Source organism: Phalacrocorax aristotelis, chromosome Z, assembly GCF_949628215.1.
Source record: "Phalacrocorax aristotelis chromosome Z, bGulAri2.1, whole genome shotgun sequence".
In the NCBI taxonomy this organism is placed as follows: domain Eukaryota; kingdom Metazoa; phylum Chordata; class Aves; order Suliformes; family Phalacrocoracidae; genus Phalacrocorax; species Phalacrocorax aristotelis.
The window spans coordinates 27,581,307-27,686,587 of NC_134311.1; the positions used below are offsets into that span (position 1 = coordinate 27,581,307).

Consider the following 105,281-nt stretch of genomic DNA (forward strand, 5'->3'; position numbering starts at 1 on the left):
CCTGACATTGCAGATGAGACAGCTGAAGCAGTGATTTCAGGTCTAAATCCTTCTGAGGGATAGCAATCTTTCAGGAAGCATTATATATTTTATTAAACAAATTGCTCTTAATAAATACACAGTCTCTTCTAGATTATGCTTTGGAAGAAATAAATCCTTTACCAGTACACATTCTCAAATAATAAAGGAAAACAGTCCTGTGGAGTATAAGGAAATGAAATTAACAAACCTGGATTTGAATTGGAAGTGTAGCACATTTAATGACTGCTGGGAAAAGGGGTTAAGATGGGGTATTTCCAATGAGAAAAGGGGAAGAAGAAAATCAGCCACCTGTTGTCGTGACTGTGTTTTTAGTTATCTCTTGGCTTGAATGTATACCTCATGGTATTGGATTGATCAGGTGATACTAATGAAATGAAAGTCAAGATCTAGACTGCTAATTAGTTTAAAATTCTATTCCTGTAAAATACAAAAAATGCATCATATCCTGACCTCTCAGGGTAATAGGATGTGTTGCGTACTTAGGAGCCAATATTCTTTCAAAAGCCTCTTATTTTCAGGAGCTGTTAATTACATCTGAATTGCCAGAAAATTGTTTTGTTTTTTCTTAAAAGCACTGGTGCTCAGCCTCTGTGGTGCTAGTCTGTGAGCTGTCACATGCTGGTTTTGTGAAGCAAGTGCTACTGAAAAACCACAGAAACTCAGCACATTGGGATTCAGCTGCAACTCAGTGCTTGAGCACAATGTGATGATAACAGGATGCTTATTTACTTCAAGCTGAAACACTGAAATGCTGCTGTTCCGTTAAGGGTTGGCTGTGGAGGTTTTATCTTCATGTTCCTGGAGCTGAACCCAGTTGCTAGAACAGCTGTGACCTGCTGCTCTCCGGAGGGCCAAACCTGCTCACCCTCACCTCCTAACTGTCCCACCTTGTTGAAGTGTGGAGTGTGCCAGAGGGGGCGGAGTTTCATCCCTCCCTTCCTTTTACTTCCGCGGCCTCTGGTGTGTGTGCACAGCACTAGTTTAGCCCCTCTAAGGGCAGCGGGGCTGCTCCCAGCAGAGCCGAGCCTGTCCTTCCTAGTGAGCAAATGCAGTGCCTTTCATAGAGCAGGATCCCAGCCCCTGCAGTGGGGTAAGAGGTCTCTCTCCATAGAGGACACTAAATGCAGCAGCTATATGCTGGTGTTCCTGCAGTGCTAGCCGCCTGGAGTTTTGCTCTTTTGTCTAGCTCTGGGACCACAAATGACTTAATCTGAATTCATCTGTCACCTTTTGCATCATGCCTTCGTTGTTGTCTTGCATTTGGGGCCCGTGTCTCTCTTGTAACCTAGCTGATGCATGCTCGGCTGGGTTCTAAATGTGAAGGGGATGGATTCTTCCTTTGCAGCCAAGGATGTCTGTTAGATCTGTAGTGATTAGGGTACAAGAATCCCAACCCCAGGATGATGCAGAAGCAACACCCTTTCGGTGCTGTCCTCAAAACCTAGTTGCAGGACCAGCCAAGAAAGCTGTGCTTGTAATACCTTTATATCAGGATGAATTCCCCATGTGGGTGGGAAAGGTGTCACAAGCCTCATTACAGCCATCTCGCACTGACCAAACTACTCTGCCACCCCATTCTGGCCAGGCAATAGTTGATTAACAGGCTGGAGCCCCAAAAAAAGCCAATGCTAAACAGCTACAGTAAGATTAATTCTATTTACAGCAAGACTGAGGTACCTGTGAACACTAAGACATCTTACAGCATCAACTAGGAAAATTAACATGCAAACAGACTGAAATGGATGAGTAATTTTTTTTTCTCCTAAGAGAAGGCCAAGGGGTGAACTAATTGTTTTCGGCTGAGGGAGATTCTGGGGAATGACAGCATCGTACTTAGAGGTGCATGGCAAAAGGACTGGATGCAGCAGACATGGGTTGCAGCAAGTATGGAGAAATTTCTGACAATGTGGCTGGTCAGACTTTAACAAGAGTCCAGAGATCATTTTGTTCTTTGATTCTGTGACAGGTTTAGAAACTGTAAGTCAGTAAATGTAAGAACCCTCTAAAACTCAATTTGTAGCTTTAGAAAGCAGGCATTCTTTTTTGTAGCGCTGGGCACGCAGGGGATTGCCCCACCTAGTGTGTGCACTGAGTTGCTCTACTACAGGGGTTATATGCAATCAAAATATACACATTCATTAGATTTCTAGGAAATTATTATCATATTCATACTATTCTTGGAACTCATTAATAAATGCAATTGTCCTCAACACGTGTATTCATGTTCACTGGTGGTCTTCCAGGGTCCTCTGGTGGTCATCAATAGTCTTCCTCACCATGTCCGCTGGTTGAACTCAGTCTTTGGAAATGCACAGTTCATTTTGGCTTTTGTGGTTACACAATTCTTACTGATACTAAACTAGCTTATTCTAGTACATTTCCCTTATTTATTCTACTCAACTGTACAGTGTCTCCAGATGCCCTTCTAACTAATCACATACAGCAAATTCTAAGAATATCTGTTGGCAAAGTATTCCAAATATTTCAAACTTAGTTATGTTGCTCCAATTAGAAGGGACCATATGTTCTTTTTTACATCTGTGTCAGTTTGGTTACTCTATTTCATACGCATGTTCTATGAATAGGATTCATACAGGTTTTTGGATACAGGGCTTAATTTTTTTATTGATAAAACTCACAGAAGAGAGAGGCAAGCCCATGGAAAGTGCAAGTAATCCATCTGACTCTGTGCTCAAGCAGTTGTGCAAGCACCATCCAAAGGTGCAAAAGGTAAGAGCTTGGCTTTGCACCTGCAGCAGACTAAGAGGACTTACGTGGTCAGGTATTGTTGCTGTAAGGTTGTTTCCTGTGTGGTGCATGATCAGGCTGCTTGCAGTTGAGGGAGTTCAGTCCCAGTCTTTAGCCCCTGCAATCCTAAGAAAGCTGATGGAATTGCTTCTAGAGGAAGGGGGAAACATGAGAACAGACTGCAGATACATCTAAAGACTGCTGCAGAAAGGATGGGCATAAATTATTTTCCAGACTGCTAGAGGTAAGAGAAAAAAATGGGGTGGACATGTTAAATAAGCCTTTGATAAGGATCTGCTGTCGCTAAAAATAAGTGAGGCCAATTCTTGGCTAGATGACTTCACACCAAGGCCAATATTTGTCTGCAAACTTGATGAAAGTTGTGTTTGGCAATGGATTTTGAGATAATCAGAGAAAGAGCTGTCTTTGAGCCTGAGGCTACTGCAACCCCCAGCGGCAAGTAACAGCAACTACAACTTGTTGAAAGGTGCAGAGGAGGAAGCAGGAAAGACAGAGCATCTGACCCAAGGTGGCATTACACAAGTGTAAAGGTGGCAGGGGATGAAGAAAGCAGGGAGGAGACAGATAGCTCTGTCAAAAGGCAAATTTTTATTGGAAAGAAGTAAAAACTGAAGCAGAAAGTAAACCAGTTGTCTAAAAATGGAAAGGTGAGGAAGGAAGCAACAAGAAAATGCCTTTCCTCTCAAAAGATATGAGAGAGAAAATCCCCCATGTTTGCTCTGTAGTCTGGAAAACACTGCACCCACCTTTTCTTCTGCTGGAACATGGTTTGCCTGACTCCTCAGTGCTCTGTTGCTGCTTGAGAAGGAGCTTGTCTCTACTGAATGTTTTTCCTAATCTTTCCCATACCCCACCTTAAGGTTTCGTGGAAGGATTGGAGGAAGAGGTACAGAGTAAAAAGATTTTTCTCTTGCAAGCATTAGTGATAGATGGTGCAAGCCACATTCAGCCCAGACAGCAATAAAATCTTACTTGGATACAGTACTCTCTGGGGTCTCGCAAAGGTTTTCTTACACAGGATCTGGAGCTGCCGGAAGAACAAAGCCACTCTGCTGAGTGCCAAGACATGACACCCATCGACCTGGAGGGTGGAGGTGGGATCCATACCCCACCTGTGGCGTTCAGTACCATCTCTTCCTTTGAAGAGCTGAGTGGAGATTAAGTTGATCCTGTCCTGCCTCCCACACACAGGAGCAGCATTTCCTTAGCTTGAGTCAGATGGCAGCCAGCTAAGAAAAGACAGTAACCACTCCTCCCAGATCCCCAAGAGGTGGCTGAAGACAGCACCATGGTCTCCACTCTCCCTGGCAGCTTTTCCCTCCCTCTCTGCAGGAACTGCCACCCTCACAGCTCTGCCTGCATCAGAGACCTCATATGTGCTCCCACAACTCTGGCGGTGCCAGGTCAGGCACCTTCACTCACAACCCCAGAGCAGCAGCAGCAGCAGCAGCAAAGTAGCCTCCAGCAGAGGGAACAGCTGAAGGACACCCAAATGCTCTTGTTCCATAGCAGAGCAAAGAGGTCCTGTCTTGAGTCGGCTTGTCCTACACCTTCCATCTGGGACAGCAGATGATGACCAAGGCACATCATTAAAAACCTCTTGGTAGCTCGCCGCTCAGACAAGCCTGTTGTCCTGCATGGAGGGAAAATTTGCTCTGTGCCCCTGAGCTCCTCTCTGAGAAACGTCCCCCACCAGTCTCACAAGGATATTAATTTCCCTACCCGATCCCACCCCCTGCCTCCAAAACCAAGAATGGAGGTCTCTGTGCATTACCTCCTTCAGTGAGTCACTTACAAAACAGGCCCCCTCTGGTCTCCCACTTGACTTGAGAGCTGCATAAAACCAGAGGCAGAAACGCTTCCCTGGGGTATAGGCAAATATGCCAGAAGCAGAGCTAAATTACTCTACAGCCCTCAACAGGGAGTTGATTGATCAGGAGACCTCTTCTGAAATAGTGTTGCAATGACATCCCTTTTCTCTCAGGCCTGGGAAAATGCCGGAAAAATCTGTTCCTTGGCCCTTCCCTTCTTCAAGCCCAGTAAGTACAGGCAGCCAGCTCCCAGCTGCCAAGGAGGAGGGTCACTGTGGGTAGGAAGTGATCCAGGTTTCATCTGCATCTGACTGGCCAATACCTCCAGTGGGAAGCAAATTGCAAATGGTGTGGTGTGATGGTGCAACGAGATGTAGAAACATCTGTTAGTAAGGGATTGCTGACCAGAAATGATGGTGGTCCCAATCTGCTGGCAAAGTGGCTATGTGGTTAGATGGTGCCTTTTTGAAAAAAAAAAATAAAGTTTCGTCACCTGTCCTACCTAGTATGAGAAAGTCAGTGTTCCCCTCAGACACTCAGCCTGTGTTAGGCAGTGGGAGTGAGAGCCACAGTGAGGGGCAGAAGGGAGCTCAGGGCTGTACATGCTGTGGCTGGAAATGAATTGTGTGTCAGATGAGAAGACAGTAGGAGTAGCAGGTGGAGCATCTCACCACAGTGACTCCCCAGGCATAGGGAGTGAAGGGTTTCCCCTCACCAGCTGCCCCTCTCTGGGGCATTGTGTTGTGTCATTAGTGCTTTCCCTGGATGAGACTGCCCAGGACATGAGGGGTTGGGGCCTGTCCCAGGGTACCATGGATGAATGACAAGTGCTACCCTGCACTTTACTGTTGGATAATCTCAGACTGCAGCTGTACGTTGTCTCACCAGTCCTGCACCTCCTCTCAGCTCCACCGGTGCAGGCATGCTGCTTGCCTATGGACCTGCAAGGATCACTTCTTCCTCCTGTCACAAGTCTTTCCCCACCAAGGAGAAGTTACTGATGACTGTCCAGCAGAGGTGCAACTTCTGTGCAGAAGGCAGGAAAGAACCCTTCAGCCCCTGAGATTTAGCTGCAGGGAAATACTTTTACCTACAGACTATATCCTATCAGAAACAGCTTTGAGAAACAGCCTCCTCCACTGGCACCCCAGCCTGTGTGCCCACGGACACTCTCCACATATGTGCATGGTCTCCCTTGGAAATACATGACAGCACACCTGCCCCGATGCTGTATGGGGCGAGCTGCGCTTCCAGGTGCATGCAGGCAGAAGGGGCACAGTCACCCACAGCCCCAGGTCCTGCCAGCACTGCTGGATCCACTGGGCAGTCACCCTGCACTCCTTGTGTGAGAAGCCCTGCTGGAGTACCCTGCAGTGCTGCAGCACCTCACATTGTGCAGAGGGGGCAGGAAAATGAGCCTCCTGGTTTTATTTCCAGAAAATGTTTGATGAGGTAAAGGAGCTCGTCTCAGCATTTAAGTGTACAGTGGCTTGCCGTGATCTTTGAAAGTCCACTGCTCACCACTCTTCAATAAAATAACCTTGTGGCATTTTTCCCCCTGAAAAAAATTACTTCTTTGACTTCGTGTGCTGTATGATGAAAGACTCCTACATGTTTCTTAAGGACACTGAGACATACAAATGAAGTCATTACTAGTGGCATATTTAGCTTTCATGCCACTGCACAGGTTTCTGTATTTTCCTGAAACTTGCCGCTCACAGAATTGCTGCGTAGTGATAGAGGATTGCATCTTGCTCATTACACTGAGACACGGATAAACAATCACCACGTACCACCATAGCTCTAGTTTTCCTTTTACTTGCAGATACTGAAGGGTAAAAGCACTGAAGGTAGCAGAAGTAATAGAAGAAGAAGAAAATCCCCAGCAAAACAGATCTCCAAACACTTTAAAAAAAAGAGAGAGAGAGAAAGAGGAGCAGAGAAGGGCATCTCTATAGCTACAAGAGTGTAATTAATGTCCTAATATGGTTGCATAAATAAGCATGGAAACTAACTTTTATCTGAAATAAGAGAGTACAAGTCATCAGTCTTTCAAAATCTGAAGGGGAATCTAAAAACCAGACATCTCAGAACAGGAGGAGGAAAGGAAGAAGGGTTGGTGGTGATCGGAAGAGGACTGTGTTAAATAACATTGGCATTATGAGGCAAAACAGAACAAATTTAAGAGATGCCATTATTCAGGTTGCTTGGGTAACTGTAACTGTAACTATAATGGGTAATGATAAGACTGTCTTCTTACAATCACATGTTAGAGAGGGAAGCCTTGGTTAGCACACAGTGTGGATTCTGCTCATGAAGATGGTAGCTACTGGGTGTTGCACAAGTGGCTCCATGCTTTAGAGCAGCTCCCTATCCAAATTCTTGAAGTGAGCGCAGAACTATTAGCTCTGTGAGTGTTTCTTGGATTTACATGGAATTGTAGCTTTTTAGAGCACTTCAGAGGTTTACTATGGTCAGTTTTCATGCTTCATCCCTACTCTCAGATTTCATTCTGATATCCTAACAGATACAGGCTTAGATATAATAAATCTGGCTGTTCTTCAGTTTTCTTGAAGTTTTCTGTTCTGTGGCTATGGTTGCATACATTGTCAATCACATGGAGTTGTATGGAACAGGATATGAATTCAACTGGCCCCATCAGCTTTGGGGTAAGGAGTGTTTCAGTGCAGGAGAAATGCTCTTCCATAGTCATGCAACCTGATTTATTGGGCCAATGTTGTTCTGACTTGCCATATGCCACCTGACATAGGATGCATTAAATGGAGCAAGAGACAGGGTAAAACTGGCTCCTCACCATCCGGAAGAGATGCAATTAAGGCAAATAAGATCTATCCCTTCCCTGGTTGTTCATAAGCCTAATTAAAGTAGCAGAACAGTCCAATCAGGAATGTATTTGTACGCCATGACATTTTTTTTTTTTAAAAAGCATGGGTATTCTCATTTTTGGTGGCATATATTGTATTGCTAAGAAGTCTAAAGTATGGTACAGGTTTTAGAAGCTGGAGCTGTTCCTCCATTACAGGTTATTCCACCTGCCATATAAAAAGAAACACAGAGTTAGAGGTACAGTCATTAATGTCCTTCTCAGTCATTACAGGAATATTTTTTAGCACTCTTTAGTTGTCCAGTGATCAGTGTAGGTCATACCTATAGTACCCCTATCTAGAGCTGTCCACTGTGCAAAGTAATTGGACACATAAGGCTGCTCGGAAAGAGTGTTTTAGAGTTAGTAGAAACCTTCCTCACTTAAATACCAATTACTTAGTCAGGAAATAATTTTTCAGAAATTTTCCAAATCATACCTAAAGCACAGACTTTTGATATTTTAAGTTAATTACTATGAATTAAACTGAGATAAGGCATCTAGACAGCTCTAATAATTTCTAAACTGTGTCATTTGAGGAATGTCCACCCATGGGCTGTTGTGATTTTTGTCCAGTTTGGAACAGAAGGAGACTTCAGATGCAGTCTCTGTGGAGTGGAGGCACCAAGTTCTGACGCATGTATGCTCAGATACTTGGGAGAGGCCAGGAGAGCCTCCTGCTTCCACCTTTCTGAGAGTCAAATAAATCCTTAGGCTATCAAACAAGCTTTCACCCAATGACCACTTTCAGTGCTACCCAGGCTGGGCCCACAGAAGAGGAAAAATGGATTCAACAAATTGCTACTAGGTACTGCTACTACTGCTTGCTTCTGGGTAGTACTTAGTCTGGGCTAGAAATGGATTGAACTGTAATTCCTCAAGTGTTCTCCCTAGGAGCATGTTAGCTTTTCTTAACTCTTCCTGCTTCATGACCTGTGGGACAGCACATTGGCCACACCCCCTGTGTACAAAGGGATGTCTCCCTGCTCTTTTCCAGGGATGTACAAATACTGCGAAGGATTTTCTGCTGTCCCCAGCTACGTGGGTGCTCACTAGATTCTCAGGCACTAGCTCCTGGGTATTTGAGCAGGTGGCCTTTTTGACAGCCTGTCATAGTGTCAGGTTTGAAGACAAGGTGTTTTCAACCTTGCCAGTGGAGCAAGATTGAGGAAACTTGTTCCAGGCATCTGACTCTTTGCCACGTCAGCATAGCTTGCTGCAGATCTGGAAGAGTATTGCATAAGTTATGTTTTTGAGTTAGGAATGAAAATCTAAGTATTGCTACTGACCTTTATTTGCAGCCATCTTCTCTTCCTCTTTTTTCTTCTCTTCCTCCAGAGCTTTCATTTTTGCATCATACTCATCGGCACGGGTCTTCCACTCATTTCTGTTGTTCAGCAGCCCATCAAGCATAGGTTGAATTTCCTCATGGAAACGGGAAAATTCCTAACCAAAACACACCCATCAGTGCAATGCAGTGCAGAGGCAGTCTTGTCCGTCATACCCCAGGATGGACCCTGACACCTTGCCTCCCAGGCTGGCTCATGCAGGGAAAGCATTAATGGCATGCAGGGGGACCATGCTGCAATGTCCCTGCGAGGGGCAGCTGTTGTCTCCTCTACTGCACTGGGACTCACTCACCTGGGATTTGAACCCCTGTTGAGAAGGATGGGGAGTGCAAGGGTGCGCTTTTCTTACCTTATAGACAAAGGTGCACACAAAGTCGATGAAACCCACTTGAAGCTTTGGAAGCTCAGCAGCTTTCCTCCGGTCCATCATGGGCTGTGGGAGGACAGAAGTTCACCATGATTTATGAGAATGCTTCATCAAAAAACACACCACTATTTTCTTCCCCAAACTATCTTCTTGTGTCAGCCTGGCAGTTCTGCCATGCCATCCATAAAAGCTGTCCATCACAGCCCTCTTCCGCTGCTGCAGAGGAGTGAAGTGGGCTCCATTCCTTTGCCATTTTAGCAGAAATTTCATGCAGCTCTCCCTTTCAGTGTCTGTGGATGGGGAGGAGGACAGAGCGTTTTTCCCTTGCACCTCTCAACTAGATACCTGAAAGAAGGTTCCTGTTATAAAGTGCTGAAGAGGTTTTAAATTCTCTAAAACATAACTGAACATAAAATTATATTCTTATAAGGCCTTGTTGATACTGTATCATTTGTGATGCCTCTTTGGGTAGATGGGGTGTATGAAAATCGGCTTAAAGAAAACCCAAACCACACAGGTGGACGCTGCATCAAGGAATGACTCTTGGTTCTTTCAATACCAAATGTAAGTATTTGTTGTTATACCAGAAAAAAATGTTAAGTGCTTTAACGCACTTCCATTTACCAGAAATAATTTCTGGACTCTATGAAGTTTGTGCTTGTAGTTTTTCCTTTTATTGGAAGCTCTGCTTTCCTCTGCAATGTATGTATTTAATTTTCCTTTTTTATGCAAGGGACTAGCACAAAGTCTCCAGGGGTTCAGTCACTCCTTGCTGGTTCACAGCCATTGACACTCATCTAGCTATATGGAGAGCTGGACAAGAGGGTCTGTTACAGGGGGGCTTCCCTAGCTGTGTACCCACTTTTCCAATGGATTTGGCAGGCATGGTGATTTCAGGAAGACTCTCAGTGTTCTGAAAGCAGCATTGTTTGTAGTAAGTCTCTGCTGAGACTTGCTGTCTGAACTGAACTCTGTGGCTCTCATGGTACTTACAATAGGCTGCTGCTGAAGGATGCTTATTTCTAAGTCCCCTTGCTCCCAGAACTCTGCTGCTACCAGAAGAGCTACCTACATTGCCAAGGAGAGAAAAAGAAAAGTTGGCACTGACTTCAGCCTTATAACTTGATGTGCTTCAGGTCTCTACCATGAAGTAAATATCACTTCTAGATCCTCTGTCGCTTCATGTCCAACCCCAGTTCCAGCTTTTCTCCTGGGAAGGGCAGCAGTGGCAATCAGATTGCTGTGTAGTGACAGCTCAAGAGCCTAATTGCACTGGAGCTTATTAGCCCATTGCTCATCTATTAAGAAATATTTCCTGTGTGTTCCCTTCAAGGATTTGCCTCTTGCTCACAGTTGTGGCTGCCTGTTATGATTTTCTCCATGCTGAACAGGAAGGTGGTTTTATTTCTTTTATCCTTCTTTAAATTTTAATGTTTCTTACTTAGCAGTTGCTCAAATACAGTTCAGGAAGGAAGTCCTAAAGCAAATAGAACAACAGAGCAAACAGTAGGTATTGCTGTAAAAAACCCAACATATATGTTAGGTGCAAAAGACCTCATGGTAACCCAAGAAGTTAAATACTTGGGGTTTTTTATTCTCTCTTTTTTTTTTTTTTTTGGTAAAAAATGGATATTTTACAGAATTCACAACTGCAATCTTAAAGATTGGTTTATCCATCAAAACTGTAGTTATTCTAAGGTCCTTTTGGTAGTTTTGGTAGGATACTTTGATTCAGCTTCTAAGCAGCTTAGGAAATTGCATTATTTTGAAGAACAAGCTAGAGAAATCTAATGGTATGTCAAACACCTGACCTTACTCTGGACTTCCCAAGGCTTTGTGATTGCTGACAAATCACAGGCAGTCATCATCATGGCCCTAAAAACAGGAAAGAAATTAGTTTCTCCTCTACAGCCTGCACCCTACCTCTTGTAGGCTCAGGTTGCTCATACCCCAGTATTTTGTCAGATATTCCCCAGTCCCTGCTGAAGTGATAGGTGAAGAAAGATGGGTTGCTGTAACAGCCTTGGCCCTGACTGGGACACTTATCAAAGATTATGCTCTTGATTAAAATGGATTTATGCTTATGCTAGGGAACTACTTGCTTCTGGCACTAGGATATTTGCTGCTTTAGTCATTGCTGGGCTGAACTTCTTGACTTTGGAGTAACACCTTTGGCTCCCTCATGGAGGTATAGCAGTGGAGTGAAGTTGTGAGTGTAGTTCATTGCCAGTGCAACACATCCTGCAAAGCGTCTGTCTGGACACAACAACAGCATTGGGCAACTCAGACTGATGACCACTGGGAAGAACAACCAATGGATTGGACTCCTGTGGATCTGCCATTGCAACCTGGCCCCACTTGCGGCCTACAGGGTAGTCTGGTAGGAGTATATGGCCAGAAGGGATCCTGCATCTCATTAGGAATATATGACCAGAAGAACATTCCAAAACCAGTCACTTATCTGAATGAAGCACCACTTTAAGCTTTTTTTCCTGTTTTTTCCCTGCTCCTCCAGAAGATCAGATTTGAGTGGACAGTGACGTATCAAGTGTTGATTTTGTACTAAGTGCAGCGGAAGGCAAGTTCTGGAGCTCTCACCAGACAACTACATCACTAACCTTTCCAGAGACCATTACTCACATGACAACCTCCTTCTTTGTTGTCTCCAGCGACAGGTATTCCGTCCAGGCAGTCATGCTGTCATATGTCTTGGACTCATCAACGATCTTTTGAAACATTGTTCTCTTTCTTTGAGGGGGGGAAAACGTTCCAAAGCAAGGAAACAAATACGTTAAAAACAGATGACTGTTCCTGATATTGCTAATCCTTCAGAAGGGTTTCCAGTGGTCGCTATCCTAGTATTTAGGTCCTCAAGGAAGCCCCCATAAAAGCCAAGCACCATCACCCTCTTCTCTTAAGTGGGGGAAACTATTGTAAATGACTTAAAAATAAGTATAGTGGTAAGACACGAGCAGGAACTTGAAAATATGAGCTACTGCAAGTTATGTCCCTGAGACACGGCTCCACCTTTGTTGGCAGTGGACGAAGGCTTTTCCCCTGAATGTTAAGCAAACAGCAGAAACCTAGAGCTGAGTGGAGTACTTGTAAAGCTGCCTGGCTCTGTATACTTAATCTGACCTTGTTATCCTTATTTATATACCTAAATATATGTAGCAAATTCTGGGAAGGGTTTTATACACAACACACCCATGTTTTAAGTGATGTGAAATCTGGAAAAAACTGCTCTTTCAGTGCTAGCAGAAGAGACGTTTAGGCCAGATCCATGAAGAAACTTGTGTACATTTTCTGTCTGTATCATTTTGCCTAGGTCTGATCTCAACCAAGCCTTCGCTTTGCAGACCATGGACCAAGGAGGGCAAAGGCCTGCTTGTACCCACCTAGTAAGGAAGTGGTGGTATCTGCTTCCATATAGCCACCCTACTTCCATAATAAGAGGACTGGGTATTGCACCCTCCCTCATATTCCTCTTTTGTTGACTGTATGTATTTTGCATAATCATTCTTCAAGGCAAAACACAGAAGCAGGCTCTGGTTTCAGCACTGTACTTTGAAAGCATATTTTAAAAGCTCCTTGCTAATCAGGAAGGCTTATGTTGTTGTCTTTTGTCCCAGGAAGTCAGCACATGCTGTTCCAAGAGGTTTGGCGTTTTTGACTTTCAGGTGTGAAATAGACTATGAACTGGATATTCATCCACAATGGACCATGTGTTATTTGTGTTGTGCTGCTCTCCCAGAGAAGTTAATGTAGCCCTGGCCACGTCATTCACCATTATGAGTATTTTTAGTGCTGAAGTGCTAGGTAAAAAAAAATAAAGAAAATAAAAATCGGACATATCTTTCCATTAGAGGATCATATATCACTGCCTTGTTGGAAAAAGTCACATATGTCATCTAATGCGTAAAGGTTCAAAATTCTTTTGCACAATTTCAATTCTCCCCACCACCTCTGCTGTTAGTATTAAAGGCAGCCTCCCAGAGGCAGTGTCTCTGAAGAGGATTGCTGCACAGGGGGGCTCTCAGAGCAAAGCATCACGTTTTGCCTTTGTAAAATGGCAGCTGCTTTCTGCCCTTCACACACATGTACATGACCGACTTACTTGAAGTACAGTGCCAGGTCTGTTGCTATAATGGCAATTTCCATCAGATGAATCATGTGCTCATGCTGTCTGCGGTTGAGGTTCTGACATATATTCAGAGACTGAAAAGCAAAGGAAAGGGAGCTGCAAAATCCAAGCACTGTGTTGTTATGAGTTATTGGCCACCTCCCTTTGTCAAATATGCTCACTTTTTTATTTTTAATAGCTGCAGCCTGCTCCCCTAAGGTGCAAGGGTTGTGAGCCCCATTCACCATATGGTGGTGCCCAGTCTCACCTTTTGTTCACAGAACAGGGTCAGTGTCCTGAAGCTTGTAATACAGAGTGTGCCCAAACCCTGTCCCCTGTCTCCACTGTGAATTTGCCTGAAATGAAAAGTTAGCTGGGGGAGTGTGTCAGCCTTGGCACTGTCCGAGGGGCTATAGGATGACAATCTTGTATTTAACATATGGGGATAATGATATGGCTTCTGAAGAAACCAAGTCATGCATTTAGGAAGCCTGTGTGTTTCAGGCCTTGGTAAGCATAGAGTACTTGGGGAGTGAGGCAGCTGCAGTTCCTCAGGTGTCCAAACCAGAGGAAAGTCTTCCGCTAAGCTGACAACTATATTGTTGCTGAAAAACCCTGAAAGTAAATTATTCATGTCCTTAAATTACAGTTCATTACCAACCTCTTCAGATAACAAGAATTTTCCAAATTCCAGGTGATGTCTCTCTAAAATTGAGGATCCATGAAGTTTAGCTAAAGGATTTTGAGATCTGGTTGTGTAAAGGAAAAATTAAAGATGTTAGTGCAGCATTTTAAAAATAAAAAGAAGCGTCTCATTTTATATTTAATTTTGTCACACACACTAGCTCAACTAATTTTAAAAGACTTAAGAGTAATATTTTTTAGAGCTAATGACCTCAGTCTAATAAAAGACTTCTGTGACACTGCTTATGACTATTTGGATACTGTATAAAACAGTCTTCCAACTACAAATTTCACCCAGAAAGTTGCTTATGACTATACTGTTATTACTCAGCACAGTAAGCTTGTTTAAATCCTGACTAATTATATGTTGATATCTAGCAACAGGAACAGAAAAACCATCAGTCCTTGGACACTTTCCTAGCTGAAAAGCAAGGCCCTCTTGTATCCAAAACACCAGCCGGCTTCACTTAGGTTTTATCAAAGCTCCAGAAAACAGTAAGACAGAATAACCAGAAAGCATTGCAGAAAAGCTGTGATCTGCCACTAGTTTAAATGAGCAACAAAGGCTTGACTGGTCAAAGAAACCAGGCAGCTGGTTTTCTGTGGCTAGTAACTACCTGCTGAGAGCAGCACCCTCATACTCATAGGGGTATTGTTTCTGCAGATGGTGAGGGCAGTGCTGTGCAAGGTGCTTTCTCCATAGATACCTTCCAGCAAAAAGTAGGCCTCTTATGTCCAGGATGCTCCTGGTGGCACCCTGAGTCTTCTATGATGCCCAGGCTACTAAATGCCTGTGCTGCACTTGTTCCACCTATAATGGTAACATAGAGTGTCGCTTTGACCAAAGGAGGTTTACTAGGAGGTACGGAAAGCCCCAGAGAGCACTGCAAAATTTCTGTTTCTCCATTGGCCAAAGCATAAGCCCAAGTGCTGTAGCAAGCTGAAAAGCAATGTTATTTGCAAAAGAAGGTTGTTACCCCCACATATAAAATAGAGCTGTACTGGAGTTTGGTGTGATCACAGCCTGGTCCCACTCCACACGAGAGCAACAGGAAGTGGTTTGAAGTGGCAGGAAAGCGCTTACTTCATTTGGTAGAGGTTGTTTGTTCCCCTGTGGTCAATATCGTGGCACAGAGCAGCAGTTACCATTGCAAAGGCTTCTAGGTCTGTGTAGTAACGTTTCAGTTTGCCAGTCTGGAGGGTGAGAATTTGCATATCGTCTGTTAGTATCTTTTACAGGAAAAGGTACTGTGCTGTGACTGCTCTGTGCTGGGAATCTCCTTATTGAAACAGTCCAGGAGAACTGAAAATACTTGTGAAGCAGAATGCAATACACTGTACACTTAGGTTAAAATGGGGAAGCAGCTGGAAACAAAATGTTTCAGACGCAGGTAGGCATGCGTCCCATGCATATGTGCTCAATGCCCACCTGCGAGGTTGGCCACCCGCTCCTGTAGCAGCTTCATGCCCTAAGGACAGCCGGGTCCTCATAAGCACCCCTCCAGTCACTGGACACAGAGTACTTTGCAAATGGGCTCTGCATCTTTCTATGTCTCCAAGATTAATTGCCCAAAGGATTGTCCGGGGATGGTTGGCCCAATTCTGCTGCCAGCTGTGTAGGCCATACCCTCTGCACTGAGTCCTGGTGCTGGTCCATCCCCAGTGTGGAGCAGCAGTCTGACACCTGTTCTTCTTGCTGGGGCACCTGTTGCCCTGAGAGCCTGTGAGAAATGGCACTTGCCGCTTTCACACTAGCGACAGACCTACACCTGTCCCTGTCCTGCCTGAAAATGGAAAGCATGAGGTCGTCTCCATCTCAGCCAGCTAACTTCAGTCTGGCTCTTAATGTCAGAAACTATTGGAGGAAGGGAAGCCCTGTAGTATCTCTCCCCTACCCTGCAGAAGGATTTGTTCTATTCAACACCGTATACACCTGAAACTATGAGAATTCAAGCATTCCATTCATTGGGCAGTATTGGCCACAGCTCTAAGCGGAATGCAAGAACTATCACTTAAGGCAATCCTCATTTAGCAGAGCCTGTGCTAGGAGTGACGAACTCTTATCCCACACCAGGATTCAAAGAAAGCCCTGCATATCTTGAGGGCACAACAGAAGACCTCCTGTAAATAAAGCTGTGCCACAGAATTAACTGGGGTGGTGTTACTTTACCATCAGGAGTGTGAACATGGTCTGTGCAACATTGAAGCCATGGCGCCAGTTGTGGTAAGTTATCTTCCGGTAGCCTTTGCTGACAGAGTACACAAACCTTACCAGAACCTGCAAATTGGGGAAAAGGGTATTAGTGTCTGTGATGAAGCTGCTGCCTGTTGCTCTTGCAATAAAGACCATGCACAGAAGTCACAGATGAGGTTCAGACCAGCTCTGCAGAGGTGGCCCCAGAAAGGAGTCAGAAACTGCAATATCATTAGACTTCCATGACAATGTGGTTATAGTAAAGCCTAGTGGAGAACTAAAGGGGACACTAAAATATAGCTCTCTGCTTTCTAATCTCTCTCTCTCACTCTCTCTCAAAATCACAGAGGACTGGGGAAAACAAGAAACAGCCATGTCTAGAGGAAAAGAGATTTCATCCTACTCTTTGTGAATTTATCAAATTTCTGAATTTATCTGTGTTGTCACTCATAATTTGTCCCTCCTGTGTCTTGTGATTTACTAATACTGATATCTCTTCAAGCAACACGGCTCCATAGATGTAGAGATGGGTGGTGTTTGTATCACCTAAACAGTTACAATGCGGGGCATTAAATAACAAACTGGTTTTTCCCCTCTGTATTCTACTTCTCCACATGTACTACCTTTTGTAGTTATATAGGTTTTCTCATTAGAGAGGAAATTAATCTTGGATGAGTATTTATTTTTTAAAAATCTCTACTGCTCAGAGTAGCAGCAAAGAATATCTGCTTTTTACACCTGTATCAGGTGTTAGTTGTTTCAGAGTAGCTGTTTTTAATACTTCTTGACATTGACATGCTATGAGTAAGAAGCACATAAGTAATTCCCATTCAGAGCCCTTTGCCTCCCTCCTACTTCCCAGCCTCCCTTTCAAGGGTGAAAAGTCTTCCGACAGTTACCTCCAGATCCCACTAGATGGAAATAAACCTCACGTGATGTGCTAAGAAATCCCTTGGGGGGCAGCAGAGCTACTGAAATGCCACTTTCACAGGTCCTACAGGGGCTTGAACTGTGGCAAAAGCCATGAACTTGCACATCAGGGGCTACAGGGTCCTTGTTCCCATAGGGTCACACCACTCCTGTTGCCAGCATTCAAGAAGTTGGCACCAACTGCACCTAATGAAGGCACATCCATGTTTGCAGAGGGAAGAAAAGCAGAGGGACCTGTTAATGTGTCTTTCAGCATATATTGGGCGAAAGCTATAGAGTATATACTATAGCAAATGAAACATGCATGTAAATATGCGCTGCCCCGTGTCATCCTTTGAAACTGCACTTTTACACTGCAGCTGTGAATGGCATTAGACACAGCAAGTGCAAGCAGTTTTTTGCATGGTGTAGCCCCCATCTAAATAGACCTGATAGCAAACCCACACTGTAGCAGGCACTGCAGAGCAGAAGAGGCCATTTCACATTCCAAACCGCATGGAGCAACCAGGGACTTTCCGAGGGGTTCCCTGCCCTCAGCAGGGCGAGGGGGCTCAGGATGCTTGCCCCTCTCCTTGCAAGCCCCCATGAATCCAGACCTCTGGTTGCTCGATGAGCTGCTCAGGGCATGCATGGGGACCTCAGCCACGCTGTGAGTCTGCTGGCCATCCAAGATGGGAGTCCCTGGGTGCTACCAGCTCCTACCTCCTGTGGGATCTGGAACTTCTTCACCACGCCGAGCTCATAGTACATCTGAATGCCACACTTCACCAGCTCTAGCTCAGTGCAGTCAAAATCAGAGAACCTGAATTCATATATTTCAAACTTGCTGGGTCCTGGGAGTTCTTCTTTCTGTAAGAGAGGTAGGATGGTTTGTTGCTGTGCTACTTATGCTATCCCTAGAAACCTGGAATGGGTTTTGCTTAATAAAAATACATTAGTCTGATACTGCTGGCAACTTTTCCTTTTAGAATATAACACATAAATAGACTGAAATGCAGCTTTTCATGATAACCCTGTTCGTGGGGGAAGAGGGAGGGCATTGCTGGCCAAGTGCAAGAAATATTGCTTGTTTTCTGTTAAGCAGTTTTCCTGTTGATTTGATATAGTTTAGATACTTAAAACTTGCCAGGTCTTACAGTGGAAGACTTACAGCCCTCCGTGTTTACTCAGGAGAGGAAAAGGTGTGACAAGTTAATGTGGGTGATGTGTGTCCAGATGGGCTTTGAACCCCATGAGATGAAGTGGCAGAGAGCAGGTACTCACCTGCCTTCACCCTTCAACATGTGCCCATGCCCTGTCAATGTGTACAAGTGTGCCAACACTGGGAATTCTTCCCTTAATCCACCCAAGCAATGATTTTTTGCCAGGGCTGTGCATTCCAGCAAGACGTTGCTCTTACCAGGATGCTTGCCAGCTCCTCTTCCTCACACTCACTTGGTTCCTTCCCCAACTTTTCTCGTGTTGGCTGTGAAGAACATGGACATGTTAAACTGACAACCGAACCCCGCTGGACTTTGTACTGTGCAGCTTTGGGGCAACCTAGGACAGCTCTCACATGCAAATTTTGTTTTCTTTCTGGACCTTATTTCTATTTCTGGACTTTCAACCTATTCTTCCTAGTAAAAATATTCTCCCTCTCCTTGATTTTGGTTTGTGTTTCCTGCTACTTGCAAATGTCCCCCTGGGTCCTCTAACTTCACATCCCCTACAGTAAGAAGGCTTTAGGGAGTAAATCAGCTCCCCTTCCACCCCTGCATCCCTTCCCTGAGTAGCACCTGCATGAGCCCACCTCAAGGGCTGGCTTTGCTGAGGGTATTAGAAAGAACACAGCACGGCAGTGTGCTGAGGTGGAAGGCAGGCCACAGAGTCAAAACAAAGACTTGCTCTGCCACTGTGTGGTAACTTGGGCCCCGGGTGCTGCCTCTGCACTGTGGTGGCTGGAAGTAGTTCCATGGGATGGGAGAGCAGCCTCTGTGCCGTAAGTCATGGGCCAGGCCAGTACACTTGGGGCTGTGCTGCACGTTGCGAGGCATTACCAGAATTTCCTGGATTTCATCCTTGTCACATTTCACATGGTAGAGCACCATATCCTGAGCAATGTCCTTCCGGTTCTCCAGCTTGTTCATCTTATCATATGTGTCTGTGTTGAGCACAGACCAACCCAGGAACTGTGTCAAGGACTTGGTCAGGGGAGAAGAAGGAAATGGTGAAATAATCAAAACATCTCTTCACCAAAGACACAGAGGTATAACACTGCTTGACATATTTTTAGACCAACATGACCTCCTCTTCGGCCACAAGTCTAGCAATAAGCAACCAAGCGTTTCCTTCCAGCTGCTACTTGCTCCCCAGCAAGTGCAGCTCCCCAGCTGTTGAACCTGCCTAGGCCTCCAGAGCATCCATGGTGTGGACTGTCTGTCCAGTTCAGCATATGGAAAACTATTTCTCCATGCCTGTAGAAAGGCATGGAGACACAATGGTGACAGGAGGTCAGGAACCCTCGTATCAAGGGAGTGGAAGGTGGTCTTGTCACCTTTCACATATGTTTACTCACACCCTGAGTTTGCTCTCAACTTGTTTGCTTTCCAGTGGCCAAGTCAAACAGAATTTTTTTTTTCACAGTCTTTTTGTTTGCTAATGAAAATCTATTTCAGGAAATATTCTGATTGGTAATAGACGCCAAGAGCTGAATGCCTATATTGGATTGAAACTAGCATAGGAGCATTTCGAAGCAGCAAAGTCTTTAATTACAGCTGATGTTGGTAGGTTCAACAGCTGGCCACCCTTTGTATCTTAGCTACGTAGACAATTTCTGTGTAATTTCTTTAGGGAGCTGCCCAGCTAGTGTGAGACAGCTGTCATGTATGTGAACACAGGTCAGAATGGTCATGTTAGTACACCATAGCTGCTCATGGCTAGGTGTCCAATGCAAGAAGATCCAAGAATGCTGAAATACAATAATGCAAACACAGCAGGGTTTCCAAGACCAAAACCCCCAGTATTTCATATAGCTAATTTCAAAATTTTCAAGATGATGCATAACACCTCTATAAGCAACAAAGAAAATTACTTAGCTGCAAAACACTTGGAGATGTTTTGCAGGTGTACAAGAGCAATAGTGACCTTTCTCAACCATATCAACTACTTCCAGCTGCAGCAAGGAACTATACCTCCATGAGGGTCTCGTCCTGTTCATCAAATGGTTTCCCATCTTTTCTGTTATAAAATGTGACAACGCCAACAATTTCTTCCTTTTTGTTGACTATTGGCATGGAGAGAACGTTTTTGATAGTCCATCCGGATTCATCTAGAGGACCTTCCTTGAAGCAATAGCAAGCAGAAAGATACCATGTACTTAATGTGTTTTCTAAATACATCAGCACTCCCATTTTACAACAAGACAACAGGCTAAAGAAATATTTACATGTCTAATATTGACTCTAAATTATATTTCTGCAAAGCAGAATCCTTGATGGGACTGGAAGTTTTCACAGTACCTGAAAGTTAAACATCTCATCTGCAGCAGCATTCATAATGTTGCAAATCTAGGGGATCACAAAAAAAGGAAAAAAGGAGAAGTTTTACAGTATGGGCAATGAGAAATTTAAACACCAAAACAAAAACCTGAATTGATGAGAAAGCAGCATTAGTATGACTTCATCTCAGAAATCCCTGATGAAGCCTAAGTTAAGTACTTACAAATCCACTTTCAGCCACATAGGTTGGCAGTCCAGTGACTAGTGCCCAGTGATCTGGTGTAGGATTTCTGAATAAAAGAAAAATGCATGCATGAAATTAAGGATATATGTTTACCAAAGAATGATCATGGAGTTGAAATGTATCCAGCTGAGTGCACAATCCATGTTTACATGTTTCACCCACAGTTACTAAACTGTCCTGTTACTTTAAAAGGACCCATGTGTGCAAGCAAAAGTTTTTCACATAAGTAAATATTTTTCCTTCAAGGATTCAATATTCATAAAATACCATAGTCTGCAGAGACTTAAGAAGAAGTCATTCCTGGGAGTGGGGGCCATGTTTTAGACCTTCAGAAGAGGAGAGAGAAAGATAAAAGAAAGTTCCTAAGAGTGTCTGCCAGCCTGAACTTTTAAATGCTGCTGTACCTAAGCAATGGGGGTTTTTCTTGCAGCACTTACACTGATGCAAAGCAGTGTGACCAGAACTGGGTGAAACTCCTGTTATGTCAAATTTGTCCAAGGTGCTCAAGCCTCCTCTGAAAAATTCAGTGGCAAGAAGAGAGGGGTGGTTTTCAGAAAGAGGAAGTCTCAGTGTGGTGTCAAAAAAGGATGAAAGGCAAGAGGTAGCCTTTAGATGGCATCAGTGACCAGAGGCTGAGAGAAGCATGGGGAGCAGGGGTGACCATGAGAGGTTGGGAGGGGGCAGAGGGGTGAGGTGCAGGGCTGGTACAGCAGGTACTGCAACACAAGGGCAACCTGGATGGGCTTACCCACTGACACGGGGAAGGCACCAAGGAGGAGTGATGCCTCAGCCCGGCAAGGAGAGTGGCAAAACTGCAGGCAGACATGGCAGTTCAGTTCTGCATCTAAAAAGAATCACTGGTTGCAGTGAATTTTGGGGCCTGACTTGCAAGCCAGGATCCAAATGCCCTGGAGGAAATCTCTGTCCCACAGGAATGTGCATTGAATCACCAGCTTACACTCTGGCTTTCTTACTCAGTCTTCTATTGGTCCTTTCCATATCTCCTCATGAATGTCTTTAAATGATAGGGAACCTTGGTTTTAGCTACACCCTGTGTTAGCACATAAGAAAATTTAGCATAAAGAAATTGGGCACTTACGGGATGACTTTAATGTCTTCTTTTCCATGTAATATATAATCAATGACCTTGTAAAAGACTATTTCCTACAAATAACGAGAAGAGTGGTGTTAAAATTAGTGGTGAGGCAATCCAGCCAGACAGGAGAGAGTTTAACATATCTGGTTCTCACGTACCCTGCCATCCGGGGTGCGAGGTCCTGAGTAGGGGGGAACTTCTCCTAGCAGGACTGGCCATAGGTCAAAAAATTCCTGGTGTTAAAATGAAAGAAGGATTTTTGGAGTAGAAAAGTGCGTTCTGCCTTGAGCCTCAATCTAACCACTGCTTTACTATGCTGGTCTTTGTACAGTGCAAACAAGGCATGAAATAATAGGACTAGTTCAATGCTAGACAGCAGAATGTTATATCTAAACCAGGAAGTGCCAGGTGCATTATATGGCTGTATATAGTCATATACTGCCTATACACAGGAGGCTGCTTCGTTCAGTGAACAGCATGGGCCGTACTCACAGAGCAAACGGCTATGTCAACATTTCACGTGTTCTTCATTTCCAGAGTGTGACCACAGGACTGATCTACTGCTTGCTAGCTTGCTAAAGTGAAAGAATTATTTTTGCTTTTCTTAGGCTACATTATAATGCTGATCAAAGTGTCTTTAGCACACTAATCATCTTTTAATACACCTCTTCACAAAACAGCTTGCTATAAAGGCTCTGGCAATGTGGTGGAGATCAAAGTCCATGGTAGCCTCAGTCAACCTGACCATGGAATAAAGCAGGGCTCCTATGACAAGGATGCTGTGCAACCCCCACATAAAGCTTGCCAAAGGTGCAAACAATCAGACCAAATCAGGGATGCAGAAGTAGCTTAGATTCTGTCAGCTTGTTTTCATGAAGCCAAATTTCATGTAAAAGCCTGGATAACGTGCACAGGGATGAGTCTTTGGGGAAGGTGGCTGCTTTGCTTCTGGGAGTTTCCACAGGCATGTCACTATACTTCTGATATCCACAGACTTTGTGAGGCTGTGCTTATGTTGCAGGCTTTGACCAGGGTCACCGTGGTCAGACATTTGCCCTTCCTTTGTCTTTGCAGGCTCTGGCTTCTTGAACGGTCCCATTTCAGTGATAATGTCCTGCTTTTCCCTCCCTTTTCTTTAGCCCAGACTCTTCATTTGCACAATGGACTAAAAAAATGCCAACCAACTCAGGAATAGTGACTCAAAGCTAGCCAGCACTTCAGCTGTGCCAGTAAAACTTATCTCTGCACATCACCCCTCCGTGGATAGCAGCAATGTGGAAAGATGTACAACACACAGGTGAACACTCACCTTCTGCTTTGTCATGTCCAGGAGACCTACTGAGTACCGGTCGCAGTTCAGGTATGCTCTCACAGTGTAAAAAGCTTTGTGGAACTGTCTCTCAATGTCTGTCAGTTCCTCAAAAACCTTATTAGCTGACCACAACAGCACCTGCAGGATAAAATCCAAATGTAAGCATAGCCTTTCTTTGAGAGCTGGGCTTCCCAAATGTGTTTGGAGTAACAAGGAAACAACTGGCGTTTTATACCACTGTACTACTAGCAACCTATACTGCAAAATATGAAAGCATTGCTTATTCACACTCAAAATTACTAGGGAAGTATGCACTCTGAGGAAGACTCAGGTCATCACAGAATGTTTTGTAAAAGTCCAGTCTGACGAATGTAGCACAAAAAGGTAATAGTGCCAGATAAAGAGGTGACCCCACTTACATTTTATACCCCTAAGTAAAATCTTGCATCCGAAAACAGTTAAAACCAAAAGCATTGCAAATGCCAGAGGCTGGAGTTGGAAATATCAGAATTAACACTTTCCTCAAAGCCTTTGCGCAGCTGGTTTTTGTATGCATCAGCCTATGACACTTTTGCCCATCCTGTGCCCCACAAATGTACCCTTAAGAAATATGTTGCTATTAGGCTCTTTCATTTGTAAAAATGAAGGTTATGCAGCAAAGTAGGTAAGTATTTCTGAAGGCACAAGGAGGGTATTTGTGGGCCTAAGAGAGAACTTAATTTTCTCTGAAAATGTAAGGAAACCATCTATGCAATTGCCTAGCTTAGCTAGTGCATGTGTGCCTGTATCAGAGTGGGTGTGCTTTGCTTTCCGAGCCCAGGGATCGTGAGGAGCAGTGCTTCGTAAGGACTGGGAGCTGCTCCCTGAAGCTGGCAGGATCTGTGCTTTGAACAAGAAGTACTGTTACATGGCCACAATCAGGAAAAGTGTGTCTCACCTCCTCACTGGGCACTAGAAGATATTTTTGACAATTCTGAGCTGCATCAGTCTCTGTTTCTAATCTGTAAATTGGGACAACTCTGACACTCCTATAAAGTCTGAGGTGTTCAATATCACCGGCCTCTGAGCACCCATCAGATAGGATAGTGGTGGTGTCATACAAACCATTAGAGGAAAATGAGCAACGGTTTATTTTTGGCATTTTACAACATGCAATAATTAATGCTGAAAGCCACAAGTCCAGTGAGGATGGGTGAAAGGAACACCTGAAGAATGGCCAGTTCATGGAATGCTATAAAGAAGTTGGGCAACGTGTTATATGGTCTTCTGCTAAGACTCTCACAAACTATCTGAGCACAAGCAGACTGAACAGTCTTTGCACAAACAATTTTTCTTACAGTATCCCCCAGTCTTTGCAGCTGAGATGTGCAATATTAAAATCCTAGATCACCTCAATGAATGTAATTTCCTCAATCTGTACTTCAGTGCTTTTAAATCTAATACAATGAACCATATTATCTCTCACACAGACCTTTAGATCTAGATGGCCAAAGGTCTGCCAGTGACCTACTGGTAGATCTAGCAGTATGTCTTGCATCTTGTTCTTGCTTTCCTCCCTTTCTGTGGGACCTGCAGATGCAGCAGTGATGTATGAACACAGGACTTCTGGGTTTAGCTCCAGATCAGAGCACCCTGCAGGAGACATTAGGCCTTCCACCACTGCAGTCTCCACTTTATCTCCTAGCTCCTTCCTTACATCCCCCAGTCCTGCTGCTAAGCCCTCAACAGGAATAAACCTTTGCTAGTTCTACTTTAGTTGAATTACTCAGCTTTGCTAGATGGCTGTATCACCTGACAATTGTTCCTGGGTTTGGTTACTGAAAAAATTAGGTGAAGTACATAATGAATTAGCAAGTGTAAAGGCTGTCCCAAAGCTTCTGAAATAAACTTTGATTCTGCGTCCATTTTGCTGAAACAGGCATTTATCCCTCAGGAGAACATCCACAGGAGACAAACGCATGGCTGCCATGAAGCATAGACGTGATTACATGTCTTTGTCAATGACAACCAGTTGTCTGCTGCAGGAAGTGACTGCATGGATTCATATCCATCCCAATAAATTTGAGGGTCCTTTCCTGCCCCAAGTCACGGGAAAGAATGATGACTGAATTGTTTCAGTCCAACATACCCTAAATGCCTCATCTATGTTCATTTCTACCAAGGGAAGCCAATACAACAGGCATATGAGTATCATTTTACTGGCACTAAGAAGAAATTCAATAGCACTTTTTAATAAGCAGATAAGGAAAAAATACTACATTCTTAATTGTTTTGGGAAGTCTTTGGTGCTGCTGGCTGAAGTGATTAAATGCACCAAGAATGTTTCATAGCCTGAGTTCAACAAAATATCTGGAACTCAGTCCTGCTGAAGCTGGTGCCACTGCATCACCTCCTGCAGTCTTGCCAACAGCAGCAGGAAGAGAGACTAATGAAGGACATTGGGGAAGGAGTGGTACCTGAAAGTAGATGAGGGCACCTTTTTCCTTCTGCTCTTCAGGGACAAATCTCTGAAGCAGATCAGCTACACCTTTGAAATCAGAAGAATCCACTCATTTGATTTTGAGATACAGCCTAATCTGCATTTTCACTCTTACCTGGCCTCTTCGAGTCTCACAATTGTGAAGATAACTCAAGTGGTAAATTTTCAAGTTCAAGGAGGCAAAATTCAGGTACTTCAGAAAAAGCTGAAAAGGCAAATGATGAGATTGAGTCGAATGCAGTAGTAGCCTTGTGTTTACTGGATTTCATAACACTGCTTTAGCAACGTCATGGTAATTCCCCTAGATAAACGTTTTGCTTTGCACTGGTGTGAGATAAGGCTTATCCCACTGTAACTTCCCTGAAAGATTTCTGAGATAAGCATCCTCATAATAAGCCTCTTCTGTTAGAGGGTGAGTCCCCTGTAGGGAAATTTGCACCAGTGAAGCTTCTCTAAAGCAGACATCCCTAGTGTAGAGGAGTCAGTGTTACATGGCAAAACGGTAACTGCTTGATAGAAACTGAGCTACTGACCACTTACTGTTTCATCAGAGCTGGTGAAGTATGGGCCGTTCAGCTTATTAATAGCCAAAATGACAGCAACTAAATCTTTGCCATTCAAGATGGGTGTTGCAAGAATGCTTTTCGTAGTGTAGTCGGTGAGCTCATCAACAAATGGACTGAACTGGGCACACTGTTCAACAGAGAATTTACAAATTAGGCATTTTCCACAATGTCTGTAGTCTTAAAACCAAGCCACAGCACAGCCTCTCAAAGTAAGCTGCCTAAAGAGAGTTTTGCTTAAAAAGTTATTGGGGAAGATAAATGAATTAGCAGAAAATTGGACAATGTACAGGTGATAAGGCTAGTACCAAGAGAACTGGCTGTGGCTTCTGCCTGCAATACGTGCACCCTTTCACTTTTTGCAGGGATCTTGCAAATCATAAGCTGTAACGTGTCAGGGTCTGCCAGAACAAGGAGATTCTCCTCTCATCACATTGAGATCATCAGTATCCTTCATAGTACCTCCTGAATCCTTTCCTCTGACTTCTCATTAACACTGTGATGCGGGTACAGCCAGTTACCACAGAGCACTGCATAGCTACAGTTTATAAACCAGTGCTGACTGGTACAGTGACTGGGAAGGTAACTCACTCTCATTTTAATTCTGCCTTTGTCCAGGCCCTGAAGCTGCTGTAGGCTTGCAGCCTCCATGAAGCCATTCTCCCCTTGTTTCTCTTGAAAATGTTCTCCCAGGCAATGCCTCTCGTGTTGCTGGGCCTTTGTGCATGGGATGGTAGGTGGTAGGGAAGGTATCCCAAAGGAGGATGCAGGTGGCATGAGCAGCGCATGGTTCCTGGCACTGACCCCTGGCCCCTGAGAGTGACCCTCCGCCTTCTGCCCCAGGAGCATTTTGGCAGCAGTAGCAAGGTGCAGACAGCACTGCTGTGGACTGCGTTGCCCAGGGAGTTGCCCATATGGGAGTTGCCATTCAAACCACTGGGAGATTCCTAGATTATGCTGTAGGGGCAGCACAAAGGGAACTTGTCTAGTTTTAGCTTACGTGAATGTAACTGTCCCCCCATCCCAAAAGAAAACAAAGAAGAGAAAGGGTAGTGTGGGGAAGGCGAATGGCCCATCACCTGGCCTGCACAGGACCTTATTGACATCATCATCACCTGCGAATAGGGAGAGCAGGGATGGTCTTGCTAACCCAGGATCTTCTCCTTGCTCAGCTGAACAACTTGTCAGCTAGAAGTCCTTCTAGTTGGGTTAGAAAAAGCTGCACAGCTCTAATCACCAGGAATAATAATCATTCCCTTATGCACTTTCTCCTCATACCTGCCCCAGTGCTGGCCTTCCCTGCCAATTGAAGTAGACCAATCATTTAGGCTCTGTGTCTCCTTCAAAGGAATTGCCTTGGCAATGCTTGAAAGCACTACAGTTGGAGTGCAGTATTTGGCTCACAGACTGAAATTCTTCCATATTCTTGGAGAAATGTCTGAAGCCAGAGACCTTAAAAAAGTTTAAGCCACATTCTGATGCTTCCCCACCCTCCCCCGACAAAAAAAATGGTTGCAAAGCCAAATCAATGTCTCAGTATGTTCTGTGGAGGACAAGGAAGTTTTGCTGAAGCATTTGGATATGCTTATATTGAGCAACAAATGGATGAATTAACAGATGGTCTCTTTGTAACTAGCAAACAATAGATGGAGTAATCCCAAATGCCATATTTGGGTCACATGGATTTTAGTTTTATATCTATGATTAGAACAAGCGGATTGTTATTGCTGCCATTCAGGTTTACGTGACTCAACCCAGGAGTATGGGGGGTAAATATTGTCGTGAAGGCATAAAAATAAAATATGAAAATTCCTTGGATCCCTCCTAGTATTGTAGTGTGTAGTGTTTCCTGAAAGAGTTTTTCAGTCAAAGTTTGTCTCTTGCTGCTTCTGATGAAGATCTCCCATACACAGGTTGCAGAAAACATACCTGCTCTGAGGTTCACTCCCTCTGCTTGATAAAAATGCCTCTAAATGCCCTTGGCCCAAGGCTCATCAGACAGAAAACATTTTAAAATGTCATTTGTGGTGGAAAACCATTTCTGGACTCACTGTGAAGGATTTATCTCTCTTTGTCTGTTATTTATGGAATACAAATATGTGTGTAAAATTCCAAGTGCGTTTGGTGCAGATCTGCCTGTACCTCACTCTCTTTTCTCTGCTGGACTGGATGTGATTTTTTTTTTTTTTAATTACCAGGCAAGGTGTGACAGTGCACTTGTTTGGAGGCATTAACTCCTAGTGTAATTAATGTGCTTAGCTTTACCTAGCTCCATCAATGAAATTGGAAGCAGCTTGCAGAGTTGCTGCTGGTGCTTTTGTTTCCACTACACAGCTATTACACTGCAAGAGGTTTGACCAAGTACCAAGATGCCCTGCTACCTCTTGACCCCTTTGTGCTAGTAAGCATGGAGCCCTTCTTCTACCTAGTGAATGAATAAATGGCAAACCTACCTCACTGACATCCTTGATGTTCATGGTTTTCTTGGTTTGCGCAACATAGCCCACAATGCCTATGTCCAAAGGATAGACAATCTCGCAGTCTGGGGAGACCAGGCATTCCTCCAGGGTGCTTCCCTCTTGGATGTTGAAAAGTCTTGTTGCCAGTTCAGGTGTGCCATTTCTCTGCCTGTACATGAAAAGACTACAGCGGTCAGCATGAATAAGGGACCTGATTCTTCTCAAAGTCTTGAAAACAACTTTCTCCATGTTGATGCTTTCTTGCATGTCTTGGATCAACTCAAAAAGGATTTCACTCTCATTGCTATCCCAGGACTCTGTTCTTAGTTTCTTCTCAAAGTACTGCTTGGCAAAAGCAGGGTTGCCATCAAGAAACTTCTCCACGTCGTCTTCACTAATGCTCATTGTGAATGTCCTGGGTCTTGTGGTAGGTACTGTTCAAAGATGTGGTCTATGCAAACAGCGCTCTAATTTCTGATGTAGTTCCTAAATTCTTGTAATAGAAGTTGTTCCTTCTAGAATGAGCAAGGGTGAGGTAACACTGCAAAGAGAGCTTGTCATCAAGAAGAGGTATTCCTTTATAGTGCCGAAGGTGAGTCTGTGGGAGGACAGATCTTCTCAAACAAACAGATTAGATGACCTCTACAAGAGCTTTGGGTCAACTTTCTTCTTAATCTAAATGCAAACAAAAACTGAGTACTCACAATACCTGAAAACACTCTCCTTTCTCTTGATAAGCAGTACACTTACTGAAACAACTATATTGAGGCAGCAGCAGCAGGGAAGAACTGCATCTCCTAACATTGAAATAAGCTCTTTAAAGTCTAATTAAATATATACTTCTTGGCCTAATCCTTGGCTAACAAGGTGAGCATCTTATTATTTCTGCTCCCCCAGCTCCCTGCAGTAGTGGGAAGTGCATCCTTCACAAAAGAGCACGGTGGTCAGAATAGAAATAGGGAGGTAATGCTGCTCTTTCAGGGATCTCTACTATTGCATCATTCTTTAGCTGCTGCTGTAAGTGCTGTTCCCAAACACAAGCATCAAGCCTAAATGCTTTAGTACAGGATTTGAACTGAATTTGCAAGGTCTGTGGCCTTTTATTCTTCCTACTAAGAACCAGGAGAGGAAAACATGCCTCTTCGTGACATCCCTTTAGGAAGGAATCTGATTGGGGTGGCTGGGATGGAACACTCTGAGGAATCATGGGAAGACCTGCAGACAAAAAAGAAAGCAAAACACCTAGGAAGGCAGTAAAATCTCATCATCACTAGCAGTGGAGAAAGGGTTGGAATTATGGCTGTGAGGGACAGATGTTGTTTCACATGAGTGAAGCCACCATTCTGTGCAAACAGCAGGTGAGGGTCAGTGTAATGATTGGAGGCAAAAGGCCATGGAGGCCATTACTCTTCAGGGGAATTAAACAATGCACAAGGGTTTTCATCAGTGGGTAACAGGGGTAAGTTCTATCCACTGCATTGCTGGAAGATAACCAAGGCTTGCCTGCTCCAGGAGTAAAGGTGCAGGCTGCCTGTCTGTTTGAGTGTTGGCACTACTGCTGGGAGTGGTGCCAACCAGCCCAAATGTGAATGTGGGTGACTAGAAGGAGGGTGCCAAGAGAAGGAGCTGTGGTGGAAGTGTTAGAAATTATTATGCAGGTGGGTCTGGAGCTCAGGAGTGCCACAGGTGGGGCGGCCTCCTCACACAAAGGCATGGGAGTATAGAGGAAGGGAGTTAAAAGAGAAATCCTTTCAGAAGATTGCAGGTAAAACAGTAGAAACTGAGACAAAGACGAACAAATTTATTATTTATAATTCCATTTTCTCCTATTCCCTCTCTCAGTTTCCTGGATCACTGGAGATGCAGTAGGAAAGTTGTTGTGCCAAGGGGTTTAATGTCTTACATGCCTTTATGCTAGGTTGTCAGAGACTTGCTCTGGTGATTCTTGTAGTCAGAACATTAAAATAGAGTTATTGCTAAAAAAGATTTGGAGGAGGTGACATGTGCCAGGGATGCATACACTGCCTCCAATGTCCATGTTCTAACGGAGGGACAAGGACCTGCTCAGCACTAGCATGATGGGGGTCTGCTCCAGGTCTCCAGAATGGGGGTGGATGAAGCCTTTTTGTGGGCAACAAGCTGGACTGTCCCAAGCACAGGAGTTGGTGGTAGTGGGGAATTTTAATTGCCTCACATCTGTAGGAATGGCAGTGCTTCAGCCTGCAGGCTGTTCCGCAAGCTCTTGCATGTTGCAGCAGTTTTCTGGGTACAAAGGGTGCAGAAAGAGCAAGAGAAAATTTTCTTTCATTTTGACTGGAGGCAAGGGAAAGAACTAGCTGAGAATGTGAAGGTGAGAGTCAGTTTAGGTGAGCAAGACCATGAAATGAGAGTTTGAAACTGGGGCAACCAGGCCATTTTCTATATTATGTACTCTTGTTAATCTTAAGTAAGAGAATGACAGACAGAAAATGTGTAAGCATGACAAAGTTATTGAAGATGAGTGTAAAAATACCACAAACTAGTTAAAATGGAAAGTCAGAAAGGTCAGGATACAAAATAAGATTAAATTAGGAACATGAAGGGCAATGAGCATTTTCTGTTATCATATTGTGAAGAGTAGGAATATCACAGAAATTACTTGAAGGACTGGAGTGCTTAGAGGGTTGTATGAAGTAACCTTTAAGCTGTTAGTGGCTTTTTCTGACAATTAACGGAGGACCTTGTGGGGTCCCAAAATGACGGGAAAAGGTAGACGTAACAATTCTTTCAGCAAAACAGGAAAAAGTAAGAACTGGAGAATTCCACAGCAGACGACTTTAAATCTAGCTTCTAAGAAAATACAGGAACACTTTTCTGTAAATAACTATAGGAGATAAGTAAATCCAGTGTGGTCTTTTCAAAAGCAAACTGTGTCATACCGGCATAATTTCCTCCATGCCAGAGTAAGAAGTCTGTAGGCAGAAGGAAAGTAGCGACTGTCACAGCTCTTGACTCATGAGGAAATGACACACAAGATATTCTGTCTCTTAAGTTGAGGGCTTAGATGAAATAGTTAAAAGGTTGTAGCAAATCTGTTTGGAAGATGAAGAGATGTTGTCAGTAGCTCAGTAATGAAATATAAGTACTTCTTGAGTAGGATTCTCTGCAGAGGCTGTCTTAGATGTAAAGCATCTCAGTATTTCCACTGATGGGTGGAAAAATGCATATTAAGCCAGCATATGAGCCATGGTCAAGTGTCTGCAAATGTGTTTCAACACCATCTTAAGACTAAATTGCAGACAGGTGTGCACAGGAGAGGATGACTAGAACTCACCAAGGGGTGTGGAAAGCCCTACTTATGTGCAGAACAGCCACCTGGTGAATTCATGGGGATGTCACTCTCTGGGCTTATCGCAGGCTGAACATGTGCCAACACTACCAGGCAGAAGGAGGTGTGCATCCGCTAGGATGAGCCTTCTATTGTATAACAGATTATGTCAGGTTGTACTAAACAGATATGCACCTGGAAGACTGTGGGAAAATATGACCTCTGAGGAAAGACTGAGGCTTGTCATCTCTCTTTTGAGACATCTCTTTTCTAAACAAAACAGCCCCCAATTGTATAAAAGGCTACTGCTAAGAAAAAGGGAACAGCCTGTTCTCCATAGTCATGTAGGACACAAAATTTCAGATCTGCACTGAAAAAGCTTCCACAACAGTGGGAAGAAATGTCTCTAACCTTATCTTAGATACCGCTAGAAACAGAGACACCATCCTTTTCCCCAATGAACACCTCTTGTCAGAAGTGATGGACAAACAACTTCTTGGAGCAGGAGGGAAACCTGTTTTTCTGTGGGTCCAGCCTTCCACTGTCCATGGCCTCTCAGGCCAGTTATATGTGAGGAAACCATTGCTGGAACACCAGGAAAAACTTCATTTGCAGCAGTATAAATCTGCCAGATAGGAGTAATTTTATTGATGATTAATGCATGATGAAAGCTGGAGGCATCCTTCTGCCTTCCAAGACCTCCATCGTTATATCAACCTGGCCCTTTCAGTGTGCTGTAAAGTACAAATCTTGGTTCATCCCACAATAATGGGGAGGAAAAAGGACTGGGTAAAGTCAAACCAATTTAAAAAACCTGCCACGGAGCTAATACATTTTGGATTCTGATATCCCAAAGGAATGAAGTTTCCTATCACCTGGACTTTGAAGAAGGTCTGAAGTGAAGTGTGGCTCTTCTTATGATTTAGCATTCTGTGACCTGGCAGTTTTTCCAATCTAGTGGACTTTCCTTCTGCCAGGTCAGGTCTGTGGAAGGAGAGAAGGTCTCCTGGGAGCTCATAGCCACTTCCATGAGTTATTTCAATGTCCAGGAATCAGGCTGTGTATGAAATGGATATCACAGCACAGAGCTGTACAGTCAGAGGGAGTAGTCAGGACACCCTACGTCTGAACAGAAGGTCCTTTGGGCTTGGTAACATATGGTGTTTTCCAGGCTGTATGGCTTCACCTGTATAAACTGACATAAACAGGTTGGGCAGCTGTATTAAGGGGTATTCAAATTGGTCCGGCTTTTGCATTGTGATTTGGGAGTTGAAAAATTACAAATGGGCGAACTATTCTTATTGAATTGAAGCTGGCACTGGTTTGGATCCAAACCTCCCAGCTATTTGCACTTTGTTTGGTATGAAATGTTCTGTTCAGTTCAAGATAAATGTTTTTGTTCTGAAACATTTGCAAGAAAAACAAGCAGTGTCCAACTGTGACACTCCAGGGTCAAAATATGAAAGATCCAAGCTCAGTTCCTTCCTCTGCATGCAAGATTTGAAACCTAACAAGAAGATTTCCCTTTAACAACGGGAAAGAACAAAGGCCCTAAAGTACTGAGGTTTATAGCTGCAGAAGTGGAGAAACTGAGGCAATATTCATTAAGCCAAGCCAGGGCTGTATAACTGCAGTACAATTGAAACCACATAGGAATGGCAGGTGGATATCTACATCATCTGTGCAAAGGGAGCCAGCAGTGCCAGAGCAAACCCCTCAGAGGAGGGTGGTGTGCTGAAGTACCCAGAATTTAAAGCATGGTGCAAAGGCTGCAGGTGTTCCCTAGACCCTCAGGGAAACTTAGGTGCCACCATGAAAGCCATTGCTGGCATACCAATGATAACTGATGTGGACACAGACTAAGCTTGCAACAGGATAACGTTGTTTGATTGGACTTAGGCAGACAATGGGGGATTTTGGAGGAGGATGAGGCTGTTATATTAGGAAACTTGCACTAGTCTGTCACACAGCATAATATCTGAGCGTGTGTGGTTGCACACATATGTTTTTAATAGCTTTAAAACTGATTTGCAGAGTTGGCATAAGAACTCTGCCTTGTTGGGTGTTGGTGGATGTCCTTTAAACAGTGTTTCAGATGGAAACCTCAGATGCTTAAGCCGCCTAGCAGGCTTGGCTTTTGGCTGAGAAAATGAGCTGGAATCTCTGGGAATAAAATTCCTCCCCTCCCAACAACTCACATCACAGCCTCTCCCCAGTCCTAGGATGTACGCTACTAAAAATTCCAATTGTGAAGTAAAATCATCTGACATGGTAAAAAATGCACCAAAAGAAGTACAGTTAGAGCTGTTTATGCACTGTGTCCAAAGTAGATGGTGCAGGTACTACCTGCAAAGCAGAATGGATTATGGCAAGCTTTGGGGATGTTAGATCTGAAGATGCTTTTGCCCCTCCTTCATGGGAACAATGTTTTCCTCCTAACCAAGAGGCTGTGGGGAGGGAAGCTGCAAGTGACTAATTTGATTAGACATTATCCTTACAGGATGCTGTATTGACAGCTACACTCAAACCTTTCTGGCCCACTCATCCATTGGCATAACAAGATTGCAGCTTATCTGATTTACCAAGTAATATTCTCATGCCACCTGTTTGTATCCAAGAATAAGCTTTCCTCCTGGAGCCATGGGAGCCCAGCAAGGATCAGAGCCCCGTCCCCCATCCCTCCTGGGCCAGGGTCTTCTGCCCCTGAAGTCTCGCCCGCTCCTCCAGCTGCACACAGAATGTCTCTTGCTGCACAGAGGGCTAGCGTGCAAAACCTCCGGGCTCTTGCTCAGCATACTCCCCTGGCTTTTCCTTTCCCTCTGTGGCTGGCCGGGGATGTTTAGACAGCACCAGAGCATGACACTGCCACCTGGGCTCTCAATCCCCATGCCAGGCACTGCCAGGGCCCCATTCCTGCCTGCAGCCCCCCCGGTGCAGCAACCAGCAGGTGGGAAACTGCCACAGCCTCCTTGTGGGTGCCCGTGGGCAAGGTGGTCGGAGCTGGACAAGTAGCAGAGGGCACACAGCGGGTCTTGGGATGGTACAAAATTGGGGGAGCAGAGGGCAGGGCTGCCTTTCAGAGGGACCTCAGGAGCTGAAGAAATGGGTACTGGGAACCTCCTACAGCCCACCCGGGGCAAGTGCCATCCTGCCCCTGGCTGGCAGTAGCCCCACGGAAGTGCAGAATGGCAGCAACAGGGACGTGGGTCAGCTGAGGCAAGTGCATGAGCACAGCCTCAGCTGCATACTTATTCTAATGTAACCTGGCTTTTACACAGAAATACAGCAGTGGAACACAGGAGCACAGCTTAGTGATGGTCCTAGGTCTGCAGAAAACGCAGCTTGAGCAGTAGCTGGTTATGCTGGAGCTGTATTTTCTTGCTGGTGCGATAGGTGGTATCTGAATTGTAGCAGGTTCGTTAAATGTTTATAATGAAGTATAAATCCCATGCTCTACTGTGGACAGGGGAATGTGTGCTGTTTGCCGTTCAGTTGTGAAGGGTGATCAACATGCTTTAGACTCTGGACATCCCTCAGAAAAATCTGCTTGCATTTTGGCAAGAAGGTTAGCTCCATCTTGTCATGACCAGAGAATATCAGCTCTCCCCTTATTAATTTTTCTGAAGAATTACTTTAAAATTAACATATTAATTTAAGTATTGTATTGGTGAATTGCAGGAAACAGTCAGAGATTTGAATCTGAATGGTTCTTGTAGAAAGGAGATGGTGTTATGAACACACATATAAACAAAAAGTTTTACTTTAGATAGTAGTGAGGTCTGAGCAAGCAATAATCAATAGGCATGCTGGGTTAGCTTGCTGAAATGCTTTCAAGCTCCATAAATTGATAAGACACAGGAAGTATCTCTTCAGATTAACCTGAGGTGAGTTCTCAGGTAAATGTTTTATTTTATTGGTGAAAAAAAAACCCAACCCTCTCCCCAAATGCAGAATCTTGCAAACTTTTAAAATAAAAGCCAGGGGTTTTTTTTGTTTGGGTTTTTTTGTTGGGTTTGGTTTGGTTTGGTTTGGTTTAATTGACTAGTGTTTAGAGGAGGTATAACAGCACCTCCTATACTGGAGGTACTTCACTTGAATGGTAGCGTGTAAGAGGCGAGGCCCTGCATTGCCCAGTGCTCCAGAACAAGTCCTAGGTTTCCAAAAGTGGTGGCCCTTCCCTTGCACTCTAGCACATAAGTCAGTTTGGGATTTGGAAAGTCTGGCTGTTGTTCTTTGAGAGACATCTTTGAGGAAAAGTATCTTTGCCATGCCAGAAGACTGGAAATGTTCTTGAGCCTTGAGTAAGTCCACTAGATCTTGCATGGTCATGTGCCTTCTTGTCTTTATCCTCCTTGTGTATGTTACAAACATGCAGAGATTCTCTTTCTCTTAACTTTATGGAGAGATGGCTGAGAGAAAAATTATTACAATACAGTGGCAATGGCAATTTCTGCAATAAAACTACATGACTTTATTATCTTTCAATTGACAGATTGTATCCAAAGCTCTTAGCACAAATCACTGAACCTTGACTAAGAAGATTACTTAGTTGGTCAAATGTCCTGTGAAGCTGAAGAACAAAGAAGATCATTAAACTCAAACTCTACCATGCGCACTCCTTATGCAACTATTGTCCCCAGATACTCTGGGCATGGAATTAAGGGCAACACAATGACAGAGCACATTAAAATTTAATAAGGAACACTAATAGCACAATATAGGTGCTCATACCTACTCAGAAGCAGGTTTGCTCACGCAGTGTCAGGGGGAAATGATGAAAAGGAGAGGGGACGCTCTAAGAAAAGGTTTGTGGACACCTGTGGAAAAAGAGGGCAGCACCCCCGATGAGTGAAATGATTTGTGGGAAACATGGCCACAATGGGGGAAAAGAAAGGCAGAGAATAGGATTGTTTAGCAGAAAAGAAGCGCAGTGGAGAAACTGACTGTAACTTCAAGAGTGAAGGAAGAGCAGAAGAGACAATAAAGTAATGAGGAAGAAGAAAAGGGCTACTGAGTCTATAAGAAGCTGTGGAAACAGCCAAGGACTGAAACCTGGGAAGGAATATGGAGAACATGGAGACTACGGTTATTAAAAAGAGTAGCAAGGAGGTAGGAGGGCCATGGGGCAAAAGACAACATAAAATGCCCATCCATGTTTCTGGAATTGGTTATTGAGGAAAATCCTTGAGCCTCTCATCAGGGAAGATCCAGGGCACACAAGGGTTTCTGCAAGCTGGGGTCTGTTGGTTAGGGGGAAATGGAGGCTGAAAGGGGTCCACAGGGAGTATTTCAGAGTTTGCTTTTGGCTACTCAGATAGGAACAGGTGATGCAGAGTGAATCTCAATACAAGTGCACGAGGACAGCTAAACCAGGCTGGGAAGATGCTCAGAGAAATACACATTCAGGAGAGTTTAGAAAAAGGCTGATGGCACGCTGAGAAAATGAAATGGAAGTGGCTCAGAGATAGGCCTTGCCAGGATGAGGTGACAGTGCTGGGCACAGGGATCAATCACAGAAAGCAGTTTTAGTTCAAAGGACAGACAACTCTGAATAACTGGGAAACCTGAAGTGGGGGACTGAGTGTAGTGACCACGTGTAAGAAGAGGTCAAGCCAAGAAATGATAAGAACAAGCTGGGAGAGGCTGTGTAGTCTCAGTGCACACAGCAGAACAGTGTAAAGAGGGGAGCAACACTGGCAGGCACAAGGCTGCAGCAAAGAGGAAGCAAGTACTCATATTTCGGACACCAGCAACAGGGCTGATGTTACAGGTGTTTTACTGGTCATTACAGGAGAGGCTGTAGGTCCCCATGGTGGGGCAGCAGGCACAGAACTGCAATATGTCCTGCTGAAGTTTGGATGGTATTTGGGCACACTGCAGCCTGTCTCCTCCTTCTCTCCCTGTAGGCAGAGGTATGCTTAACGTTCATTTCCTGCAGCAGAGGTTGTGCAGTGGTGGTATCTTTAAAGGGCATTAGTAACTATCTCTTTGAGGCAACACCGCAATTGTGAGTGTTTCCAGCTTGTTGCTCAGTCTGAAGTGGATGTAAGCTTGGTTTTTGGGTCAAGTGTATTCCAGTTGCAAGTTTACAGAGGTGGTAACACTTTGGGATCCTGACAGTTTACGGGAACCTCTAGGTCCCTCTGTAAAATAAATCACTTTGCTATGTAAGTGCCCTCTGCTGATGAGAAATATGCCCTGGTGAAAACAGTCAAGTTTCCTACTGATGGAAAATTTACCCTATCTTAGGTCTTGCAGCTTCAGAGAAAATCAGCTGTTTAAAGCATAAAAAAAACCCAAACAAAATCCTACATAATAAAAAATATAAAAATTTATCACCTTTGATAACTTAGAAAAAACTTCACAGTTCTTTTCCCTTTTCCAGAGCAACAAAATGAAGTCCACCCTTTTCCCCCACAGCAGAAGCAAAGCTAGAAACCTGAAATGCAGTTATATGTGAAAGCCCTTGGCTTATTCTCTACCTCTGTGGCTCACTAATCAGCCTCACGTTCAGAGCTGCCCCCTCTTCAGAGTGCAGAGAGGTGCTCTGACATAAACCTTCCCTTCTTAGTCTGTTTCCGCCTTCTGTTACAGATGGAAACTGTCCTCTAATGCTTGCTAAGGCCAGGTGCCTGGCTAATGGTCTTTGGCTGCATGCACATACAGATTCCTCTGGCTTTGGTAATTTGTGCTTCTGGTTTTAGCTTTTAAATCCATCATCAAGGCTGGCATGGACATCTTGGCTTATCCAGAACTACTCTGTGCCAGCAGGATTGCTGTTGTAAAGCACCTTGAGATGTATGCCATGTAAGGAGCTGTTGGAGTAATCTGGAGCAACAGCCTGGAGGCAGCACCTACCGCCTGCGATACGTATTGTAGGACATATGTTCTGTTGTTACATTGTGCTTTGCAACAAGTTAAAGCCTATAGATTTATTCCTCCATTTTTGGTGTTAAGCTGCTTTGGTTGCATGAACAGAAAAGGAACCAGGCTTAAAATACTACATGCATGATTTACACCTTTAGGGATATTCACATACCCTCTGTGCCTCTTGTTTTTGGAACGCATCCTGGCAATAACACCAGCGGTTAAATAAACTACAAAATGTGGCTGGGGCTACTGGCTGCCTCAAGGGAACAGCCCCCTTTCTCCTGCCTTCCACCCAGGAGAATAATAGGATGGGACCATGGAGATACCACACAGCTGTCTTCAAGTGCAAAGACCTTAGCACCAGACAGCTGAATTCCCCTCGTGTTTGCAAATGCCACCCTCTCTGCCTATTTTGAAAAGGCAGGCTATCCAGGCTTCCTGTGCTGAAAGGGCTCATCTCTGCCCTCCACGAGCTGGCAGGCTGGCATGAGAATACAAATATTGTACCTTTAAACAAATGTTGCAACTAAAATGAATAAACCTGCCAATGTCTGCAAATGGACCTGTTCAGTAGTAGCGAATACTAGATTTGTATATAAATATGTCAACAGTATGCCTAGGAGTAAATACTAAAAAATAACAACCAAAAGGTCCACCTCTTTATTTGATGGTCAGAAAAGGTCTCTTTTTCATCACATTTACTCAGGCCTGGAAGGTCTTTTGGTACAGAGTAGCAACAGGTAATTAGGCTTGGAGGGTGATATCCAGCAGCTCACTGATCAATCTGTAACCATCATCCATACAATTGTGCAGAAACCAGGAGATGGCACAAAAACTGATCTGCCTCTTCGGCAAGCGGATACCTGTATGTTAAAATCCAAATTCAGGAGAGATTTTAGCCAGCTCTTCATTCATCCTGTGCTTCCAAGGCCACAAGACGCTGAAAGGTTTGGTAAAGAGGCTGTAACTCAGTATTGCTGCCAAGCCCTTGACAACGGCCCTGAGAAAACTATTCCCCCTGGGGGCGGCTACCCATCATGGCAGAGGAGCTGAGGCTCCTTGACTCCTCCATGCTTTGAGCAGCCTCCTGTTTTCACTTGTGAAATGGGGGGACATTAATGTCTGTGCCTGAGATGTGTGCATGGGAGCATGTCAGCCCCTGCTGTACCAATTGTCAGTCAATACATTTAGCAAGAACGACACTATCGTACTTCAGAAGGGAAAGGTGCTTTTCAATTTACGTCATTTAAAGCTGTGAGGTATTTGAATGGCACCTTGAAAGTCATAAGGCAGTGATTTATGATGCTTTTTTATCTAATGATGTAACACACCCAAGAACCTTACCCTTGAACCACAGAGGAATGAACTTCAAATGATTTCCTCTTCATCTGTATTGCATCACTCTTTTCATTGGGGAATATCAACATTTCTGAGTAGAAGTCACAGAAACTGAGAACCTCTTAGTCAATGGCCTTTGTGTGGTGTGTGGCTATGGGAAAGCCTTATTTCTCCTGCCTCCTGCCCTGGTGAAGGAGTAGAGAAGACTACTGCTGTCCTCTTAGTCCTTGGCAGACCTGGGACTGGGACGCGGGTTCTCCAGCACTGCAGGCACATATGTGTGATACCCCAGAAAGAAGCCCTTCATCCTCTGCAGCATAAATTAAATCTAAACCTAAAGCAGGAAATCCTTCTGACTTACGGTGCAATAACAACTACAGTAGCTGTCAAGGGCAACTCAAAATGCATCCACATGTAGTTGTTCTCCTGCACCCTGGTAAACAAGCCCACAACTTGATTGCCTGCTGGGCAGCAGGGAACTTAATGCCTGATGCAGGAGGCTATTCAGAGATCTCATACTGTGCCATCAGCTGCTGAGCTAGCACATGTTGCTAAATCTGAGCTGGCAGTGCAATTGCAGTAATTCCCAGAGCAGTTTACCCAATGCTTATTCCAATAATAAGGCAGAAGGGGGTGGGGGGGGGGCTGCTAGGTGTAGGAAATCCAAAACTGCTGCTGCTGTATTTCATAGGATATGGCAGAAGATAAGATTAACCATCTTGTCTGCATAACTGTTTTACTGCAGGCCATTAAAACTACCAGTTACTTTTGTACTGAGTCAAGTACACTGAATATATATTTTATTTGATCAGGCCACTTCCTCTATTAAAACGTAGGCAGTTTTGAAGAGCAGGTCTGGAACAGGCCCTTGGATACCTTCTTTGACAACCAGACCCTGCAGTCCACCTTTATTTTTACAAGATCTGTTTCACGTTACATCAAATTTAACAGGCCCAGGAATATGCTTCATTGCTCTGATACCTCCCATTTTTTTTTTTCTATGCCCAGCACAAACTACCATAATACTGTGAAAATGAAGGTTAGTTTGATTTTGTTTTCTTCTTGATCCAAACAGCAAATAATGCAGTGACAGATGTTATGGTCACCAAACAAAATCTTGTGTTGTGATTAGCTATTATTAGCATGTCTCTAATCCCCAGGGGATTAAGCGGTCACCTAAGCATGGCTTCCAGTGTCACCTATGTCTCACATGGACATAAACTAATCTGATTTTTGGAAACAGATGAAGTGATAAGTGTTTTGAAGCCCTTCTAATTTACAGAAAACACTGCAGTTCTTTCTCTCTCAAATCCCTGTGTCAGTGTGGAAAAGCACACTTCAGCACTCAGATTCAGTGTCAGGGGAAAGTCCTTTGAAAATGGATATCTAGTCCTTGAAAAGCAGTTTTAAAAGTTATTTTTTTTTATGTCATTCTTTAAGTGGCCAAGCATTTTAAAGAAATTAAATGGGCTTTCTGTTGATTTTCCTTTCACTTCTAAATGAAGAAAATGCTGCTAGTGACCAAGACGCAAGTCCAAGGCGCATGTGCCAGGAGAGCTGAAGGTACACAGCACAATGTGTGCACAAGACCATAGGTAATGAGCTGTGCCTGAATTAACAGAGCTGGTTATCTTCAGACTCAGTGCAGGAGACCACCAGCCCTGTGCAATCCTTTCAGGGACCCTACTCATCCCCGGTACACAATACATATGGTGAGCAGACAGCTGTAGCTGAAGGATTAGTTCAGCAAAGGGCTGTTTGGCATCTTTCTAGAAAATCAGGCCAAGGAGGTCCATGCAGGATGAGGTAGATCAACATTTCCCAGGGCATGAAGCAGCTGGTACCTCATCACAGCAGCTGGCTGTGTGCCATCTCCCCACACCTCCAGGTCTTTGTCCCCCTGGATAAACCCAGCCAAAATGCCCAGGGGCAAGAAGGGGCCATTGTGCATAACACTGGCCAGTCCCAAAGTGCTCCACCTGCCCCAAAGAAAGCCACATATAAACAGCCAAGAGCACAGGGTGTGATGACATGGCCCCACTATGGCTGGCGAGGTCATGGGGGCTGCACCCCAGCTCCTCCATCATGCAGAGGGGTTACACTGTGGCAGCTGCTCCTCGTCACCCCCAGCCTGGGACAGGTGGTGTCACCTTCCTGTCCCAGTTACCAGCAGGTCAATCCCCCGTGAACTTGCCAGGTTGCCTTTGAAGCCACACAGATGAGGTGAACAGGGTGCACTCAGTTCCCCCACCAGACACGCACAGGCAAAGTATCATAGCCTCCCTCTAAAATGGAAGTGGAAGCTGCACAGAGGCCAAATCAAAGTTTCCTCTGGCAGCAAGCAAGGACTGTCTTTCGCAGATAATAAGCAATCCTAAACAAGCTGCCTGGAAAGCAAGATAGTTCGCACCAGCTATGGGGTGAGGTTGCATGCTTCTGTTCAGGAATTCCTGGGCAAGTGGCTATAAGTGGTCTCTGCAGCAAGTCCAACACATCCAGAAGGCTTTAGCCTTACTCTGAATGTCCAGATTGTTGGTTCAGTACCTGGACGTTCAGGGCTTCCTGGACCTAATCCATAGGAACTATAGAGTCTTCCCTAGCGGGTACGTTCAAGGCTTCCCAGCACCCAGCAGCCCAGTGGGAGAAGTAACTGCTAGTACGAGCAGCAACTAGATGAGTGTCTGAAGTCTTAAATCTCCAAGGTGAACCTGGGTAGAAAGAGCACATGGGCAGTCTTTGCAGTTGGGGAAATTCTTTGGACACTTGGGAAAACTGTAAGAATGGCAGGCACAGTTTGCTACCAAAAATGTTTTTGTAGCCATTTCTGCCTTCTCACCTTTTTGTATTTTGGTGTATCCCCATGGAAGGCTTCTAGGAAGAACATCTTGGGAAGGAGAGAGCTATAGTATTTCTGTAACTGGAAATGTTGACAAGATGAGCTGAGAGGAAGGTGTATGAAGACGTTTCAGTGCACAGAACTAGGGACTCCAAGGTTTTGATGTGAACATGAAAGCAAAATCTTTATGTCTGCAAATTTTTTTCCCCCAGTAGATAATGCATAACATCTTTCTACTCTTGCAAGGGTCACCTTAATTTGATGATGCAGATATTGGAAGAGCTAATTATATTCCTACCCCATGCAAGTTGTCAAATATGAACACATGCCTATGCAGATGAGTATGTACAGTCCATGAGTTTCTCTGGTTAATGCTCTATGCTTATTCTCCTAACACGTGTTAGAAGCAGAAAGACTTCAGTGAGACAAAGGTGTGGTACAATCACATCAGCAGACTTATTAGCTTTCTGGGCAGCTTTTTCCATTATGTAAAAGCTGTGTTTGTATTAGTATAGTAGTCAGACCCACCAGTGTGAGGATTACAGTTGGTTTTTACATAATGGATTATCCAAGATTAAGCGTTTTATTCAGGCACACGAGCAAAAATAACCAATTAGTGACTTTGCAGATTGATTATTTAAAGGCAGCTGGAGGGCAATTGACACAAAACACTCCTGCTGACTGCAGCCCAAAGACTGAAGCAGAGTAGTCTCAGGGATCTCCGACATCTCTACCCCAACAGGTAGGTCTCTCCTCAGCAGAGGCAGGCCAGATTGGCATCTCTTGCAGCAGGGAAGTGCAGCTTGCACGGCAACAGCTGGGAACAGAGTAGCTGCTCAGGTGTTTGGAAGTCCTGGGTTGGTGGCTCAGCTTAGATGCTGCAGGCAAGTTTCAGGCAACTGTGTTTTATCTTGGCATCAGAACAGGTATTCAAGGTCAAATACTCTGCAAGAATGTATATGCAGGTGCTCTCTTCCAGAAGTGTGAGAAACAAATATGTTGGGACACAGATGAGCTGGGATACCCAAGGAAACAAATAAAGCCATGGCCACTTTGCAGCTGTGCGGCAAGCCTCTAAAAGTTTAATATTATTTGTCATGTTTGTAGAGGGAATGGTCTGAGGGCAGACAATACCAAGATGCATTTTGCTATTAGAGAAGGCAGCCAGGAAGAGCCTGCTCAGGTAATGATGACTGGCCATAAAGAAAACAGCTTTGCTGGCTTGAAAGCAAAGCGGACACTCACCATGAAATAATTAGAAACAACAGCCTTACAACCTATAGTGCTTTACCAGAGCTCATCAGATTATTCTTCTTGTGAAAGCAAAAATTTTTTAAATTTCAAATTTTTATAAATTCTTACCAACCTTACCTAGAGTCTGGCTTAATTTATAATGTAATGTATAATGAACTGCAATATTACTACTGGCAAGCACAATACTCTTGTAAAGTAATTGCCATTGATGCTCAGTTTTGACTAGATTTAGGCACTGAAATGACCCACTGGTTTCTCAGTGGAGGAGTTGGTAGTCCAGTCAGCATGGAAAGAAACTAGTTCTAAAAAGAGGGGAATGCATCTGTAGGCACAGCACTAGCTACCCACATCTATTGCATGAAACAAAACTCCACATTTTCTTTTGTCTTGCAGAATGAAATACGCATGGTATGTTTTCCTGGCCTCGATCCTCTCCACTGTTGAATATAGCCTAGCTCAGACCTGTGCAGTGGAATCGTTCTCTGTGAAAGACAATTTTGATCCAAAAAGGGTAATTATTATTACTTCAACTGTATATGTGAACAAGCTTCATACATAGACTGTTTTTCCAGGTTATGGGTTGTGTTAATCTAAAGGGGTTCCTCACCAAGAAGTTAACTTCTTTTGTATGCTGCCTCTGATGCTGCCCTTGTAGTCTGCTTTTCTCACTACTGCTTAACTTTCTGAGCATTATGGTAGAACCAGCCTTGAAAGTCAGGGATGTTATTCTGTTAGACGTCATCTTCTGTTAGCTTGAATCTTGGTACAGAGCTTAGCTTTGAGCAGGCCCATGAATGAAACAATTTAGATCCCCATCAGAGAGAAGGCTCAAACACATGCCCTTGGGGACTTGTGTCCACCACCAGCCATTCTTGAGCATCATAGCAAACTGATAGCTATTTGCTGTCTAGCTGGGTATCCTGAACACAAACTGACTCTTGTTTAAACACAGCATTAAATCTGCATGCCTCTGAGGAGGAAAGCAGGGCTAACTTGGCACTGGAAAGGTCCAGACAGGTATTTTGACTGTCCCTCAGCAAACATCACTTCCAGCTGCAGCTGGGGCCAGCACTGTCTCTATACAGCATTGGCTTTGCTGGAAACAAAGCTGGGGAGAGACTTGGGAAATGCCAGTTTTAAAAAGTAAAAGTTTTTCTCAGGCTCCTGTATTTGGGAATTATGGATTCTGTTTCAGGCTTAAGCATGTAACTTGCCAAACAGACCTCATTAGCTTCACTGAAGAATAAAATTTAACACAGCAAAGTTCTGCTTTCCTCAATATTTCTACTAATAGTTTTAACTTTTGAGGGCCTTCCTGTCTCAGTCACCTGTTTAGATCTTTTTTTTCATTTTACTAAATACTGCTTGTGCATTTTCAGGGACCCATTTTTTCCTAGAAATTTTCTTCCCCTTAATCTCATTTAATTTCCCCCTGCTGCTAGTCTCCCCAGCACATCCTCTCCTCTTCACTGTGCAGACTCATCGCTTTCTCCTTCACTGGGTAGACCCTTTTCACCATCTGAGATCAGCTGTGGCCCCTGGTAGCCACGAGAGTATCTCTAGCCAGCTTGCTAAGGTCTTTGTGGCTGCAATTTGTTATCATTGACGGCATCTTCCATGGAAAACCAAGGCCTGATTAGGAACAGGGAAGAATGGCCTGACTTCCAGCAGGCATCTTGGGATAGGAGAATCTTTCACTGTGAGAGGAATGTCTTACATGACAACGAGTACATGCACACAGAAGTGCAGAGCTGCTAGACCCACTCTTTCCAGCACAGAGGCAAGGGTTCATCAGATAGCATAGCGGGACCTGTGTGCTACACATCCACCCAAACTCAGACTTTCTCCAATGGCCGGGCAGTGGGTAGTTAGAAAGGGACTACATTTACAAAAATGCTTTTGTGCAAATCTTGCCAAGGTGATTAATCCAGATATTAATAACCTTTCATGTTAGTACGCAGGGAAATGGTATGCCCTAGCCAAGAAGGATCCAGAGGGCCTTTTCCTTCAGGACAACATCTCTGCTGAATACACAGTGGAGGAAGATGGCACAATGACAGCATCTTCCAAAGGCCGAGTGAAGCTTTTTGGGTAAGTTCTCTTGACTTTCAGCTCTAGCTGCTACTGTGAGGTACTACAGGAGGGGGACATAGATGGTGGTCTATCCTGAGCACACAACAAAAACAGGTTTGTCTTCATCAAAAAGGGAAGCTGAGTCAAGGTAATATATTAGAAGCCAAAGGTTAGACACTTTTTGAGTCCTGAGTTACTTCTCAGCCTGGCTCTGGCCTGGATCCATCACAAAACTACTGCATAAAGTCAATTATAAAGTCAACTCTTGAATGATGGAGTGGTTAGGTAAATGAATTGCAACCAAGTGAGAGGACCTAGTGAAGCTTGTGGGGCTGCAAGGGCATGACAGTTTTCATTTCACTGAGAGATTCAAGAGGAGAGGAGGAGTGTAAGTGAGCATTACTTTCACAGATCTTTCAACAGTGTTGGATGGACTTCCAGGGAAAACATGTGATTAACTCTTGGATGCCATTGCAATGCCTGAATAGATAGATGGAAGGAAGCTTAAGAGTTTTGCCTGTTGGCCATGGTTACTATAAGGAATTATAGCATGTAAAGGGATTAAATAACTTTCTGGGTGTAGAAAAGAAAATCTGGGTCTTACAGTAGGCTAGCACTAGCTCTGCTGTGCATTAACTACCAAAAACTGTTTAACTGCATGAATAACAGAGTAGAGCAGGTGGCTCTGAACCTTCTAAGCCTTAACAGCACATCACCCCATGATACTTTGAGATGGAGCAAATGAAGCTTTGGAGGCATGCCACGCAGTGCGGGTGGGAAGATTCCTGAAAGGACTTTCAGAGGCCAAGGGGGCTCTCAAGGCTGCTGGGAATTTATTTCTGCAATGGCAGTATAAAGGGGAAGTGTGGGAAGGAAAGGAATGAAGATGCTTTCACTGTTTCACAAATCCAGGTAACACTTGACAAACTTTGCTAAGGCACAGGTGGTATTCAAAGCAAACAGATGCTGATCAGAGATGGGCATTAGAAGAAATGGACAGTAAAGATGGGATGTTCAGGAACCCACAGGGTTCCCACAGCCTGTGTTGAAGGCCTTTAACTAGCTTGGACAGGAGAGTAGCTGTAATTATTTATGTGCTTGTAACAGATGTGTCTGTGCCAATAGAGCAAGGAAGGGTCAGAGAGTGAGCCAACTCCTCGCCCCTGCCCAGAGACAGAGCAAATGAGCTTAAATGAGCCCAAATGCAGGTCATCTCACCCTGCAAACTGCTATCAGGAAGCCCAGAAACACTGTCCATCATTTTGCTTAGTGGCTTACTGCTTGTACAGAGATGGGTGGTAAAAAGTCTGCTGAGCTGGAGGGTCAGGGCACTGCCCCAGCTGTAGCATACTTGCACAAAAGGGGAGGTGTGTGTGGACCAGACAGCAGCAATGCACTGTCAGTGATGTGGGGGTGTCACAGATTTGGATTACTTAATGACAGTGACTTTGTATTAAGAAAGGCCATGCTCGTGCCTGTGACAGTTGTGATGAACTGCAGCCTTGGTTCTAGCCCAAGTACTGATTGAGGGACAGCCATTTGCAGCTCACATGCTGCAAGTTTTTACCTTCACAGAATCACAGAATGGGAGGGGTTGGAAGGGGCCTCTGGAGATCATCTTGTCCAACCCCCCTGCTTGAGCAAGGACACCCAGAGCAGGGGGCACAGGAATGCATCCAGGCAGGTTTTGAATGTCTCCAGGGAAGATGCCACAACCTCCCTGGTCAGCCTCTTCCACTGCTCTGTCACCCTCACAGGAAAGAAATTTTTCCACATATTCAGGTGGAACTTCCTGTGTTCCATTTGTGCCCATTGACCCTTGGCCTGTCATTGGGCACCACTGAAAAGAGTCCAGTCACATCTTCTTGACAACCACCCTTTAAATATTTATAAGCATTGATAAGATCCCCCTTCAGTCTTCTCTTCTCCAGGCTGAACAAACCCAGGTCTCTCAGCCTTTCCTCATAAGAGAGATGCTCCAGACCCCTGATGATCTTGGCAGCTCTCTGCTGGACTCTCTCCAGTAGTTCCCGGTCTTTCTTGAACTGGGGAGCCCTGAACTGGACACAGTACTCCAGATGTGGCCTCACTAGGGCAGAGTAGAGTCTCATGGATCTCATTGCAGGTTCTGGGTGATCTGTGCTGACATGGCTGCTCAGTATACGGTACCTGACCCAACCACTCCAGCAAAAATGTACATGACCTACCAAGGCCTGGCCAGCTACCTCTCCAGTGGCGGTGAGTGAACTTCCCCAGCTGCCCAGTGCTGGTTTATAGCCCACAGCTGCTCAGATTTGTATGTTTCAGTATATGAGCAGGAAGAACAGTTGAGCTCAGATTGCTCCAACTAGAGATAAAGCATCCTTTTTTTTTTTTTGGGGGGGGGGGGGGGGGGGAACCACACTTTATGCAAGCAGTGCTTTTTATCTCCACAGAAGGAGTAGGATCCAGAGACTCCCCAGAGACCCCCACCTATACACCATTTTTATTAACAGGGAGGATGCAGCTTAGAGGCAATGGGTCACACACATAGGTTTTGTACAGCCAAGTGGGGTGCTGAACCTAGGGAGGCAATATTTCCTGGGCCCCGCAGTGGGCATTATAAAGCTGCTGAGGGTCAGCTGTCCTTGTGCTCCTGATAGCTAATCAGAGGCAACATGTGGACCTACATCTGCAGTCCAGCAGCAAGGCACAGCTGGACTCAACAAAATGGAGCTTTAACTGAAGTCCCCCTTGCAGAAACTGCTCGTGCTGAACCTCTTATGCACCCTGCACACCCCATACCTTGTGCCTGAGTCTCTCTCCAGCTGTGGAAGTTGGGCAGGACCTGGCTTGCTAATATATAAGAAAGAAGTACCTTCACTTAGTAATGGCAGATAAGCCACACCAAAATGCACTTAGTTGAGCAAGGCTGAAAAACAGAAGACATGTTTTACTGAGGCTTCTTGTATAGGAAATGTAATCTGTATGGCCAAAATTTAATCTGTATGCCCTGCTCCATCATGCTTGAGCAAGAAACATAAAGCCATTTTTTGACCTGGAAAGTTCTAATCTTCCTAATACTTCTAGCCTAAGAAACCAAAGGTGAAAATGCACCGAGCATCATAAGGAACAAGGCTTCACGATGCCCCATACTTGTCCCAGTTCTTCACTTCACAGTGTGGAGATAAGCTGGATGTGGGAGGTGACTTGAGATCCTTTGGGAAGCTATCCCTGCCATGTGCTGAAGTGAGGCATCTCCCTGTGGGATGGCTAGGTCCACCTCTGCTCTGTTTTGCCCACTGTGACAACCATGTGTTCTAATGTTTCAGGGGACAACTACTGGGTGATTGACACCGACTATGATAACTATGCCATTACCTATGCCTGCCGCAGTCTAAAGGAGGACGGCTCCTGTGATGATGGCTACTCCCTGATCTTCTCACGCAACCCCCGTGGCCTCCCCCCAGCCATCCAGCGCATTGTGCGTCAGAAGCAGGAAGAAATCTGCATGTCTGGCCAGTTCCAGCCCGTGCTTCAGTCAGGTACTTTGGGCTAATCAGCAAACTCACTGAAATGGCTGTGCTGGCAGATGGTAGAGTAGGTGACAGCATTTGCTGTAAATGCAACAGAACCGTAGCAAACTGAGTTGTACTCTTTTAGCAACGTTTTTTAATGTTATATCTAATAAGAAAATAGCTGCAAAGGGAAGCCCATGTAAGGGTGAGAGACTGTTACAGGGTGGTTCTGCAGTCTTAAGTTTGCCCTTACGGGAATCCTGTGTGCTGAAACTGGCACGCTACCAAAAGAAGATCAGCTTTATTACTCTAATAGATAGGATAGGGACGAGTGTAACAACCTGGTGTTTCTGCACTTGAAAATGCTTGTCTTGGCCACCTGGATAACAGCATCTTAGCATAGGTCTGTGCACTGTCCTCCTGGAAAGGAGGAGAAGCTTCCCCTAGGAAGGAGCACCCTCACTCTTAGCTCCACCATTTGTGTCCTGGGTGGTCTGAGTAGCAGAGACGAGGGGCTCTGAGCATTGCTTCTGACTGTGTCTGCTGGCAGTAGGAAACAGCAGTTGCGCCACATACAAGCAAACATAGCATGTCTAAAGCCCGTTTTAAGAGAACTTTTTTTCTGGAGGCATGGGAGCTGATCTTCTAGCTCATATGCTGTCCATGAGATAGGCAGATAATTTTTTAGGGCTATGCTGCAGGTAGAAATTCCTCTTTTTGGCAGCTGAGTGCCCAAACCCTTCACACACACACTCCCTTGCCTGGAGATTGGCCCTTTACCAAGTCTGGCCTGAGGAACTGGACCGGGGGATTGTCACAGTAACAAAAGTGTTCTGCACTGCCGGACAAGAAATAGCAGCTAAAACCTTCTGAATGGCACATTGTTGTGTGAGCCAGTCCTCTGCTACAGAGCAGGTGCTGGCATCGTCCAAGGTTACGGGACCGGTATGGGCATCCCTGCTCCATGCCCCTTCATATTTCTTACTGTAGCAGAGGGAGGGTAGTTGGTTTGTGGGCTCATGGCTAGGTGCTCACGTAAGCTGAAAGCTCATGGCTAGCTGGGACTAGCAAAGGCTGCACAAGTGCTATGCCAACAGAGCAATGCAAAAAGCAACTTTTGTACCTCTGCATCCTAGTCTTGTACCATGATTCAGAAGTACCCTAGGAAGGTTGTAGCTACAGCTTCACTGAAGACTAAAAGGCTGTTAAAGCACTTCAGATCTACTTACAAGGACTAACGTTTACTTTTCTTTCTTTCCAGGGGCCTGCTAAAAGTACACTTCTGATCCTATCCTTAAGCACAGGAACCAGGCCTCTTGGTCTTGAAGCTGCCACTCAGCTAATAAAAAAATTTAAATCACAATATGGACTAGTGTGTTTTTGCTGAAAAACACATGAAAATGTTGGGGATTTTGTAAACTGTGTGCAATACAGTACTAGTATTTGAATTTTCAAGGGACTACCTGAAGTGGCATTTGTCAATAAAGGTTTTTTTAAAACCCACCTCTGGAACTGCTTTTTCTTACCTGCTCTCCTGCCTGGGAGCAGAGAGAGCGGGGCTGCTCACTGAGGGGAGGTGAGACAGCTGGGGCAGTGTGCCCCCCAGCACCTATCGAGGGAGCAGGGGTGGTGACAGGGATAGGTCCCCTGACAGTGCTAACTGTCAGACAAATGCACGGTGACAAGGCAGGTCTGGGGTTCACCTGGGAAGTCCAGCCTGTGAGCAAGGGCAGCAGGGCAGGGCACAGGCATGCCTGCAAGGTGGCTCCAGCCAGAAACAGGACTGGAGAGTGGGTCAGAGACACAGCTACTTGCAGAAAGGCTCTCAAGGGGGCAGGAGCCTGGGCTGAGCTGAAGAGGATTTGTGGACCACAGGCAAGGGGTATGTGGGTGGAGGTCCCAGGTGAGGCTGCACAAAGCAATGAAGACTTGTGGGTGCCTGCAGGGCCCTGGCATACACAACACACCTCTCCCAGCAACATTTCTGTTTAAATTCTGAAGCTAAGAAAGCCTCTTGAACAACAACTCTGAGATGAGGCTGATAGTGTGATCCTTGTTGTCTGGTAATATCTTAGGTTTTTTCTGGTACCTCTGAATATTCAAAAGTCTGCACAGACTACTTCTACTAGCCCCTGAATCACAAATGCAATAAAGACAACGGTCCTCTCAATAACACTGGGACATTGTTTTAAATAAGCATTTACTTGCCTTTCTAATGGCATAAGCAGTAATTTACTCCCCACTGCGTTCAAAATCCAGCCTCTGGTACCTGAGAGGTATAGAACTGAAAGCTACAGAATAGAGAGGTTTTATGGCCAGGAATTTCATAGATAGAGGGAACTAAAGGAATGCTATCATCTAGACAACTCCATGTAGGAAAAGGGTAACTTAAGTCAGCATTTTTAACATGTGTTTCCCACTGCTTTTAGTAAAATCACGTTCACTTTGTTTCCTATGAATAAAACTCCAGAATTCATACACATAAAAGTCTGGAACACCCCCAGCACCCTGCACCCCCAAACACCTGAACTGTTTGTCAGCAACACAAATTTTTACAAGTTGTGATTACCAAGCATAGAGGGAGGAACAAGCTGAACAGCTCCTGCTCCTGAGGCTTTCAAAAGGTATATGGCACAAGGCTGATACTGAGTGAAGACCTTCTGAGCACTACACTATAAAACAGCTTCTGTGAGATGCTTGCATAGTCTTATCTACAGTATCCAATGATTATCTACTGCATCTGTTGGAAGGAGCATAAAAACCACTGACAAATGGCTTTTCTCCAAGGCCAGAGACATTATCCCCCGGATGCAGAGGTCTCTCAAGGTTGCCAGGACTCCTCCTAAGTTTCCCAGTATTTCCAGGTGGGACTCCTAAGACTCTCAGCCAGCATCAGATAAAGGTGTTCCTTGCTCTTCTGGACTAGAGGAAGCTACCTTGCTGGGAAACAAGGACAGAAACAGAAGAGCAGCAGCAGGCAATGCAAACAAAAAAACCACATAGATAAGAGACTATTGAACGTTGAAAAAATATCAGCCTTTTCTGCTGGACTAAGTGCAAGGTCAGTCAGTGCACTGACTGAATATTCACCACTTGCCCCCCTCTCCCATAAGGAAACATTGGGGCGGAGATCTGTGAACTTAGGACTTGTGTCACAAGTGATTAGACAACGCTAACCCTTAGCTGAAGGAGCCTGACCTTTGGCCAGGACATTCAGACCAATACTACCAGGCCTAGAGAAGTGGGATTTTTTAATGTCTACAGTTATAATAACTATGACCAGAGCAGATGGGAGTTCTAGCAAGAATATATATGCAAGATGAAGTGCATCCTTATTGTGCTTGGTATAGTCTGTCCAGATGAGTTAGGCAGTGAAATGCCTCCCCTCTGGGAGAATACACCATAGAATTATACATGCCCCAGCAGCCTATCTTGTTCTTGGAGAAACTGTGTGAACATGTTCCCATCAGGACCACATGCAGGCCCTCATCGTATGATCTGGTGAGTTAATAAACAGATGGGAGTTACTGCATATCCATTTCTCTCTACTGACTTCAGGAAACATGAAAGATAAGGTAGGGTAGGGCAGGGAGCTACAAGGGTATTCTGAAATGATGTACACTTCTCTTGTTACTTCATTTTGTTCAACACAAGACATAGGGTATGTCTAGAGGCAGACACACTTCTGCCTGCTCTTAGAGCCGGCCGATGAGAACCAGTCTATTATTCCTGGTTTTAAGTGCGTGTATATGTCCCAAGTAATAATTTCTGTCCTGCACAAACTTTCCACTAACAAGAGAAAAGAAAAAGCTGTTTACAAATGAAAAAGACTGTTGTTTTGTCCTCAGAATGTCCTTTAGTGCTGGCACAAAGGCTACAACTGTGCAATAGCAGGAGGAACCCTGCAAGGCTATTGTCCTTCACACGCCATGAACCTCATCCCAGCAAGGACACTGCAAGTTCGGAGACCTGACACTGTGGTATCATGTTGAGTTAGACCAGTTTTCCCTGGGCTGTGGTAACTGAGGCAATCTATGCATTTAACTTCCTACTTCAGTCTTGAAATTTCTTACGGTCACACTCCTTTCACACTTCATTTTTATGTAATGATGGAACTTGCACCAATCAAGCTATCTTTTACACCTGGAGAACAGGCTTTACTTCCCAAGATAAGTTGTAGACACAAGAGTTCTGAGCAGTTTCCAGAACACAGTGATCAGAACCTGTTTTTACAGGGTTCATGTGAAAGACTAAAAACTGGTTTTATTGGGTAGCGCAAAAGATGGTAACAAATGCAGTATATACACAATTAGACAATATAAAACACTCCTTTGAAAGGTTTTTCCCTAGCATTCATTTTAACAAACAGTTGCAAAACTGCTACATAGCCTCAGAAGCTTTTGCTTGAAGAGCAGGCAAACAATCTCATCTTGCAGTTGCTGTTAGATTTTCCTACTTGGATTTATGGCCAGCAAGAGATATACCTGAGTGCTCTGCAGTCTTGCTTTGGTTCTGATGCTACAGACCCACTAAGCACTTGCTACTCCCACTTAGCCCCTGCACATCTGGCACTTCTGAAAACTGAATCTGTGAGGGGAGGCTAATCACTGCCCGGAGGAGGTTGTAGAGTTTAACATGCAATTTTGGAAGCCCTATCAGACAGGGTCAGTGACAGATGGTTACAAAAACTCAAATTTCATTTATTAAATACCATTTGTCTGTAGACATCAAATTATAAAAAAATACATTGGCAGCCCAAAACTTATTCCTGGAAATACCAAATTCTCTTCTCTGCTGCAATTGTTTAGATTTACTTATTGCCTAAAGGAATAAGTTTATACAAAAGCAGCAAAGAAGAAAGAAAACAAGCCTTGCTGAATATTCAAAAGTTGTTCCTGAACAGACAGTGCACTATTTTTGATCAGCTCTGCTTTCCATGAATATATGCCACTGCCAGGAAAATACCTGAAAAAGCACTACGCCTTCCATGCTTTGGACAATGTTTAACATAAAAGCCCCAAAGGAGGGACCTAGTGACAGATTTTCAAAGTGGCTGGACTTGACCCTTAGAAACTGGATTTTATTTGCATCTACAACATGTTAAGCTCTGCCCCTGCAAAAAAATTCTGCTTTTTTGTGGCTTCAATAAGCAATACAATAATGTATGAAATTTTACCTTGAAACTTTAGAGGAAAGAGCGTTCTTACTTTGCAGTTTAACAAGACAAAAAAAGTAAGCATGAGAATCACAAATCATTTCAAAGAGGAAGCTGCAAGCCTCACGTCTGTCACTGCTGAGAAGCAGAAATCCTGGGCCAGCAGAACTCCCAGCCTAAAATCTTCTAAAAGATGACAACTTGCCCTAAAGGAAATCAATTGCATTAGTGGCAGACTTCGATACAGTGAAAGAGCAAGAGAATCAGCATTCTCTGTTCTACACCTTTGCAAAAGCCAAACATTCCACCAGGACTCATCAGCTCTGCATTATTTGCCTCATATACGCCATTACTGACCTCACTTACGTGAGGTATAATTTAAGCTTGTCTGCTAAATAAAGGAGGGCAGTGATTTTTGATCTTCTATTTTTCATGATTTGCACCCATACATTTTCTGCCACATTCCTGCATAGCAGAATCAATACTCTTCACAACAGCTATGTTTGGGGTTTTTTTTCAAACACCTGTAGCAAGTCCATGGTCCTTGGTTTGATAAAGACTGCTATATTCTGATTGCCAGTATGGGAAAATTTTAAAGCAGAAGGCTACTCAAATAGGACATCTTAACACGGTAAACTGTCCTCTCAAGCTCCTGTATCTTCCCCTGCTTCACACCCACTGAAATCTCTCAAGGACCTATACTTGAATATTTCTAAAAGTCATTTTTTCTGTGGTTCCATTTCATACTGGCAAAACAATATGTCTTAACTGCCAGGTTTTATTTAACAGCATAGTCTGATTCTTCACTTAGGGGCAACTATAACTACTTTGAAATGTATTTTTCCTATCTCCATCCAAGTAGAAATTCTCACTATCTTTTTCGAAACTGAGAAAGTTGTCAATTAAGTAGGCTGCAATGGCCCTTTTCGGTTCTGCACAGGCCTTCATGGGCAAGCAATTGGCAGATTTGGATGTGACAAGTGCTCCTTACTCAAACTTCAATGAGGCAAGAAATATTTTATCTGAATTCTGCAACAAAATGAATCTTTTAAGGCTAACTTTCAGCATAAGCACATGAACAAGTAACCAGAAGGTAAGGAGATACAAGGCCTCATCTCGTACATACTGACTTTTCGTATAGGCTTCTTTTCTGTGTACAAATGAGGCCATTTGAGGTAGTTCAGCTCTCTCCTCCTGTGCAAACTTGTTTTTTCTTGTCTGGGACCTGAATGTTTCATCAAATATGCAGTCTTTGTTGTTATGTTGGTGAGGTGGCTGATGTCAGCAAAGAGAGCAGTAGGGGATTTGTTTGTGCAACAAAGTTGCTCCTCTTATGGAAAACACTCCGGCTGTTTTCACTGGCATTATCCTTCCCTCTACAAGCGTTTTAAAGGCACAGTTCAAACTGTGGCAGCTGTGAAAAGGGGAGATTAAAAAACACCCCTGCAATTTCAGGGAACTTTGCTGTTACATAAAGCGTTTGGCAGCTGGACGGACAGCCGGAGGTGTTCTGTAGCCCATGATCTGGGGCTATAGCACATTTGTTCACATGCTTTGCAAAGTACAGAAGCTCGAACTGTTCTTGGTTAATTTCCTAACTGGTTGTCTGTAGCAGCCCTGTTACATTCAAGAGTGTGCTCCTGTGATATGAAAACACAAGAGGCTCTAACTAGCATTTCAGCTTTCTCCTGGCCACTCAAAGCCAAGCCTCAAGTCACTTACAGTCTGAGAGGGGAGAGGTGCTAGGGAGAGACATTAGCTGTAAGGGCTGTACAAGGCCAGGCTAGGTGACAGCAATGGAGAGAAAGAGGGGCTTGGGCTTTCAGGGGTAGCTCCTCCACCACAAAAAGACAGTGTCTGACAGCCACAATGCGAACAGGTGACTTGGGCAAAAGCAGAAAAGGCATGGAAGTCTGGAGGCTAAAGCCTCGTGTGCCTTCTTCCCCTTTGAGGGTGAGCTGCTACACCTTCCTAGGCCTGTGTCAGGGGAATAGCTCTGGCATCCTAGTAACAGCCACAAATGCTGAGAGTGCTGGGACGAACCCACTCTGTTAGGTGAAGAACCTCATATGTCTGAAGACATGCAACCGCTCTGAAATAACCCACTGGCGCATGTGTGAGTATCCGGCAGGGAAGCAGGCATCCTTCACTTCATGCTCTGGATGCATCTGGTTGCTGTGCGCTTTTCCATCAAACCATTATGTCAAGACAGCCTGGCTGCTGAGGCAGGCAGTTCTCTCTCAGACAGGTCCTCCTTGTGCTTTTGCTGCCATCCTCACTCATACAGTGAAGCGATGGTCCTGTTACTGCTGCAGTTTGTGACCTCTATCTTTGGTTGTCCTGGCCATTAGCTCAGTGTAAAATGGGGAATAATAAATATTTATTCCCGTAATTCTTCGCTACCACGACAAATCCCAGTCCTACAGCAGCCTTTTACAATTGTAACAGTTGGGATGTCAGTCATTGCTGTTGAATAATGCTGCCTTTTGAGCTCTGAAGAGTTAAAAGGGGCTTCTGCTTCTAACTTGCTTCATCATGTCCTTTTGATACTCCCTCCTCAGCTTGGGAGGAGTTTATTCTTCTAGGGAGTTGTCATTTGCAAGGAGCATACACCACTCAGTCACCAAGCCAGGCACCACTCTTCAGAATCACTCGAAAGCTTCAACATACTCCACAGGAAGAGAGGACAGGCCTGCCTTCCCCCAGTAGTCAATGGCGTGCACTCTGTAAAAGCCGGAGACTGAGCTTCCTGCAAATGAAAAGGTTAGAGATGGTCACTGTGAAAGGCTGACACCTGTGTTGCTTGGAGAATGTGGAGCAGGGACTACTCCTGTAAAACATAGGTTTGTGGAATGGGCTGGGGAAGTGGTAAAATCAGTTCTGCACCCTATGTAAGTGTGCCTGAGACTAACTAGAAATGATTATAACTTCCTCATGGCCAAGTACTGGCTCTTTCTTTGTTGCACCAAAGACCTCCTCCCTCCTCATGAGGATTTGCAAGTACAGCTACAGCACTGCTGTCCCAACAGTCCCTTTGGAAGAAGGCTATGACATCTTTTGCAACCCACAACTAGTCATTTTCATTTTTTCTGACTTACTTTTCTGCCTGAATTGTGCCTTTGGAACAGGTTATGTGGGGACAGGATCACCAAAGAAGCAGAACAAGAAGCATGGAGGCTGACTGAAAACTCTCTGCTCAACTCAGGAAGCACCACTTGCTGTAGAGGTATGTTAGTTGATGTTCTGTAGCTCTGCTGGTTTTCATCCTTGATCCAGTTCAAAGAACACAGCCTTCACTAGCAGTGTCTTTAACCTCACAAGCAATATAAATGTTTTTTTTCTCATCTATTTACTTGATTTTTATGTGTACTTTAGTATTTGGGTTTTTTTCCTGAAAGGAAAAGAATGCCAGAAATAATGAGTGAGAAGGAAGTACCTAGCAATAAAGGCTGCGAAGATGTAAGAGTCTTTCAAGCAGTTTTTTCTTTTTTGTTTTTGAAACAAACAATTAAATCTGGTAGGTTCCCCAGATGTGCAGCTCCAGATGATAATGAATCCTAATTTCAGAGATTTACCTTAGCCATGATTTACAGTCTTTGCTTACCTGTGTAGCCTTTACACTGCAATAATAGCTCTGAACTTTATTATGCACCCCCTGCTCATGCTAAGCCTTTCTGAGGCTAAGATGAGCTTGTATTTCTGGCAAAAACCTTTCTGAATTGCTCTTCATTAGTATCACTTTGAGGCAAGGTCTGTTTGTGTTTCATACAGCTCTGATCAGTGCTTCTTAGCAATGCTTGTTGGACAGTCACATCATGGATTAGACCAGACTTGGTTTAAAAAGCCCCCCAAAAAAACAACAAAAAAAATTCCCAAAGAAAACATGACTACCTTCTTTCAGCATTTTTCATCTGGGTAAGTTTCTGTTGCATCTAGGCTGTACTTGAGGAGAAATGACTACAGGGTGTGGGAGAAGCTTTGCCTGTTGACAAAGATGAAACTCACTGCTTTATAACATGAAACATCTAAAACTTAGGCAGCTAGTCAGGGCAGAAGAGCAAGCTCTAGGCAACAGCAAAGAGAGGGGTCTCTCCTTGGCTAGGTGTTCAGATAGCCAGGACAAACTGTCCTACAGGAGGACCTCTTCTATTCTTACAACGGGGCACCTTAATAGCTTGAGACTGCCCAGCCAGTAAAGGGTATGGGAACAGGTACAAGTGACCACAATGAAAGCAGAATTGTGACCTTCCCCTGGAGCAGCTCAGAATGTGATAAATGCAAGACAACCAACCCTTCCATGAAAGATGGACGTGACCTTCCGCTTATTTTGTGTTTTGATGCCATATCCTTAGGCAGTCTAACAACTCAAGACTTAGTGGTACAACACAACTGTTACCAAGGCAGTTTGCTCCTACTGCCCTACCCCAAGTGCACTGTACAAATTTAGGCAGAGGCATGGCCATTACCTATGGGACTGAGCCCAAACTGCTGACTTGCTGTGCTGTGAGTCTACTACCAAGAGCACAACAGCAAGCTCCAGTCATGTGGAGCAATATTTTTTGTTCTTATTTCTGCATGCTTCTACACCATCTACAAGTAAAGACAAAAGCGCTGGTTTGCCTCTCGGGGAGCTTGTCAGACCCACAGCTGGGTGACTTTAATTTCTGTGTATTTGTCAGTTAGTGTTTGTCCATGAGAATAAGACTTTCACTGAGAACATGATCCTAAAGGAAGGAACATGCTCTTATTTGTGATGGAAGTACACGTCACTAGCAAGCTTCAGTAGTTACTAAATGATGTTTTACATACCCATGAGTGGCACTACTACCATGACAGATTATATAATACGCACATTCTTGCCTTACCTGGACTGTAGACCCAGAGAGTGAATATTGTGTCTTTGGGATTAATCCGCCGGTATGCTTTTCCATCTGGTGAGAACTCCACTTCAAATGTCTTTATACATCTAGAAGACAAAACCAGACAGCTCTATAAATACAACTGATAATATGGTAAGCAATCAAATCCTAGTCTTAGGGCCATTCAACAAAGAAAGCCAAAAATAGGAAATATTGAGTTGACTCATTCCTATTAAATGTGGGATGGCATGAATTGTCAGTATTAGGAAGAACCATCGTTCCAACAGCCCACAGAAGAACACCCAGACTGACTTGCTGACTCGGGTACCTGCAGCATCACCAACTGTTAAGCATCTTTTACTCCCAAACCAGGGTTACCAAGGCTGAAGAGTCTAGGGAGACTGGCTTGAAAAGGAGCTAAGTCAGTGCGTCCTGAGGGAGTGTGGATATACAATGGATCACGTCTAAGAGTTCACCTACAGAGGGTTTCCAGTCTAGTACAGCTTGCTGGAGGTTTTCTCTTCCAGTTCACATTCCTTACAGGGATGTGCAAGATCCCACCTCGGTACCTGATGCTAATATAACTTCTATTATGGATCTTCCTGTCTGTTATGCTTAAGGCAAGTCCCTCAAAAATGCCACTGGATGCTCGTGAGCAACAGGCAGATTTCCTTGCTCAGACTGTAAATAAGTCAAGGTTGCTCCTCATAGTCACTGCATGCACGTCCTACAGTTCATTTTGTCAGACAAATGTACTGTAGCATCTCTCAAAGAGCAAGCAGTCATTAATTTGCAAATTTGTTTCACTTTGTAGGACTGGTGGCGACTTAGGGAGTAATGTGCTTGTAACTCAGTTATATCCATTTTATTTTAAAAGCTACTTACTTTGAATTTACACAGCCATCGTCCCACAACACAATGACCTGCCCCTTTGTGAGAGGGATCAAACGAACACCAGTCACCTGTCCAAAAACACATGCCCAAATAAGAAAACTGTACAAACCAATCAGACAGGTCAGATTGCTGTGTTCATCTTTACTAATGATTTGCTTTAGTTCTTTCCATTGAGGCCAGGGGGAAAAACACAATTCCTGGCTCTGTGGCTTTGTAGCCTATGTCTCCAACCTGTCAACCTTGCAGAGGACCTTCAGAGGCTCTGGGCACCACTATGTATATGGGTGGGGCTGAATGAGCAGATACAGATGCCTAATCTACTACAGCCATTATTTTATTTTTAGCTATCAGTTATTAACTGGAGAGCTGTTGTCAAGCCTGGCAGCACATGACGTGACTTTAAAACAGATACTGCACTTTCCAATACTGCATTATTATTTTCCCACCATGGATAAACTTGCATTTATCTCAGTGATGGCTCCTATCACTTACTGCAGAATGCTTTACCTTGAATTATGCCTTGGAGAGCTGACTCATCAAAGGAGAGAAGAATTGTTTATTTACTAGGTCTTACACGGTACTTTTAACAAATGATAGGCCCAAATGCTAGCCCAGCTCTTCCTAGGGAGTCTTAAAGCAGGAAGCAGTTTCTTTCTAATTTGGTGAGTCTGACAGTAGAATATAACACATACTTGATCAGGAACAGATCTGGGTCTTGCACAGATGTGGATAAGAAAGACTGAGGGAACAGGAAGGTCTTGCTTCAGTGTCAGGATGCCACCTTCAGGAAATGGGAATGGGCCTGTTGCCACCGGGTCCTGTGGGGTCAAAGAGAAGTGTTGTTTATAATCTTTCATTACAGCACCTAAAGGCCAACTGTTACATCAGTGTAAAGTGACTGCATATTTACTTTGGGATTGTAAATTTCCAGTAGAGTTGGTGCTGATAAGTGGCTTACAGCCATCAAAGTTCTTCAAGCTGGGGGGCTCTTCTATCTTGCTTGTTTTCCAGCTTTTCAGGTATCAGAAGGTTTGTCCATCTCACCAACTGATTTGCCCTTTAGGTACAATCTATCACTTTTAGTAACCTACCACAGGTGACTTTCAGGCAAGTGGTCTTTACAAACCACACCCATCTCTTAGCTATGGATTCCCCAGTGTGCAATGAAAGCTATTGCTAGCTACAACAGCCATTCAGCTGGTCTCTGAGGATAAGGTTTCACCAGATGGCCAAGAGCATCCAAAACCTTGCTGCTGCCTGTTGAAGAAAGGTCTGATGGCTCCTACGGTATCCCACAGGCCTTAGCAACAGTGGGTCATGGTGACTAAGAAGAGAAGACATAGTACTGTCCACCAAAGTCAGACGGCAATTACTGTCCCTGGGCCCCAAAGGGGATAAAGGTGGCCTCCTTTATTTTAACCTATGGGTCTGAATGGATAGGGAAACTATGGGAGAGGGAGCTAAAGTGACATGCTGCTCACATACATTAAGTAATCTGGGCATGGCTTTTCTCAGCAGAAAGGAGAGGAGTCCTCAGAGAGACCTTACTCCTCAGTCCCCTCTGGGGTGCATTCAGAGATGAGGGGATCTGCAGGCCTCCCTGTAAGATCCTGAGGGATGCCAAGTGTCTTCCGAAGTCACACTGGGTAGTTGCCACCTGAGGGAGCTGTTTGTTTTCTGTAACTGAGGGGGGGGCTTATTTCAACTCTCTAGGTAACAATTTGGCCCTTCCATGATGTACACAGGGCCATGTGACTTATCTGGGGACACAGAGCAGAAAAGATCTCAAAGTGCATTGAGCTCTGTCTCCTTAGTTAAGGGTAGACCAGTAGCAAAGAAGCTGGTCATCTACATTTAGTCTCATATATAACATAAATGCAAAGGTATCAGTTGTGTATCATCAGCTACATTTCTCTGCCTGACCGCAAGTGTGTTCTCCTGTGTATACGAGATGCGCGTGACTATGGGCTAATGAAGGTTTGACTACCTGAGCTGATTTCTTGTCTCTTTAGCTGTAGTTAACCAATTCACAAGCACTTTACCCCTACAACACTTCAAGCAAACACATGGTCATACCTCAGCATCCCTTATTTGCTGGAACTGTTCTGGGGAAGGAAAGTCAGGGCTTCCCAGCTTTTTCCACTTCAGGTAGGGATTGGTTTGGTTGTTATCCAGGTAATACGTCACATATACCAGCTCTTTAGGAATATAATGAAAGAGAGTAAACTCTTTACTTGGATTTAAAGATTAACACAAATAAATTTAGCAGAAGGTGTTTAAGTCTACCTTCTCAATAGTGACTTCAGCACTATTACAAGGCTCTACAATTTATATTTGCCAGGTTTAAATTTCAAGCTATTCCTTCCATGACCAGAATTGAAACCCTCTCATTTTTTGCACAGGTGCTGCACACATTTGTCGGACAACTGCATCAACTGTGCAGTCATGTGGTCATGTTGGCTGTCTTGGAGTCATCCCAGTAAGGGAATTGTTGGCTGGCAATATCCAGGCAAGGACACTGGAGATTAATAGCTTTCCAAAAAGGTAGCACTTGCAGCTGCCACTAAAGGCAGGGTGAAAATGCAGGCATTAGGAAAGAACCTTTTCTAGAAGAGCACCATCATATCTCAGAAAACCTGGGAGTGCCCAAAAGATGAGAGACAAAGTTAGCAAATGAAACTCAGTCTTGCAGTGAAAGGCAACTCAGCAGAAGTGTTTCAGCAGATGGTCTACCCTAAAGATCAATTATACGAGCTGCCTACATGATGCTTGTTTACCTCTAAGTTTGGGGAAGTGGGTGGCATTCACTGTGACAGTGCTGATGTTGGACGAAGTCCTGTTATCCTCACTTGAATACATCAGTAGAGTAGCTTGCCAACTGTCTGAGGGCTGCATCTCACTTGGGGTGTGCACAGATGCCAGGACACCAATTGTGCTGTTTTGAGTGCTTTCACCTTCACTGCTGTGCACTTCTGCAAAAGTCTGCTTTTCTCCTTTAAAAAATGTGACAACTCTGTAAGCATCACTGCTAGTCAGTCCTGTATCAGGAGCTGATACAGCTGAACAGTCAAAATACGAGGACCTATAGGTTGAGATATGTTCTAGCTTATTTTACCAGGTATAGCATTCAGTCAGGCTTATTTTACAACAGCAGAGCATGCACATACTACAGAGTTCTTACGCTTAGCAGTTCAGCTAGCAACATCTAAGCATGTAACAGTGAATTAAGATCTTCTTTTAGTATGCTGCATTGGTCTTCCAGGTGTGGGGATTTCTTAAAGACATTTGCAGCTGATATGATGGCACAAGATGGAAGTACAGGTCAACAAAAAAAAAGAATGGTTGGCATACAGAGGGCATAAAGAAAGCAGTAAATTAAGTCAAATGGGTAACAGACTGCCAGGAACATCTCCTGAGCTGCTAATTTCTCAAAGGAAATGAAGTTTCATTTTCTTAACACAGACGGTAAACAGAGGGTAGAATAAATCCTGCTTTTATCAGTGATGAAATGGCTGGAATAATGTCTCTTAGGCAGGAAACTTCTAGGTAGAAGAGGTTATTGATGTGCTCTTTAATCAGTAGTTACTATACCTAGCAGTGCCAGCAAGCCCATGACAGTCAGCACTGGTTTCCGCACCATCTGGACATGAGGTGGCTTTGTATTGTTCATCTGAAAACGCGCTGTCAGAGTCCGCTGTGTGAAGTAATGGGGGTAGTAGCTCAAGAAGGCATTGTCATTACTCAGCAGTGTGTAGTTGATGGTGTTGTTGGCTTTGGAAATGAGCAGGTTTTGATGCTGGATGATTACCTGCAAAGTCACAGAAAAGATGGAACTTCACCCTGGAGAAAATCCAACAAACACACACTGTCTGTATTGGGTTTTTTTACATCTTTACAGCATACTGACAAGAGCTGTCACTCAGCCATTTAGAAAGTTTGAAGAACTAAACTGTTCCTCACAACTCTTGGAGAAGCCATTCTTTATGTGATACATTAATCACTGGATAGTTTTGCTAGTGAAAAGTCTCTGAAATAATTATTACTAGTACTCTGCATAAATCATAAATATATTATCTTGGCTGATGCACTACAAATTATATTCCTTTGTCCTGAATATTAAATTAGTAATCTGGATTTACCATCTGAATTAAATCTAAATGGTTCTCCAATTCTGGAGTTACTTTGTACCCATTACACAAGCTTCTGGGAGCTGTTCCTGGATTCTGTTCCTCAGTGAGTCCTTTTACCCACTTGGTGCTAACATGGCGTTAGTTCTCCCAGTATTTCACTGGTTGCTGTGCTGTTTTCTTGCAAAACGTCAGAACTCCCAACCTCTCCATTTACCAGACTGTGCCTAAGTATCAGAATCAAACAGAACATCAGAAGGTGGGCAACTGAAAAGGTCTCATAATTGTGTCCCTGAAGGAGGACAGGGCTCCAGCTCCTATCCACCCACGTGTTAATTTTCCATTTGATGTGCCTTTTTTTTCTCCCTTCATATCACCACGTCATTTTAAACACTATTGTTTACTCTCACAAACTCCCTGCAATGCAGTCAGCAGCTTGCTGCTTTGGAGAAGACTGTTTCTATATGCAGCCTAAAGGAGCTGGGATCCTTTGTCTCCACAGGAGTAGCTGATAAGATAAATCTTGTTTCCAGGTGACATACATGCTCCCAGGTTTTGGAATCACTACTTTGCACAGGAGGACCTGGACTCTGGATGCTGTATGAGGTAGTGGCTCACAAAGCAACAGGCCTGCAGTGGGAACTATTGCTATGCAGGGGCAAGAGCTGAGCTTGCTCTGGGGTCAGGCTACAACTTATGCAGCGGCAGGAATGTTGAGCATTGTCCTCTTTCTGCTTTTCTGATCAATAGCAGTAATTACTAGCACTAATTAATACAGCCACGTGTACAATCATTATCCAAAACCAAAGAATGGGCTTATGCTGAGAGCTCAAACAAATTCTTCATTATACCTGATGTTTCTCAATGAGATAAAGTTATGAAGGAGCTGGGAAATAATGTCTCACATAAGTGAGGCAATAGCTACCAGTAGAGATGATAACAGCACTATTACATGAAGAGAGGATGTGTGGATATAGTCTTATCAGGTGGATTTAACTGGGGGACTGCATACAGTATCTGACACATTCTCTGACACATGGAAGGCTAGTTCTCAGTTTTTTTTTATTAAAGGGAGGATGAAGAAAAGTAATACAAACTAAGTAAAGCTACTGAAAACAGACTATTTAGGGAAACCCCAGCCATATCAACAGAGCTCTCCTTTTGCTGGATCTGTTAATTCTGAGTAGCTGCTTAAAAATTGACTGTAAGTCTACTTTTACAACTGCATTACTGTATCAGAAGACCCTACTGTGACAAGACTGTCAATGAATTGGGTTACCTTTACAACCATAGCTGCATAAGTCACATCAGCTCGCCACAGTTGTGGAATGGACCATCCAACCATTGGGTCTGCTTCATCATTGTATACGGCAACAGAGGCAAAACTTGGAAACAGCTTCTGAATTTGTTCAACTGCTTCTACTTCTTGTTGCAAGATGTAGAGAGAACTCCCACCTCCCTGCAACAATATTTCATATCTGCTTAGTGAAAATGAGCAACCAGTAGTAAACACACAGACACAACATGCAGACATAAACATATTCCGAAAACATGTTCCTGGAGCCCCTGAGGAGCTGTGGGCCAGACAGTATTGGTATTTTTTCCTAATCCATTACAGCATGTGCTGTTTGCATGAGCTCCTCCTGGAATATAAAATGGAAAAGAGGTAGAAGAGTCATTTCCCCCTAGGGGTTAGGCAAAGGCAAATTTCCTTTGAGTTGAAGTCTTTCAACTGAACATCTTCAAAGTTTCATTAGAATAGGTAGCTGTGCTTCCTGCTATAGACTGGACAGTCATCTGGAAATCAACTTCATAAATCAAAATAAAATGTGACTTGAAGTGTTTAAAAAAATAGCATTAAACTGAAATCTTGGACTGACCTTCTTATGGAGAGAGATGTAGTCCAGGCGTACACCAGTCTCCCCTGTGAAGAAGTTGGTTCCATTGTAGCAATGACACAGAAGACTCCAGCATATGGGTGACCTGGGCAAGGGGTGGAAGGAATCCCCAGGCCCTCCAAATTTTAGTAGAGGACTGGCTGCTCTTAATCCTTCTGAACAAGCGTCATAATAGTTGAGAAACCCTGAAGTCCAAGCAGATGCATATATCAAAGATGATAACTCAAAATAGAATCTTGATCGAAAACTACAGGGAGATGTTATAACTCTATTATTGCACTTATTGGCAGGACCTCACGAACTGGGGCTCTTTTTCCTATGCACTGACAACATCAAGTTGACAAACTTCAGCTGCATTCACAAGGTTCTTCCAGAGGTCTTGTGAGGACAGGTTGCCAAAGCATGCATCTGTCATGAACAGTTTTCCTCTTCCTCCACCCTTCAGCCCCTTGCCCCCAATAAACTTACTTTATATCCAAACAATGAACTGAGTCTTCTTAGTGTTAAATCCTGTTCTGTCTTCCCTGTTCTACTATCCTTGTACTTATACTGATGTCTAAGCAGGGAACAAAGCGTAGTCAATAACATGACCTTAGCAAAATTGACTAGGTATACTTTTCACATTCCTTATCTCTCCCATCTACCTTATTTCTTTGCCAGCATCTCTCCTTTCTCACTGTCACCCCTCCACCCACCCCACACACCTGTCTCACTTGGAGCACTTACTAGTACTCCAAAACATGCTTACCTTTCACCGACATAGACACATTGTCAAAGTCGTGGTGGTCTGGTTCATTCCACGTTTCAAAATTCCATTTAGCAACATGCTCCAATCCATACCTATCTGTAGGAGAGGCCTCATTTACTAGTGAGCTGCATACTCAGACAATCCTATCAATTAGTCACTGATCCAGACAATCCTATCAATTAGGGCTGCAGGTAAGGTTCAGCACCCAAAGCTAGAACAGGATATAAATATTACCTGTATTTAATAATAAGGGAAATGTGATTTTGGTAGTTTCAAAATTATCTCTCATTTTTTATTAAATGCAGCAATATTTGAAAAATATGAAAGGTGAGAGGGAGGTGATGTGAATTACAGCCTTGTGGTTAGGAAACTCACCCAGCCTTAATTCAGGTTGAGGCTTCTGTCTCATTAGAGATATTTGAAGCTCGCATGTGGGAAGTAATCAGGTTATCATGTCTTATTGCAAGCTGGTGATTTACAACCACAACAACATAACAAAGTTAAAAGTCAGTCCTCAGAGGCATGCCAAATGTGCTATGCAGGACACACTACTCACTCAGGATGTTGGTCACGGATCAGCAAAAAATGGGGCTATTATCCCATTGTCTGTTCTGGCATGGGATTTTTCCTGTTCTGAGCTGAAATCCAGGGTCTTGCAATTGATCACAATGCACAGAAATTTTTTCAGGTAGTTAGAAGGGATTAGAACAGGATAAATATCAGGGCTTTTTTCTTCTATTTTTTTTTCTTCCTTTTTGGTGTTTGTTTTTTTATTTTTTGCAACTTACCTATGTATCTGCTGGCCAGAAGTGTAATTAAGTTTCTCCATCTTACTACCTGTTCTTTATCTTCAAAATCAGAAAAAGAGCCTGATGGATTCCCCATCAATTCAAATCCTAAAAATGACACAAAAGATCAGTCTGCTTTTTTTGTGAATGCTATGTCCCTTGATTAATGAAGGGGTTATTGCGTTACCTGAAACAAACTTGTTAATGAAGAGGCACCATTAAATGGGCTTTCTTTCCTGTTACTACATGTCCCCACCAGGAATATTTCAGATTTGAGGTTGCTCATGCTTGTTCCTCGTCAATTATAGTAATCAATACTAACACTTAACATCATAAACTAAAGGCTCAGAGGAAACTTCAAACAGTGTATTTTTGCAGAAATTCAAGGGAAGCTATGCCATGAGTATCTGCTTCTCTGATGCTTTTAGGTACATGTTAACCGGTAGTAAGCTTTCTCTTCTTCAAGAGACCTCATTTCCCAATTCATACATCTCAAACTGCTGTTGAAAGCAATGTAAAACTATTTGTGATTTTTCTTAATTGCCATAACAGTGTTTTGCTCACACTGTTTACATGAGGTAAAGGCAATTAGGAAAAAATCGAATTTTTACCAAAATCAACTTTGGCAAACCTCTCTAACAACTTTCTGATGACTGCAAAATATGGGCAAACAGATGTAGCAAGTTGTGGAGGCAGGGAGCTGCCCTTACCTGGAATTAACTTATTTTCCCACAGACGATCCATAAGGTTATCCAAGGCAGTAAAATTGTAGTGAAGTTTCCCATTCATCACGCTGAAGAATACAGGTAATAAAAAGTACAAATGTAAATATTATACCAAAGGTGGCACTTGGTTGCAGATAATGGGTCAAATGGCTGCCTTCTTTTGGCTCTCAAAATTTACATGTAACTTGGGTTCTTGGAACTGCACACAAACTTCCTTCCTCTAAAGTAACAGGTGTTCACCATAAGCAAGTCATGTTTCCTGTCCAATTCATGCCCTCTTCCTATTTCAGCAGCAGCAAGCGAAGCAATATAATGAGCTTGCTTGCTGAATTTTTACTTTTTAACAGAATATTAAGATTTCTAACCCTTTGCTGAAGTGAAATTTACCTCGACCTTTTTTGGCTAAGCTGTTTTCTGCAGTTTCCATTTGATTACCTACTGCTAGGCCAGCTGGTTTCCACCTTGTCTCATATGCAGTCTTTCTTAATGTTCTCTTAATTTGCAATATATAATATAGCTTTCTTAGTAGCACTTCTTATGGGTTTAGGTCCAGATGAGAAATAACTTTGTACCTTTCAAAGAATGCTGAATTTATGCACACAATGTCTGTAATTTTTACTCTGTTGTTATCATTGCTTACTACTTCTCCTGAACTCCCAGGATCTCAGGCTGCAATCCTTTTACTGAGCTTTGAACACAGGTGTTCAAAGATTTAGGAGTAGTTCCATGATGCATCCCTATTTGTCAGTGAATCTTGCCAGAGCACAGGTAGCAAAATCTGGACGTGGAGTTCTTTTACCCAGGGAATGAAAACTGGTATGTGCAACTTATCTATGATAAATTTGAAGATATGCTTTAAATTCCCGAAAGGCTTTTCTTGTCCAGTATCCAGTGAAAACAAATATAACTTATATGTGGATCAGTGTATGATTTCCCGTAACTTCTGAACATGTGGCTTGATTTAACTGAAATCTGACAGGGCAGGAGAAGTTTTTCCAGTATGAAGTGTCAAACAGGAATTAAAAATGAATGTCTGTTGACAATATTCTGGCAGCGTGACCTACTGCCACCTGGCCCAAGGCACAGCCTCGGCCTGGTGCCCAAATTCTGACCTCAATATGCCCTGAGCAAAAGGCTTTGTAAGCACCCTTAAGGTCAGTTCAGCCCAGGTCATATAGGAGAGCTGATCAAGGTCTTGCCAGCACCTCTCAAACCTGATTTCTCCAGCCTTGCCAGAAAACTACACCTGATTGCTCTGGTACAGTGCAGCCTGAGCTTTGCCTCAGCTGTCTTGCCCACTCTTTCCTAGGCACCTTGCCTCTGCTTGGGTGGAATGCCGTACAAGTGAACTGCAGGTGCAATGTCCAAGGTATGATGGAGCATTCCTGTAAGTGATCAATGGTAGTAAGACATGCTAGGCACACCAGATAAAAAGTGAGAATGCGGCAGTCAGCTGATCTCTTAAATCAGTGCTAGGCTCTGTGCTGAGATTCACAACCTGTTTCTTTCCGTGCCTTCCCATGTGTTTCTGAGCCTCTTAGGCTGAGGTGCTTCCTCTGTGCTTTCTTGCCAAGGGAAGGTTTCAGTGAAGAACCTGTAATAGCAATCCCAAAGTTCTCAGAGAACGATGAAGAGCTGACAGAATTGCTTAGTGAATAAAGAAAGGAACTGTGCCACCTGAAGAGGACAAATTGGCACCAGCATCTCTGACTATGATCTAGAAGAGGAAAACAGGTCAGGGAAAAGAAATGTAATGCAAGCCATATCCACTGTACCAGCTCCACCTGTGATGTAACCAAGCACAGAGTCTTAGCCCTGGTATGGTCACACTCTTTTCCCAAAGACCTGAAGCTGGCTTTTCTTTTTCAAAGTATGTCCTACCACCATGACAGAAATTGTCATGTCTGCAGCCACTGATGGGCTTGCAGTTCCTGCCAGAGCCAAGTGGTGCAGCTGTGAAAGAAGCAAATAGCAGAAAGATACTTATTTACTTTGGTATCCATAAGAGCATTTTAGAAGTTACTGTTGAACTAGATGATGGCAATTTGGAACTGGGGGGGTGGTTTTAGCTTAGACAGAGGTTAAAAAAAAGTCTGACAGTACTATTCCAAAGTTCAAAGACAAATATTTTGCTGCAAAAGGTAGCTCTGCTCCCTCAGATGCATTAACTATTTCCAGTTGTACCCTGTGTTCTACTGAAATATTTGCTTACATGCCCACTTACAGTCAGTGAGCATAAGAATGATTAACTCTACTGTCTTGTAAACACTTTATAATGTCATTTAGATAACAGTAAATAGTGTCTTCCTGACTCCAGTCTAAGGTCTACGCAGTACTATGTGAAAACTTACGGGGTAAATAAGGCCTTCTGTCTGATGCATGTACACTTACGATCCCAGCACATCTACATTTTTCCTTCTGTATCAATTAAGTAGCATTTAAAACAGAATGCCATTGCTAGCCATGACTGAAGTGACAGTACATGAGGTCCTGCATTATGTGTGTAGAGGGACTTATGTCCTCTGGCTGATGTGTCATTTTCTGAGAATCTTTCCTTGCTTGCAAATAGATTAGGGAACATGGTCCCATTAATAATTACTTGACTGATAGGATTGCCGTTTTCTCAGATCTTGATCTTATCCCTAGCCATACTACTTTTCTGATGTAAAATTGGTGCTTTTTTATAACCTATACAGGTACACTACATTTTGGGTTGCATGGTTGCATGCCATGTGGTGTCTGGAAGCTATGTTGACTGCCGCACATGATGCACAGCAGGAACTTCATAAGCTTGTGTTATTTACAAACGTCCTGGCACCAATGCCCTTATAAGCCCCAGGCCTGAGGCTGCTATAGTCCAGAGACTGCTGCCTGCTGGTGAGATGTCCTTCCAGTCTTTGTCATGGTCTGTTTGATACCCATTTGTATGTGCTGCCTGTTGAGAGCAACAGTCGTGCTGTGAACGTTGAAGAGCAGCGATGAGTACTGACAGGAATCTGCTGGCTGTCACAAAATCTTGTTGCTCTCTTCCTCAGAAAGGCTTGCTTTGTGGGCCATCCTTTGCTGAGTCAAAGGTTACAGGCCCATGTTAACAGCTTTCCACTGCCCCAATTTACTGGAGTAAGGTTCTTCCAGTACGGTAGGAAATTATTTTCAGGTGCATAGGCAGCTACAGGATAGCTTCCCAAAGCATTGTAAGACAATCATGTTGTGCTTCTTATCCATGCCACTTTCAGCCTACTCCCATTCACAAACTTAGCTTCTTGGGAGGGCAGGGGTAAGCTAGCTTTGGCTGTCAACACCCTGCATCACAATCAGATCTACTCTAGTTAGCACAGCTGTGGATACTGCCCCTTAGCGTACAGCTACAGCTTTCACCCTGTGCCCAGCATCTGCTGCTTTTCTTCTGTCCTGGGTTGATCCTGTCCAGGGGTGTAGTTGCACACCCTGGAAAGCAAGTGCACACAGACATTGGACCAAGTATCTTATCTACGGAGAGGAGAGCAAGAAAAACACAGGCAGGGAGTGTTTCCATTCCAGGTAATCTTCAGTCAAGTATTGAATCTCTGATAACACATCAAGCTAACATTTTCAAACTTTATTGTAATGTACAAAAAAAATTCCTGGGATAGGAAGCCTTGTGGCTGACCCCTGTCAGAAGGTTACAACCTGTTTAGGGACTCAAAGGTAACAGAGCTTTTCTACTAAAGAGAACATTGTCTGGCCTAGGGAGAGACGCAAACCACATTTTAACACTAAACAAAACTTTTCAGCAGGGTATTGGTTGCCCTCAGACTTCAAAGGTGCACTCCATGAAGGAGCCACCTAAAAAGACCCTGCTCCACAGGAGGCTTCCTGTGTTACAGCCTTAGAGAGAAGTGAAAGTGTGGTTTAAGATACCAGCCTGCTATGGTGTCTGGTGAGATAACGATCATATTACATACTGCTATACATTCGATAGAGATGCTTAGCTGTGTGCCAGACCGTCTTTGTCCAGCCTGGTAATCAGTTTCCTGCAAACATACAATCCCTTGGCCATGGTGCCAGATTGTGGACCAATGGTAACACAGTCAGTTGTTCTGATGAGTGTAAATACGCATGATAATTAAAATTCCCCCTCTCGAGTAAATCAAGAGTAAACAGTTGCTCCAGTAGGTGACTACTATCAGGAGCATCCTTAGATAGTGTCCCAAGGAATTGCCTACCACCTTTCCAGAGTCTGTGATGCCATTTTAGGGATCATAAAACTCCAGAACAGATACAAGTGCCTGTCTAATCTGCAGAGCAGCTCAGTGTCCAAGCCAAGATGCTCCCTTGAAAGATGTAGGAACAAACACTGATAAACTATGCCAGTTCAAACTCTTGCTGCTACTAGGTCCTCCAGAAGGAACTGTCTTCAGAAGTAACTGTTTAATTTCTTTTGCCAGGAAAGCAGGCTGTTGAGGTAACATTGAAGCATGTAAGTTGTGAGCACAGCATCTTCAAGATGAAGGTCAAAAGCTCTGGAAAGCAAATGTCAGCAAGTTTATCTTTTCCAAGACTGCAACTTGCTGCCCTCCAAGTCCCTCTTGCAACAAAAAAGGATCCTACCTCCTTGTTTTTTACTTACTTTTGCAGCTACGAGGAAATGAAGCCAGTTTAAAGTTCAGGCTGTTATGAAGACCTTGTTTGCTCGAAAACCATCAATTGTCTACATAAGCTTCCTGTCCTGCTGAGTATTTTAAAATACTCCAGACCTTAAAAGCAGGTCCTAAGGGACTGTAAGCACTCTGGAAATGACACCTCAGATTATATGAAGGGCAGAATGGCCTTCATTAGCATTCACCTTTCCAGAGGCTGCCTTCGCAGCAGTTATTGCTGCAGGTTTCCTCAATGTCAACCAAAAAAGCCCTTCTAGATTGGTATTTCAGGTTTAAGCACAAGATCATTAATGAATAACTACGAAATCAGACAGCTCCTGCGTTATTAATAACCAACATTTCCCCCTTCTGAATTCGGTGCGAGATGACAATACAGTACTCATTCACACCAGAGCTAATTCTACCATGTTCTTGCTCCACTTGCTCTTGCAAATGGAGATCATTACATGTGTGGTCATTACAGGTACAGTAAATCGTCTCTCTTCCATGAAATTGCCATATCCCAAAATAACCACAATCACTTGACCTTTTGCAGGTTCATGAACACTGATTCTTTCTCCCTGACAGTCCTCAGGCAAAACACAGCCTGTGCTTTTCACACATGATCTGCAGACCAAAAACCTCATTCAGAGGCTTTTTCAAAGTTGCAAGGCCAAAGGCTGCTGCACCCACACTAAGAGCTGGCATATTTTATTGCTTCCGGGTTTATTTATTAGCACGAATAATTGTCCGCTTTTGATTCTCAGCTATATCATTTGTGTAAGTGGGGACTGAAAATCTGCTTGCTTTATAATTATGACACAGCTTCTGCAGAGGCACAATGCCGAAGACTCCAGTCCATGCTGGGCTCAGAATATGCATAATTCACTCACCCTACGGTGTGAATGAGTCAGCCCAGCAATAATGGGAGGATGCATTACAAAACGACAGAGCCAGGCAGCACCCAGCCTTTGCTGATGTCACAGCTTGTCACAGTTAATCCATCCACACAACCAACCAGCATGATACATGCGCAAAAAAGACGAATCTTTGTGGTTTAGGAAGAAACTGGCTTCAAAAATGCAAAATACAGTATCTGTTATTTATTGGACATCACTGTCTCTTCTAAAAGCCAGCCAGGAGGCTGTGCATTGAGCTGAATCTTTTTAAAAATACATAAAAATAGAATTGTCTTTGATTTATACAGCATCATAATTAGCTTCTTTCCGCTTTGAAATTGGCTTTATTTGACCTTTACCTTGCAAAGCAACTCAGAAAATTCTTGTTGTGATCTGGCTAAAACTTACACGCACAGAAGTGCAAGCAAACAATGAATGCTTTCAAGCTGATGCAAACCACGGCCTATGATTTTCTATTTCTTACTCAGCCTGCTTTTGTGAGCACAGCCTCAGTCCTTCTTTCAGCAATGAGCGTGCTGTGTGTGGGGGGAAGAGAGAGAGAGGCAGACAAAGCATCAACAGCTTCCTGTGCCGAGGTGAGTTAGCTTGCTAGGAAAATATTGTTCGACTGTTGTGTCTCTTTACCCCCCACTTCCTCCCCTTTTAAAACAAATTCAAGATGTAAAAAGGGAAACAGGCTATGAAAGCATAGCAATTTAGGCAAAGGCATAAGGTATTTTTGTATCTGGTCTCTTCAGACATGCAAACATCTTCAATCAGATCATCTAGGCATGGATAATTTAGACTGTTGTGAGATCTTGTTGTGATCCCTTGTTGAGATCAGTTGTCTACATTTATTTATGAAGGGAAGTAATCAAATAATGATAAGTTGAATCCAGTAGCAGGAAACGCTTTTTGTCTGATTCTTCACTACCAATTTAAAGGCTCAGTCAGTGACAGAAAGGTAGGCTCAGCCACTATATGTAAGCTGGGCTGCTAGAGGACACCTTTCTTTCTGATTGAGTTTGATGCACGGGAGTAATTTCCTCCTGCATGAGACATGGCTACAAGTAAAATATTCATTGTGGTTTTACGCTGCTCTTGATTACGGAACTCCAAATAATAAAATCTGTAACTAAAGTTTTGGAAAAGGGATAGGGAGACTAAATCCATAATGAAGATTAAAGGGTTACTTTTCAGATGCACAAGGAAGAGGAATGATGACCAAGTGCTAAAACTAGCTTGCTTCAAGGACATAACTCCTTTTGGCACTGCCTGGGAAAGCTGTCACTGAGCTTTTCTTCCCAAGCAGCAGCAGAACTGTTCTCTGTATGCATCCAGCATTCTAATTCAAGCACCCAGCCTAATACTACACCTTCAGTAATGAGTCTCCATGGTACATATTTCACTTACTGGTTTCATTTCACAGTACTGTTACTGTCACTCCTTCATTTTCACATCATTTTCTGTTTATGCTCCTTCTATTCTTTTGCCTGTTAGCTGTATGTGGAAATATAGTCTAAAAGTATGTGAATCCAACTCTAGCACAGGACAGATTATTTACTGTTGTGTAATATCACAATAAGGAGCTGGAATGATTGCCCTCCCTGCTGCCAAATACGCAAAAAGAACCGAATTCAACAATGCTCTACTTAGTCTGCTCTGTACATCTTGCAAGCACTCAGGTTGCTCATAGTTCCACTCAGATGCTGTAACTGGACCTGAAATTTTACATTAATGCAGAGTGTGCTACTTTTATCAGATGTTTAACTTTTTCCAACTTATGGTTCTCAAAATCCGTTTCCACTTGGTGAGATCCGTTATGAGGAGCATGTAATGGGACAACTAACAAACAGCCTAAGAAAAACATAAATACTGAAGGTGTGAAGATTTACAGCTAGACTTCTCAGATTATGTACTTCTCTAATGCCTAAGGTACACATAGCACATGGTGTCAACAAAGTCCAGCTGCTACTGGATCTATTTGCATGGCAGGTGCGTCTTTCTATACCAGTCCTTGCCTGCCCACAGGCAAGTCTATGTCTAACTTGAATATATCACTTATTTGCAAAATGAAAAATGGAAGAGGTCTTCACTAAATGATACTGAGTTATTTTCCTAATTTACTGATGTTTAATAGCTTATGATGGTGAAAAGGCACAATGAATATGTCATCCACTGTCTTGCTTTTAATCTCGCAGAATTTTCGTGACGAGGGTTTCTGAAACTTTAGAACTGAAAAATGAGCGCTGTAACCCAATCTGAAAGAGCAGCTCTTTAAATGGCATCTCAGTGTCAGCTTTTGGCTCTTGAACGTAAAATATATCAAACCCTCTTACAATTGAGGAGGTAAAACTAACCAATTGCATTTACAGACGGTTTTCAGTGAGATGCAAACCTACACACCTCTCCACACTGAGAGCTGGTAATTCTATTCTGAACCTGGTTTTGGCATTACAATTTAGGTTAGCGATGTATTAAATATGGCAGTGATAGCTCTGCCATCACTAAACATGGTCTTTATGTTCATTTATATCCCTTTTTACTTCTTTCTTCCCCCATCCCAAACAACTTCCACTAATATGAAAAATACCTCCCTTTTCAGTATAAAGGTATGTTATATGCTGTGCTTATGAAACCTGAAAATTCACCTCACAATGCAGTAAGAAATCCTCTGTTTCCTTTGCACACAGAAATGGGGTTTGAATATCCAGTTAAGATTACACATGAATGCAAGGAATGGGTGAAGAAGCTTCAGTATTCCTGAGAGACTATCCTTCCTACAGTAAATTTCCCTCTCAGATTTACAGATGTCAGTAGTAACGTTCATCCTAAACCAATCAATAAACAGGCTTTGGTTCCACAGTTCTGGCTGTTTAGGGATGAAACAACAGACAGTTTTGTTTACTTGGCAGACAAGCTCAGACATTTTACACTCAATACAAGCTGAAGGTATGTAAAGTCTTCCTAGACTGATTAGCCAAGACCCCTCCATGATGTACGTTAATATAAATCCTTTTTCAAAGGACACGGGTCCATTAATGACCACAGACAGCTCAACACTGTGGGTAAGGACAGGTCCACACACTGCCTATCCTAATCCCACTTAACATATTTTTTTGTCTAATTGAAGTAAGTACACAAAACCCCTGAAGCTAAGTCAGGACTGCATTTCTGTTTGATCTCCACATAGTGCAACTGGCTCTATTAAAACAAAATAGCAGGGGTGAGTAAGAAGGCAGAGATTACCACCACCTGTAATGTAATGATTTTAAGCTTATCTTCTACCTGTGATTACACTTTACAGGACAAAGATTTTTTCCAGTGCTACTATTTATTTATGTTATCTGACTGTAAACACCATTGGAGTAATACCATTGGACAGACCCAACCCACATCACAACAGAATTTCTAATCTACCCTTGTAGAAAGCTGTGCTCCTGAGGAACTGTGCTACTGTGTGCTGATAAGAAATCTGTTGTGGAACTACTGCAGCGACACTGTGCCTTCGGTAAGTGCTAATCAATTGGTTCTATGTTTGTAGTGGGAAACAGAAGGCGGGATGCAGAGTAAAGGATGGTCTTACTCAGTTTTGAATACATATATTTGCACTGAACTTTGAAGAACTGAGTTTCTCCTGCAGCAGGGACTACAGAAGATATTTTTAAAAGAAAAAAAAAAAAGCTAATCAATAACTTGTCTTTCCCCTCCCATATACACAACATTTTTAGCTGCACTGGGCACTTGCCATAGCTAGAGAAGGAATGTTAGGTGTGGCACACAGGGGCTTTTAAAACAGTGGATGTTTATTTTTAGTGCTCCCATCTTTCCTATTTAAGAGCAACCAAATGCGTGCTTTTTAGGCACATCACCTGGTCACTATGGTATAAAGGTAAATTGTAGGACTAATTGAGGTTTCAGGGCATTTTAAATAATGAAGACATTAGTCTTAAGTCTTTTTTATAATTCACTGAATTTATGAACTTGCACAGAAGAATTTATGAACACCTGCACAGAAGGAAGAACAAGGCTATTACATTTGTACTATGTACTTTTGAAGATTTTGTTATTGATTGTAGTCCAGTAAACAAATACTTTTAACCTACCCTTTATGACTAATTTAGCATTATTTTTTAAGTATATAATTAAGTTAACAGATATGAATTGTATGTAGTAGTGCCATGAATTATTCTGAAATCTTCTGAAATCCTCAAGTAAATGTGTCAACAAAGTCAAATACATTTTATCTCTTTACAGCATTTACTTTATAAACACCCTCAGACAGATTTGCTTTTAACCTTTTGCAGTTCTTAATCCGGTTAATGTTAGGCATCTGTTCATAAGGATAAATAGTAAGTCACACAAAGGAAAATCATATGTAAACTCTCCATTACTGGTCAATGGTCATCTTTTTTTAATGTAGTTTCTATTCTTAAAGATAGGTGTTCCATTGTAGCATGTCTTTCAGTTATTTCGGCCAGTGTTTCTTACATACACACTTGAGCATTTGACATGGAAAGACAATCCTTTTAGAACTTAGTCCTGCTTTGTTAGTGTCGGTGGAACTCAACCAGGAGGCCAGGTGCTGTGCACTCAGAAATTATTTTGGACCGAAGCCTTGATGAATGGTTTCATGCTAAGGAGTGTGAACTAGCATCTCCATAATTAAAGCACTGATGAACCTTCTGCTGTCGGTACTTCTGCACATTGACTAAAGCTTGTTCATCACAAAATGTAGTTTCATCAAAACTAGATTATTTTCACAACTGCTAGAGACAGAATAAGAGACTGCTTCATTTTGTCACTGTTTTTCCCCACATGGAATTGTCCTGTCCAGAGATATTTAGCCTCACTTGAATGGTGCCGTGCCTAGATAGTGCTCACATATCTAAAAATCACAATTTGAAATTTCTTTCTTTTAAAATTTCAGGAAGTGTTATTTTAAGGCTAGCTTGAGGCAAAACAAAGTTAGACCAATTCTATGTCGTAGGGGTCAAGGGATAACCTGAACATCCTTTAATAGTCTTAGGAGCCTGGTATAGGGAAAAGTGCTTTTGGAGAGAAATGCAGAGGTGTCTCTTTCAAAAAAATGTTGTGTGGGGCAAAACCCAATTATTCTGCAAGTTCCAGGATTGCAAATACCTGAAGCTACAGTTTCCAAATATTGGAAACATGTTGTAAGGGATAACAGAGTAGGCAAGCTTACTTTGGTCCTAAAGCAGAAGACATACACATTTTAAGAGGTCATTAGAGAAGATGACTCTTTGTTCTAAGAATTAGGTAGCAAAATGGGTGAAAGGACAAATTCGATAGAATGAGTTTAAGTCACTTTATCTTTAAGAAAGAAATACCTCAGGCCTGAAATTAACAGAAGCAATAAAGCCATCTTCTATTCTGTGGTGCACAAGACCAAAGAGACACTATCTCACTGCCACCAGTGTGCAAGTTTCATTATGGAGATTAATGCACTACTGCTTCCCTTTTATTCTAAGAGCTACCTTGGGAATGGCAAAGGGACAGGAATGCTTGACAAGACTTTGTACAGAAAAGGGTCAAGAAGGAGGATTTTACTAAGACTTAAATGACCTTCTTAAGCTTTTGGGATTAGAATGTCACAACTACTGTCACCAAGTTTGAGTTCTTGGAAACAGCCAGTAGTTTTAAGAATCCATGACTAGTTTAGCATCACACAGGTGAGATGTGTTTCCCTTTCTGTTCTTTCCTCATGCTGTTCTGACTTTTCATTTCCATAATTTTAATGTTTCCTTTTTATTTTTAATGAGCAGCAAACAACTTTTTGCACTGGGAAAAAGACAGTGCTGGAACCTGGCCCCCTGTAGACATGCTTGTGCACTGAACCCCCCTGCAACCTCTCCTGCTGGCAGGGAAGGAGGAGCCATCTTTGTCTATCTGGCAACACAGACAGTTTTTCAGGCCTCACACCTCCCACTCTCAGATTCTTATTGCACCCCTGTTCATGTTCTACCTTGGTTGAGAAACATACACATCCCTTCATCCCTTAGCTTGTAGGCCAACTGAATGCAATTCCTCTGAGTCCTGGCCGTGTGCCCAATCTGTTAATCTACACTGCTTAGTATCCATTAAACATTACCTATCACCTTTGCTGAGAGGAGGAGATGGATGACTATTTGTCATTTGGATAGGTCTGCACCTATCCAAAGAGCTAAGGTAATAGAGAGGGGACTTGGTCATTTATATACTTCACAAAGAATGAACAGAAAGTCAGTTTTTGTCCTGCTGATCTGCCTACATTATACAGTCTTTGGTTTACACAGAAGCAAGAGAGATCTTGTGATCTGAATGTCCTGACGTGTAGGAATGGAACTCTGACCTCCAGCAGTCCCACCCTATGCATTGAGCAGAACAGTACTTATTCCAGCCTGCAAAGTGCACAGATCTCAGGCAAGACTGCAGTTCTGTTCTTACAGTTCGAGTATGTAAAATCAAAAGCTAATGCTATATGAGGACGCATAAACCAGATCAATTCTCGGATGAGAAACAGCTTCAAAGGTCAGAAATGTGCTAGCCTGAACTCAGCATAATTTTTGGATCAGCATTAGTTAATTAATAATCTTATGCATTATTTAAACTCAAATCCTCAGCGAGTGCTGCATATATATCCAAGTTTCAGAGCAGTACAAGTGACAACACACTACCAAGCAGCAAGCTCAAGATTCCGTAACTACCCATTCTTCCCTTGAGGAATATTTAGCTAATAATTATCCTTTATGCAAACAGAGCAATGCCTGACTGAAGACTTTTCATTCACTCCAACACGCAGACACAGAGCTGAACATTCCTGTCAAAAATCTATCCAGGTAAGAGATATGCTTCCCCTCCTACACCTCTGAACTCAGGTTTTGTTTCTTCTTTGCCTGTTTTCAAAGGTGCAAAACTGCCTCTTTTCCATTATTTTGCACAGTGGTGTTGCTTTTAAAGTCTTGTCACTCTTCTGTTCTTCATAAATATTGTAGATACTGTGCAAAGGTTTATAAAACATACAGTTAGCTGCAACTGGTATGGAAGTCATCTTTCCTGCAAACCCTGGTCGTTAGAGTTCAAGACTGGCCATTTGGCTAGTTTTTGTTTGTAACTAAGAAAAGTTGCCTATATGAAGCTTATCTGGTTCTCAAATTATTAAATTATTATTAAAACTGAGCATTTTGTTAGTGATTAAATATGAAAAATTTCCAAAATTCTCCAAAATGTTGTCCTTATTGCATGTAGTAAAATCAAGATACCAGGGAAGACAAGAGCAAAACACATTAGAATGTGTTATCAATTTGTTTTGCTCTACAACAGCTTAATGTGACTAAACAAAGTCCAGCAAAACCACACAGCAGAAAACAGAGCTTAGCGTTTAGCTTTGTGACTCATGACTAAGGTCCTGGAAAGCTGTCTTGAAAGATTTTTTTAAAAAACAGACTTTCACTTGGACCAGGTACCTTTCCAAAAGCAAGAAGTCTGATTTTTATGAATATTCTTTGACCCCAGAGAAAATGTCTTTTTAGTGGTCATGTGCTAGGACTCTCCAGAATAATAACAGCCTTTAACTGCATTCCAATATTTTGACCAGCACGTTCTGGAACCCCTGAACAAAACCAGTCCCCGGAGAACCAGTGAAACTATTTTATCATTTATTTCCAAGGTCTGATCATTCCCAAAGGTGATCTGATGGGCCAGCCTTAACCACAGCTGCTGGCTGACTGTGTGAGTTCTATTATAGCCTGCTCATCACCTCCAGGATTGTTGCATGACAGTGGCTGTCATCTTACTCACTGTGACACTGGACTGAGAATCCTTGGGAAAATATGAATTGAATCTCAGCTGCTGGTGAATGCAGGCATTCTTGAGAAAGAGCCTAACTTGCCTTGGAAATCCTAGATCAATTTATAGCTGGAAGTAGAAGTTCTGGGTTGGAAGTTTTAATTAGAAATACACAAATCTAAAAGATTGCTTGACTCCTTAATATAGCAGTGTTAATCTGTAAAGGACTTAGATTAATGTGTTGACTTTCCTGGTAGAGACCAATGAACTGTAATATTTTTTCCTCTTTCACATTTGGATTAGCTTAACATTGAAACTCAGACTGAAAATGTTTTGAAGCCACAACATTTTGCCTAGATATAGTAAAAAACTAATAGCCCATCAAGTTTCACATGAAGAAAGAACCAGTTCCTGGCTAGGGTTTTTATGCCACCATAAAAGGTCAGAATGCACTGGGACAGAGCTTCTGGGTGCTTTCCTCTGAAAAAAGTCTGGTTTGCAAGCATAACATGCCTCTATGCACCATGAATGAGGCTAACCAGGGATTTTTTTTCAAAACCATGTTAATACTCAAAACCAGAATAGTAATGTAGTTACAGTCATTAGAGAACAAGAGAGGTTTCTTACAGGCAGAAAAGGTTGCTGATATGAAAGATGAGTAACACGAACAGTTTAACTCCAAGTGTTTTAAATCAAATGCTTAGTTAAGCTGATGTCTCTCATGTTTTTCTGTGATTTATGCAACAAAAATATAATGAAACTTCAGAAGATAAATACAAAACCTGCTTTACCCTCATTAGTTTTTAGCTGATTTTTCATCATTTAAACATAGAGAAAACTGCAAGCATCACCTGGCTCAAACTATACAAAGGGCTCTATCCTAACTTACACTTGCAACCACTATTTCAGCAAAAGTGATTTTAGTATATAGTTGTGGTACACTGTCTGACTTCTGTCCCAAATACAGCATTTAAGAGATCTCCTTAGCATAGAAAGGTAGGCTCAAGGCTCACCCTGCCTACCCCCTCTTGGGCTTTCTAGAGATACAGCTTCAGCTTTTCTGGTGGACGAACAGGATGGGGAGACAAAAGGAAGCATCAAAGTTTTTTGGGTTGTGCTGTTTTACAAAGAACAACTCATCAATCCAGAATGGTTATACATGTACCAGCAGAAGCTCCTTGCCAAGGAATCTGCACAAAGAAATCCCACTGAACACGTTGTGATGAATGTTTCCTCCCCTGCAGAGAGAATTTGTCAGGTCAGTGGCACGGTAAAAAGACAGGCAGAAAGGTGGGACTAAGGCCAGTTGGAAAGTCAGCAGCTTGTTTGGCTTGAGTAATTCTTTGCTTTGTTTCTCTTTTTCACAAGATAAACTGAGTCACTGCATTTAATCTGAAAGAATGAGTCGTTCAGACAGTGTTTCTGCTTAAGCAGGGGAAAAAAAGAAAAATGAAGCTTTTCGCTTCTGCTCATATGGTCATGGGCAACCTGAAAAAACTTAACTGTGAAGATCCCAAACACCAAAATACAATTAAAAATAACCAAGTCCACTTTTTGTCGTAATGATATGGATTATACATACCTATATGAATGTGCACACAAGTAACTTTCACTTGTGTTGAACAGTTGAGAATGTTCCAATACCAAAGTCCAGTGCAGTGGATAGACATGTCCTATGCTATACGCTGCTTCACCTGTGCATCCCTGCTAAGAAAGCTCTTTCAGCAAGTGACGGGAAGCCTTCACATCAATAAAATGTAAACGTTATGTTCTGTGAAGCTCTGGGGAGTGAGGGGGAGCCTGAAATAGAGGTTGTCCCTTTTTTTATAAACCACTTAGTATGGGCTGAGCTGAAAATGATCCAGTTCAGAAAACCAGTAGAGGAATCTATTTACTGACACCCCTAGGGCTTCTGAATATTCCTCGAATACTACCAGCATGGAAGGATGGTATTGTATCTCAGTGCCAGAATGAGAAGGCTGGAGTCATCTCATGTGCACAAGGGTAGATAGATCTGCTCTCCAGCCTCCTATCTTTGGAGATGGCAAGAGCTTTGGAAGCTCCCATCTCTCTGCTAAGCTGCACAAATGTGCGTGGCATAGCACCCAGCCATGGCAGAATCTAATTTTCTTCAGGTGAGGCAACTCAGTTATTACTGAGCTACAGGCATCACAGCCTGAGAATTCTTGGGTTACACAGCTGAAAAGCGTTTTGCTGGCATCAACATCCCCTCCATTATTTCATGTGGCTTTACTATGTTCTAAAAGTAACATTTAAACTCTAAACATTAAACATTAACAGTTTTTGGAAACCAATAACATCTCATTTCAGAGCTGAGTGTTTTACAGCTAGCATGTTCATTTGACATGGATTCTGAAAATACATTTAGCAGAATAAATTGTTATTTACAGAAAGGAAACTCTTATTTTCAAGAGGAAGAAGAACTGAAGAAAATACCTCCTATCAGCATTTGGCTGTGTTTTAGCTTGAATGTATTTATTCCACCAGGAAGGTTTTTTTGACCTTTGTCTAAAATGCTTCAAAACTTCTGAAAAGATATATGCCACATCATGTCAGCTTTTTTTTGTGGTTGTTGTTGTTGGCTTTTACAAAAAGCTACTGTTCCAATTATCCAGTAAGGCAGTACAGCTGGGATATATTACTAAATTATAATTTGTACATAAGATCTCTTAACAGATTTCCAGAGAAATTATATTCCAATAATCCTATGTATTAAAGACTTATCATCCCTCAGGAAGCTGCAAAAACAATGCATATGTGTGAATTTTAATGGAGGGTTTTTTTGCAAATACAAATTACTTGCAAGTAAATTGTGTGAGTATAGAGAGAGGCAGACAGCAACTGTACAATTAAATATATTGGCCTAGTGTACAGAAGCCGATGCAATCTTTTTTATGTAGCCTATCAAAATCAGTCACTGGATATGGAACTGCCCACTAGCTTTTAAGTATTTAGAACAAGGACACCGTATTTATTTCTTGGCTGTCTGAATTCACTTGGCTGTAAGAAGTGGGTGGCATTTGAACAGAACTTGCTGTCCTCATGCACAAGCCTCTCATTCTTCAAGCTAATTTAGGTAAGACAGGAAGTGTTGGATTTTTGCATCTTAAAAATGAGTTTATTACAGCTGCTAGCATTCTGTGTTGGTAAACTTTAATCATATGCTCTTAAGTAATTCTCTTGGTGTTGCAACTTCTTTTATCTTTTCTCTCACCTCTGCATTCTAACAAAGACTAGGTCCAACCAATTTCCTGTCCTAGCGGATCTTGCCTAGCATAACCATGCAGTACGTTAGAGTCTAAAATAATTTTGGCATTACTGATAAAAAAAAGCCATCAATCTTTCTAAATAATTACATTAAATTGTAATTAGTTTTCCCTTACGATGGAAATAAACTTTACTTACAAACATAAAGAAACTTATACAGAGGGAGCTAAAATCTATTTAGACTACTATGCAGGTCATTTTCAACTGATTGTCCACACATGTCTAATATGAATTTCTTTTCTGCCTTCTACCAAATTGTGAATTACATACCTGTAACACTTAAACATCCTGTTTCAAGTTGTGTTTGAACTTTGCATGGCCTTAGAAATCACATTGTGTCATTTAAAATAATACCTGGGAACTTGTTTAAGACTTTTGTACAAACTACAGACACGTATCTTCTCATTGTTTCCAATTTCCTGGCAAAAGGTATTTGTTAAAACCTTGAAAAAAATTTCCAAGCAGGATAGCCACTCTCTATTTGAAGTCCTACAATAGAAAGTTCACAGGCTGTTCATTTGCTTATCAGTTATTCTTCCAGTTGGACCCATACACCCATTTTTTTCCCCAGCTTGTAATTCTACATTTTAACTAGGTGTCACCAAAGATTAACAAATCAAAATACTCTAATACTCTTCTTTACAAAAAAAAAACCTTACAGAGAGAATAATGACTTCTGTCACTAGAGTCTAAACTCAATATTAACTGTTAAAATAATTAAGATATATCAACAGAATACTGTGCCAGTGAGTGTACTTGAAGTTTTAGGAAACTGATGGGTATGGCTTCTGTCTCTAGATACTGAAAGAGGAAAGAAACAGCTTTTACTTTTAAGTGAAGACAACTTTGACATTATATTGCAATGTCACACCTGGCATCAAAATGCTTTGTTGATCTTGGCTGTTTATGGCACTGGGAGAAGTTGGGCTTGAGAAGCTCTTCTTTCCTAGAGATTCTGCATACTGTTGTACGAGCACATACTCTCTTCTTCTAGGTCAATATGAGCCATTCCTTACCTCCCTTATCTTCTACTTATATACAGGCATCCACTCTTGGAAATCTCTTCTTTCTTTCCACCGCAAATCAGAACACAAGATTTGCCAGTTGGCATAGTCTGTTTGACATTTTCCACCCTTCTGTTCATATTTTTATTTTTAAACTGTTTAAGGTAGGGCACTTGCATGCTATACTACTTTGCCTCCCAGTCATGTCCCCACCTACCCCCAAAGGATTTATGAATGCATTAAACTAAATGTCAACTTAATTCGACAATTGAGAAAAAATGCAGAGATTGAATTTGGTGAAAACAGTTGTGTTAACAGAGGCAAGAGACACTAAAAGCACCTCTGTCTGGAGAATACAAATTTTCCCAGTCTTTATGTATCAGAAAACTGACATGCATGAAAACCATAGAAAACACAGCTGTGTTTGTTCTGCTGCCCACCATTATTTCTTGTATCTTATTCGCTGAAGAACAAAACTAGGGTAACTATTGTTTCAAACCTGAAAATACTAACATGTAGCACTGTTTTGAGATGGTAACAAATTCCATCATGGTGCATGGTCCATACGTTGCCAAAGTGGTATTTGTGAGATGTTTATTAATTAATGAAAGCTGCACATCAAAACAATCTACAATTCAACAGGTTCGTGTTATGTAGCAGCTTCTAAGAGTCCACCAATGGTTTGTGTACAAATTTTTGCATAAGACTAAATTGTTGCTCTCCAGAAAACTGTGCTTTACAGATTCTACTAGCAAAATTTTTCTCCTGTGCATTTGGGACACCTGCAGTGACAGATCACTATACTACATGCGAGTTCCACATCAGTGACTACAAGATGCACTATTAGAAAGACCATAGCCTACCTGACTAGTATACATGTATTTCACACCATCATGGGCTGCCTCTGATCAGAGAGACCTCTGTGGTGGAGCATGTGGAAGAGCTGATGGAAATACATGTTGTACAAAGAAACGACCAATTTAACTCCATTCTTCCTTAGTAAAATGAACTGGATTCAATCAAATGTACTCTTAAATGTCTGTAAGAAAGAGCTCAACCTACAGATTTATTTCTTAGTGTTATGTGTCACTGGAGCCCTGTGGTGGTGTTATGGTTGGGACCATGCCTCCTTAAAAGCACAATCAGGTGACAAACTTCTAGTGTTAAGCATTTGTGCTAAGAAAAACTTCATGAACTGCAGCTTAACAGCCAATTTCTTCATATTGCAGGAACACATACATGAAGTAAACACTACGATGATGGAAAGACCACTTGAAGCGACCAGGATGGAAAACAGCACCTCTTCCTGCTTTCTTATGGAAAGAAAGACTCGTGTCAAGATTAATAGGAAAGAAATCATGCTAGCTAAGCTGAGGAAGAGCTGCTCCTGCACCCCAAAGAAGCTCAAGAACTTTGTCATGGACTTCCTTCCTGTTTTACGATGGCTTCCCAAGTACCAGTGTAAAGAGTACATTTGGGGGGATGTTATGTCTGGGTTAGTAATTGGGATCATTTTGGTGCCTCAAGCAATCGCATACTCACTGCTGGCAGGTCTGAAGCCCATTTATAGTCTTTACACATCATTCTTTGCCAACATCATCTATTTCTTAATGGGCACATCCCGTCATGTCTCAGTTGGCATTTTCAGCTTGATAAGCTTAATGGTAGGACAAGTTGTGGACCGAGAACTTCTCTTGGCTGGGTTTGACTTGAATGATGATGCCCCACCAGCCTTGGGTGATGGCTCTCTACAGAATGACAGTCAGTCCAACACAACTGCCTTCAACCTTACAATTGCAGGGATGAATGCTGAGTGTGGGAAAGAATGCTATGCTATTGGCGTTGCAACAGCCTTGACATTTGTGGCCGGAGTGTATCAGGTAAGTGGTTGCTGACATCCAGAGGCAAGGTATGAAGTTCCTAAAGCTTCTTTGCATGACCTAAGCTTTGGTTTGACTCGGTTTCAATGAGAGATACAGCATCAGTTCACTTGAATGGCTTTGGACTGTTTTCTCCAGGAAGCCTAACTGCAGGCAACTCAGAGGAAGCATGAGGTCGGCAGTTTTCTTAGCTAGAGGCATGTACAGGTAAAACAAGAATTCTGCAAGACCATTAACATTGCTGTGATACTCTACTGCCTCTTGGCCTTGCTGCTTTCAGGGGACCATGAATCCAATACAGATCTTACCATGAGGGAAATGCCCAGGTAGCTGTGTACTTGAACAATGAAGAAATAATTCACAGGATCACAGAGGGTAGGGGTTGGAAGGGACCTCCGGAGATCATCTCATCCAACCCCCCTACACAGCTACAGCAGGGGGCACAGGACCACGTCCAGGCGGGTTTTGAATGTCTCCAGGAAAGGAGACTCCACAACCTCCCTGGGCAGCCTGTGCCACTGCTCTGTCACCCTCACAGGAAACAATTTTTTTCTCACATTTAAGCAGAACTTCCCATATTCCAAGTTGTGCCCATTGCCCCTTGGCCTGTCATTGGGCACTAATGAAAAGAGTCTTGTCACATCCTCTTGACACCCACCGTTCAAATATTTATAAGTATTGATAAGATCCCCCCTCAGTCTTCTCCAAACTAAACAAACCCAGGTCTCTCAGCCTCTCCTCATCAGAGAGATGCTCCAGTCCACTGATGATCTTTGTAGCTCTCCACTAGACTCTCTCCAGTAGTTCCCTGTCATTCTTAAACTGGGGAGCCCAGAACTGGACACAGTACTCCAGATGTGACCTCACTAGGGCAGAGTAGAGGGGGAGGATAACCTCCCTTGACCTGTTGGCCATACTCCTTTAATGCATCCCAGGCTACTGTTGGCCTTCTTGGCTCATGGTCAACTTGTTGTCCACCAGCACTCCCAGATCCTTCTCAACAGAGCTGCTTTCCAGCATGTCAGCCCCCAGCCTGTCCTGGTGCATGGGGTTGTTCCTACCCAGGTGCAGGACCTTGCACTTGCTTTTGTTGAATTTCATCACGTTCCCCTCAGCCCAGCTCTCCAGCCTGTCCACGTCTTCCTGAATCGCAGCACAGCCTTCTGGTGTATCAGCCACTCCCCCATTTTGTATCATCGGCGAACTTGCTGAGGGTGCACTCTGTCCCTTCACCCAGGTCATTGATGAATATATTGAACAGGACTGGATCCAGTACAGATCCCCGTATTCTGTTAATTCTACTCAGAACAGTTCAGTATACAGCTCGGAATAGAAGTAGAATAGTTCAGAATGCGCTGCTCGGTGTTTTGCTAGAGGGTACTATGTTCTACCAAACTGCTGTTCAAAGATAATTCAGAAACAGAAAGGAAAAGAGGGGAAACAGATCAACTGAGCTACTTTTTAGACAACGGCCGTGCTGGACTCTTTGAAACTTACCAATATGCTGCCCATCACAAGGATATCAAGAGAACACAGAAGGAAGCACAATGAACATACTTACCTATTAATTGTGTGTGTGTGTGTACATATATATACATTTATTATATATATAAAGAAAGCACTAGCTATCTTCCTCTTAACTAAGAGATTTCAGGTCCCATTTATGAATAACAAAATGCCCTTGTGAAGCTATATTTTCCAAAGCCATCAATGGAAGGAGAAGCAACTAGTTAAAGACAGTATCCTGGGATCTGCGAAAGTTTATGTGCTCTTCTGCCACTTCTGATCTTAGGCATGCCACAAAGACTGTCTGTGCTCCACTTTCCCTTCTGTTCAGAGGGCTAAAATTAAAAGCTGTTTAATATAACAGTGCCACTATAGTAGGGATCTTAGCTGTTGCCATTCGAGTTCTGTTTACAAAGCAATAGCCTTAAGTTTTAACTCTATTCACTTTAAGACAGAAAAAAAGAAAATGGGCTTTGGTATAACAGAAGCAGTTTTCGATCCACTGCTCTTTTGCATGGGAAGTAAAATTCAGACAAGCCACTTCAGTGGAGTCACTTCAGACCAATATTTGATTGGCCTGTCTCAAACTCCTCATTCACGTCTTGGGTTTGTACTAACCCACACTGTAAAAGGAATCATATGTTTTAAAGCAGACTGGAAATATCAAAGGATAATTCCTATTTTAAGATTCAAATAGTCAAATGCTATCTGCCTCCACCTAGTTCTCTCCCATCTGTACTTAATCATTTGCACCACCATTTAAGGCTCATCTTTTTTTTTTTTTTTTTTTGTGTCTCCTCAGGTTCTAATGGGAATTTTTCGTCTGGGTTTCGTATCTATGTACCTATCTGAGTCTGTACTAGATGGCTTTGCAACTGGTGCTTCCTTAACAATTTTAACAGCTCAAGTGAAGTATCTGATTGGGATAAAAATCCCACGTAGTCAAGGGCATGGGATGCTTGTTATTACCTGGATTAATATTTTCCGGAACATTTCTCAGGCTAACCTTTGTGATGTCATCACAAGTGCCATTTGTGTCGTGGTGCTGGTCACTGCTAAGGAACTGGGAGATCGGTATAAGCATAAGCTGAAATTTCCTTTTCCTACAGAGCTTGTAGTTATTGTTGTGGCAACACTGGTGTCACACTATGGGAAGTTAAATGAAGTGTATGCATCCAGTGTTTCTGGAGCTATTCCAACAGGATTTATTCCCCCCAAGGTACCACATTTCAACTTAATGCTCCAAGTCGCTGTAGATGCTTTGCCTCTTGCCATAGTCAGCTTTGTCTTCACTGTATCCCTTTCTGAGATGTGTGCAAAGAAATATGCTTACACCATCCAAGCCAATCAGGAAATGTTTGCTGTGGGGTTCTGCAACATCATTCCTTCTTTCTTCCACTCTTTTGCAACCAGTGCAGCTCTGGCAAAAACACTCGTCAAAACATCTACAGGCTGCCAGACTCAAGTCTCTGGAGTAATTAGTGCAATGGTGGTTCTGCTGGTGCTGCTTTTCTTGGCACCTCTCTTCTACTCCTTGCAGAAGTGTGTTTTGGCTTGTATCATCATTGTCAGCCTCCGAGGAGCCCTGAGGAAGTTCCGAGATGTGCCAGCACGGTACCATGTGAATAAGGTGGACACGCTTGTTTGGGTTGTTACCATGTCTGCCTCTGCCTTAATCAGCACAGAGATAGGGCTATTGGTTGGCATTGTTTTCTCCATGTTATGCATCATTGTTCGGACACAGCGGCCACGGACAGCCCTGCTTGGTCAGATCCAAGACACCAGCTTTTATGAGGATGACTTAGAATATGAAAATCTCTCTTTGGTTCCAAGGGTCAAAATATTCCGTTTTGAGGCCCCACTTTACTATGCAAATAGAAACTACTTCCTAAAGTCTCTGTACAGATTGACTAACTTAGATCCTAACCTAGAAGCTGCTAGAAGGAAGAAATATGAGAAGAAGGAAAAGCAGCATCTGAAAAAGAGGGATCACACAACTAATGGACTGGGCATCAGAGAAACCACTCTGCAACTAGTTCCTAAGCAAATTGATTTCCAAGCCCTTGTTGTAGATTGCTCTTCCATCTCATTTTTGGACACCACTGGAGTTAATACTCTAAAGGAAATCCTTAAAGACTACAAGGACTTAAACATTTCTGTCCTCCTGGCTTGCTGCAATCCCTCAGTGATAGACTCTCTGAAAAGAGGAGGTTACTTTGGGAAAGATTTTGGAAATATGCAGGAAATGTTGTTCTACAGCATACATAATGCTGTGCAGTTTGCAAAAGACCAAAAGCTTCCAGCAGATTGCTCGGTTTAATCCTGTGTCTTCCTTGATGATTCACTGAAGTGACATGCAGGGGGGGCAGTTTGCAATAATTAAATTGTCAGACACACTGTTGGCTGTGTACAGCAATGGACCTACAAGTCATTCTCCCATGAAGAGCTCTGCTGTTTGTCAGATGCCACATAGAAGAGCAACTGGGGATGAAGTCCAGGACCAGGATAAAACAAGTTGGATTATTACCTGCATCTTCACTTTAAAATGCAGGTGATATGCAAAAGGGTAGTTTGGGATTGAATTCCCCCTTGTGCCATGATCATGTGTGACCCAACATATACATCACGAGACTCTTGTGCTGGAAGGTCTGTCCTGTGTCAGATGACCCTGCCAACGGCTTAATGGCTGGTTTGTGTTAACAGGGCTAAGCCATCACCATGAAAATGCAATCAATCTAGCATCTTGGTCACATAATGATTTAAACTGTGGCTTGCAAGCCCTGCTCCTTCCATCATTCTAGGTTTGCATACAAATCATATATTCCCCTGTCTGCATACAAATAAAATGTATAAAATATTGTAGAATGTAGCATGTCTCTCCACCTTGGTTACATAGCCTTAATGACACAACCTGCCACAGGAGAAGAAACAGGTCCATCACAGGTTCCTCTCAAAACCATCATTTCCGAAAATTACTGCTAGAGTCACCTGTGTTATTGGCTTCAAACTGTGGCAATTAGTTACTGAAGGTTGTGATATGATGCTGGAAGAAATATGACTCCAACGCATAATTTTGTAACTAGTAAGAGGATAAACAGGATTAAGAAAAATTAATGGCTTTAACCAGCAGTGACACAGATATCTGGGTAGTTTTACTACCCCGTGGTGGGCAGATGCAATTCCAATTCAGGGACACATAAGGACCATCAAACATAAAACCTCAGAACTGTGAAGCAGCACAGCATATTCTTCCTACAGCTGTCTGCCTGGGTGCAAAGAGAAACAGGAGAAGAGGGTAGGGTGGGAAGGCAAATGTGTGATCTGCCTAGAGGGGGAGTGACGGGTCAGTCAGAACTGCCTGGCTGGTCTTCTCTGATGCAATGCTAATGAAACTTTACAGTAGCATACCCAGGCCAAGTAAAGGGACCACAGCTTTGTGAGCTATATATCCCCATATGCTGGAAAAATTCCACCACTGTTCATACATACTGCAGACATTTTGGGGTATTTTTTTCTCCTGTTATATTATTCTTTGATTTGAGGTCCACTAAACCATATTCTCCAGGCCTGGGTTACTTTCTGTAATAATCTGCGTTAACTGCTGCTCATTCTGCTTTGCGTCAGACAACACCCACAGAGACAGTTGTGTTGTTATATATGCATGTTCTTTACAAATAAGCACAGATTTAAATTTTGATTGTAACACATTCAGTACTCAGTGTTCTGGCCCATGGAATTGGCAGAATATCATCTTTCATACTCAAGCTTATAATTACCTGCACAAAAGGTAGGACAGCTGCCTTATCTTTCTCTCCTTGTTCATGGCTGTTTCACACACAGCACCAAGCACGGAAGGAAATTCTATCACAGCTGTGCCTCTTACAATTAGCAGACTCTGGAAATACGTTCCATGTATGCAGAAGCCATTTCTCTGCTGTGCCATTTCAAAAAAAAAAAAATCAGATCAACACATTATATGACTTGCCTATTTCAACTTTTCAGGTCATTGAATGAAAGAACACTCAAACTGAGGTTCTCCAGTTACCCCAGAGCCTGTCTGGCTCTCAAGAACAAATATTTTTTTAAAGGAAAAGCAGTGCATTCCCAAAAGACAAAATAATAAATGTCTTCACAGGGATTGAGAGTAGCACAATATTAGGTAAGTAATATAACACTGACATTTTCATGCACTAATTTCAAAAAAGCGTATCAGCTGCACACTCTTAGTACTGTCAGAGCAGTAAAACCAGACAGAAATGTCTGTCAAGAGATTAAAGGATTGACCATTGCCAGCATTCTCCTGCAAAAAAAAATTTAATTACAATATTCTTTAAATTGCTGATTTGGTATGACTAGCTTCTTTCTGTCATAAAAGCAAATGGGCAGAGCCCAAGGATAAAGTATTGCTTTTTGTCTGCTTTTGTTTGTAACCATTCTTTGATCAGGGAATATCTCTTTTAAGGTCCCACCATGGCTTACCATGAGGAAGTGGGTTTACAGGAGTTACTGCCAGACAATATCAATATAGACACTCTTAGGCTGTTGTGCCGAAGCAAGCTGCCATTGGAAGTCAAATAAAATTGTTTCAGTACAAAAGGACACATATCCTAACAATCTAGACTTCTTTTGTCTTTATTGGTCAAGCTACCAGCCTAGAACATAAAGGAAAAAAATGCAAAAAATACCTCTAACTCTAGATGAATCTCATTTTAAAAGGGAAAAAAAAAAAGAGATTACAATGAGAAATGTATCCTTGCACCAGTCTCTGGAGAAAAATTAAGAGATGATGCCCTTCGCTTATCCAGCAGGCCGAGAAATTAAGAGTCAGAAGTGTGTTTTTCATCATATTTAATGTAAGAATGGCACCAAAGCGCACCTAAACAAAGAAACTTGGCTATGCGTTAAGAGTGGGAATAAGCTTTAAGATTTTTACTAGGAAGAAACTACTGACTAGAAGAAACCACGAGAACAATTTTCTGTTTCAGTTTCACTGGCAGAGCTGGCTCGCGATGAAGTTGTGGTGCTGGACAAGGTCAAACACAGCAGGGAAGCAGCTTTCAGTGCTGTGATGTAGGGGATACTGGGAGACTGTAAATTATTTCTAAGGAGTACATAAAAGGTAACTGAAAAGGCAAGCCTTTTTTCTGGCATGTTTATATTTGCAATACTGCATTATACCAAGATTAAGGGTATGAAGATTGGAAGTGTTAAAAACGGCTGATTCTCTTCTCTCCTGTTCTACCAGGAATTAGGTACTGTGACTTGGAGAGTGGCTGGGGATGGGCTTGTAATTCCAACTAGGTTAATGTTAAAATAAAATTATTATATGCCTTTTAAGAAGTGTTATATCCATCACGTAGATTGACTATATTTTTGTTTACTGTGGTGCTTTGTATAAATCATGTATCCAACAAACTTTAGTACTGCTACATAAGAACAGGAAAGGGTTCTTGACTTGTGGATTGTGTGGGTCCCATGGAGCTGGGCAAAGAGTTGGGAATCTTCACCTCAAACTCTCCTGTGTGGTCTATGTGTCAAAATGTCTGTATTTATTGGCACTGGTAACTAACAACCAGAGAACTGTCCAGTCCATGAAAGACACCTTGGATTCCCCTGTATCCATGAATATTCCTGTGTCATACCCAGAAAAAAACGTGTGCTTTTTGGTTGGAAAATAAAACTAGCAGTTCTTTTAAAACAGTTTGCCTTGTGGTATCCTTTCACCAGTGATGAAATAACAGGATGACTTGGAATAGAGAAAAAGATAAGAGGCGGGTTTGCTGTCCTAGAAAAGGGTTAAAATGCAGGGATGCACTTGGCATTGGGGGATTAGAAAACAAAATGAGCAAAACCATTACAGAAGTGAGAAGGGGAAAGTGGCAGTCTTTTATTTGAGCACATCTGCTTCTTGGGAGAAAGATTTATGGCACCTTTTTACAGATGGCACAAGTTTGAGGAAAAGCAATGCCTGCATCTGTTAGCCTTCCACAGTGGTGGTATCTCCTAGTCCTCTGTTTTCTGTAAGTGCCCTTCTTCAGCCAAGTACCTCCCATCACCTTCTTAGAAGTCTTCTCTACTCACCAGTCCCATGACAAAAAACAGTTTTGCTGTTACAGGTTTTCACTCAAAACCTCTTTACTTCCTTCTGGAAATCACTGGTTCAGGAAGAGAATCACACATGCACAGAATTCAGCATCAGCACTGAAATCGTCCTGTTTCAGCTTGCATTCTTGCCCCTGTTGCTTCTTTCAATCCCAGTGGCTGTCTGCAGGCTCCACGCTCTTTCCCTTTCCAAACCACTCAGTCCACTGGTTGTCCTTCCACAACTTAAATGTCTTCTTGTCTTTGACAAATGCACATTTTTGCAAAATGAGCAGTTTTAGCTTGGCTCTAACCAGTAGCGAAGTTTCTAATTTCTACATGTCAAAGCTGGGCTAAATATTGAGGCTAGTGGGTTACAGTCCTATCCTTGAGGCACTACAGCTTTTGTGGGGCTTCTTGCTTGACTGATAAGTTCCCATGGTCCTAGAATTTTGATTGTGTCAAGGACTGTGTCACACTTCGAAGAACTCAGTGCCTCACTCCCTACAAACGCTGAACAGAATCCACGACAGACACATTCCTTTCCCTCAATCATTTGGAAAGCCCAATCCAACACATGGCACAGCTGAGACAGGCTGCCAGGGCGGGATTCTGGCCTCTAAAAAGTGTCTACTTTCTTTTCAAAGGTACTCACTGATTTTTCTGTAAGTCGGTTGGTTACAGAAACCTGAAAGATCCGAGCCATCTCTCAAGAGAAACCTCTGAGATCCAAGACAGGGACTCCAGCGGTGGTGAGCAGTGACAGTTGTCCTTGCCCCTGCTGAAACTGGGTCACTGCAAGAGTGAGTACAAAACCCACTACCCAGTAAGAGAGGGAGAGACAGCACAGGAGAGGGTGTTTACTGGGAAACTTCCAGAGGGAAAGATGGGAGGGAGGAGCTGTGTTACCTGCTATATTCACAGATGGACTAACTTATAGAGGCAGCTCTGGGGTACAGATGCAGTATTAACCTGTGTGCAGGACCTCTGAACATCTTCCTAAACAAAGCCACCTACACAAGCACACCCTAATACCTAGCAAGAAAACTTCTCCTGTTCCTAATGTACCCTCTGAAACTCACTACTCCTCTGCTTATATCCCATTTCCAGAGTCTGAGCTCTCCTTCCCCTTGTTGCTTCCCCACACTTACAACTGGTAAATTCCCATCCTCCTGTGTCTGGGACAGCAGATGCAGTAATGATGTGGATTCTAAATATGCTCAGCTCAGCAACAGCCTGAGCCAGGCAGAACTTTAAGAGCTATTCTGACTTTTGATGGGGTTCTTATGGTTTGTCTTTCTTCCCAGACCAATCACTCCAGTTCTAGGCATCTATATTTGGTTCTTTCTGCTGGGCATATTGGTATGAATGCTTAAGCTGAGTTAAATGGGACTTAAAAGGCAAGGAATTCCAGCAATGTCCTCCTAAAGTTTCACATGTATTTCCCTAGAACTAGAAATGCTATTATGTATATGAATCCATTTGGAAGAATGTATGAACTGGTATTAACTAAAGTCACCCTGTTTTAGTTGTCACTGTCTGTCACTTGATGCAGCACACTGGTGGGTTCAGGATGCAAAAAGAAACTCCCAAGCTAAATGGAAGGAAGATGAAAGTAGTAATAAAATAGAGGCAGCTTTCTTTGGGACCTCTCAATAAGTCAGGCTTGTTTTCATCTTCAAGGGGCTTTTTTTGCTGGATCATGTCTCCTAAATTAAAGGATACAAAAGTAAGCCATCTTTCTAGTTCTTCAGCATTGTTCTTAGAATGGCTAATGGTTAACAAAGCACATAACAGGATGGATAAGAAGTCTTTACTTTGGACAGTATTGACACCTGAAATGCTTTGGTAAGGAATGAACTGAATTTACACCTATCATCCTATTTGAACCCATTCCTAGCTTTTGCCAAAGACTCATCTAACCTGGAAAGGAAGCAAACCACTGCGACCTGAATATTAAAAGCAGACCTACACCAGGGGGAGCTCTAAGTACACATGTGTACAGCCAGGATGGGGACAGCAACTGAACTCAAAGTCTGGCTTCTCCCTGCAGTTCTTCTCAGTACAGAGTAGTTGCTAGTGTTACTGCACTAAGACCAAACTTTGCTGAACTTGAAGGAATGGCAGCAATAACACTCAGTGAGACTTGAAAACAGTCGGAGTGACTGTTGCCTGGAATCCAGCTGAGAGCTTTCTCCATAAAGCTGGGCATAGATGGCCTGTCAGCAAAGCACAGCTATTCCTTGCTTAAGGAACCATTGGAGATTCCTCTAGATCTCTCTTCTCAAGGTTGTGCCAAGCAGTACTTTAGAAAGGATGTACCCAGTTAAAAATAGCTGCACTAGAACCTTGTAATGCGATTGTCCACGAAACCCATTTCTGCTAGCCTGAGGCCTCTCTGGAGGTCATGCTACAACTGGGAATCAAGAAGCTGAGGCCTGGACATGGCAGCAGAGGAGATGTGGAATAACTGTAGCATATGACCTGAGATGATCTTGGTAAAACTTGACGAGCACACCCACAAGACTCTTCAGATGAAAGGAAACATTAAAATGCTCCTTAACCTGTTGTTAGGATGTAATGCATACAGGTTGGCCCCATCTTTCTCAATACAAGCTCTCTCTTTCTTAGTGTCATACACCCCCAAATTGACTCCCCTCCATTGGCACTTACCTGACTTCCAAGGAAGCAAAGATATGCCCAGCTTGCAATTATACTCAGACAAATATCAAAGCGAACAACTGTTAGACATTTTAATGTGTAACATCTTCCCAGATTTTGACTTTAGGTGTCTGCTTACCTAAGAGCAACTAATTCCAGCAACCAGTGAATTCGAACTTGTTCAATGCCGCCATGTGGAACAGAAGAAATGTAGGCAAGGTTCATCTCTTGGTCTTTGCTCAGGTCAAACAGGTCAGCACGGCTGTGAGGTAAAGGAGGACTTCAGGAAAGGAGGGACAGAAAAGAAATGACATTAACTAGCAGCTCCAGTGGGTATCAAAAGATCCCTATGCCAAGTCCCTATACCACCTGCAAGATCCTTCCCAACATGAGAAGCATGGTCTAACATGAAATGAAAGCAAAATGGAGTTGCAAGTTATTTGGGGCTAACTGACTACACATGTAGTCTAGCAAAGCAGAACACGGTTCGGGTGCATCTCACTGCCACACTCAAAGCGAAGCATTACAAGCAATCATTGCTGCACAGATAGCAACCTCAGGCAGCGGTGCCCTGGAGAAGCCGTACAATGGCAGTCATCTTGTCTCTGAGTAAATAATGCTAAGGGAGCTCAGTATCTTTTAGGCTTTGGAGTGGAAGTCACACTTGCTGAGGTCTGTAGTAAGACAAATATGGGCTTGATCTTCCTGCTGAAGTCCATGCAATGACATCCACTCTTGCTTTGCTGTGGAAGCTACACTTGTTAGGAGCAGAATTAGATGCTCAGAGCCTCCACATTCTTCAGCAGTGTTCAACTCACCTCTAAGCACAAGGAAGTACAGGAGTACGCAGCTTGAGGTTTCTATGCTTGATGCAAGCTGTTTAACCTGCTCACGGCTACAGAGCAATGATCGTGTTAACATGACTTCCGTGTCTACCTATTCCACTGAAATCGACGTAACACTGGCAAATTTCTGCTGCCTCTGTCTCCACAGATAAATAGCTGCAAGATGGAGGGACATCTCATGCCCACCCTCCACAAGTCAGAAACTTAGAACACTGCCCAGTTCACTGAGTTTAATATCCTGCACATTAAGCCTCTTGGTAATGCACAAATTCTAAGTGTTAAAGCATTTGTATTACAAAAAAGATAAAACAACATTGTTCCCAAAGTTCGGTAAAATATTTCCAAGTGACTTCACATTGCAAAGAGAGATGACTTGTTCTCTAACTACAGACTGTACAATAACTGTGTAAGTGAAAAACTAATCTAGTTTCTGCTTTGCCTACTGTATTCTGTCTCCTCTGATGGGTGGATCAGCTCTGTGCTGACTGGAAGAGTCACACTGTCACGCTGTCTTCCTCTGTCCCCCTCCACATATTCATCTCACCTCCGAGGACCCCACTGAATGAACCTGCTACTATATAACCATCTGTGCACAAAGCAGGAAAAGCCTGACCCCACCCGGACAAGAACTTGACACAACTTTGTCCTAAGACATTTGCCTATCTATTAGCGACCTCCTGCATCCTCATCTGGAAGTGCAAGTCTTGACACAGATTACAAACCTGTAATACTTCATTCTTATCATCTAGCACATGTGAGCTCCTCTGTGCAACTCCACCAGCATACAAGGCACTTAAAAGTCACCTCCCTGAGATTGCTTCAAGTCAAACAAATGAGACTGAGAAGTTACAGATTCCACTCTTTCTAAATACATATTGGCCATTTGGGTCTTTTTAATTGTTCCAGTGGATAAGGACGATGTTAACTATGGGTTTTTGAAGAAGTGCTTTACTACGACTCTGAGATTCAAACACGCTTCAGTTCAAGCAGTGGCAAAGATGGAAGTCAAGGCATAAAGCACTCACTTAATTTTTGCTTAGTCCTTGCTGAATAAACACTCTGAAATTCACGCTCTGATAGAAAGAAATCCAGCAGAAACCATGACGAGATACAAAAGAAAGCTGGCAGAACAGTGGGTTTTGTCAGTGGTAATATCAGTATCTGTCCTTCCCTGTTAAAAGTGCCCGTCCAAGAGAACACCCAGCCTTGCAGTCTCCCAACTGCTGATCCACAGCTATGCATTTTCCCAGCTGCCTGCAACTGGCACATAGAAGAGAAGCTGGCCTTGCCGTGTGATCCGCTTTGTTTACATTAACCGGCCACGTCCCACGACCACCTCCAGGCAGGCAGCACGCACCGGGCTAAGCAGCGGATCGCAGCGAAGGCTGTGCCGGGGCGCTCTGATCCCACGGCAGCAGGCCCGGAGAGGCCGGAAAGGCTCCCGATCCCGAGCTCGAGCAGGGCGAGGGGCGGCCGCCTCCCGCCCCGGCTGCCTCCCGCCTGCCGTGCGCGGCCGCTTACCAGAAGCCAGTGCTCCTCCAAAAGTGCTCCAGGGGCCGCTCGGCGCGGCGGACATCCACGGACACCACGCACGCCGCGGAGCCGGCGCCGAGTTGCAGCGCCAGCCACAGCAGCAGCCCCATGGCGGCACGAGGAACCGAGCCCAGCCGAGTCGCGCCCAGCAGAGTCGCGCCCAGCCGAGTCGCGCCGGCGCCCGCTACCGACGCAGCAGGGACGCGACGCCAGGCGCCCGCCCACGGGGAGGCGGGGGGGCCGGCTCCCGCCCCCGAGGGCTCCCGCCGGCACCGGGTGAGCGTATGTACCTCGCTTCAAGAAGCGCAGCTTAGCTAATTCGGGTACTAACGTTTCCGCCTGAAGCCCAGTCGACTCGTTCTTTTGTTGTTGTGGTGGTGATGGTTGTTCTGGCGCTCTAGTGACCGGGAGTTGCTTCCCCGAAGTTGCCGCACGGTGTGCTCTTATTGCTGTTGCATTTCTCTGACATACCACATGAGGGAAGTATGCTCTTATGCTATTGTTACGTCCCCGTGCTCTGTAGGAAAGCGTGTTACGAAGTGGTGCGTGCGGTACCGTGGTAGCAGCTCATTTTGTGTTCATTAGTTCTGATTAATTGGGTGGATGGGGTACTCCAGTCTGATTCCCAATAGAAGCTTTGGATTTAACAGTGCCCACACCAGGGAAACTGCAGAGAGCCTCCAGGCAAAGAACTGGGCTGCAGATAATCTCCAAAGAAAGAACAGTGACATCTGTGTTCATGGAAATAAGGCTATCAGTCCCACTGGAGCAACCAAAATTTGCCACCTCAAAAGCTCCGGTATTTCCGCCCCTTTCACCAAAGCTCTCCCTGAAGCAGTTGTGCCAGAAGGGAAGTCAGACAGACATTTACTCCTCAGCTCAAGAATATTGCAAGTGGGAAAATAGTCTGCACAAGTAAGTTTATGTAATGTGTAATCCTGCCTGAGCTAGGAGGCTCCCTGTCCCAAAGCAGTGGCAAACTGGGACCCATCTCTAAGAAATTGCAAAGCGGCTTCGTTCTGATTGCTGATATGTTATTCCTCTGTTTGCAGCTTCATCTGCCTCTTGACACCTTCAGCCCCTGTGAGGCTTTTGAGCTTACAAGGCTAACAGCCAAAATTCAGGCAACAGCATTACATCCCAGAGGCTTAGATAGAAATGATGATCTGGCATTGTGACTTTGTAAAATGTGTTCATCTGATTCGTGTCAGCATGGAACAATGCTAGGGCCACACGGTGGAGTGTGACCCTCTAACATTTGACCGTTCTGTTTGTGGTTGTGTAACCGAGGGCCGCTCAATTGACTTGTTAACTGTCGTAATGGTTGGAATGTTGATTGGCGATTTGTTAAGTTAATTGTTAAGAAAGAATTTTAGTTAGGAGTAGAAACTAACACCTGAGAATTTTAACAAGATAATAAATAGGCCAGACAAGAGGGCATTAGCAGTGAATGCTTCATTGATAAGAAGCCTCCTAAAAGGATACAATTCAGTAGAGCGTCAAGGACTAACAGTGGAAACATCTTGCTACAAAGGAGAGTGCCAAGATAAGGGAAGGCCACAAATCAGCCAGCAGTGATAACAGGGAACTTCTTGGCTCAGAAGGCGCTGAAGCATGGCAACTGGGGAAAAGGTAATTCTGGCAGGGGGAGAGTGCGACCACCGACCCAATTCAGGACCAAAAAGACTTGCCCCCCCCCCCCGTAAAGAGCATGCGTGCTAATCTACATGGCAAGCGTGGCTAATTTAACTACGGCTGACCAACGGCAAGTGGGATGCCTATCACTGACCAATGAGTGTAAACTTAGGCGTGTTTTTACTAATTGTTATTAATTAAGTAACTGAATATAAACCCTGTAATTTTGTATGACGGGATGCACGTTAGGTGGAAGAATCCCCCGTGCATCCAGCGCTGCTTGCTTGTCTCTATTCAATAAATTGTAAACTTTAATTGAAATTCCGTTTAAGGCTAAATTAATTATCACAACTTGACTCTGGCAAGGGGGATTTCACTAAATTCCCCAGGGCTGCTCATGCTGTGGCTCAGCTCCAGTTCTCCAATGCCTCAGAAGAGTGGCAAAGCCCAAGCTGAGGTTTAGTGAGGTTTCCGTCCAGGATACTTAAGAAATTGCCTTTATCCTTACAGGAAATGCCAGTTTGGCAGCCATAGCTTCTGCAAGGGGATACTTGTTTCCTCCAAACTCTCTGTTTTCTGAGTAGACCCGAGGAAGGTGTTAAACAGGCAGTGGAAGTACGAACTCAAGTAGAATCCGATGACCTGGGGGCCAATAGGCAGGGAAGTCAGCCCTTCACTGCTAGCAGCACCCTGAGCTGGGGCAACCACTGCCTTTGGGGTGAGTGCTGCTGCCTGGGCTTCAGTGAGGGCTGCAGGCATTTTCCCAGCTGGAAAGGATGGTGCATGGGGGAAAGGACCTCACATACATTGCCTCTTTTGTTGGCTTCCCCTCCAGAGGGATAGGCTGGAGGGGATGAACACCTGACTACCAAATGTCATACTGTTGTTTGTAGCTTATTAATAGCAGCACTGTGCCTTGCTGTGTTTAAATGTGGAGGGTTCATTGCAGTGCAGGCACAGATACCAATACCTCCAGCACCTAGCTGCAATGAGCGTGGAAGGTATCCCCTGCAGATAAGCCAAAAGCCATGCCCCCAACCAAAGACCTACCAGAAAACTTCAGCAAAAAGATACTTACAAGGGAGAAACCCCGTGAACCCCATGGTTTTCTCCTACAGACAGTCCCTGTTGGTATCAGGAAGCCATTAGCCCTGGAGACTGCCCTGACTTTCCCTGAGAGACTGCCAGAACAGAGCTGTTGCATTTCAGCTTGGCTGATTTTAAAGTCATATCTGGAAGACAAAGTGTCGAACCAAAACTAAGTTCATTTGGCCGGGAAGCCTTGGCCTTTCTCAGGCTTGATATCAGGCATGTTGTAGAAAGTCCTGAAACACAACACAGCCATGGATGCAGAAAGCACTGTGTTGGCATTTTAAAGAAGTGTCTGTCAGAGCTCAGGGAAAGAGTCTTCCCCAGGAGTCTGGCAAGAGCATGATCTCCAGAACATATGAAGGTCCTTCTCAGAGGTTGGGGTAGTGACTAAAGAGAATGTCTCCCTTGTTACCTACAACTTCCCCCAAGGCATGGGGAAGTGCTACATCTAGCACATCAACCACATTAGACCAGAAGTTGGAAGACAGAAGGTAAGACAAAACCCCTGCTAGGGGATAAACAGAGAACTGGAGGCATCTCTGAATCACCCCCAGGTTTCTCTTCCCATGTCTGAAAAAGCAGCTAACAAGATTTTTCAAGGTGGTACTTCTGAGGAACTGCAATTCCCAGCAGAAGATCTTTCCTGCTCACCACAGCTGCCCTGGTGCCTCCTGCCAGAGAAAGAAAATGCAGCAGAAAGAGCTACCTTCTCTTCTCTTCACAGGGTGAAGGAGCCTGATATGCCTCTGTTTCCAAAATATCTGCAGGGATGCTGCAGGGAGATCAGCTGGGGCCAAATGCTTTGTTGTTTCCCAACCCAGGTAGCTAACTGGACCAACATGTTCCTGGAAGCATATGCAGGCCAAATGCTAGGCTACACTCGTGAAACCCAGTGGCCTGTTCTGCAACTTTCCCAAGCCTTTTCTCCCAGGGGCATGGCAAATGCCAGGGTTACCACAGATGACCTCCAGCAAGCAGTTTCCTAGGTGTAAAAATTTTGGTTCAGAGCTAAGCACCTATGTCCAGCTTGCTTTTAGCATAGTTTTACAGACAGTCAGGCAGAGCCCTGATAAAGACCCGAGCCAAGGGGAAGCTCCCCTATTGCCTTTGACTTTCTGCTCATCCAAGGGCTGGGAAGTGGCCAGTAGGGGATTTTCTGTGGTGCGTTTTACGAGGGAGATTTCCCACAGCTGGCACTCCCTGCCAAAGGACATGGTGTTTTACATCAGCCTCCTCCTGTCTCCCTGCACAGACCCAGGGCTCTTCGTGTCCTGAGGCATTCCTGAGGAGGCACACGGG

General features: G+C 43.4%; 4 protein-coding genes across 8 annotated transcripts; 2 read left to right on the forward strand and 2 right to left on the reverse strand.

The window, feature by feature from the left end:
- Nucleotides 1–6,424: 6,424 nt before the first annotated feature.
- Nucleotides 6,425–29,670, reverse strand: PDE6B (phosphodiesterase 6B). Its single transcript, XM_075079065.1, has 22 exons — nucleotides 28,777–29,670; nucleotides 26,301–26,453; nucleotides 25,876–25,965; nucleotides 23,279–23,419; nucleotides 22,128–22,202; nucleotides 21,973–22,037; nucleotides 20,853–20,919; nucleotides 20,651–20,698; nucleotides 20,324–20,473; nucleotides 19,190–19,333; nucleotides 18,553–18,618; nucleotides 17,856–18,002; nucleotides 16,200–16,307; nucleotides 15,114–15,223; nucleotides 14,007–14,094; nucleotides 13,340–13,440; nucleotides 11,863–11,970; nucleotides 11,034–11,097; nucleotides 10,216–10,290; nucleotides 9,205–9,288; nucleotides 8,796–8,952; nucleotides 6,425–7,675 (listed from the first exon to the last, which is right to left on the reverse strand). The coding sequence occupies exons 1-22, from the start codon at nucleotides 29,185–29,187 to the stop codon at nucleotides 7,617–7,619; spliced, it is 2,511 nt and encodes an 836-aa protein (XP_074935166.1). The 5' UTR covers nucleotides 29,188–29,670; the 3' UTR covers nucleotides 6,425–7,616.
- Nucleotides 29,671–43,844: 14,174 nt separating this feature from the next.
- On the forward strand, nucleotides 43,845–51,294 carry LOC142050757 (purpurin). 2 transcript variants are annotated; one of them, XM_075079868.1, is made up of 6 exons: nucleotides 43,845–43,875; nucleotides 44,781–44,898; nucleotides 46,342–46,478; nucleotides 48,586–48,698; nucleotides 49,772–49,984; nucleotides 51,219–51,294. In XM_075079868.1, exons 2-6 carry the CDS (start codon nucleotides 44,782–44,784, stop codon nucleotides 51,227–51,229), a joined length of 591 nt encoding a protein of 196 aa, XP_074935969.1. In that variant the 5' UTR covers nucleotides 43,845–43,875; nucleotide 44,781; the 3' UTR covers nucleotides 51,230–51,294. The 2 variants fall into 2 exon arrangements, with proteins under 2 accessions (XP_074935969.1, XP_074935968.1); XM_075079867.1 differs by lacking the exon at nucleotides 51,219–51,294 and having other exon boundaries at nucleotides 49,772–49,998.
- A 2,906-nt stretch (nucleotides 51,295–54,200) lies between these two features.
- On the reverse strand, nucleotides 54,201–101,622 carry IDUA (alpha-L-iduronidase). 4 transcript variants are annotated; one of them, XM_075079865.1, is made up of 15 exons: nucleotides 101,244–101,429; nucleotides 99,017–99,157; nucleotides 93,912–94,069; nucleotides 69,137–69,219; nucleotides 68,427–68,534; nucleotides 67,639–67,734; nucleotides 66,873–67,075; nucleotides 66,272–66,451; nucleotides 64,457–64,673; nucleotides 63,643–63,858; nucleotides 62,942–63,063; nucleotides 61,558–61,683; nucleotides 60,857–60,933; nucleotides 59,978–60,078; nucleotides 54,201–57,861 (listed from the first exon to the last, which is right to left on the reverse strand). In XM_075079865.1, exons 3-15 carry the CDS (start codon nucleotides 93,956–93,958, stop codon nucleotides 57,761–57,763), a joined length of 1,677 nt encoding a protein of 558 aa, XP_074935966.1. In that variant the 5' UTR covers nucleotides 93,959–94,069; nucleotides 99,017–99,157; nucleotides 101,244–101,429; the 3' UTR covers nucleotides 54,201–57,760. The 4 variants fall into 4 exon arrangements, 3 of the variants coding, with proteins under 3 accessions (XP_074935966.1, XP_074935965.1, XP_074935964.1); XM_075079864.1 differs by lacking the exons at nucleotides 93,912–94,069; nucleotides 101,244–101,429 and adding an exon at nucleotides 101,546–101,622; XM_075079863.1 differs by lacking the exon at nucleotides 93,912–94,069 and having other exon boundaries at nucleotides 101,244–101,449.
- On the forward strand, nucleotides 79,110–93,935 carry SLC26A1 (solute carrier family 26 member 1). The gene is made up of 3 exons (XM_075079862.1): nucleotides 79,110–81,508; nucleotides 87,979–88,629; nucleotides 90,938–93,935. The coding sequence occupies exons 1-3, from the start codon at nucleotides 81,419–81,421 to the stop codon at nucleotides 92,453–92,455; spliced, it is 2,259 nt and encodes a 752-aa protein (XP_074935963.1). The 5' UTR covers nucleotides 79,110–81,418; the 3' UTR covers nucleotides 92,456–93,935.
- Nucleotides 101,623–105,281: the final 3,659 nt, after the last annotated feature.

Bases quoted from the DNA above. Each gene is read 5' to 3' on its own strand.
- LOC142050757 (XM_075079867.1), top strand. From the start codon at position 44,782: ATGAAATACGCATGGTATGTTTTCCTGGCCTCGATCCTCTCCACTGTT. The intron at 44,899-46,341 runs GTAATTATTATT...CTTTCATGTTAG, and splicing joins ACAATTTTGATCCAAAAAGG to TACGCAGGGAAATGGTATGC. The intron at 46,479-48,585 runs GTAAGTTCTCTT...ATCTCATTGCAG, and splicing joins GGCCGAGTGAAGCTTTTTGG to GTTCTGGGTGATCTGTGCTG.
- PDE6B (XM_075079065.1), bottom strand. From the start codon at position 29,187: ATGAGCATTAGTGAAGACGACGTGGAGAAGTTTCTTGATGGCAACCCT. The intron at 25,966-26,300 runs GTAAGTGGTCAG...TTGCCTTTTCAG, and splicing joins TCACCAGCTCTGATGAAACA to CTTTTTCTGAAGTACCTGAA. The intron at 22,203-23,278 runs GTGAGTGTTCAC...TTTTAACACCAG, and splicing joins TGGACATGACAAAGCAGAAG to GAATTTTTTGACCTATGGCC.
- SLC26A1 (XM_075079862.1), top strand. From the start codon at position 81,419: ATGCAAACAGAGCAATGCCTGACTGAAGACTTTTCATTCACTCCAACA. The intron at 81,509-87,978 runs GTAAGAGATATG...TTCATATTGCAG, and splicing joins CCTGTCAAAAATCTATCCAG to GAACACATACATGAAGTAAA. The intron at 88,630-90,937 runs GTAAGTGGTTGC...GTGTCTCCTCAG, and splicing joins TTGTGGCCGGAGTGTATCAG to GTTCTAATGGGAATTTTTCG.
- IDUA (XM_075079863.1), bottom strand. From the start codon at position 101,365: ATGGGGCTGCTGCTGTGGCTGGCGCTGCAACTCGGCGCCGGCTCCGCG. The intron at 67,735-68,426 runs GTAAGTTGCAAA...CCTCTCCTACAG, and splicing joins TCTGGCCAGCAGATACATAG to ATAGGTATGGATTGGAGCAT. The intron at 63,064-63,642 runs GTAAACAAGCAT...ATATTCCTAAAG, and splicing joins CCACTTCCCCAAACTTAGAG to AGCTGGTATATGTGACGTAT.